We start from the raw sequence: 144,179 nt of genomic DNA on the forward strand, positions 1-144,179 counted from the left end.
GACTTCGCTAAATGGCTGAAACCATCCGAAGACTTGGCTACGGTTCTGATAGCGAGCGAAGAAGAATCAAAAAAAGACACCCGCCACATGACACCCAAAAGTTGTCCTAGGTCAAGGGGGTACTTGCTATGTGGGTATCAACACGAGACGCTCCGTTGCAAACAATTATACGGCAGGTCAGTGTACGAGAAGAAGAGCATCTTGAAGCGAAGTAACGTATATGCAAATTGTTGTCAGCACAAAACCACATCGCCCAAAATTGCCGTCTGCCTCCGCAATGTAAGGTTTACGGCTGCGGCAAAAAACACCACACAGCGCTTCACCGAAACGAAACCGCTGAGAGCCAGAATCGCGCCCGCCGCGAAAATATGAGCGCTGTTAACGTTCTCAAAAACAAACAGCAACTCTTTTACCAAATTATTCCCGTATGCCTACGGAATCAAAACAAAATTGTACGTACGCATGCATTTATTGACTCAGGTTCTTCCACGAGTCTAATTCTGAACGAAACACGGAAGAAACTGAACTTAACTGGGTCGAAGATGTAGGAGAAACAAACTTTGTGTGTAAACCCTGTGTGTCAGTTTGACACAACTGTCACTACTGAAATATACTATGAACTTTATTCTGTGTTCTACCGCCAACGAAACCACACGTGTCTTTCATTACGATATCACTTTAGGTTATGGGCCCAGTGTAACAAAATGGAGGACGAGAAAAATGATCGTTTTCTGCTCCCATTGTTTAATGGTTCTAATTACAATGCCTGGAAGTTCCGCATGCGTGTGTTATTAGAAGAGCGTGATCTTTTAACGTGTGTAGAAACAGAATCGGCGGATATCGAGGAGCTGCGTGATGCTCCTGGTGATACAGCGGAGAAAAGTAGAGAAAAGGCAATGGCGCGCGAAAAAAGGAGTAAAATGGACAAAAAGTGCAAAAGCTTGTTGGTGTCAAGAATCCACGATACCCAGCTGGAATATGTACAGGATAAACCTACACCAAAAGCTATTTGGGACGCTTTGTCTCGCATTTTCGAGCGGAAAAGTCGCCAGCCGAATGCATCTCAAGCGACGAATGCTCTCATTGCGTTTTGAGAGCGGAACACTGCAAGATCATTTCCTAGTATTTGATCGCTTAGTGCGGGAATATCGTGCAACAGGGGAAGTGATCGAGGACTTGGATGTAGTTTGCCACTTACTTTTGACTCTTGGATCCGCGTACTCAACGGTAGTGACCGCGTTGGAAACCATACCAGAAGAGAACCTGAGTCTAGAGTTCGTAAAATGTCGTCTGTTGGACGAAGAGATTAAACACAAGGCTCAGGTATGGAACCGGCTTTAGTTGAGAGCGGATCACCGGCTTTTGTGAGTACGAAGAAAGTGTTTAAAACGAAGAAAATGTATAAGTGCTACGGGTGCCAACAAGAAGGCCACAAACTTTCAAAATGTCCCAATAGAAAGCCAAAGGCGAATTTGGCAAGCAACGACAGTGTTTCGTTCGTCGGTTTGGTCAGTAGCAATGAGTTATTGGAAAAACAGGAGAAGGTGCAATGGGTTATTGATTCGGGGTGTTCAGACCACCTAGTGAAAGACAAAGGTCGTTTTGAATCATTGTCTCCGTTACCGGTTCCTATAAGAATAGCAGTTGCAAAAGATGGCGCGTCGATCGAAGCTTGACACATTGGAACAATACGGCTCGTTTCAATAGTAAATGGTGTGTGTATTCCGTGTACGGTAAACGACGTTCTTTTTGTTCCCGCACTACGCTTCAACCTGTTCTCGGTATTGAAAGTTGAACAGAAGTTGATTAGACATGATTTTGTGAAAGGCCGATGTGACGATTCGGATAAAATTACTACCGTGTGTGAAACGTGCGTAATGAGTAAACAGACTCGTCAATCTTTAACAACATACGAAGGAAAACGCTCAACACGTATACTGGAAATGATCCAATCGGATGTATGCGGACCAATTACACCAGTGGGTCCAAATGGTGAACGTTATTTCGTGACGTTTATTGACGACTCGAGTCATTTTGTCATGGTTACCCCATGAAACGTAAGGATGAGGTGTTTGAACTTTTTGTAAAATATGAGGCGTTAGTGACAGCAAAATTCTCTTCAAGAATATCGCGTTTAAGGTGCGACAATGGAGGAGAATTTAAAAACCGCCATTTTGAAGCTTTTTGTCGTCGACAAGGAATTCAAATAGAGTACACAATACCATACACCCCACAACAAAATGGCACTAGTGAAAGAATGAATCGCACACTTGTTGAGCGAGCCAGGGCAATGTTGGAAGGTGCAAAAATCGACAAATGTTTTTGGGTACAAACGGTCGAAACAGCAGGATATGTGGTTAATCGTTGTCCAACAAGAGCGAATGACGATGACAAAAGTCCAGCTGAGATATGGGAAAGTACCAAACCTGATTTGTCTAAGTTGCGTGTTTTTGGCTGTCCGGCGTTCGTCCATATACCGAAAGAGAATCGCAAAAAGTTAGATGCTAAGGCATGGACAGGCGTATTTGTCGGATACGCACCGGCTGGCTACAGAATATGGAATCCTGAAGAGAGGTCCATCGTTGTAGCGCGAGATGTTGATTTTCTGGAAATGGAAACTCTGAAGAACGTCGAAAGGAGTGAGTGTTCCAGCAGCTACGATAATACTGATGTAGTTGTTTTAGATCAAGAGGAAGCAGTGCAGACAAATGAAGGTAATGATCATAACATAGAGGTTATGAACGATCAGGAGAGCACAGGAAGCGAAGGAAATTACGACACTGGTGACGAGGAAATAATTGAAGAAAGTTCTAATACTAGGCCTGTTCGAGAACGAAATGCTCCTGTGTGGCATAAAGATTACCAAGTTAATGCCAGTTTTGCTCTTAACGCTTTGTCCTATGTTGATAACATACCTGGATCAATATCTAAACTAAAGGAACGAGACGATTTGATATTGTGGCAGCGGGCATTACAAGAAGAAATGAATTCTTTGGTTAAGAATAATACCTGGACTTTAGTAAATCCGCCGGAAGGACGCAATATCATCTCATGCTCATGGGTCTTTAAGATGAAATCTGATGATAATGGTCAGCAACCACGATATAAGGCAAGGTTGGTTGCTAGAGGATTTAGTCAAAAGCAAGGATTTGACTATTCCGAAACGTATTCACCGGTGGCCCGTCTTGACACTATTCGAACAGTGCTGGCTTTGGCAAATTGCAAGAACATGATCATTGGTCGGATGGACGTTAAAACGGCATTTTCGAATGGCAAATTAACGGAAGAGATTTATATGCAACAGCCAGAAGGATTCAAACGAGAGAAAGGAATGGTATGCCGTTTAAATCGTTCTCTATACGGACTGAAACAAGCGTCACGGAAATGGAACGAGCGTTTCAACGAGTTTGTCCATGGACTTGGTTTCATCAGAAGTGCGTACGATCTTTGTTTGTATACTCGTGGCTCTAACAAGGAATTAGCAATCATTCTCATCTACGTCGATGATTTTTTAATAGTTAGCCCTTCCGAACAGCAAGTGAAAAAGTCGAAATGACAGATCTTGGTGAAGTAGGATATTTTCTAGGAATGAAAATAGAGCGTAACTATAGCAAGAAGATTATGTGAATCTCTCAGCGGCGTTATCTGGAGAGCCTACTCTGTCGTTTTGGAATGGAAGATTGTCGCCCGATCGCTACACCAATTGAGTATCGACTTAAGTGGGAAAAAGGTAATGACAAGAACATTACTATACATCCGTATCGCGAACTAGTGGGTTGCATAATGTCTTCTTCTTCTTCTTGGCGTAACGACCTCTTGGTCATGCCTGCCCGTAAAGGGCTTACGAGACTTGTTTCCCTATTGTACGTGGATAGTCAGTGTACGTTAATAACAATACCAGATTTGGCAGTCGCTGCGAATTACTCTAGTCAGTTCCAGGCATGTCCCACAGACGAACATTGGGTTCATTTGCGTCGTATTCTACGTTATGTAAAGGGGACACTGGATTATGGATTGATATATCGCGAAGATACTGATAAACCGATGATTGAGGTATACACGGATGCTGATTGGGCCAACAACACAACGGATCGTCGATCGATATCTGGTGCGCTCTTTAAGGTGTTTGGAGCGACCGTGAGTTGGATTACAAAGAAGCAAATGACTGTGTCGCTGTCCTCTACGGAAGCTGAGTTAGTGGCACTCTGTGGTGCTGCCTGTCACAATCAGTGGATAATGCGTATTTTGACGGATTTAGGTTTTCATGTTAATCATCCACTTGTTTTTCATGAGGATAATCAATCAACTATTAAGATAATAACAAATCAAAAGGATTTAGTGCGCATGAAACACGTAGCTGTAAAGTATTTCGTTGTAAGAGACCTGGTAGAAAAGGGTACTGTTGTCAAAACAAATACGTGAGCGTGAGGACGAGTTAGGTAGGGCCAGTGAGCGTAATGAGAATGAGACAGGAGGAGTACGGTCGGGTCAACGTCCCAGCATGTAGGAAGGAGAGGATCGAGAACGAGAGGTATCAGCTGATCGATGAGTAATCGATAAGATCGTAGCTGATAAGCGATCGGGGAACGTTGACCCGATCGACCCAAGAATGAACGAGACGACAATGGATGCGTAAGGAAACCTTCCTCGGCGGTGCCACGGAGAAAGTCTTTCTTTTTGGATTGTGCCACCGCCGAGGAACACGACATAAATTTTAACACTACGCTAAGCTACGAGTGTTCAATATTTTCGTCAGTAAAATAAATTAGTTAAATCTTTAGCATTATAAATAAGACTTAGTTTTTTAATATTCTAAGCTTTATAAGTAAGACTAGGTTTTAACATGGGTAGTGTTTGGGGGAGATCAGAGTTTTAAACCAAAGACCAACTTGTTAACGGTCCAAGAAAAGTAGGAACTAAAAGAAAATGACATGGTTCAGCTTAGACTGGCCTCCTCGTGGCGTCACTGGACCGCCTGGAGACAGGGGTGACGAACAGAGATCCGGGTGGGAGGGATATCCGCCCTCCCGTGCACTATCAGAGTGATGCCTTGTTGGGCCAGGGTTATGGTAGTGTGCCGCAGACGGAACGGGCCTTGTAAGGTATCTTTAATCCTGGTTTTAGATATCTAGCCCTCTGGTCTGTTTAGCCTCTCCGGAGGTTAGGATTGACCCTATGTCAGCGGACAGGACCGCGAAGACGTAGGGAGTGTTTCGGAAGGGATTCACTCTCCTGGAAGAATCACGAGAAGTCGCAAAGGTCGAAGTCAAATTGTGCTCAGTTGCCTCCCGGGGCGCAGGACCTAGACCGATGCGCGAGCTATGAGTGGACGTCTGGCTACGAAGGAGTGGGTTACCGTCCTGGTTCCTCTCTCCTGGGGTTGCTGGTGGGCAGGTATGATGGGAAGGGTCACCATCGAAAGTCTTACCAGCAGCAGAACGGAAGGGTCGCTCATGGCAAAGCGGGCACGCTTAGTGCAGGCGCGCAAGCGCACAGTGGTTGAGGAGGGCAGGTCGGGCTATGGGGTGACTTGACTTTTGTCGGTAAGGGATCCACCGGTGATGCCGACACCGGTGATAACTATGCGATAGTGGTCATGTCAATCCAGAAACCTATACTGTCAAGGGCCTGGCAGAACAGCAGCCTGGCCAAGCGGACGAGGGCAAGTCCGACATTGAGGCGATAAAGGATTGGTCGGCGTAGGGCGCTGAGGATTGCAGCACCATGGTGTCTGAGTCGTCCATGACTGAGTCAAATCAAACGTCGGACGACCCCAGGATTGGGACCAGGGGGTTCCCTTTGGGGAGGGATGCACCGGGGGTGATGCCTGGTTCACCCGCCAATCGCGGTACCAAGCCATCGCTGATCAACCTCTTGGACACCGGTCGTGTTCAGGGCCTTGTACTTTACCAAACAGGCCACGTAGACCGAGCAGGTGCTCGGTTTTGCGGGCCAGCAATTAACATCTGAGGTGTCAGATACTGGAGACCGGCACGTAGACTAGGCAGTAGCTTAGTTTTGCGGGCCGTCGAATCCGAGTGGTGTCAGAACCAATGTGCAAGTCCACAAGAAGGATTTTAGGAGGTATTGGAGTCAGATAAGTCAGCTGTCGGATCGATCTTCTGAACCGCTTAAGTTGCATTGCACCGAGTCCGTTGCTTTAGGCGTGGGAAACATGACCCTGGTAGGCAGGGGGTACCAGTTAGCCCTTTAGCAACACGCGTTTTCACCCTTCAGGAGTTAGTTGCGTGCCACAGTGTCCGTAAAGTGAGATTTTAACCTAAGGACAGATGCCTCTTCCGTCATTGCTTCTACCGTGTAGGTGCATAGCATGACGGAAGGCGAAAGGCAAGAGGAGGGAGTAATGTTGGTTGTGGTCTCACGGGGCCACGCCAATGTGAACCCTCGTCCAAAATTTGGTTCAGCTTATGCGGGGGTATTTCTCGACAGAAGAGTTCGGAGTGAAATCTACTCCGAACAAATCTTCAAAACAAGAAGAAAGAGCTCTAAATATCATGAAAGGCACAATGAAAAAGGTAGAGAAGGGCTACGAGATTGGGCTGCTGTGAAAGGAAGAAAACCCAGTTCTTCCCGACAGCTATGCTCAAGCCCTGCGACGCCTGAAAAGCCAGGAAAGAAAAATTGATAAGGAACCAGCACTAAAAGATTGGTACCACAACCAAATTGCCGCCTATATCGAAAAGGGATATGTACGTAAAGCCACCCCCAACGAATTACTCGAATTGAGGGGTAACGTGAACTACATTCCTCACTTCGCGGTAATAAATCAAAACAAAGCAAACCCAAAACCTCGACTCGTGTTTGACGCCGCTGCGAAAAATGAAGGCGTATCGCTAAATTCGCAGCTGCTACCGGGACCTGACACAACCTCCTCTCTATTTGGTGTGTTGACTCGATTTCGGGAATACAAAATTGCATGCTCTGGAGACATCAAAGAGATGTTCCACCAGGTGAAAATTAGGAATGAAGATCAACACGCACAGCGGTTCTTATTTCGAGGCAGTCCCGAAGAAGTACCTCAAGCAATTTTATAAAAATGTGCGTTACCTCAAATCGAGACACTATTGAATTTTAGCTTTGAAGATGTAGTAGTGTGCTTAGTGTAATTTAGTTAGTAGGAATAAAATTCGATCTTTCCGATCTCAGACTTCATCGCGAACGGTTCGATTAATTTGTTGAGAAAAGAACACACTAAAGTGGTGACCCCGACGAAAGTGACCCGACGACTCTGTGAATTGTTCAAGAATCTAAAAAAAAGTGACATGGCAACCGAAGACAATAAAACTCCTGTCGCTGAAAGTGTCAGCGGGCACGCGGAACCGTTCGTCGAATCTATTAAAGTGCGAAGAATAAACCCGCCCAGCATGATGGATACGAATATCGAGACTTATTTCCTCTCGTTGGAATTTTGGTTTGCAGCATCGGGCATTAGCGCCTTGCATGACGCGCGTCGGTACAATATCGTAATGGCACAAGTGCCGCCCAACAAGCTAACCGAGTTGCGCTCCATTATCGACGGAACACCGGCAAGTGATAAATATTCGTATATAAAACGCAAATTGATCGAATATTTTGACGATAGCCAACAACGCCGCCTCCAACGGGTACTATCAGAATTACCGTTAGGAGATCAAAAGCCCAGCCAATTGTTCAACAAGATGAAGCGTGTGGCAGGCAATGCTTTAGGCGAAACGGTATTGCTGGATTTGTGGGCTGCTAGGCTGCCGCCGCATGCACAGGCTACGGTAATTGCTTCTCGAGGCGATGCGTCGGACAAGATAACAATAGCCGATGCCATCGTTGATTTAATGTGCCTTCGTAGAGTGGACGCCTTCGATCACGTGCAAACGCCGACACCAACGACACCTGTTCGAGAAAAAGCGGTCATTGACCCAATTGCGGAGCTTACTCGTGAGATCGCATCGTAATCCAAGCGATTGGATAAAGTATTGCACACCGGAAAAAATACACGCAGGAGATCGCGTTCACATTCTCGTGGCGGAGAATGGAACAAAAGTCGTCACGAAAGAGATCCTTCGAACGGACCTTGTTGGTATCATAGAAAGTTCGGGAATGACGCCCGAAGGTGCCGAAAACCATGCACCGCCGGTGCACGTGGTCCAACAAGCCAAGAATGAGGTTGCTCAGCTGAAGCAGTGGGGGACATCGGCGAACAATCCACCACTGCCACAATCTTTCGCTCACGGGTAACGGATTCAACCACCAGGAAACAGTTTCTGATCGACACGGGAGCAGACGTATCCGTGGTGCCGCGAGGAATAAATTCAGCGAAAGTGAAGCCCTCTTCTTTAAAATTGTTTGTCGCGAATTAGACACCCATAAAAGTTTACGGAGAAGTACTATTGAAAATAAATCTTGGTCTTCGTCGAGAGTTCTTGTGGAACTTTATGATTGCGGACGTGCAATCAGGAATAATAGGTGCAGATTTTTTAAGTCACTACGACCTATTAATCGACTTAAAACGCAATCGTCTCATCGATAACACCACATATTTCGAAGCAAGCGGATCACTCGACAAAACCATCACGCTTTCCGTAAAAACGTTTTGTGAGGTATCACCGTATGCAGATCTATTAGCCGAGATCCCGACAATTACCCGTCCCGCTACCCCGGGAGCAGTCAACGGATCGTCGACTTGTCACCGCATCGAGACTACTGGCCAACCTGTTTACGCTCGACCGCGACGCTTGTCACCGGAAAAGTTAGAAGCAGCTCGTGCGGAGTTGAACTCAATGAAGCTCGGGATTTGCAGACCGTCGAGTAGCAAATGGGCCAGCCCCCTCCATATGGTTAAAAAAGCAGATGGTTCTTGGCGACCATGCGGGGATTACCGTGCCTTAAACGCGCAGACTGTTCCGGATCGGCACCCCCTACCGTACCTTCAGGATTTTACGTCGAACTTGCAAGGTAAAACCATTTTTTCAAAAGTTGACTTGCAGAAGGCGTTCCATCAGGTTCCTATCCATCCTGACGACATCCCGAAAACGGCCATCACGACACCTTTTTCTACTATTTGAATTCTCCTTTATGACTTTTGGGGTAAGAAATGCAGCTCAAACCTTTCAACGCCTCATACACGAAGTTGTTCGCGGTTTTGATTTCATCTTTCCCTACATCGATGATCTGTTCATCGCGTCGTCATCACTAGAGGAGCACAGAAAACATTTACGCATGCTGTTTGAGAAGCTCAAGCAGCACAACTTAACGATAAACGTTGCTAAAAGCGAACTGGGACGAGAAAACCTAAACTTTCTGGGACATTCCGTCTCCACCGAAGGAATCCATCCACTTTCGGATCGCGTTGAGGTCGTTAAAAACTTCAAGCTGCCGTCTACAGTTAAGCAACTAAAAAAATTCTTAGCTTTGATTAACTTTTATCGACGATTCATACCGAACGCGATCCAAACGCAAATACCGTTATTAGCAATGACACCCGGCAATAAGCGCAACGATCGTACGCCGTTTAAGTGGACCGACGAAACAAAAGCTGCATTTGAAAAATGCAAAACACAACTCGCCGAAGCAACCCTACTGGCTCACCCCGTTAAAACAGGTGAATTGTCCCTCTGGGTTGACGCTTCAGATATCGCCGCAGGCGCGGTCCTTCACCAAATTGTCCACGATAAGGTTCAGTCGCTTGGATTTTTTTTCGAAGAAGTTTAACCCCGCTCAACTACGCTACAGTACATACGATCGTGAACTCACTGCGATATTCCTCGCAGTGCGGCACTTCAAGTTTATGTTAGAAGGACGGAGTTGCCACATATACACAGACCATAAACCGATCATCTACGCTTTCCAGCAGAAGCTTGATAAAGCATCCAACAGACAAGTTCGCCAATTGGACTTCATCGGGCAGTTAACGACAGACATTAGGCACATAGTGGGCAAGGACAACATCGTAGCAGATCTACTCTCTCGCATCGAAAGCATCCAAACTGTGCCAGTGCTTGATTTCGATGCGCTAGCTGAGGACCAAAAGATCGACGGCGAACTACAGGATATTCAGCAGGGTAAAATTAAATCTTCATTGATACTCAAATATTTTTCGGTTCCAGGCGGAAGGCATCAACTGCTGTGTGATTGTTCGAGTGACAGCATTCGTCATTTCGTTACAAAGCGGTTTCGCAACGCAGCACTCCAGGCAGCGCATCATCTATCCCACCCTGGCACTCGTGCAACAGCCAAATTAATGACGGAGAGATTTGTTTGGCCGAACATTCGAAAGCACTGCATCGCCTTCGCCAGAAACTGCCTCCAATATCAACGCTCGAAAGTGACCCGACATACGCAGTCGCCAATAGCGCGGTACCCAGCACCGGACAGCCGATTTTCGCACATTAATATCGACATCGTGGGACCCTTCCCTCCGAGTAAAGGAAACTGTTACTGTCTTACAGTCATCGATAGGTTCACTCGGTGGCCGGAAGCATTCCCCATGCCGGACATGACCGCGTCTACAATCGCCGAAGCTCTAGTCTCCGGATGGATATCCCGATTCGGTGTTCCCGCCTTCATATCGTCTGATCAAGGACGACAATTCGAATCATCGCTCTTCACCGAACTGACTCGTTTGATCGGATCCAAACACCTGCGCACGACCGCCTACCACCCCCAGTCTAATGGAATCATCGAACGATGGCATAGGACCCTTAAGTCGTCGATCCTTTGCCACGATCCCAACTACTGGAGTCAGCATCTGCCGGTAATTTTACTTGGGTTACGGACAACCTACAAAGAGGACATCAAAACTTCGCCTGCTGAAATGGTATACGGTACGACTCTCAAGATACCGTCTGATTTCTTTGTTGACAACCTGCAGAGACCTAACGAAACAGAACTCGTCGCTAAACTCCGAACGACTATGCGTGAAGACGTGAGACTTATTTAAATCAACAATGCGTGGATAATGGAGGCACCGTGCGACTGGCTCTTTTAATGGTGCGTCCTGCCCCATTGTTTACATTTGGAATGCTAGGGCGTCTTACCCCACCTCGGCCGGTGCATCTTGCCCCACTCTGAGGATCGTCCGTTTTATGTAATTTATTCAAAATGTTGAGCATTTCAAAACAGTTTCTCTTCAGTATTCGTTAAATACCATTATCAGGTAGTAAAAGAAGGCCTCGGTGTTTAAAAAATATAACATCAAAGCATGCCATACCTTACATAAAAGTGACAAAATATTAGATCATTTAGAGTCAATTTGGGTTTTTCTCGTTTTCTTTTTGAAATGGTTATTCCGTGCAGTGAAATTTACATAGACTGTAGTAGATACGTTGATGAACATATTCTATTACTTAAATTATTTTTAAATGGCTTAACTCAGCTTAAAACAGGCCGGGGCATCTTGCCCCACCTTCCCCTACCTTCGTAGATGCGTCAGAAAAGGCCTTCGGAGCCGTAAAGTACCTACGTGCGATACATAAATCCGGCATAGATGTCAACATCGTGACCGCGAAAACGAGAGTTGCACCCACTAAACCATTGTCTATCCCTAGACTGGAGCTACAAAGTGCCGTGCTCGGAACTAGACTGCATGAGACGATTAAGAAAGAACTTAGGATTGAGGTTCATCAGGAATTTTTCTGGACCGACTCGAAGACTGTATTGGGCTGGATAAACTCGGAACCCCGCAACTACCACCAGTTCGTGGCAGTGCGAATTGGAGAAATCCTAGAAACCAGCGCGACAGCCCAATGGACATGGGTTGCGTCAGCACAGAATCCGGCCGATGAAGCCACAAAGGTTCACGTAGGCCAATCTAAATGACTCACGGGGCCCGACTTCCTTAAGGATCACGAAATCTCTTCCAAGCAGCCCAAGTTGCTCGTTACATTTTAAGACGTAAAATCGACTAAAAAGGACGAAGTTGTCACGTCAAAAGAGACCAACCCAGTGCATACTACAAAGACACTAGAAAAAACTGACTGGAGTGTCATCAACACCGACTGGTGTTCTAATTGGAATCGACTGAAACGATCACTAGCTATAGGGCTAAAATACATTGAATGGCTGAAAGCAAAAGTCACGGGTACAGCATTTTCTAAAGTAATCTCCGTATCAGAACTAGACAGGGCCAAAATGCTTCTCCTAAAGAAGGCCCAGTGGGAAAAGTATACAGACGAAATGACTCAGCTTTCCTTAGGAAACGCGATCAATAGCTGCAGTTCGATTCACGGGCTCAATCCCATAATAGACAGGAAGGGGGGGTATTGAGATCCAAACGCAGACCAGAACGCATAGAGTTTCTGAAGTACGATGCAAAAATGCCGATCATACGTCCAAAAATGCACCATGTAACTAACCTTATTTTGGCGAGAAAACCGTGGAAACGGTGGGTAACCGAATATCTACCGAAACTCTCCGAGCGAGAGAAACGGGGCAGCCCATCAAAACCACTAACAGTAGGTAAAGATGTTACTAGTGTTGGGTAAAGCACCAAAATTTAGTGTGCTGTGCGCACACGCACTTTAACCAAGGTGTGTGTACTTCTCGCACAGTGCGCACTTCTCGCACAGTGCGCACTTCTCGCACAGTGCGCACTTCGCGCACAGTGCGCACTTCGCGCATAGTACGTACTTCAAGCAGAGTGCGCACGGTGCGCACTTTAGGCGCACTTTAAGCACTGAGCTATTACAGTTTTTTTTGGAATAAGTAAAACAGTAGAGATGGACCATCATGATGTTGTACAGGGTTGTTGTGAGTAAAGTTCTGCAGCGGCGAGCCTGGTGACGCAGAGAGTGATAGTGAGCAATAGAGAGAAAGAGAAATATAGCCAGTAAAATAATTACGCAGTATTTCATACATAACACTATGCAGCGAACAACCCTGCACAACATCATGTTGGTCCATCTTCTCTACTGTTTTACTTATTCTCAAAAAAACTGTAATAGCTCAGCCTGAGCCAAGTGCGCCTGAAGTGCGAGAAGTGCGCACTGTGCGAGAAGTGCGCGCACTTCAAGCACTGTGCTGTGCGGTGCGCACAGTAAGGTGTGTGGTGCGCACTGTGCGCACAATCGCACTTTACCCAACACTAGATGTTACCTTCCCGGACGAACAGAAAAAGGAGAAGTGGGTCAAGGGAATAGTCTGCGAGGTATTCCCTGGGAAAGACAGACAGATTAGATCCGCACGCATTAGAGTTGGAGACCTAGAGGTTACGAAGCCTACAGTAAAATTAGCCATCCTAGACGTTCAAAGGGGTGAAGAAGAAAACAAAACAACGCAAGAAAACAATAATACTAAAGATAGGGAAAACAAGACATTTCCACATTGGGGAAGAAAACTTCGTATAGACATACAAGCCATTAAAGATAGAGCTGCCGAACTTGAAGCTATCGCCCCCAAAAAGAAACCCAGAAAATCAATTCGGGCAGTAAAATGGAAAAATTATTGTTACTTGTCTCCTCCGGATAAATAGAGTAGAAATCAGCCCAACGTATAGCATCAAAGGCGAAGTCTTCAAAACGAATTTCAAATCTCAGGCATACCTGTCTCATACAAAAGCCTGTTGAGGAAGCAATCATAGTAGCCTTAGCTTGCGTTGAAGAGTTTGAGTCTTAAGCTAGCAGCGAGTGGAAGCAGTCGTTACCTTCAGCTAATAAAAGAGATTCTAAACCACACATTCACATATTCAACTGGTTATGGGCCCAGAACGTCCGGAAATGGAGGAATCTCGTGTTCGTGTATATCTTTTCGACGGGACAAATTTTTCAAATTGGAGTTTTCGGAATGAAGCCTACCTGGAGGAATTGGGATTGCTTCATTGCATTGAGAAAACTATGGAAGAAGAAGATTTCTACCCGGTAGTAGCCGAAGATTCAGCGGCTGTTAAAAAGGAAAAGGAGGAAAAACGGGCCAAGCGGAAGAAGGAAGACGCTAAGTGTAAGTCCGTCCTTATCCATAAAATAGCGGACTCGCAGCTTGAGTATATTCGCGGGAAAACATCACCCAAGGCAATTTGGACTACACTGCAGAACACTTTTGAAAGGAAAGGAATTTCAGGGATATTTTATCAACTAAAAAAGCTGGCAGGAATGAAGTACGACGGAGGACAATCGATGGAAGAATACATTTTGAAATTTGAAAAGACCATTCGGGAATCGGTAAACATAAAATTCGACAAACCAGTGGTAGTATTCTTTCTGCTCCAGTCAATGTCTACTGCGTGCGAAAATCTCATCACGGTACTTGAGACGTTACCAGCAGAACAGTGTACTTTGGAATTTGTAAAGTCGCGGTTGCTAAGTGAAGAAACTAAGCGAAAATACGGTGAAGCTAGACCGGAATCGAGTACAGCATTTGCTGGAAATACTGGAAAAACTGGAAAGTTTCAGTACAAGTGTCACGGTTGTGGAAAAATTGGACACAAGCGAGTTAATTGTCCAGAATTTTCGAAAAAGGAAAACAACAGTAAAAATTGGAACAAACCGAGGAAAAATAGTAAGATATACACAGCGGATACAGGCAATGAAATTGCATTTTTATCATGTAATGCTACACCAACTGAAGGAAGAATTCGTTGGATCCTAGACAGTGGAGCATCGGAGCACATGGTAAATGATAAAACATATCTTGAAAATTTACGGAAATTGGAAACACCAATCATGGTCCATGTAGCGAAGTCAGGAGTATCACTTTCAAGCAACCTGGTCGGCGTGAAAGTGAAAGTAGTATGCTCTGAAAATGATAAAAATCAAGTGTACAGAATATACAACGTCTTGTATGTTCCTGAACTTACCGCCAACTTACTATCGGTAAGACAATTAACAGAAAAAGGAAATGAAGTAGTTTTTGGAAAAGAAAATGCGCGAATAACACGTCAAACGGAAGTAATTGGTTTTGCAAAGAAGAAGGGTCGGTTATACGAAATAGAAATGATTGTTCCGTATCTGCATTGTCCGTAGACCAAGGAAGCAACATAACATTATGGCATCGACGGTATGGACACATTGGAAATGCTAAGCTGGAAAAGCTTGTACGAGGCGAAATGGTTGAAGGAATCGATATTAGTGGAATTTTGAAACCGGAAAAAGAAGTTTGTTCTTCCTGTATGATGGGAAAACAATCCAAGCTACCGTTTAAAAAATCAACTGAACATCGAACTTCTCGTCCGTTGCAGTTGGTTCACACTGATGTCTGCGGTCCTTTTACACCAGCTTCATGGGATGGAATGAAGTATTTCATCACTTTTATTGATGACTAGCTGATTAACCCGATTTCATCCGGGTAGAAATAAATTCCACACGGAAGAGTGTTTGCATTCAGTATCAGTTTTCAGTTTAACAATCTTAAATTTTGCTATGTGCTGAAAATTTTAGTATTACCTTTAGTCGACGAAACCATGTAAATATACATTTTGCACACATTACCTAACTATGCTTCCAGCTTAGTGCAAGCATTTAAAATTAATCTATTAAAGCAAGCATGAGAAAAACTGTGCCTAAACCACTGTTGGACCAGGACAACAGATAATCGACGATTATTTAAGAGCACTTCTACCATCAACCCGCGATATTAACAGTGTCAAATAGTGTCTTTGTTTTAAACCCGCCGCATCTGTCGTAAGGTGGATGTCATCATAAATTTTTAGATATTTTATATCGTTCAAGTGATAGAAAGTTGTAGGCAGGAAGGAAGCATAAGAATGTTGGACATTTCAAACTTGAAAAATTGGCTTTCTTATAATTATGTTTGATTGAATTGATTAGACAGATTTTGTGTAATTGAGAATATATGCTACGTAGGAGAGATGAGATTGAGCACACAAACTGTGACCATTCGATTTAGTGACCCCAAATTGTACGAAAATGATACCCATATTGCATTGTAACCATTGTTGAGCCAGGGAGTACGATGGTAGTCCCCCTTACCCCTTCCGCCAAATGGATAAAATATTATCACAATATGGCTACATGTTGAAATAGTATGTGTACCAAATGTTGTAAAAATCCATTCCATAATTGTTGAATTATTATTGTTTTTCATCTTTTTAAGGCATAGGTATTGTGAAGGGGGAAAGGGAAGGAGGGTATTAGAAAAAAAATTAGCTACACTCCAGCCAAGTTTGACACAGATACACTAAGTAGATTTTGCGCTGCATACGTGTGATAAGAATTAACGTTTTTAGTTTTGAGCATTGCTATTTTTTACTGAAGAGGAGAAGGGTAAAGGGAGACTGGGCTAAGATTGAACATTATGAGTGACGCCATTCGATTCAGAAACCATAAATACTGCAAAATTGATACCCACATTGCATTTTAACCCTTTTTTTAGGGTAGGGGGTAGTGTGGCGGACACAGACGAGTCCGACACCTGAAACGGATTCCATAAACTGACCAACATAATGTTAATCATAATGCGTTCATGCATTCACGCGGTCATCCGATCATTCATTCCACCTTAGTTTGTAAGTAGTCTAGAATAAAGACGCTCTTTTTACTACGAACCTTCAGGCGAGTAAGACGTACGAGATCAAATCCGAAACATCATCCGAACAAGCTTCCACAGTAGTATGAAGTATATCAACAAACGAAAATCAGATCATTCAATCCTGGAAAACTAGCTACCTTCCTGCCAAGTTTGGTGTAAATCGGGCCGGTAGATTTTGCGTGATGCGATCACATACATACATATATATATATATATATATATATATATATATATATATATATATATATATATATATATATGCAGACAACGGTAACTTTTATATATTAGATTATATACATCTGACAATGGCATTCATACTAAAGTCAAAAGAAGATGTCGTGGATGTTTTTAGAAAATATGTAGCGATGGTCACAGCACACTTTGGTAGTCGAATCAGCAAATTAACAAGTGATAACGGCGGAGAATACATAAATGCTCGATTTATGCAATTCTGTGAGGAAGCTGGAATTTTGATGGAGTCGACAGTGCCATATACGCCACAGCAGAATGGCGTTGCAGAACGAATTAATAGGACTATCATGGAACGTGCCCGGTCAATGTTAGATGATTCAGATTTCAAACGATCAATGTGGAATGAGGCAGTTTTGACTGCAGTATATTTGATCAATCGCAGTCCAACTTCAGCGCTACAAAACAACAAAACGCCGTAAGAAATGGGGATCGTAGAGAAACCAAATGTATCTCGTCTGAAAATTTTCGGAAGTAAGGCATTTTGTCACATACCAAAGCAAAAGCGAACGAAGCTTGATGCCAAAAGCCAAATTGGTTATATGGTCGGGTATGGAAGCAACGCATATCGAGTATGGGATCCTGTGAAAAAGAAGATCTTTATGGCTCGAGATGTGGTTTTTCAAGAATCGAAAAGCAAAGTTCAAGTGTTCACTGAGGATCACCTAGTGAATGATCATGTGGAATCACGAAAATTGGAAATAGTACCGGAACAATCTAGCGTGGAATCACTTGAAAAGGAGATCTCGGTAACACAGAAAGATTCGATTCAGGACAGAAGGGATTTCTTGGAAACGGAAGATCAAGAAGTGGAACTTCGAGAGACGGAAGTAGAATACAATACATTTTTTTAACAACACAAATAGCGTTCGTATGTCAAAACGTTCTGAGAAAGGATAACCTCAAAAACGTCAAACTTTACAACAAAATTGTTAATTAACAGATTGCATCACCAGTTTTTCCAAATCCCGAAACTTAAAAGGCAACCCTCGTAGTATAATGGTGGATATCACATTGGCGATCCTGCCATGATAACGGATTGGAGGATTGATAACCGGTAGTGGTGAAGAAAAGAGGACGGTTATGTGAGTTTTTGGGAAGAAAATTAAGTCGGGTTCGGCTCATGACCAACAAAGAAGCATTTAATAATATTTTCGCAGACACCACTGAGTCGGGTTCGGCCCATGGCCAGTGAGCGAGAGTGCGACAGTTGAGTCGGGTTCGGCCCATGACCAACAGAGAGGCAATATCGGAGACACCACTGAGTCGGGTTCGGCCCATGGCCAGTGAGAGAGAGTACGAAAGTTGAGTCGGGTTCGGCCCATGACCAACAGAGAGGCAATATCGGAGACACCACTGAGTCGGGTTCGGCCCATGGCCAGTGAGAGAGAGTACGAAAGTTGAGTCGGGTTCGGCCCATGACCAACAGAGAGGCAATACATCGGAGACACCACTGAGTCGGGTTCGGCCCATGGCCAGTGAGAGAGAGTACGAAAGTTGCCCTACCAGCCTTAGCTTCGGGTTGAGGCTGGAAATCAATGGGCAAGAGCGAGATGGTGATATTCTTGTCTCTTTTACACCAACGCAAAAATTCCCCCGTCCCACCACTGCCAGAAATCTCTCCTTACCGCGCCCATTTGTTGCCGCGGCAGCCGATCCGAACTGAAAAATCGAGGTTTGTGCATCAAAGTGCGCATCCCTACCAGCCTTAGCTTCGGGTTGAGGCTGGAAATCAATGGGCAAGAGCGAGATGGTGATATTCTTGTCTCTTTTACACCAACGCAAAAATTCCCCCGTCCCGCCACTGCCAGAAATCTCTCCTTACCGCGCCCATCTGTTGCCGCGGCAGCCGATCCGAACTGAAAAATCGAGGTTTGTGCATCAAAGTGCGCATGCGCAACCCTACCAGCCTTAGCTTCGGGTTGAGGCTGGAAATCAATGGGCAAGAGCGAGATGGTGATATTCTTGTCTCTTTTACACCAACGCAAAAATTCCCCCGTCCCGCCACTGCCAGAAATCTCTCCTTACCGCGCCCATTTGTTGCCGCGGCAGCCGATCCGAACTGAAAAATCGAGGTTTGTGCATCAAAGTGCGCATGCGCAATGCAATACGGTACGAAGTTTAAATGCCCTGCGCGATCGGGTCTTCGAAGACCCAGCGCGAGCGATCGAAAAACCAGCGCGAGCAATCGTAGACCAGTCGAATACCCAGCGCGGTCGAATACGGACGTACGGGTACCCGTACGGGTATACCCAGCGCGAGCGGTCATTCATTCATACGTACGCAGCGCAAGCGATCGCTAAATGAAGAGCAAAAATCGAAACGCGGTGGCCATATGAATTCGCTCCGCGAAAGGTTTAAATGGCTAGAGCGGGTTGAGCGTATACCGATGCATTCCCATACAGTCCATACAAACGGCTACGCAGTAGATATATATTGGGCCTTTAGCATACCGTTCTCAACAAAGAGCGACGGTCTTGCGGTAGGTGCGTAGAGACCGGAGTGGAAACAACGCGGTTCAAGTCCGCGTAAACAGCTCGAGACATGAGAATGTGTAGAAGGAAGAGAAGAGAAAAAGAGCAAAGGCCCCGAAAGGGGCCTCCATTTTTCGTTTTTGCTGCGGCAACTTCGGTTTTGCTTCGGCAATTTCCAACCAAATCTTTCTGACTATTCGTGTCCCGATTGAGTCACAATTTGGCTGGCTTTACTTCGTGCAGTGTTTCGGGGGTGAGTCGGGTTCGGCCCATAACCAACAGAGCGGTGCGGAGATCGGGAACGTCCCCAAGCGCCACAAGCTTCGGGTTGAGGCTGGAAATCAATGGGCAAGAGCGAGATGGTGATATCCTTGTCTCTTTTACACCAACGCAGAAATTTCCCCGTCCCGCCACCGCCAGAAATCTCTCCTTACCGCACCCATCTGTTGCCGCGGCAGCCGATCCGAACTGAAAAATCGATTTTTGTGATTGGCTAGTCGAACCCTCATGTGTGAAGTCATCAAGTGCGCATGCGCATTGCAATACGATACGAAGTTTAAATGCCCTGCGCGATCGGGTCTTCGAAGACCCAGCGCGAGCGATCGAAAACCCAGCGCGAGCAATCGTAGACCAGTCGAATACCCAGCGCGGTCGAATACGGACGTGTGGGTACCCGTACGGGTATACCCAGCGCGAGCGGTCATTCATGCATACGTACGCAGCGCAAGCGATCGCTAAATGAAGAGCAAAAACCGAAACGCGGTGGCCATATGAATTCGCTCCGCGAGAGGTTTAAATGGCTAGAGCGGGTTGAGCGTATACCGATGCATTCCCATACAGTCCATACAAACGGCTACGCAGTAGATATATATTGGGCCTTCAGCACACCGTTCTCAACAAAGAGCGACGGTCTTGCGGTAGGTGCGCAGAGACCGGAGTGGAAACAACGCGGTTCAATTCCGCGTAACAGCTCGAGACATGAGAATGTGTAGAAGGATGAGAAGAGAAAAAGAGCGAGGGCCCCGAAAGGGGCCCTCCATTTTTCGTTTTTGCCGCGGCAACTTCGGTTTTGCTTCGGTTTAGGTGTCGTGATAAATCTGAAAACGAAGTAAAAGTCACCATGCGTACGAAGCGCGTTTTACAAAGCGCGGTGGCGCTCGGGTCACTGAGTCGGGTTCGGCCCATGACCTGTGCAGAAAACCGTTGAGTTTTTGTTTTGTTTTGTTTGTTTGTTTTTTTTTTTTTTTGTTTTAGACTGCTGGTAGGACAAAAGGTAGTCCATAAACACGAATAAAGAAACAGGATGAAACATGAAAATGGGGCCGGGTGCACGGGACAGCGCCCAGCCCGAAAAATTGAGAGAATTTGTATGGGGATTCTCCGTCTCAGATCGGCTGCGATCGTCGGTTCCGGATAGCTCGCTTGTAAGCGGGAAGTCAGCAATTCAGCACCCGAAAGCAAAACGAAAGTTTCATTGTGTGCCCGCGATCGGCAATGGCAACCCGATCGGGTCGCGCAACACCGCGCGGTAAGTATGCAAAAAAAGGGGGAATTGTTTTTTTGCTCATTCGCTGACCGCTGACCGCTGAAGCGGTGTGGCCTTTACGCTCGCGTTCTGGATGTGTGTGAATTTCGTTATCGTGCCAGTCTACTCCTACGCATTACACACATTCTTTACTGTTCTGTCCCCTTGTCTAGACGTTGACGGTGCCGTTTTTTTTGCTACACTTTTTTGGTACACTTCAATTCTTTGCCTTCTGCGGCTATTGAAATTCCACTCCAATCAGTTGGTAGTTGTATGTCATCCATCTACCGTGTTTGGCTGCCGTACCCAAGCCCTGTGGCTGTTTACTTCACCTTCAAGAACAGCTGTTTGCCTGTTGATACAGAAAAGGTATAGAATAATTTTTACTCACATTCTTGGTAGTAGACTTGAACTCGATGCTTTCGGAGTCCCTTCAGTGTAGATACCATGAGACCATTGTCGTTGGTCAAAATTGTGGCGGTACAGATCGACAAAAACATTGATAGGTGTCGATCATTATTTCAGGTTCAAAATGTACACCACCACTTCCACTACATCAACCATCACCTTCACCACCCCCAGACCAACCATTTCGACCGTTAGCGCGACACATTGTCCCACATATGTACCGCTGACGGTTAGGTCCAGTTCGTTATTGGCTCCTCCGCTAACGTATTTTACGGCGCTTCCACCCATCAATACTACCAGTGTCCCGATCACGTTGCCCAATATCCCGATGCCATCTCCTGCAACTACATCTATTCCTTCATCTCCCCCTCCAATTGCACCGCCAACTTTTAGCCAACGTTCATCATCTGGCATTTATCCACCGCCGGTAGCTGTTACGGCAATGCAAGATGACGAACGTTGGTTAAAAGTTGATGTTATGCATAAGCTTATGCTTGATATGAGCACAAAAATGGACATCATGTTTGACATGATGTGCAAAATGTCCAATGAAGGCCGAAGCGAAGCCACTTTCCGCTTCGAAAAAATGACCACGTCCAGCGAATTGGACGAGATGGAAAGCAAGTTAGGTAACATAGATGGAGTGTATTTGCAGGAGGTGGCAAGTTCATTGGACATCTTACTAAAGTATGAACCTGATATTGAGAATAGATTGCATTCGGCATTAGATCTAATTTTTAGTAAAACTTTATTTGCTGAATGCAACTGGACAGGCAGTGGGGACAAAATAGGGCTTGAAAAATTTCCCAATATTTTAAAATTATTTAGAATTGTAGGAGCTACCCCAACTGAAAACCCTACCGAACAGGGTATAGAGTTGTTTTTTAAAAAAAAACTTGCACATGCAAAGGACCGAACAAACCTTCTTGGATTGAGAAAGACATCGTGCCATAAGAGGCGAGTAGATAGCTAAGTTTAGGTATTAAGTTGATTTTTAAAAATCAAGATTATTATTATTAGCTTTTAGTTATTATTTTATTTTTTATGAATTTTCTTGCGCACTTCTAAGCTAAGTTTAGGTTCTAAGTTGACAGCTTTTTACTATGATTGTAAATTTAAGTCATTGTTTTTATGAATTTTATTGTGAACTTCATTTTAGAATTTAATATTTTTGCATATTGGTTGTTTAAAATACATTTATTTTATGCATTTTCCTTCCATCCCAAAGTATGAACTAATGGGGCAAAATAGCAGTTTTCTTCTTGTTGGCGAATTGCTACTGACAATTTGCATTTTACTTCTTCTAATTTTATTACTATATTACCTGGCGAAATGTCCGTAAATTTGGCAACATATGTATTTACAATTGCGGAAGAACATGGGTAGCTAAATGCAGCTGATGGCGCTAAAGTTTGGCCCTCAATTAAAAACGTGTTGTTACAACTACGTGCCGTTTTATACCGCATCAATATATTGCTTTCCGTTAAGAACCATCCGTCTTTATCGTTAGCTCGCAGCGAAAAACTTTGGTCTATATTAAAAAGTAGTCCATTCCTGATCTTTTTTAAGTTTGGATACTGCTGTTTCTTTTTGCCATCATTTTTTGCCAGCCTCCGTCGCTCGGCCAACCTACATATAACTTGGTTGAGGGGTTTTGAACCTCCTCTTACTAATCTTTTAATTGTTTGTAATTTATTTTCAAATGGGTAAGTGGAAAAAGAATGCAGAGGCCCAAATCTTAAGACTTCTTCACTTACGTGCAACAGATTGTGCACATTGCTTGTTACGTGATTCCTGCTATAAACTGTGCTAAACTGCTCCACAAACATTTTTAACAATTGACCGGCATATGGCCAATAATCTTTATAATAAACTGTTGAAAGCATCGTGACGCCACAGTAAAAAAGTTTAAAATGTTGGAAAGCATTATTTTCCAATTTGTGTTGCAATATAGCAAGGCTACCGTAGTGAAGAAAGGTACTAAATTCACTACCTTTCCAATAAGAAAGGTGCTTAAGTGACCGTAGCGGACGATGAATTTCGGAAGGAAATTCAAATCCCAGCAGGTCGACACTAACAAGTGTTTGTTCGCTACTAGACCACTTAGGGTATGGGTCCAAACTGCCATTTACCCACCCTTTTAGTAGTTTGCGCATTATTCCTAAATCTATTAAATGGAGTCTGTCTCCTACTACTATATCCTGAACAATATCCAGGTTCTTAAGATCTAATAAAGGTGAACGATTCTTGCAGTGCTCTTTATATTCACCTCTTCTAAATGCTTCATCCGTTCTTTCTAACGCTGAGCAATCTTCAAAAACTACTTTCCTCGCGCTCTTCACGTGTTTTCCTACACCCTTACATTTTAAACAACTGTGGATGGCGTTGTGGTAAGCGACCCCTTTTATAAACGCCCTTGCTGGCGAATCAATCATGCAACTGCACCAAAATTGGCCACAGCTGCATTGCTCCGCTATTATGGAGCGGCAGGCCGTCCACTGATAAGTTAATTTCCAACTTATCAACAGTGGGTTCTTCGTTGCTGTAATAAAATTAAGATTGTTTCAAGAAATTTATACGATTGTATTATTATTACTAGTGATAAGATTTTCTGACTTACCAAAAATAGTATTCAAGTGTGGTTTGTAGTCCTTGATACCACAATTGACCTCCTGCAACATTCACGATTTCTTTTCCAACATTTGTTGGTGTTTGTAGAAATGTCCTTGAATCTTTTGGGACATAATATTTTGTTGTTTCGCGAATGAGTAATAGAAGGTCATTCAAATGGGCATGGGCGATTTTGTTTGAAATCGCCCAGTCGCGCAAACCTCGTGGGAAAGCCAAGTTATCTTCCATGCCGTGACTTTCATCATCAGATGAATCAACAGCGTCGAGGGAGGCATTATCATCATCTTCGTCATCGTCATCGTCCTCAAGACGGTACATCACATTCTGCTCTTCATCGTCCTCTATCTCCATCTCTTCGGGGCGGTTAGCAGTGTCTTCAGCAGTACCGCAAATTGTAGAAGGGCCACTAACGTCACATTGAGCTTTGCCGGAAATATGAATCATCATAATTTCACAGTTGTTGCTACACAATATTATGAATTGCATACATACCAGGTGGCAAACACTCTTCATTAGTGTTACACGCATTGCGGTCGCGCTTGCATTCTTCTTCGCAAGCACGCTTTTTTGCATCGCGCATTCGGGCAAATGCCCGACTTTCCATCAATCCTTTCAAGGAAAATGGCATCTTGTACACAAAAAAAACCTAAAATCACCAAATTCCCTAAATACGCTTTGAACTCTAAATAAGCTAAATTTAATACAACTAGCACTAAACTAAACTAACCCAACTACCTTAACTAACTAGTTTAACTAACACACTAAACCGAAAAACTAACAAACTACAGTAAATACGTAAACTAGTAAACTAAACTGAGTAAACTAACTAGCTGAATCTAAATAACTGAAAACTTGAACTGAATCGCAATGAGACACCAGACAGAACAGAATACGCGTGTGATGCTATCCAAACGAAGTTTGCACATGGAATATTTGGCCGTTGATAAACGTTCGAACGTGTGGTCTGATATCGAACCAAACGAAAGTACGGGTTAGTCGTAGGTGGCCAAGAAACGACAAAAACTCCGTCTACCGACGCTTTGATAATTGCAACAATGAAACGGCGTAGCAAAAGGAATTGGCAACAAAATTTAAATTTGTTTATTTAAATCCATCACCGCGGTGATCGCGATCAACCACGCGTACGCCTGGAGCGGCGGTGTTGGGACGAGGTGTGGAATCGGTAAACTTTAAAACGACGACAATTCTTCCACCTCGCTGGCCCGACTGCGTTGATAGACGCGGTAATGGAAGGAGGTGGAGAGGAGGATCCTCTATCGGGTCTGGCGAAGTAAAAATGGGTGACTCGGAAGAATTGATGGACGAGGGAAATGGAGCACGGCGAAGAGGGGTAAAAACCGAAGTTTCGTAGGCTGCTTTCTAGTGGACAGAAGCGAGATAGCGCCATACAAAGTGCTCGGGGTAACTCAATCTTGCGGGCTGGGCGGTTTTGGTAGTGGTGAGTAAGGTGAAAATCAAGCTGGTGGTGAGTACCGTGGGTAGTGAGGAAGCACATGCGGAGATGTAGCCATTTCGTGATCGTTCTTTGGCAAGCATAGACGAAAACAGTTCTTACGTGAAGATGAAAAAAAAACATATTAGTAAAGGGAAAATGAGCAAAGGCTGGAAAATCAGTGACGTGATGGAGGAAACAAAAATGCCGGAGATGGTGGTGGAGTGTCTGGTGGATAAAGACGATCGGAAAGTGTCGGATGAGTGGCTTTCGGGGTCTTGGCCGTTGAAACCGTTCGACGAAGCAGTACGCACGAACAAGCGTAAGGCGGAATGGATCAGGTTCCGGAACCAATTTGAGAGGATTGTGGAATGCAAAACGCCAGTGGATCCAAAAACCCGCGTAGCTGGGTTGAAGATATTTGCGGGCAGCTACCTATTGAGCATTATCGAAATGCAGCAGAATAGTTTGGCGATGACTACGGACATCTACAGCGATACGGTAAAGGCGTTGGATTGAATGTTGGTGGGGATTGCATGAATCAACTTAATTCAACTTTTGGTGATGAAGCTCCATCAACCCCACCAACATTTCGCTATGGAAAATGACCGCTGCTTATCTGTGATGTATTCGGCTACTTTTCCTATTAAAGCAGCTCCGTTCATTTCAGATGCAGCACCGGAGTTCATGAAGTAATTAAAGCGTATGAAATAATTAACGAAATAATTCAACAAATTTCAGCTTTGTTTTGAACCTTTGAAAAAAAAAATTTTCAAAAAACATTTCACAACTCTTGTTCCGTTTGTTTCTTTCTTTTCTGTTCTGTTCTGCCTTTCTCGTTCGGCTGCCTCGCTCCCCTCTGCGGTCCTCTTGTAACCTCCTGATGTGTTCTGCTCGCCTGGTTGCAGGTGTTCCGCCGTTGCTTCGGTTTTGGGAGTTGGTATGTTGCCTAAGGGTGAAAGATGTATATATTTGTCTTTGTTATTAAAGTTTTTACTTACCATTTGATTCTGCCAGTCCGAAGCGTGTGGGGTGTTAATCTCGAATTGTTCCAGTAGTCCACCGAGATTCTTGTATACCCTCGGGTTTAACTAGGGTTTTCTTTGATCGCTTTGGCGTTTGCGTGGCAGTACACGCACGCGTCGCTTGGTACACACATGTGTATAACGCACGCGCGTTGACCTTGTAAAAAGAACCGCTAACAAGAACCAGCTGATTCTTGTTTTGCCACACTGGTGTGGCGACAACCGATCGCACCGTATGATTATCTTTGTTATATTTTTGCGCAGCATTTAATATACATATGCGCATGGAATTTCTTTGTGTTTTCATTACAGTTGTTCGTCAGATTTTTAACATGTAATAAAAGGTACTAAAATATGACCGCAAAATGTTTGATTTAAATTTCAATACGCTTGGCGCAGTGTACTGCCGGCGTGATTAACAGTGACCAAGCGGTTAAGTTGCATGCTTTTGTGTAACATGTGCGTTTTACGTTAAGAACGTTAAGAACAGAACGAAAGTGGATGCGGAGCAAAGAACAATACGAATGATCAAAGATGTACTTTTTCCTCCACGAACTTTGATTCATACCTAGCTTGCAATATGTTACAGATAAGAAATTACCCAGCCAGCAATATCTGTCAAAAACATAGGCGTGGGCGAGTAGAAGGAAAATCCCCGCCGCAAGCGGACTGTCGATGTTTGAATGTGTGCATGGGACGGCGATGAATTCAGTGCAAGAGGAGCTTTCGATATGGGCATTACACGCCATATTTGCCCATCTTTGCGTTGTGAATTGTGATCGACTAAACATGTTTCTGAGTAATTTCAATGTTAAATATGTGATTTAGTGTTCTTTTCGTGATCAGTAGTGTTATATATGTGAAACAGATGGAATAATGATATAACAGCCGCGTTTGCTGTTTTTTTTTTTAAGGCAGCTGCCGGCTGCTGTTCTTTTTCGCTGTGCTGTCCCGGATGACTCTCAACCGCTGCAGCCGATAGAGAATGCATCGTCCATATCACATATCCCAGCATTCTGGCGCTGTGCTGAGCAAGAGGCCTTTCAACAGATGCAGCCAAGAAGTCATACCCCGAATCATCCCGGCATTCTGACGCTGAGCTGATCCGGACGCAGAGCGGTACAGTCGATGGAAAAGGTATCTCCCAGATTTTACACGGAGACAGGATGGACATCTTAAGTGTAAACGTATTGTTACCGTAACGAATAGTAATATTGTAATTGTAATTGTTGTTATTTGAAATTCAATGTATATTTATTGAAATAAACGAATATGTGCATTGAAATTATGAATTTATTATTGGTATAAATTGAATAATAATAAAATAAAAAAATGGCTGCCTCTACTGCTTATGTGTGCGTGAAGCAGGTGTTTACATGTGTGCGTGCACCCATCGGCTTGGATTGACGGTCTTTCGTGCTTCCGTTAAGCAAGCCGTAAGCAAGCCGTAAACGTTGCGAACTTGTACGCGCGAACAATTTGACAACCATGCATTTCCTTTGTTCTTTTCGAAGTGACAGTCTGTTTGGTTCAGAAACAAGTTGCTATCGTTTGCGATCCCTACTTTGCTTGTGCGTACAACTGACATATTGGAGTTGTCGTTGGTTAGTTCGTTGCGTTTATACTGTTTCTGTTCCTCCTTTATACTGTTATTCCTCTTTAGTTGTTTGTGTATAGATAATTTGTGAAAAAATGGAATTCAAGCAACTTGTTCCAGCTATATCCGCCGAAGTTGGTAAATTAATGCTCCTCCTGATTCAAGAGGAAGAGGATGAAGCGGGAGAGGATAATACTGCGGGGAATACTGCCCAAGACCACGGAAATGCCCGCCGCTGCTGGATTACGGATTTGTTCATGGATCGGGACAACATTTGGGCGCTTCTTTATGAAGCAATTGATGGAGAAGGCCCAAACGACCGGCTGAACAGTTTTTTAAGGCTCAATCGCCAAGAATTCTTGCATCTTCTTGCATTAATTGGGCCTAAAATTCGAAAGCAAGACACATCAATGAGGAAGGCGATTTCTTCTAAGCATAGGCTTTGTATAGCCCTGCGATTTTTAGCTACAGGAGATTCGTACGAATCCCTCGCGTATCTGTTTAGAGTAAGTTTTTCGCATGGCATGGTATATTATTCATACTTATTATTATGCTTTATTTTATATTAGGTTTCTAGCAGATCAGTGTCTAATATTGTACAAGACGTATGCAATCACATTATCAACGAATTGAAGGAATACGTAAAGGTAGTAGTTCCTCTTGGTCGATATAACTGCTTGTTTTTATGTTTTTGGGATCCGGACACAGTTCGTGGAGAGTGGTTTAAAGTTTTCATAACAACGAAGCTAGCCGTCTTATGGCCTGGGTCGTATGTGTTGCTAAAATCAAAAATTAAATTCATATTTAAATGTAATTCATAATCAGTATTTCGTAATATGTTTTTTATGAATTCAATACATACACAACTTAATATCTACTTATCTAATATCTAACTAAACTAAACTAGACTAACTTACTTAATAAACTACATACTACCTATGTTAATAATATTTACACATTTCATTTTTAATCTAAACTACTAACTAACTACTAATCCTTATTGTAGGCATGGTCGTGCCTTTGAGCCATCCGCTGCGACTCGTAATGTTTTGAAATCTCATCATTCATGGCCGTTGTCACGGCCCTAATGATTTTAGCACAGAGCTCCGGGTTAGTATTTTCATAGGTGCCCACTTGGGCCTCTACAAAATTTCCCAGAGCTCTGGCTTTGGTGTTGGCCTGCGGAGTGGTGGCAGCATTTGCAAGGGTTTTTATTGTACCCAAACACTCTGCAATCTGCTGAGAACGCTCCTCAGCCTTCCTTTTTCGAGGGTTACTGACAACCTTTACCCTTCCCTCAAGCATCGGTGAGTCAGTGGTGGCGGAAGAACGGGATGCCTCGGGAGTGACGGGAGTTTTTTCTAGAGTCTGAAATGGAATCAGATGCAATGTATAAATTTGGCGTTACACAACTCGATATATGATGACTTATATGTAATCTTGTTTATGTTACTGTCTTTTTAGTTGCCTGCAAATTAGAGTTGTGTAAATCGGATTCAGATTCATGAATCTGAATGAATCTCTGCCTTATAAGGGATTCATGAATCTTTCGCCGCGAGATTCATGAATCCCAAAGACACACCAAATGATGTAAAGTCACCAACCAAAAGTCGGTTGAGGGACCACCTTTTTTTTTTTTTTTTTTTTGGTCTCATTGTCCACGCCTATGACAGAATCAGGGAGATTCATGACAGAACCATGAAAGATTCATGAAGATTCATTAAGGTTTCGAAAAATTCATTAAGCTTTGAATATTCGAATCCGCAAAGATTCATGAATCCATCTGAATGAATCTTAGGTAAAAGATTCATATGAATGAATCTCGCCAAAAGATTCATTAAGCACAACACTACTGCAAATGCTTCAGAATGGCTTAAGATTTCACAAGGATTCGCTGAGCAGTGGAATTTTCCACATGTTATTGGTGCGATAGATGGAAAACATGTCTCCATAAAAGCACCTACGAATTCTGGTAGCCAGTTTTTTAACTATAAGAAAACGTTTAGCATTGTGCTGCTTGGAATAGTGGACGCTAATTACAATTTCATTTTTGCTGACGTTGGGTGCCAGGGGCGAATTAGTGACGGCGGGGTTTTTACAAACAGTCCTATTTACGCTAGACTAGAACGCCGGGAGCTAAATATTCCAGCCCCCGAAATTCTTCAACCTCCATACAAGATGGAGGTGCCATATTACTTACTGGGAGACCAAGCCTTTGCAATGAAAGAATATTGTCTTCGGCCATATGGAGGGATGCACGCCGCAGACTCCATAGAACGTAATTTCAATTATAGGCATTCGCGAGCGCGTCGTGTAGTCGAAAATGCATTTGGTATTGCCGTGAAGGTTTGGCGTGTTTTATCGAAGCCAATTGAACTTGAACCCCACGTGGCGGAAAAGGTGGTAATGGCAACGATTCATTTGCATAACTTCCGACGACGGCATCTATTGTATAATTATACATCAGCTATCCATCTGCCCTCGACTAGAAGTACAGAATCTAGTTCTGCTGCTCCAAACGAAAATAGCGATGAGGAACTACCTTCTTCGATGTTGTCGCTGCCGGCTATTCCTCTAAGGCCTACAAGAGCTTTGCAAAATATGCGATCGCACTTAGCGCAACATTTTAAGGCCAATGATCCGTTACCATTTTCCCTTCCGCATCCTCAAAGACAATAAGGTACTAATGAAATATTTTCAATCAATATACTAATGAAATATTTTCAAACATCAACAAAATAGAGTTTAAATTGTTGTTCCAAGTCATGTAACCGCTGAGTTATCTAGGCGTTAAGTTAAAATTGTTGATTATGCGGTTATGTTGGTTATGATACTATTATACAGGCGGTATGTTGATTATGATACTTATTTTCCGACTGTTTATCTCAAAACAAAATCCTACTTCGGTCACCCTTATGAAAGATATCCAGTATTTGGAAAACCTTTCCTCCAAAAGGGGTAAGCAATCATTCTACTATCCTAACCAACAACATCCCCTTAAAGAAGAACAAAATAAAAAGAAGAAGATTACTTACAGTACTTATCGAACGACGCGGCTCGATGGTTTCCGAAAGGAACAGCATATGGGTGTAGCCATACCAATGTTCCTGGTCATCGTTGTTAGCTCCTACGTAAAAAGTTTTGTTATTAGTCGCAATTAAACCTTTTAGTTAAACTTTATAACATTTACTCACCAGAACCAGTTACTTGATCCGCTGCGATTGCTTTTCTTGCTCTTCTGTATTGCCCCATGAGGCTTTTCCATTTACTAAAGCAATCGTCCTTCGACTCTCCCATTTCTTCCGCTATCTTCTCCCACGCTTGAAATCTAATTTCAGCGTTTTTATACTGCGAATCAGTATCTTTCCACAGGCATTTGTAAGCTTTTACCAGCTCGATCAGCTGTAAAACCTTTTCGGTGTCTTGAATCGGCTGCAATAATAAAATTGATATAATTTTCTTCTAACTTGCCGTCACCTCGTTAAGCCAAACTAGCCCGGACATGTGCGGCCCCGCCAATAAAGTGTTAATATTAACAACTTCCACTGATAGGTAACATATGAAACTTACATTTTTTTTAATAATTTTGGAGCTACTTGGGGTATCCATGATATTTTATTAATCGATGTGGTCGTAGCACTTCACAAACACTAAATGTCCGGCACTATAATGAACTCGGTTGCTTAAGCCATGCTGCGTTGATTCCAAGAAAACTGACGGAGTGCCGAAAGCTGCTTATTGTTTAACCACAGCCTTAAAAATTGCATAAATGACCAAACATGATAGGAAAAGTTTCCGAGGGTTACGCAAAAGTGATATAGCAAAAAAACACTACTTTGTTATTCTGTTTTATTTCTGCAAAGAATGATAGAAGGGTATGCATTTATTGTGCAAATATCAGAGATGCAATCAACGACATTTTAAGAATTAATTTCCAACACAAAACTGTACTCTTTAATATTCGATTTTTTTTTACTCGGTTTAAATCATTTTTCTTTCGGTAGCGGTTTTCTTTCGGCTCAATAGTTAAAAAAAAACAAATGTTATAGATTCAAATATGAATTTATTACTTGTCATACCAGTGAACTCTACAGCCCTGTAGTGTAAACTAACATGACTTCGATGTGTCAGCGATGTTCGTGCTTGTATCCCGCATGCATCGGGAAACACGGCGAACATGAAAAAGCAAGTTGTCAAATTGTTCGCGCGTACAAGTTCGCAACCCGAAAGTTAGACCCGATTGCGGACCGTCACCAAAAATTGACAGATGTTGCTGGCTGGGTACTTTGACAAAGATAGGCCATGCCAAAATCTGGTTAAAAATAATTGCACAGCTTACCCACATCCACTACATCCAACACACTGCAAGTTGCAAAGATTTTTTTTCAGATTTCGATGTCGTAACGCATGTTTCATTGCTTAACATTTGATTGTTTCACGAGATTACGTCTTTTGGAAACTAGTAAAGAACTACACACAGATTTATACACCGATTGTAGACAGCATTCGGAAGTAACGGATAAAAATCTAGCTCTTATCAAATGCTACTTTTGTGTGCAAAATACGTTCCAACATCTTCTTCTGCTGGAACCATAATCGTTTCCCAGCATAAGGTGAAATCATGTATTGACAGTTTAAAAGAGAGCAAGTTAATGACACTCCATAGTCAAAATGCATTCGTTTTTTTTTAAAGTTGGTAACCGTAACATAAATACATAAACTCGTGTAGCAACTGCTCAGGCGGATAGAAAATTAATCACTGCCGGACAAAGATTACCGTCACTTTGTAATTAACATTTGAACTGAGAAACACGGCCTTAAAATTGTCATTAAAAAATAGACAAATTTTCGTCGACGATTAGAAAAAAGTCAACCAATTATATTGAATCAAGTAAATTTTATTGTAAGATTACATATTTTTGGTACTTTCAAAATAACTACCGACGCCCAGTTGGCCTTGGCCGAAACTTTTGCCATAGCCAACCAAACCAACCCTTTGGGAATGTTTTCAGTTGTTGTAAATGTTTTTTTTTCGATTTGTTGTAGTTGACAGGCATGAGCAAGGTGAGCACTGTGGGATATTTCAATTATATTTGACCCGTTCAACTCCTCCGATCCTCTTTACGCATGATTTACTATGGCTAGGTATGTCCAAACCACTGAATCGTACTCTTTATCGAGTTTTCTGATAAAGTTGATTTATTCAGGAAGACACTGCACATTATACACTTCTCCATACGCCGGAAGTCTTGACAGGAATAACATCGACTTTGGGCAAATCCTTCTCGCTGGTTTTCAGTCCCGATATGCCGTTCTATGGGAGTTTAGGGACCACAAAACACTTTAAATATACTGTAACAAGCTTCAAAAGTAATATAAAGTACTAGGCTTTTTTACCACTTGTCGCCGTCTGGTTTTAAATAATCGTTGGTCACGTGGTCCGCTATTAAGCTGGATGTTTAACACACAATCAAACGTAGATTGTTGTTTTCAAACTTGTTCTAAATTTAAACGAAATGCTACTCTTTAATTTACTTTTAACAGAAAGTTGCTAACGTGTTCCGTTTTTTCATGAAAAGTCGTTAAAATTTGTCTCATATTTTAAATGCCAACGTTATTGTAATATTAACGAAATTCAAACGTTCGTCACTAATAAAGATTTGATCGGTATAAGGACAGTCTATGTCGATTATTTAAAAAATAAAACCCACCACTTTTGGACATCTTTCACGCCCGAAGGTAAAACTCGAAATTTCAAATATCAAATGGCGAACATGAATCCTTAACATCAAACACCTCGCAATAATTGGCAATAATGAATATAATGGACACACTTTGTGAATAGCCGAACATACGTTAGTTTGATTGATTGATTTGATGTTAGTTAAGGGGTCCGCGACAGCCAAGCGGTAGCGCCGGTTAGAAAATCGGCCCATGAGCGCCGGGGCTCACCACCTCGACGGCGTGGGTTCGAATCCCAACCGAGACCGGACCCTCCCCTGTACGAGAGGACTGACTATCCACGTACATCAGGGAAACAAGTCTCGTAAGCCCTTAACGGGTAGGCATGAGGTCGTTACGCCAAGAAGAAGAAGAAGAAGATGTTAGTTTGATATGCATTCGTTTATTCACAGGTGTAAAACGTACAGCGGTAGCAATGGTAGGAACCCTTCTTAGAACATATCTTGAGCCAGCAACTAGCAAACTTTTAATTTGTTTTTCTAGCGCTGAAATTGCTGATATGCATGTGCAAGTGCATGCGCAAACAGATCATTCCGAGCTAACAGATAAATATCATCAATAAATTGAATAATATTTGTCTATTTTCTCGTTGTCATTATAAGTATGTAAGACTTATACGATTTTGTAATAACGTAAATGAAAACTTTCCCACATTTCTTTATTCTATCAAGTGTTGCCTTGAAGAGACCGCACGAGAATGCTTCGAATGCTTTTGAAATCATACATCTTTGATCATATAAAACACAATCATTTCTGAGGCAATTGAGATGATATAAATATTATTGCATAGGTATTTAGTGCGACTATCTTTTGTCTGTATGATGCACTTGGCTAGGAATAACCATTGAGGAGCTATGTTTGTTTTATTTCTTCTCTTTATTGTGCATCGATAATAGATTTGAAAGCGTCAATATTGTTTACAATGGAAAATGTTCTACCGTTGGTGGCAGCACCGGTGCCATCCAAAGTTCAAAAATAAACTTTCCGTTCAAACTGTAACGGTTTATGCTTTCCATCCCTCGCTTTATTTCATTTTTCATGCAAAGTTTCACTCAAGAGCGGGTTGAAAAATTTCGGTGCTGCAGCACGAATGCGACGGAGCATAAGTCAGTCGCTGCGTCTCGCTCCGATCCACGGAGATAGGCCTGAGTTCATTCAAAATTGGTAGTAGGGTAGTAGGGGGATGCGATTCCACCTGTAGTCACGAAACCTCTCACTCCAACTCTATGCTTTGTCCTGCTCACCTTATGTATTCAAACTGAATCCAGCAGTTTACGGTTACAGATAGTATTTCCAGGCAAATAAAAACAATAAGATTCGTTTTACCACATTGTTTCACGACTTAGAAATCATGAGAATATTTTTATCAACGTATTGAATGCTGCATAACTTCTTTCAAAACGTAATAGTTGTTGGATTAAGAACTATGACCAACAGAGCGGGTAGAAAATTTTTAAGCAAATACATCGTATCAATTATTATAAAAGAAAAAAAAAACGATGAAAAGAGAACGAGTATTTTTGTTTGTTAACGCCTGGTTGTAACGACAGTTGCAGCGCATTATTTTCATCCATGGAGTAAAGTTGTCATGTTTCAACAATATTATGGTACGGAAAAATAATAATAACAGTTTTAAACTCCATCATGATTCTAAAATATTCTTACCTTCCGTTCTTACCAATATGAAAAGTCGAGCACTTCATCGAGCTCTTTCGAGCACACCATCGTCAGCCAACCCAGAAGTGCTGGGTTGCATTTGGTATTGTACTCTGGAGCTCGACCGTACCAAGTTTTTGGTATGGTACGCCTAATTTGGTCACGCGGTTACAGCCAAACGCGTTTGACAAATACATTTCTTCCTCAAAAAAGAATAGAAATCGGCACGGAAATAGAAATTCAACTTTGAAAAGCCTCAGCTACACAAAACTCACAAAAAAATCATTTAGTTTCAAAATGTCAACTTAGACGCTCCATCAACTATGACCGATAGCTTTTCTATATAGATTTTCGAACCAACATTTGGATTCTTACTTTATTTGTACAACTGCGATGAAAATAGTCTACCACTTAGTCGAACTCTTCCATTTGTTATGCTATACTATGCATATAATAGATCTGGAGAAAAGTAACCACGTTAGGATTTAACAATTTCATTCGGTTTGGTTTAGAACTAAAACTGGAACGTTTTGGAACCATAGATCGATTGCATGCATTTGTTTGGAACAAATAAGGCCACAAAAAATGAAATTAGTTAAATAAATATTGATCTATTCGATTTTTATTAGCTGTGACATTCGTTTGTCGCTCTTTTCTTTGTTTTGCAGTTTGACTTACTCCGAATAATTCATTTGCGAACGTATAATTGATTTAAAGAACGGTGAAGTAACTTATTGAAATATGTTGATAGTTATATAACGCACATAAGCATTTTCTTTGATCAACATCAACGTCAATGTACAATTGAGTACATCAGCAGTAAAAAAACAAAATGAAAACTACTCCGGCCGCTTCTCACTATGCTTCCGGGTGTGTTCTTCCGCATTCTTTATAAACTTTTTACGGTCCTTCAAGAACTCTTCGGCAAGATCTGCTCTTAATGGATGCTCGGGCTCCGGATCGTTTACGAGTTCTATTAACGCCTGAATAACTAAAAATGAGAAAACAAACAATTGAAAGTCATAAACACGCAATGCCCCGCTTATTACATACCCTGGTCCGTTTTGGTGGCAGGTTTCCAGTTTTCAGCGCTGATGATTGGTAAACAAACCTGACCCTTCTCATCGATATTTGGATGGTATATTTTCGTTTTGAATGAAATTTTTGGCGGCTTAAATGGATATTCAGCAGGAAAGTTGATTTCGATCCTGAACGCCCCTTTATTGTACGGAACGTTATCCTTAAAAAGAATATTACAAGTGATATCATAAAAAAAACCATAAAACCACAGCCGTTCTCTAAGTTCGAATTCGGCAACAGATGGATAAAACTTTACATCAGCAATATTGTAAATCCACTAGGTAGAGTCTCGCAGTGTGTCTTCTAATACCTTTGCTATACACGGAATTGGAAACGCACTGTTTCGACACATAACTACTTTATCAGGATCATACTCACCGGCACAATCAAGCCAGACCATAGCAGGAGGTTCGCTTCATCCACCACTATGTCGCGAAATGCTTTCAATGATGAGCCACGAATGTCTGCCAACTCCTGCAAGAGATATGCTTTTTATGGCATTGCTTAAATTCTTCGTAATACCGCGTCCGACTATTCATTATTTCATATAATGTATCATTCAAGGGACCTGAGCGCAACAGTCGACAAGATGAATAACACCTCCGAAATCTATTACATCAACAAAACCTACGCGGTGATATGTGTTCTGTTTTATACAAAATAGATAAATTTGATGCCGAGTCAGTAGCGGCGGGAGAGTTAAAAATATTAAAACCCTACCTTTTGCAATCGTCGTGTTGCTGCCATTTTGGATAGTACTTTAAATAAAGGTTTGACAGCCAGTCAGTAGTGTTGCGCGGACTATACTGCACCCAGCGGCTACATGCCAACGAGCCTTTGGCAGCTTATTCAGCTAGGTTCGGCTTTGTGTTTACGGATCGTATGCATCCGTCCCAACCTAGAATAGTAAAAAGAGAGGTCGGATTAAAACTATTTTCCGCACCACCATTGTTGTGATAGTTGGTTGGAAAAGTGTGTACAAACATAGATGCCTATCGCGAACGAAGTAGGTTTCACCAATCGATCGATGCATTTTTATCGGTCGATAAAGTTATCTACTAGAATTTTGCATCGCGTACGCTTTTTCTGTATCGGTCGATATAAATCTATCGGTCGATAAGGCAACCAGTTTTCTGGCTGCTAATTAGCTACTTTTCTATGGATGTAAAAATCGCATGAAAGACAATCGTCATCCAGCTGGATCCAAGTATCCTTTTTTTACTGCTCAAGTGATACATTTGGTAAACAGATGAAATCAGATGAAAAGAAATAATCAATAAAATCAGTGATTTTGCTAGAAATAAGGAATTGTGATGCTCACTGGTGTTAGTTATTGTGGATTCGTGTTGATTTTTTAGTGTATCATCATTAAAAATGATATTTTAACTCGCTATCGACTGGTCCATAGCAGTGGATAGTATATCGATCGATAGGGTTCATCTTTTAGCGTTCGCGATAGCAATATCTATCGATATAGCAACTACTCGACAAATTTGTTCGCGTTTGACAGCCGTTTTATCCACTGCTATATCGATAGATAACTTTCAACGTTCACGATTGCTTAGTGAACCAAGTATCCTGAAAATGAACACTTGTTGGTCGATATACCATATCGATCGATAGAGCAAAACGTATCCGATAGCTCCCATACTTCCGGTATGCTGGAGATCTTTTCTAAAATCTCTTAAACAAAATAGGTAAATGGAAATTCTGGATCACAGTTTCCATGGTCTCGCGGTCATGGATAGAAACTGCTTTTCTGAGCAGCCATGATTGGCGAAATTAAGTGTGATGGTCTTCCTCACTCGCAGCTTCCTCCAGAACATATACCGGAAGCCTCAATTGCTTGCTCTGTGGAAATACCAAATTTGCAGTTTTACTCCACTTTTATAGCTGCTCGTAAGAGGTAAACAAAATCTAATCAACTGTCAAAAATATTCCCACGGTTTTTGGGTCGTTACATGGTATGCTGCGACTCTTTTCCTTTGATGTTAGTTCCAACCAAGGTGGGTTCTAAGAGAGATAAGCTCAAAAGCCTGGTCGTTGCAGTCATATTGAAATTGATTTCTGACAATCGTTCCCTGTTTTGGTCTTATACAAGGTTACTCCCAAGGTTGGTTTATGTGGAACGATTTGACAAGTAAACATAGCGCCATCTGGGAATTAATGATACTCAAAACAAACATTCGTAATGAACGTTTGATTTCAATTCTGTAACAAAACACAGCTAAACCAGGATGTAAAACACATTTATACTGATCGACTGCTACCAACCATACGATTCTTGTATCAGAAAATCTATTTTGTTGGAACTTTAAGACAAACACCTATCTGTGTATCTAAAACACCTGGCAATTCTAACCTCAAAATTGGTTCATTTTAGTCATCAGTACCAACAAGGTAAAGAGACATGAAAAGCTGTGACACGCTTTCTAGACTGCACCGTCGCGCTGCAGTCTGGACGTCGTGTGACGACCTCTAGTTCTAGTAATCTTGGAGTAACGTTGAAGATAGTGTCAAATGGCCATTGACAGCAATATTGCTGTCAGAAAATCGGAACCGGGCACGACCAGTTTCGATTTTCTTTCGACTAGAATTTTTATGTCAAAGTGGCGATTTGTTTACTTTTTGCTCTGTTGTTTGCAACCGATTTTGTTCGTTACTCTAGGTTGAACAATACGCTAAATTCAAGCATGAAAATGATCAATTTGCTGCAAAACCCATTTTGTGGAACTTTGCGTTATTACACGAGCAGACAGCATTTTTATGTCAAAAGCCTATTTTGTCAGTAAAATTCTGAGCAAAGATGACAGAAAAAGCCCTCGTCTAATAAGGGTATACAGCCTCGGCCTCGGTACACGGGAGCTTTGTCATTCACGCTTTCCAGACTGCACCGTCGCGTAACGCGACATCTCCTGACAGGCGCTGAACTCCGTGCAAAAAAAATCTAGCGCGATTCACGCGACATCGCGCAAGGTTTTTTTTTTATATGGAGTTCAGCTCCTGTCAGGCGACGTCGCGCTGTAGTGTGGACCCCGAGTTAGCCGTAGAGGTCCGAACTGCTGCCGTCAATGCGGTAATAGCTGTATCTTTTTACCAAACGTAGCTTTAAAAATGTGACCATGCATGCAATGCGGTAATAGCTGTATCTTTTTACCAAACGTAGCTTTAAAAATGTGACCATGCATTTCCTATGTTAAGAAAAGGAAAGGAAAAAATCCTCTTATATCTTCCTTTCCTTTCCTTAACATAAGGAATGCCTGGTTGTCAAATTGTTCAAACTCACCCTGAGTGAGTTTGGCGCTTCCACATTTGAAATTCACTGAGAAAACAAACTTAAACAGACAGACAACAGAACGAATTTATTTTGCCCCACCGTAGAAGGTATATACATATTTCATCATGAACCCCTACCTCTGTCGCGCTTGGCTTGCGCGATTGTTCTGCCGAAACTGGGCTACTTTTGAAACGGGACGTCGCGCTGTAGTGTGGACCTTGAGTTACTGACAAATACTGGTATCGAATCTGCGTCGAATTCAAATATTCGTCAAAAGATGAAATCTTCAAATCATCCGAATCCTGAGGCTGTCATTAATACGCTTGTCATAAACCCGGTTTGGAACACGCTAGAGTCGTCACGAAAATGAATAAAGGACGATACGTTAATTTCGCGAGAAAAACCAAAAATAGAGGCAGAAGTGTAGCTCAAGCTAGTAAAACGGGGAAAAATAGTGAATATTTTGATAAAAATGCTAACAACCACGATGAAGCAGGTCAAACATCGCGTGGGCAAGTTATGCGATCTACATTGAAGTTCTCGGTAAAGGAAGAAGAAGCTGAAATCAAATCATTGCTCCAACTTTATCAAAACAATGTCAACCCCGAAGAAGTGACAACATTCAAAAGCTTTCCTTTATCGAAGAAAACGCTCACCGGGCTGTCTGAGGCAGGATACATCAAGCCTACAACAATTCAGCGTAACTGCATTCTACCCGGACTGCGTGGTGAGGATATTTTAGCGGCCGCCAAAACTGGAAGTGGGAAAACATTGGCATTCCTCATCCCGATCATAGAACGCTTGTATACTCTGAAATGGACTCGCTTGGATGGATTAGGTGCGCTCATCATAACTCCAACAAGAGAACTGGCTCTGCAAATATTTGAAACGATGGCCCAGATTGGAAGCCATCACGATATTACAACAGGTCTCATTATCGGTGGACAAAATTTGAAACACGAACGAAATCTACTTCATAATCTTAACGTGATGATCAGCACACCAGGACGATTGTTGCAACACATGGATCAGAATCCGCTTTTTGACGCTACAAATTTGAAAGTATTGGTCTTGGACGAAGCCGACAGGTGCTTAGATTTGGGCTTCAAGTCTGCAATGGATGCAATCCTGGAAAATCTGCCACAGATAAGACAAACCTTGCTATTTTCGGCGACTCAAACCAAATCCGTTTGCGATTTAGCACGTGTAAATCTCAAAGATCCTCGCTGTATAGCTCCTCACGAGCATGAAGCCATCGCAACACCTGTGAAGCTGCAGCAGAGCTACGTGACAGTTGAACTGCATGAGAAACTTACTGTGCTATGGTCTTTCTTACGAACTCATCCAAAACAAAAAATCATTGTGTTCTTTGCTACCTGCAAGCAGGTGAAATATTTTTATCAAGTCTTAAAGAAGTTACGTCCAGCAAGTTTGCTTTTACCTCTATACGGAGGGATGAACCAGGAAAAAAGGAATAAAATCTATTCTGAATTTTGTGGGAAGAACAGTAACGTATGTTTGTTGGCAACCGACGTAGCTTCACGTGGTCTGGATTTTCCTAGAGTGAACTGGGTGGTACAGATGGATTGTCCAGAAGATGTCACCCAGTATATACATCGTGCCGGGCGGACTGCTCGACTAAATGCGAGCGGAGAGAACCTACTCGTTCTAATACCTCATGAAGTACCAGTCATGTTAGAGTCGCTTGCAATTGAAAAAATACCGATCAAACAGATAAAAATCGATGATCGTCAGCTATTTTCTCCTTTGGTAAAAATTCAATCACTTTTAGCTCAATCGCCCGAACTGAAAGAATGTGCCAAACGTGCCTTTACAGCATACGTTAAATCGGTCGCATTGATGAAGAATAGGGAAATTTTCCAACTGGAGAAACTTAAGCTAGACGAATATGCCAGGTCACTTGGATTAAACGTTACCCCTCGAGTTCGTTTTCTCAACCGTGCTATGATGAAAAACAAGTTAGCACCTTCTGCAAAACAAAACTCTGTTAGCAAAACTACAAATATTCATATCGACTGCGGCGATAGCGTTGAAGAACAAAGTGATGAAGAAGAATTTCTTAAAATTAAACGCATGGACCACGACTCAAATCAGGCAGACGATAGTATTGATCAACAAAATTGTACCGTTTCAATGTCGGTAGAACCAGCGAGCACAGCTAAAAAGCGGATTTCCAAAGCAAAAATGGTCAAGAAATCATTCGTCGTTAGCAAACATACCTTGTTTAATGCCGATGGCATGCCAGTGTCTGAGGGTGAACCAGAATCTGCGACAGAACGGTATGACATAGAAAAAGCTCGATTACTACTTCAAAATCAAGATGCAGCTGATAAGGAACGCTATAAGTCGTTGAAAAAAGCTAAACGAAACGCACAGAAAGAAAAAGAGCGTAAACGTAAAGCCGACCAAGATCGCGAAGAGGACCTCAATGAAGATTTCAGCAGTGATGAAAACGTCAATCTTGATTGGTTACCGGATCCAGAAAAAATTTATGGAGAGATCGATACACAAAAAGATGAATCTGCCATTGGAGCTTGTTCAGAAAAAGAAAAATCAACTGACTCACATCCAACTAAAAAGAAACGTATATTATTGCAAAAGGCTAAGGATTTAACGTTGAATGAAGCCGAAGAATTGGTAATGAAACTGTTAGTCTAAATTTCCTTTATTAATTAAAATAAAAGCTGTTAAATTGATATTCCTTTTGTTATTATCTTTCCTTGGTCTGAATCCGACTTTTCTGTTTCCGCAAGCCTACAGCATTCCCGGAACCGAATGTTGACCTTCAACGTATACATTTCTTTTCATCAACTCTTCCTCTATGTAAGAAAATTGAAAACGGAATCAAAATCTATTGTTTTACTGAGATACGGACCAAAATGTGGGCGAAGACCCGAAAAGCGAACACGCAAGTAAAATCGGACAGTTAGGTTTCTTTGCCGTTTGGTGCACTTTAAGTGCCCGCATGTCGTACTAGCACCTTATTTATGAGTTGGCCACTATTCTTTTTTGTATTTATTTTAAAGGTACCAACATTATCATCAAAAAACCACACAAAAAATAACAATAAGTTGGTGTGTATGCAAATAAAAAATGTAAAGGGCTCTTTCCACGATGCGAGTATGGTAGTGAGTATGATGAGTGACGGGTGCTCCGACACTCATCATACTCACCAGGCACCCATTTTCATACTCACTACCATACTCACCATTCCCGGCATCGCCGGGAGTATGGCCGATACCCAGGACGACTGTCACCATATCCCATACCATACTCACCTGGCTTCGTCCACACGGAAGCATACTCACCCATATACGCTGCGCGTTTTTGACATCTGTCAAAAACTCACTACTAGAAATCCGACCCATACTCGCTGTGTGGAAACGGCCCTTAACTATTTCACTGGTGAGTATTTGCAATGTTTTTGTTAAAATTTAACTGACAGTGATTTTTTATTATAATTTACTGACACAATTTACTTTATGTAATGCACAGTGTATAAATATAGAAGGTGACTTTATGTCGCTTTGGAAGGGGTGCCATATTTGAGAAGAGTTATGTCAAAAGCCTAATCCTTTTCCGATACCCCCCCTCAAAACCCATATGAATACCGCAGAAGTGTTATGTCAAGTCATGAAATGTCATTTTACACTAGACGACTTCTCCTTCTAATTTATACACCTTGATTACACTTGCATCGCTCGATTCTGACAGTAAAATCGGTTTTTGACACTAGGAGCGTACAGGGCTCCTTCCACGATGCGAGTATGGGCCGGATTTCTAGTAGTGAGTTTTTGACAGATGTCAAAAACGCGCACCGTATATGGGTGAGTATGCTTCCGTGTGGACGAAGCCAGGTGAGTATGGGCGAGAATGGTATGGGTTATGTTGACAGATGGCGCACCAGCTGATGGATCCGACAAAGAATGCTACAGTGTGGGTGATTTGTTAAGCGCATGTTACTAATATCCATTGCTGAATGAATTTACCAATTTGTTCTTTAGCTTCTTAAATAAACTTTATTTCACCAATTACCATTTGTGTTTGATTTATAAGAAAGAAAACGATGAAAAAACTTTCGGTTGTGGACGTTAAATACACATGAAAAGCTCTAGTACAGCTTAGAACCTGAAATTTAGCATGTGCTAAAATACTGGTCAATAGTGTAGATATGGTTAGGAATCACAGAAAGCCTTGTCGGCCTTGAATGCGTCGGTCAGTTAAGTTTTGCAATCGTTAGTGTACCAGTGGCAATGGATTCAAACATCAGACAACAACTGGCACTAGCCATGACTAATTTAGCCCGCCTCCAAGTATTGCGGAGAATGCGTCGAGAACGCAATCGGCTTGAAAATCAGCGCCGCCGTCATCGCATGTGGATGAACGACATATTTTTATGCCGGCAGAATGATGACCTATTCCTTACAACTATTTTGGAAAACAGAGTAGAGGAAACGGTGCTTCAATTCGTGCGCATGTCGAAAGTGGACTTCGACTATATCCTGTCGCTAGTTGCCCCACGGATAGTTCGACAAACTACCAACATGCGCGAACCGATCGAGCCACGGGTGCGGCTTGCCATAACATTGAAATATTTGGCTACGAGGGACTCATACACTAGTTTACAATTTTTTTTCAAGGTGCGTAATGGTGTTTCTTAATTATTGTTAAAGCTGATTACAGCTGGAATTTGGAAGAATTGGATTATTTAATCAGTTGCAATCGCTTTTGCAATTTTTCGGTCGTACTAAATATATCTAGTACTTTGTTTTATAGTTTATTCTAGTTTGAGGATACATATTTTAATAACAATACTTGTAAAATTTATCTCGTAAACCACTACTTTCAGTCGCAACACATAAATTGTTTAATATAGAACGACTTAACATCATTTGTTTAGCAGATTTGAAAAAAAAAGGTTTTTAAACTTCGGTGGCTATTTCTCTGACACATTAGGACGTATGACCGAAAAGACAACATGCCACCCTATGTTGAAGTATTCAACCTCGTTTACACCATGCTTCTGTATGTCATTGCCTCTGCTGCCAGGTTTGTGTCATTTGACAGTCGTCAGCCATATCAGCCATACTCCCGGCGATGCCGGGAATGGTGAGTATGGTAGTGAGTATGAAAATGGGTGCCTGGTGAGTATGAAGAGTGTCGAAGCACCCGTCACTCATCATACTCACTACCATACTCACTACCATACTCGCATCGTGGAAGGAGCCCTTACCAGTTTTTTGGTACGGTACCAAAGTCAATCAACAGACAGGTCGCAGCATACCATGTAAAAAGCCGAAAACCGTGGGAAAATTTTTGACAATTGGTTAACCGTCACCCGTTCAACCGCCTACCCGGGTAGTTTTCAGAGTTTTGTTTTGTTCTAACTTTTGATTGCATTGACGTATCGGCATGAAATTTTTAGAATGCCTAGAAAAACTCATTTTCTAACGTCTTGCTAAAGAAAACAAAATTCCAAGGAATTTAAATAATTTTCATTTGCGTTTTTCGGTTGATACCCCTCAAACGTTCAACCGGACTACTCGGGTAGTCCATACATTTTGTATGGGAGATTCCGTTTTCCTGTATTTAAGACTTAATAACTTTTTATCTAGACGTCGGATCGATTTGAAATTTTCAGTGAAGATACTTGAGGGTGTTTCCAAAAATATTGTATAATTTTTATAATTTTAAAAATTCATTAAGTATGTTAATTTGAGGTTCCAAAAAATTTCACCATTCACATTTATAACCATTTATCTGTGTAGTTCATACCGGGCCGCTACACGAACCGAAAACTCCAACCGAGAACTCGAAAACCGTATAAGTTTACGTCAAAATCTTCTCGGTTCGTGTAGCCGCGTTTTGTGGTACCAATTCTGTGAGCCACGCTACACGAGCCGCAAACTCAAAACTTTGCGGCGCAACGAGGTTTTTGTTTTTGATTTTTCAGTTAACTCAAAAATCTTCCTTCAAAGCAAACAAGATCTTATTTCAATTCACACAAAAAGTAAAAGATGGATAATCTGTTGAAGTGTGGCTAACTACCCTATCGCGGGTCATCGAGTTGAGTACCCAAAACATGCAACAACGCAACAGGCGTATTGTGCGGAGGCAAGAAGATGGCAACCGTTTGCTGGACAATACTGTAGCAGAGCAAGCAAATGAAACTATAATTAACTTTCTTCGCATGAAGAAGGAAGATTTTGATGTTCTCAAGTTACATAAAAAGTGGTAGAATAAAATATTTTAATCTTTATCATTAAACTTTTTGAAACTTTTAGATTTTGGAATCAGTTGGTGGGCCGGACTTTGCGAACCCCTGATCTATAGTGAATTTATAATTGATATTCTAGCTATAAAATAACAAAATATTAACTAACCGTAACTACAAAAGAAACACGTAAATTTATCACCATATGTTCGTTTATTTTGTTTTTGAGATTTGTTACAGTGACCGGCAGGAAAAAGTGCCCACTTCGAATTTTGTTGATTTTCGCTCAATATTTTTTTCTCAATCCAACTAAATATACTGCAAGTATTTTTCGTATATTGATCTACATATTTCATATAAGATCCACTAATGAGTAAGCGAAAACAAACATATTTTGATTTTGAGAAAAAAATAATAAAAAAAAGTATCTAAAAAAACAGTGACAAGAAAAAGTGCCCACTTCAGTTATTCATTATTATACATAAAAATAAGAAATAATAAATGCATTTTGATATTTTATGTGTTCTCTTTTAGCTTTTACAACCTGCTGACGGCGCTTTGGCATGCTTTCTACTAGGATTTTTAGTTTTTGGGGACTTTATTCTTCTCAAGCGCGCATTAGAGCTTCAAAATTGTCGTTTTTATTCGATACATCAGTTTTGTCCACCCTGGCATCGAGAACTGCCCACAAATTCTTAATTTCCGGGCTCTGAGGAGACCATTTCAACAGTTTTGTCCGACAAGACGGGAAGAAAGACTTCGTCTTCTTGGCAGTATGTCGAACTTGGCCCCGCCGGGCTGCGTGGAACTTGCCCCAGCCGGGAGAACGAACTTCTCTTCAAGACCCGTCAGGATCAGTGAAATCTCCAGATTTTGTTGCAGGATGTTTATGTTGTAATCTGCAATCTTAACACCGTTAATGTTCCCAAGGCTCCCCACTCCACTGGACGAAAAACAACCCCAGACCATCATATTGCCTCCTTCATGGCATACTGTGCCCTGGATGTGGCGAACCTGCAGCATTGCCTCCTTCGATCTGCACTGTATACGTTCATGCCATCTTCGATTAAAAAGTTCAAATTTTGATTCGTATGACCACAGAACCGTTATCCAGTAGTCTAGAGGCACAGCAGCATGTTCCTCAGCGAGCTTAAGACGCTTGGCCTTATTGGCCTTGCTGATATAAGGGCGCCTCCTATCAAATCTGCTCTTTAACTCGTATGCAACAAGCCGGCGACGGATAATTCTTTCAAAAACTGATGGCTGAAGTATTTCCAAGATCTCCCTGACAGTTACTTTTGAATTTTTCTTGACCTCACGAATGATCTTAGCGTCCATGCGCGCATCTGTTTCGCGCTTGTCTCCTCTACGAGGGCGATCCTCCACCGATCGGTGCGTTTAAAATGTAACTATGAATTTTCCTACCGCTGCGTTGTGGTTTTCGTGCTTTGAATAAGTTACTTTAATGTAGATAAATGCCATAAAACATATTTTATGCTATTTAATTTCTTGTAACACTCAAATTAATGAGATACCTAAACCTAATATAAACAAATTGTATATTTACAACCAAACATGAGTTAAACACGTGATCATACGTGTATAAATGGCAGAAATAGTGCTAACAAACCTGAAAAATATGAAAACGCAATAAATTGGTTAGCCCTCAATGTAAAACTTTATGCAAAACTCGAAATTTCAAAGTGGGCACTTTTCCTTGTCACTGTTTTTTTAGATACTTTTTTTTATTATTTTTTTCTCAAAATCAAAATATGTTTGTTTTCGCTTACTCATAAGTGGATCTTATATGAAATATGTAAATCAATATACGAAAAATACTTGCAGTATATTTTGTTGGATTGAGAAAAAAATATTGAGCGAAAATCAATAAAATTCGAAGTGGGCACTTTTTCCTGCCGGTCACTGTATGTTTACATTTATTTCTTTTTCGTCTTCTTCTTCTGACGCATTTGAGTTTTCGGTTAGCTGCCAAAAACTTCTCGGGTGCAGTTTTCAGCTCACGGAGCTGAAAAGTTTTTGACGCAAACTTCTCGGTTGTTCCCCTCTTCTCGCCGAGAAGTTTTTGAGTTTTCGGGTCGTGTAGCGGGGCTCATATATTTGACATAGAAGTTGGCTTTTTCTGTATTTTAGTACTGATATATTTGCTCGTAAATACTTAACTACTTGAAATTTTTTGGAAAATTGCATAACATATTGTAAAAATTAATTAACTCTCTGTCGCTTCATGCTACCTTCATGCTCAAACTGGGAACAGAGTTTTGTCCGTTATTTAATTCTTTTATCGTCAGAAATGTTGTTGCTAGTAATTCTTCTATAAGTCTGTTCGGTTTTATCTATTCTAAGGATTGATATTTTCCATAACACGCACTTTTACTTAGCTTTTCTTGTACTTTGAATCACACACATAGTCGACTAGAAGCGGATTAATAAACGTGTTTGTGGCGCACATTTTCTGAACAAATTGATGTGTAGCATACTTGTATTTAATATTAGATTAAGATTTTAATACCTATACGTAAGGCATAAATGTTTGAATTATCGAATTCGTGTTTTCGAATGAAACATTCCTACTTGAACATTGAACATTTCTCAAACACTTTTGGGAAAAAAATTGAATAATTTTCTGAAAATTTCAAGCAATTCAGCTTTAATGATCAAAGATATGTATACTGAAATACAGAAAATGCAAGCTCCTATCTAAAATGTTGAAGCTACACAGGTTTGGGTCATAGATGTGAAGGGTGAATTTTTTTGGAACCTCAAATTAACATATTTAGTGAATTTTTAAAATTATTAAAGTTATACAATATTTTGAGAAACACCATCAAGTATCTTCACTGAAAATTTTAAATCGATCCGACGTCTAGATAAAAAGTTATTAAGTCTTAAGTACAGGAAAACGGAGTCTCCCATACAAAATGTATGGACTACCCGGGTAGTCCGGTTGAACGTCTACGTATGTAGGTTTGGTTGAACGGGTGACGGTTAAAATTTTGTTTACTTCTTACGAACAATGAAGTAAAACTGCATATTTGGTATGTTTCATCAACAGAACAAGAAATTGAGGTGTTCGAAATATGTGCTTAAGGAAGGCTGCGTATAAGGCAGACCAACACACTTAATTTCGGCAATCACAGCGAGCAAAAGGGTCCATATCCCATGATTTCACAAAGAAGAGCAGTTTCTATCCGTAAGACCATGGATACTGTGATCTAGAATTACCAACTACCTATTTCGCGAAGATTTTGGCGGAGCATACTACAAGTATGCTGGAAATTTTGGTAAACACTTTTTTAACCAACTGTCACAACAATGGTGGAGCAAAAAACAGCTTTGACCCGACCTGTCTGTTGATTGTCTTTGTACGGTACGCTTGATGTAGTCACGCTATTAGAATCCGTCAAATGGGATTCGAATCCTTAGAATCCGTCTAGGGATCGAATCTTCGAGTCTTCCGAGTCCCGATTCTGCCAACACTAGCTCCTTGTTTTATATTAAATGGAGTGTGATATTGCTGTGCTGTAGGTGTTTTTCTTAAGAATTTCTGCTTTTGATTCTTTGTAAGAGATATAAGAGAGGGAAACTTGCTAATAGTGTAGAAGGGAGTAGTTTAAATCGTTTGTCTTTCCATATTGTCCCATTTTCCCATGGTACACGTTTACCTGGAATGGTTGCTTTGAAAGGCCATACAAAGATGTGTATTGTGAATTTGTTGTCATATGAGAGTTTTACATTTTACGTGATTGAAAGCATTTTGTTATCTTGTGTGAAATTATATTGGTGTAGTGGATCATGCATTAGGAAATAGATAGCAAACTACTTCTGTGTGGTTTGCATTGATAGCTGACGATGTCATCAAGTGCATGAGTGTTTCTAGAAAAAAGAAGAAAAAACCTCAGCTGGATACATTCACAGGCGTAATGAAAACAACAACACAGCTCTGGTTTTAATGCGGATAAGCATAAAAGAGATCATTATAAGGTTGCAACGTATGTACTGTTTGCATTCATACTCAATATTTTTTTTGCAATTTGTTATTAAGTTCTGCCATAGTGAAGGAACACATAAATTCATAGCTAAAGTGTTTTGTCTCCCAAGATAAACATTTTGTTTTGCCTTTATGAATAACCTAACTATTCGCTTACATTTACATTCGCATTGAATGTATCAATTCTTGTTTTTGTAAGGCATGCGATGACAACTTGTATGTAATTAGTGTTTCGTGATTTTATCTTGCTACTTGTATTTGTGTGCAAAACATTGCGATAAAAAATAAGACAGCTCACCACCGCCCAAGAAGGTTTGATTCTCCAAAAATTTCAGTGAATAAATGATTTACTGGGACTATGTGTTCAATCCATCCACTTCAATCACTTAAATAGCAAAAATCCATGGATATGATTGCATTCTGTTACATACTAACGTGCGCCTTAAAATGCTTATCTGCAATTATTATTTTTCATCCCCATACCGTACTAGGCGTGTTGATACAGAAAAATGGTGAAGTTACAACCGTTGGAATTTATCGACTGTTTGATCGACAGTCCCGATTTTCGTGAAAATTTAAACAAACATGAGAAAGAATTGGAAAAAACCAGCCAACAAATTAAACGCATCATCAAAGAAATTAAGGACCTGCTTGCCGCTGCCAAAAGTAAGTAGACATTGAAATGGAAAAAAACTTATTATTGGCTTCTGATGCACTGAATTTTTGCACTGAAAAAAATTTCAAACGAATTATTTTCACGAAATAAAATAAAAATCGATATTTACTGCGCTTTCACATGGGACACCAATGGCAACATGGCGAAGTCACTGGACTGTCAAACTGGAGAATGACGTGCGAGTAAAATAAGGTCCATTGGTGAAATGAGCTTGCACATTCACCATGCTGTTATTGTGTAGAATATTTATTTCGTGTTTAACATGTTAAGCGCTACGTCGGCCCCGCGGGGCCGACAGTGTTCTTCCCCATAAGCCGGCGTCGGTCTGCTTGGACCGACAGAACCCGTTAGGTAGGCCGGCGTTTCTACGAATTGCTGGCAGAACGGAAAGTAGTGCAATTTGGGCATAGCGCTTAACGTGTTAACCGTCACCCGTTCAACCAAAGTTACCTACGTAGACGTTCAACCGGACTACCCGGGTAGTCCATACATTTTGTATGGGAGACTCCGTTTTCCTGTACTGCAATCTAAATAACTTTTTATCTAGACATCCGATCGATTTGAAAATTTCAGTGAAGATACTTAAGAGTGTTTCCCAAAATATTGTATAACTTTAATAATTTAAAAAATTCATTAAGTATGTTAATTACAGGTTTCAAAAAATTTCACCCTTCACATCTATGACCCAAACCTCTGTTGCTGCAACATTTTAGATAAGAGTTTGAATTTTCTGTATTTCAGTATACATATCATTGATCATTGAAACTGAATTGCTTGAAATTTTCAGAAATTTATTCAATCTTTTTTCCAAAAATGTTTTAGAAATAGGATTGTTTCATTCGGAAACACGAATTCTATAATTTAAACATTTAAGCCTTACGTGTAGGTCTTAAAATCTCAGCCTAATATTAAATACAAGTATGCTTCTTCTTCTTCTTCTTCTTCTTGGCGTAACGACCTCTTGGTCATGCATGCCCGTTAAGGGCTTACGAGACTTGTTTCCCTGTTGTAGTACGTGGATAGTCAGTCCTCTCGTACAGGGGAGGGTCCGGTCTCGGTTGGGATTCGAACCCACGCCGTCGAGGTGGTGAACCCCGGCGCTCATGGGCCGATTTTCTAACCGGCGCTACCGCTCGGCTGTCGTGGACCCCCGCGGACAAGTATGCTATAAGGCTGATTCGCACGTCGGCAAGTGGCAAGTGCAAGTGGCAAGTTGCCGCGTACCTACCCCGTGCGAATCAGGACCTAGCAAGTAGCAAGTGGCAAGTAGCTACTTGCCACTGGAATAGAACAGAGTCTATTTTTCAGGCAAGTAGGTGGATGTATTGGTTGACAACTCGTGTAATTACAAGTTGTCAAACAAAGACTGTTTCATTTTCGTCATTTTTAGAGGATAACTTACGACTTATATTACAGAAATATTATTTTATTGCATCAATGATCGATCTTTTTATTTATTGAAGATCAAATCCTGGTAAATTAAATTTCATAACTTTCTGTTTACTTGTGTTAGTGGTTTAGTTACCGGCAAGTACTTGCTACAGTGCGAACGGCTACTTGCCACTTACCTGCTTACTTGCCACTTGCACTTGCCGACGTGCGAATCAGCCTATACAGTAGATATCCGACATACGCGGTACTCAACATACGCGGATTCGGAAATACGCGGTTTTCAAAATTTGACAGTAGATTGGGTTTATAACATCGATGTAAATTCCTGAGGTGTACAACCACACTAACAAATATGTAAATTACACATTTGCATAACTTACGCTTTTTATTTCGTTTATTGCAATTTATTTTATTCGAATATGCCTGTATTGCATTCATATTAACGGACAAAGTATTTTTTTATATTCTATGATACATGTACACAAGAGCTCGATCTCTTAACTCCTAGTATAAACTATGTGTCAAGCATTATTCGAGATACGCGGATTTCTCTGGTCCCCATTATCCGCGTAAGTCGAATACTGACTGTACATCATTTTGTTCAGAAAATGTGCTCCATAAACACGTTTATTGATCCGCTTCTATTCGACTATGTGTGTGATTCGAGATACAACAAAAGCTAAGTAAAAGTGAGAGTTATGGAAAAACTCAATCCTTAGAATAGATAAAACCGAACAGACACATAAAATAATTACTAGGAACAGCATTTCCGACGGAAAAAGAATAAAATAACGGACAAAACTCTGTTCCCAGCTGAAGCATGATTGAAGCATGAAGATAGCATGAAGCGATTGAGAGTTTATTAATTTTTACAATATTTTATGCAACATTCCAAAAAATTTCAAGTAGGTGTATCTTTATTTCATTTTTTCATTTAGGTATATCTAAGAGTAAAGATATCGGTACTAAAATACAGAAAAAGCCAACTTCTATGTAAAATATATGAACTACACATATAAATGGTTGTAGATGTGACGGATGAAATTTTTTGGAACCTCAAACTAACATACTTAACGAATTTTTAAAATTATGAAAGTTAAACAATAATTTGGGAAATACCCTCAAGTATCTTCACTGAAAATTTCAAATCGATCCGTCATCTCAATAAAAAGATATTTAGTCTTAAGTTCAAGAAAACGGAATCTCCCATACAAAATGTATGGGCTACCCGGGTAGTCCGGTTGAACGTTTGAGGGATATCAACCGAGAAACGCGAATAAAAATTATTGAAATTTATTGGAATTAAGTATGTTAATTACAGGTTTCAAAAAATTTCACCCTTCACATCTATGACCCAAACCTCTGTTGCTGCAACATTTTAGATAAGAGTTTGAACTTTCTGTATTTCAGTATACATATCATTGATCATTGAAACTGAATTGCTTGAAATTTTCAGAAATTTATTCAATCTTTTTTCCAAAAATGTTTTAGAAATAGGATTGTTTCATTCGGAAACACGAATTCTATAATTTAAACATTTAAGCCTTACGTGTAGGTCTTAAAATCTCAGCCTAATATTAAATACAAGTATGCTTCTTCTTCTTCTTCTTCTTGGCGTAACGACCTCTTGGTCATGCATGCCCGTTAAGGGCTTACGAGACTTGTTTCCCTGTTGTAGTACGTGGATAGTCAGTCCTCTCGTACAGGGGAGGGTCCGGTCTCGGTTGGGAACCCACGCCGTCGAGGTGGTGAACCCCGGCGCTCATGGGCCGATTTTCTAACCGGCGCTACCGCTCGGCTGTCGTGGACCCCCGCGGACAAGTATGCTATAAGGCTGATTCGCACGTCGGCAAGTGGCAAGTGCAAGTGGCAAGTTGCCGCGTACCTACCCCGTGCGAATCAGGACCTAGCAAGTAGCAAGTGGCAAGTAGCTACTTGCCACTGGAATAGAACAGAGTCTATTTTTCAGGCAAGTAGGTGGATGTATTGGTTGACAACTCGTGTAAATACAAGTTGTCAAACAAAGACTGTTTCATTTTCGTCATTTTTAGAGGATAACTTACGACTTATATTACAGAAATATTATTTTATTGCATCAATGATCGATCTTTTTATTTATTGAAGATCAAATCCTGGTAAATTAAATTTCATAACTTTCTGTTTACTTGTGTTAGTGGTTTAGTTACCGGCAAGTACTTGCTACAGTGCGAACGGCTACTTGCCACTTACCTTCTTACTTGCCACTTGCACTTGCCGACGTGCGAATCAGCCTATACAGTAGATATCCGACATACGCGGTACTCAACATACGCGGATTCGGAAATACGCGGTTTTCAAAATTTGACAGTAGATTGGGTTTATAACATCGATGTAAATTCCTGAGGTGTACAACCACACTAAACCCCTGGTTACAGCTTTGCGCAACCGCATGCGGTTACGTTTTTTCCCATGGGAGAGATAGGAGCTGTCATGGGCTGTCACCGCAGACGCAAGACCTTGCGGTATCTGTACTAAAAAATCAAACGAGTTTGATTCTTGCCGCAGACTCTTGCGTTTTTATATGTCAACAGTAAATATTGTACCTAGTAGACTTTAATGAGATTGTATGCTCATATAAGTGGTGTATTCAAACATTAAAGTATTATTTTTGCCAAAAAATTGTGCTCGTTTGACAGATCAAAAACGCAACCGCATGCGGTTGCGGAAAGCTGTGACCACAGGTTAACAAATATGTAAATTACACATTTGCATAACTTACGCTTTTTATTTCGTTTATTGCAATTTATTTTATTCGAATATGCCTGTATTGCATTCATATTAACGGACAAAGTATTTTTTTATATTCTATGATACATGTACACAAGAGCTCGATCTCTTAACTCCTAGTATAAACTATGTGTCAAGCATTATTCGAGATACGCGGATTTCTCTGGTCCCCATTATCCGCGTAAGTCGAATACTGACTGTACATCATTTTGTTCAGATAATGTGCTCCATAAACACGTTTATTGATCCGCTTCTATTCGACTATGTGTGTGATTCGAGATACAACAAAAGCTAAGTAAAAGTGAGAGTTATGGAAAAACTCAATCCTTAGAATAGATAAAACCGAACAGACACATAAAATAATTACTAGGAACAGCATTTCCGACGGAAAAAGAATAAAATAACGGACAAAACTCTGTTCCCAGCTGAAGCATGATTGAAGCATGAAGATAGCATGAAGCGATTGAGAGTTTATTAATTTTTACAATATTTTATGCAACATTCCAAAAAATTTCAAGTAGGTGTATCTTTATTTCATTTTTTCATTTAGGTATATCTAAGAGTAAAGATATCGGTACTAAAATACAGAAAAAGCCAACTTCTATGTAAAATATATGAACTACACATATAAATGGTTGTAGATGTGACGGATGAAATTTTTTGGAACCTCAAACTAACATACTTAATGAATTTTTAAAATTATAAAAGTTAAACAATAATTTGGGAAATACCCTCAAGTATCTTCACTGAAAATTTCAAATCGATCCGTCATCTCAATAAAAAGATATTTAGTCTTAAGTTCAAGAAAACGGAATCTCCCATACAAAATGTATGGGCTACCCGGGTAGTCCGGTTGAACGTTTGAGGGATATCAACCGAGAAACGCGAATAAAAATTATTGAAATTTATTGGAAATTTTTTTTCTTCTGCAAAACGATAGAAAATGATTTTTTCTAGGCATTCTAAGAGCCACGCTACACGAGCCGCATACTCAAAAAGTTTTTGGCGCAAAGAGGGGAACAGCCGAAAAGTTTACGTCAAAAACTTTTCAGCTCCGTGAGCTGAAAACTGCACCCGCAAAGTTGTTGGCAGCTAACCGCAAACTCAAATGCGCCAGAAGAAGAAGATGAAGAAGAAATAAATGTAGCGGTGGATGGGGTAATACGCACCCCTTACGGAAAACTATAAAATTTTCTATCAACTTGGCTCTTGATTGTTGATTTTATCACTGAATAGGATTCATAAAGGTTCAAACTAGTTACCAGTTCAGGAATGTTTGTTTTTTTTACAAAGAAAAACGTAATTTTTTCAGTTTTGAAAAAGTTCAATTTTTGATCGATCTGTATCTGGTTGAAGCAAAACGCACCTTTGCTAGGGGTAATACGCACCACAACAAAGGGGCAATACGCACAACAACAAAGGGGCAATACGCACCATAACAAAGAGGCAATACGCACCACAACAAAGAGGCAACATCCAACGTCAAATAAAGATAGATTGTTTACAAACTGGTGCATTTTACCCCGACATACTGGGTGCGTATTGCCCCCATTCATAGATTTTTAGCTTTAGCCGACCGGGGTCGGTGCTATTTTATATTTCCAGATCACAGGATTATCGTACAGTTATCGGTGCGGCGCGGATTTCGCGGGATTACAAGATTATCGTACAGTTAGTCGGTGCGGCGCGGTTCAGCGTGTATTTCGACGTCCGATCACTGGGGATGCTGCAGAAGGAAGAAACTGTACGCTCCTTGCGACAATGGGGTCTGACCGGTGTCCTCGGGAGCGCTCGGGTGGACTCGCTCTTACGCGCTAGAGCGAGTCGGCTAGTTGGTTTGTTTTAGTACAGTTAGTAGCTCAGTTGCCCGAAGCTACTAACTTTACTAAGGTGCTCGCGCACCAAGGTCGCCACAGTACTCCCCTCCTAGAGCGGAGTTACCGGTATCGCGCAGGGATGATGACCTTCCGTTGCGATCTGGTAACAACGGTCGGTGTTTTCTGCTCTGTGGCTGGAGTCGCTGCCGCATTGGATGTGGTCTTCTGTTGTAGCATCGGTAAGGGCGAAGAGTTCTGTTGGAAGTTGGTAGGTTGCGGAGTACTACTCAAATCGTTGGCGATGTACGCTGGTTTCAGGCGATCCACGGAGACCCATGAAGGTCGATCGTTGAGTCGAACCTGAAAAGACTTCGATTTACGATTAATTACCGGGTACGGACCATGGTATGGTGTGGTTAGTGCAGGGCGGACGGTGTCGTTACGTATAAATACATGGCTACACTTGCTTAGGTCGGCATGGATGAAGGTAGGGTTGTCAGCGTGCCACGAGGTATTTGGCGGGCGAATGTGGCTCATCCCTTCCCGGAGCGTCCTGGCAAAGTCCGATTGATCAGCTGCAGCTGACCGGGACTCTTCAACTAGGAACTCGGCGGGAATCCTCAGCGTAGTTCCGTACACCAATTCGGCGGGTGATGCTTGGATGTCGCTCTTGAAGGTAGTCCGTAGGCCTAGCAGGATAAGTGGTAAGTGTTCGCTCCACCTGGTTGTGTCTTTGCAAACAATTGCTGCTTTGAGGGTGCGGTGCCAACGCTCAACCATCCCGTTTGCTTGTGGATGGTATGCCGTTGTCCGGATGTGCCGCGTTCCAAGGGTCCGTGTCAACTCACTGAACAGGCCTGACTCGAATTGTCTTCCTTGATCAGTGGTTATGTAGGAAGGGACGCCAAAACGCGAGATCCAGTGGTACAGGAGGGCTGAGACAACAGTTGCTGCTGTTATGTCTGGTATAGGAACTGCTTCTGGCCAACGCGTGAAACGATCGATTATGGTAAGGCAATACCGTTGACCGTTGCTCACCGGAAAAGGTCCAATGATATCGACGTTTATGTGTGAAAATCGGGCTGTCGTCGCTGGGTATGTTTGCAGAGGGCTCTTGGTGTGACGTATGACTTTGGCTTGTTGGCATGCCACGCAGGTTTTTACGAATTGTTGAGCATCCCGCTTGATGCCTCGCCAAACGAATCGCTCCGTTAACAGTTTTGCGGTGGCTCTGGCTCCTGGGTGACTCAAATCGTGGACGGCATGCATAACTTGCGGCTGAAATGGCTTAGGTACGTATGGTCGGATTATTCCAGTAGGGCAATCGGCGTAAAGAGACTTAGTGCTTCCGGGGATCTGTGTTTTCCGTAGGCAAAGGTCGGAAACTATCTTGCCACTGATTATGTCTGCCAGTTCAGTGTCGCGGTCTTGTTCCTCTGCCATCTTTTCAAAATCAATAGTAGGGCTTACTTGTATCACCTCGATGCGTGATAAAAGGTCGGCCGTGGTGTTCTGTTCTCCTGCTACGTGACGAATATCCGTGGTAAATTGCCCGAGGTAATCCAAATGCCGTGCTCTGCGTGGAGAGGTGTCCTGCTGCTTATGCTGGAAGGCATATGTTAGCGGTTTATGATCCGTACGAATGTGGAAAGCACGACCTTCTAACAGGTAATGAAAATGCCGAACGGCAAGATAAGCAGCGGTGAGTTCACGATCGTAAGTAGAATATTTCCTCTGAGCCTTATCGAATTTTTTGGTGAAAAACCCAAGCGGTTGTAATTGGCCGTCGACTACTTGGTGTAGGACGGCTCCGGCAGCGAAGTCGGAGGCATCGGTCCACAGGGAGAGCTCTGCATTCGGTACCGGGTGTGCCAGTAAGGTGGCTTGCTCCAGCTGTTGTATGCAGCGATCGAAAGCTGTGGTTGCTTCTGGCGTCCAGACTAAAGGCGTCTTATCTTTCTTTTTATTTCCGGGAGTCATTTCAAGCAGTAGTGCTTGTGCGTCTAGGGCCCGTGGTATGAAACGGCGATAAAAATTGACCATGGCTAGGAATCTCTTCAGTTCCCAGATCGTGGTCGGTTTTTTTATATCGCGAATCGCCTCTACCCTCTCTGGAAGTGGGAGTATCCCATGTGGGGTCACCAGGTGTCCCAGGAAGGCGATCTCCGTGCGTTCGAATGCACATTTTGCGGGGTTAATGGCCAACTGATGGTCTGCTAATCGTTGGAAAAGAACACGTAGATGTTCGCGATGTTCTTCCGGTGATGTTGATGCTACGATTATATCGTCGATGTAAGGAAATACAAAATCGAGTCCTTGCAGCACGTTGTGTATCAAGCGTTGGAAGGTCTGCGCTGCATTCCTGAGACCGAATGGCATACTGGTGAATTCATACAACCCGAAGGGGGTTGTAATCGCGGTCTTCGGAATGTCTTCCGGGTGAATAGGAATTTGATGATATGCCTTATGCAGGTCGACCTTAGAGAAAATGGTCTTCCCCTGCAAGGTCATTGTAAAGTCTTGCAAATATGGCAAAGGGTAGCGATCAGGAATCGTCCTAGCATTCAACGCGCGATAATCGCCACAGGGGCGCCATGTTCCGTCTGCTTTCCGAACCATATGGAGCGGGCTAGACCAGCTGCTGTTAGACGGTCTACATATTCCGAGTCTCATAAGGGACTCGAACTCTGCGCGGGCTGCGGCGTACTTATCCGGGGCTAGTCGTCTTGGTCGTGCGAAAGTTGGTTGCCCTTGTGTTTCGATCCGGTGCATCACTTGGGAGTTTAAAGCGGTTCCAGGTGTGATTGGAGCGGTTAGCTTTGGAAACTCTTGTAACAATGAAGCAATCGGAGAAGATGCATCGCATAATTTAATTGTAGGTTGGTTTCGGTTGCGGATCCGTGTTCCCGGTGTTTGTAGATTTGTGAGCGCATCTATCAGACACCTATTGCGAAGATCCACTAGCAGGTGGTAATGTTCAAGGAAATCTGCTCCAAGGATCGCAGTTCCTACGTCAGCTATGATAAAGTTCCATAAAAAAGAGCGACGTAGGCCCAGGTCCAGCGTGTGGAGCGCTTGCCCGTATACATTTATTGGTGTACCATTTGCTGCAAATAGCTGCATTGTGGTAGGTTTAATAGCTGCAGTATTATGGCTACGAGGGATTACGGAGACGTCGGCGCCGGTATCGATGAGGAACTGTTGGTTGGTCTTCCGGTCTCTGATGGTAAGACGATGGTTCATCGACGTGATGGCGGATACCGATCGTTGAGCGTCTCCGTGACTATTTCATAAAGTTTGAGGGGAACGTGTATTTTCCTCCTGAGGCATGCTATTGTACGCACAAGGGAATTGGCACTTATTTGCGTTTTGCCCAAAACGCTGATGGTAATAGCATAGACCACTTGCAGGCCGGGAAACTGAGGGATTGGCGGGGCGCGTGCGTGAGTTAGGTCGGTTTCGGGAGCGTCCGCGACTATTAGCATTTAGAATAAAGTCATCGAGACGCTGACTCAACTCGGCAACTTGACGGGAGAGGCGATTTATTTCGTCCGACTTGACTTCTGCTACCCTAGGGTATGCACTGTGGTGGTTGTAAAGCACGAAGGAGTCCATCACGGCATCAGCCACGCTCATCTTTTCCGCCGGCGTTGGAGGGGCAGCAATTACGGCGGACTGAACGTAAGGTGGGAGCCGACCAACCCATAGATCGATTAACATGGAGTCCGTCATTGCTCCATTTGCTGTTCGTCGCATATCGGCAAGTAATTGTGATGGTTTACGATCGCCGAGCGTCATTTCCGAGAGTAGACGATGAAGACGGCTTCGCTGCGATTCCTCGTAATGGTTGGTGATGGCTTTTTTAGCAGCTTCGTAACGTCCAGTGGCGGGTAAATTATCGAGAAGGTGCCGCAACTCGGAAAGCGTTCGGATAGGTATTTGTGTCTTTAAAATATTGACCCTTTTTGTGTCGCTATTCGGGGTTATATTCCATACATTGAACCAATTTTCCAATGCATAAAAAAATGTGTGTATATCCGCGGGGTCCAATTCCGGAGGTATCAAACGCATCGCGCTCAAGGTTTCCACCTGAAGACCGGTTTCTGGCTCACTCTGCTTTTCGAAGGGAGTATCTCCTATTTGGTTCCTTGCTTCCGGTAGCGGAGCGGTCGACGCGGATGGGGCCGAATGTACGTCTGGGCTGCGCAGCATCTTTCCGTTAGTTTAGAAAAGGAAGGTATTCGCTTACCTTACTAGAAGGGTCCCACTTCTATAAATAATTACGCAGCGAGGCACTATGCGTTGGCGTCACCACGTGGGTACAGCGATGGCGTCGGCGATGAGGTTGGCGATGGCGTCGGCGGTGAGATGAGCGATGGCGTCGGCGGTGCGATGGGCGATGGCGTCGGGGCTGGCGTTTGTGATGATGTCGGGATTGGCGTTGGCAACGGGGCTGGCGTTGGCGGTGGTGTCGGAGCTGGGTTGGCACTTTGAAAGTTCTGCGATAACGGCGTTGGCACTTCGAAAGTTCTGCGATAACGGCGTTGGCACTTCGAAAGTTCTGCGATAACGGCGTATCGGCCAGAAACGAGTTGAACTACACAATCCTGAGATCACGTCGGGGTCACCAGTTTTAGCTTTAGCCGACCGGGGTCGGTGCTATTTTATATTTCCAGATCACAGGATTATCGTACAGTTATCGGTGCGGCGCGGATTTCGCGGGATTACAAGATTATCGTACAGTTAGTCGGTGCGGCGCGGTTCAGCGTGTATTTCGACGTCCGATCACTGGGGATGCTGCAGAAGGAAGAAACTGTACGCTCCTTGCGACAATGGGGTCTGACCGGTGTCCTCGGGAGCGCTCGGGTGGACTCGCTCTTACGCGCTAGAGCGAGTCGGCTAGTTGGTTTGTTTTAGTACAGTTAGTAGCTCAGTTGCCCGAAGCTACTAACTTTACTAAGGTGCTCGCGCACCAAGGTCGCCACAGATTCAACACATTTTCAACTAAAATATGAGTAAATCTGCATACTTTCCGAAATTTTCATGAACAGTCTCAAGCACTGATTCTTAATTCACTAAATTTCGTATTCCTCGTGGGTAAATATCGGTTTTTGCACTTAATATTCCTTAGCGGAGTGGTACGTCACATTATAACAAAAACTGTCTGAACTGAGAATGATTTTGTTTTGCGTTTATTTCACGTTTCTGTTGATGTAGAGCTATCAAACTCACAGGGTGACCATATTTTAGTTTGATCTTACAGGGTGACTACTTTTTACGCGTAAAAACTCGTTTTTCAAGGGAAATGGGAAAGGGCGCGTATTGCCTCAGGGGTGCGTATTACCGCAGCCACCCCTAAACATAACAAATCTCAAAAACAAAATAAACGAACATATGATGATAAATCTACGTGCTTATTTTGCAGCTACAGTAATATTTTGTCATTTTATAGTTAGAATATCAATTATAAATTCACTATTGATCAGGGGTCGGCAAAGTCCGGCCCACCAACTGATTTTATCCGGCCTGTAAGTAATTTGTAGTGCTTCATACAATGAACAATTCTACATTTTTATCGAATTTGTTCACCATATTAAGTTTGTTTTTTTCCTAAAACTCAAAATTAATATTATTCAACTAAGTTCAGACCGCGTCCACACGGCATCGTAGCGTAGCGATTTTGACACTCCGTCGTAGTCTCAACTATTTTTTATGGCCTTGGCTATGGCTAAAGCTTCTCGACCAACATTTACACTACGACGGAGTGTCAAAATCGCTACGCTACTATGCCGTGTGGACGCGGGGTTATATGCTGAAAAAAACATCAAAATACAACTAAAATAATAATGAAAATGTTTCAAAAAGTTTAATGATAAAGTTTTCAATATTTTATCTTACCACTTTTTATGTAACTTGAAAACATCAAAATCTTCGATATTTCGAGCTGCCTAGCGGGCAAAGGCGTTTGACTGACACATTCCTTCCTCAAAATCGGAAAAGAGTATGCCCCCGCAAATGCCCTTATTAGTCGAGGATTTTATCTGTCATTTTTGCCCAGACTTTAACTATCAAAGTAGGCTCTGGCAGGGCGTTTAACATAAAAATGATGTCCGCTCGAGTAATAACGCAAAGTTCCAAAAAATGGGTTTTGCAGTTATTTGATCAATTTCATGTTTGAATTTAGCGTATTGTTCATCCTAGAGTAATGAACAAAGTCTGTTGCAAACAACAGAGCAAACAGTAAACAAATCGCCACTTTGACATATAAATTCCATTATCCATGATTTTATCCTTCAGCAAAGATGAATTTTTTAGCTTTCATGTAGGGAAAATAATGAAATTCATTTAATCTTCTTACAATTTGAAAAATTACAGAAACATTGGCGGACTTGATGTCCGACAAAATATCGTACGATAAAGAAATGACACCAGTCTAAAAACGTCCTACGCGCGAAAAACGTCCTACTTTTTTGAATGGGAGTGAAACAAATGTAGGACGTTTTCGAGCAGTCGTCCTGGAAGTCGTCCTGGTCGTGGAAAGTTAAAATGTATTCGAGATGATATCGTATTAATCGGATGCATTATTTTAATGGATGTTGAATTTCTAAATTATTTGAAATATAAAATGTTCCTTTGCAATCAACCTGTTTTGTCCTGACACCACATTTAGTGGGTAAATAAAATCGGGAATATTTGTCGTTACATTAATCAGTTATTGCTGCGTGACGGGTATTGTCCCTGATATTTTTCTTTGACTAGAATTCTCCTTATGATAGTTAGAAAATTATTATATCTAGGCAATATAAAGCATATTCCTCAGGTAAAGCCCTTAGTGGCCAACAGTTCCTCTTTTTGGCCTGAGAAATGTTTCAATTGCACTCAGTCATGAGTATGTGATAAATCAGCCAGTGAGCCAGCATCATATCAGAATAACCAGGATTTCGAATAGCCATCTTATTGTTTGATAAAGCGACTAAATCTTCTAACCGGGCTAAGGCTTTTAATATAAAATAAATTGTGGTGTTATTCTTAACTGAGTGTACTATATCCGTCAAAATCTGTTGCTCAATCAAATCTTACCGTTCGTGTTTAACTGTTCCTGAAAAATAATCTGTGCATTTGTGCAAAAGTTCGCCATCCGTGTTTGTGCTTGTTGCGCCCTCCCGCGTCCACAATGGCGTCCGTCTGTTTCGCTTGCTGCTACTGTGAGGAACTTTTCCACGAAACCTGCACTTCCTTGCCCGAAGACATCGTGGCTGTCATAAAGCAGAGAGCCGATTTCCACTGGAGCTATCCCGGCTGCACCAAGGCCCTATCAAATCCACGGGCTAAAGCGCTGAAAGAGGTGGGGGGCAGGCTTGATTCACCACTGCAGTAAGTTCGATCGTTGCATCACTTAAGGAGGCTATAATTGAACCGCTGGCCGCGGAAGTGCGCGCACTGATGGCTTCGTCATGCCGAGAGTGTCCTGCTCAATTGAGGTTAGACCGTGTTTAGTCCGACCCATCTCATCCTCCGGATGCAACACCGCGGCCTCACAGGCCCGTCGCTGAAGGCGTAGACAATGCAGCCATAGCGCTCACCCAGCAGGCTTGGCCCCCGGGCTCATTCGCAGCAGTCGCTGGAAGATTCCGCAATTTTGTTAGCGAAGTGATTGCCGGGTCAAACATTGCTTCCTCACCAAACCTGGTCGCCACTCAGGACAGAAGGTCTCCGCGTTTCTGGTTGCATATAATGAGCATTGCACCGATTGTCACAGTGTCTCAATTGATTGCATCAGTGCAAGGACGGCTCGAGAACGATGACGTGATCGCTTTATCGCTCCTGGGAAAGGGAATTGATCCGTCGTCTCGCCGGTCTATCTCCTTCAAGGTGCGGATCCCCACGTCCTGTCGGGAGAAAGCTTTCTCTCCCGAAACATGGCCAGTCGGGGCCCCGCTGACAGAAGTCCATATAAAAAAACGGCTTTAACTCGGCTTTTACTTGGCTTTTATACAGTCAAAGTATAAGCCAGAAGAGAATGCACGCTGTGACGTCATCGCTCTCTGTGCTTCCTCGCTCACGCTTCGCTTGCTCTCTGCTGTTTCTTCTCCCACCCCATTTCTTTCTTGTCAAATAAAAGCATGTGTTTTTGGTATCTTATAAAATCGCGAGGATGACAATTTATAAAAACAATCAAATACAATTCAATATTAATACAATATTTTACTGCTGATATTGTTTAAATACTTATCCGTTAGTTTTACCACGATCGCCATTCCATCCCTGATGGTGCAGAAAGGCCTTCATTCTGCTTCGAAGCCATCTTCGAGCATCTTCGCCGTGGTCCAATTCATACATTAGCTGCTGTCTGTACCAGCTGACAATCACTTCTTTCACACTTCACTACTTGAATACACTTTTAACAATACAAAACTCTACTTGTGAAGATGTGGAATAACGTAATTTGTTGAAGAACAACATCGGATAACATTTCCTGTGTTGTTTACAATCCTACGCTGGCTGCTGTGACAGATTCCCTCAAAGTTGACTTGCAACCGAGAGTGCACTTGGTGTACTAGTGCAGAACTGATCGCGTCCAAAAACTAACACCCAGAAAAGGGAGAAAGAAAATTTTTTTTCGAATGTTGGAAAGGGATGACGTGATGAAATCGAGAGAGCGTAAGAGACTCTGTCAACGGGGGGTGCGAGTTAGAGAGTTTGTACAACTCATGCGCCCTGAGAGCCGTAAGGATCGACCATCACTGCTCGACTCACCGCTGGCACTTTCACTTACATCTCACCGCGCGAACGATCACCTCCATCACTCCGCACCTCACTATACAAACCGGACACTTATTCACTTCGATACGCCTACAGCATCAACGCCAGGAGCTACAATGTGCCCCTCCGTTCCTGCGCACCCGCCGCAGAATCCACGTGCAACCGTGGCCCCTCCTCGTAAAACGAGGCGAGGACCGGCTGGTGGGGAATCCAGCCCAAATCAGACGAAAGTAGACGATTTATTTCGACCAAAATAAGGCTCCACGGTCAAATTCCCGAGATGACCATTGCGCTGCACCTAAACTTTCGAAATTATTTGTTACTTACCAAAACCTTCGGGGCCTTAGGGCCAAATTAGTAGATTTTCGTCTCGCTTTATCGGCAGCCGACTTTGACGTGGGAGTCTTCTCCGAAACTTGGTTAGATAATACTATTCCTAATAACATGTTTCTGGATGAAAGCTTCGAATGCTTTCGCTGCGACCGATCGATCAATACTAGCACTCACACTCGAGGCGGGGGTGTGATGATTATATGTTCGTCTAAATATGCGTCTAGTTTAATCTCTACCAGTGCGAATAGCTTAGAAGCTGTGTGGGTAAGGCCGCCTTTCCCGAGTTCTTTTTTGTATATTGGTGCTGTCTACATGCCGCCGGGTCCAGCACCGATATGCGAAATATAAACATTTTACGTGACAGTGTGAGCGAAGTAACAAGCAAACTACGATCGAATAACTCTTTACTTCTGCTTGGTGCCTTTAATCAGCCTAGTATTTCGTGGCACTCACATGTTTCACACTATCCAATATATGAACCGCTTACATCCTCAGCGGCGGGCTCTTGCTTTGTTGACTGCTTGAATAACAACAACCTTGTTCAATTATGCGGGGTTTTAAATTGCTCGAACGTTTTAGATTTAGTCCTGACTAATGCTGACCATGCACTATTGTGCTCATTAATTTCTAAGTGCGACTCTATTGTAACAAACGCCATATCACCCGCCACTTAGTTTTAGTTTTCTTGTTCCGCAATCTTGTAACTTAGCTAGACAGGGCCCTCCTCCCAGCAATTATTGTAACTTTAGTAGGACTGACTACAGCAGATTGTGTGAAATGCTGGAACGGTTGGACTGGACCTTCTTGGCCGATAGTTCCTCAGTGGACCTTATTGCTGAGCGTCTTGTCGGCCAGATCGTGTCAGCCGTCCATTCATGTACCCCCTCCTATGCCCCTCCTCCTAAACCGCTGTGGTCAGATAGACGACTCAAAGTACTTGAAAGGGATAAGAACCGCTATCTTCGCTCCCTTCGTCGTCGACCATCTGAGTATAGTAAAAGTTTATATAAAATAAGTTTATAAATATGCTGCCTGGGCATATGGCATCCCAGCCGCTATATTAATAAAATGTCGCCATATTCTGGCCCCTTTACTTTCTAGAATTTTTAATCTATCAATCTCGCAGGGCATTTTTCCTGCAATTTGGAAAACTTTTTTTCTGCAATTTGGAGCTGGTTGATGCCACGATTTAAAAAAGGGGCGCGTACACTTGTGTCCAACTACACAGGCATCTCGTTGCAAAGTGCTTGTGCTAAAACTTTTGAAGCCGTAATCTTCCCAGCACTTATGCATGACTGCAAAGTGTACATTAGCCATGAGCAACATGGATTCATGCCAGGCCGCTCTACTGTCACTAACCTACTATCGTTTGTTTCAGGTGTATTGGCGAAACTTGATCGAGGTGGTCAAGTGGATGCCGTATATATGGATTTTAAGGCTGCGTTTGATCGTGTTTGTCATTCGCTATTGCTGGCTAAGCTGGCTAAACTGGGATTTACGGCCAGTCTATGCACATGGTTTAGTTCTTACCTGTCCCAGCGTACGGGTGTTGTTAAGATCGACGGTGCATGTTACGCTGCTTTCGGATGCCCTTCAGGCGTCCCTCAGAGTAGTGTTCTGAGCCCTCTTCTCTTCTCTCTCTTCATCAATGACGTCTGTAAAATTCTTCCCTCTAATGGTCATCTTCTTTTTGCGGATGACTTAAAAATCTATCTACCTATTTCTAACCTTACTGACTGTCTTTCTCTGCAAACTTTCCTTGATAACTTCACGGCTTGGTGCACGTCTAATCTTCTTTCTCTATGCACTGATAAATGGTCTATTATCTCTTTCTCTCGCTCCAAACTACCGCACATGGGACAATATACTCTAAACGGACACGGTATCCAAAGGGTGTCCGAAATTCGGGATTTGGGCGTCATATTGGACTCTTGTATAAACAACACGAGCCGGTGATTAGTTCGGCATTAAGAACATTGGGGTTTGTCCGCCGTCTCGCTCAAAAACTGACGGATCCTCAATGATTGAAAAAGTTGTATTGTGGCCTAGTTCGCCCAATACTAGAATATGCAAGCGTAGTATGGAGGATGCCTGGATCGTTAGGATTGAAAGGGTGCAAAAACTTTTTACTCGCATTGCGGCTCGCCGCATTATACCGAACCCTGACACTCCTCTCCCGCCCTACGAGGTAAGGTGTCAAATTCTGGGTCTTCCTTCGTTGGAGACCAGGCGGGTACATAGCCAGGCTTTGCTGATTGCTGGTCTTCTATTGAGTACAACTGATGCGCCCTCCTTACTCCAACAAATTCCTCTCTATGTCCCTTCCCGATCCTTAAGAACTCGTCCCCCTACTTGCTACTCGCTATGGTAGTGACGATCCCCTGCTTGAATGTTTGCGACAGTTCAATGCTTGCTCTGACCATTTCGATTTCCACCACTTCATTTCGGCCTTCCGCTCTTTCCTTGCAGCACATGCACTTCCCTCCTAGAAGTTTTCCTTTCCTTTATCCCTTTACCTCATTCACGCTCTGGCTGACTAAATATATCGATCCTGATCATCTTCCATCTGCCTACGTCAATGTAGTTAATTTTTATTCTACCTGTGTTAATCTTAAGCGGCATTTGCATAGCCCTAGAGGCAAGAAATAAGATAAACAAATAAACAATAAACAGTAAAGGATATTATCCTTTGCATTAAGTTCTCTCCAAAGCATCGACCCGTCTAAACGGGTTAAGATTTTTAAGACCTCTCTGAAACACATTCTTCAACTACAACCCGTTTTTGCCAAAAGTTAAATAAATTATCAGAGAATAATTGAAACTTGTATTGATTCTCAATAACTCAGCCATGCCATCAAGCCATAAGTCATTCATGGGACGAATATCATATCAGAATAAACTGAATAAGAATTAGAAACTTGCAGTATGATACAGCTTAAGTTTTCAAACCGGGTGGGGCTTTGAGTAAAAGTACGAGGGCTTACAATAAAGTAAGGTCTCCAATTTTTTTTTTCATAGAAAATGACATTTATTTACAAAAAGCGATACACCGTTGGAAAGGCCAAGGTCTTGGCTACTTTTCTACATAATCGCCATTTTTTTCCAACACCTTGCGCATCCGCACGATGCCGGAGACGATGTCTATGCCGGCAGAATACTACTCTCCGTCCGCCTCGCGCAGCCAGGTGTTGACCTCTTTCTGACCCATCGGGCAGAAACTTTGTGATACTGCAAGTTGTTCACAAGGATATGACGGATTGTTTCGCTGCTACACACTCCTCCAAGCTTCTCTTCCAAGTCCCTAATTGTCGCACGGTGGTTTTTGAGCATTTCTGCCTCCACTGCTTGAACAATCGCATCCGAGACCGACGGTCGGCCACTTCTCTCCTCGTCGTGAACATTAGTGCGCCCGGAATTGAACACGCGGCTCCACTTACGCACGTTTTTTATGTCCATACACTTTTCCCCGTAAACTTCAACTAGTTGACGATGGATTTCAATAGGTGTCACCTTTTTCGCACTCAAAAAACGTATTACAGAACGCAATTCGCACTTTGACGCTGACGCGAGGGGTACCTCCATCGTTGACGGCTGCTCAGCCAAGACTGAGCGGTCGGGGAAGCCTCACCCAGCAGCAAAGTGGTAGTGGGGGAACCAAGGAACACGGCGGTGTTGCCAGATTTCACCTAGCGCGTGATCCGGCGAAGTTGCAGCGTTGGAGACCTTACTTTATTGTCAGCCCTCGTATTTGCTATAAGTCACTTGACTAACCTTAGATTTAGCGTCATATGCGATCAATTTGTGCATATCCTCAGACAAATCAAACACAAAAAAAAAGTCTACAGTGGCCTGGAACTTCACAAAAAAGGCAAAACAAGATGCAACACAAACAGAAATGAAGCGACTTTCTTGTATATTCCTGAATATCGGGATATACGATTCTTCAAGTATTTCGTATCACGTGCAAAACACAAATTCGTATTAGACCCAGTCATACACAAAACAAAACTATCGCTAAGATGCACAAATAACCAGAGCAACCAGAGCTCAACTTCGTTGAACAACATGCGAAAACCGCAGGAGATATTTGATAAAAAATTTTTTGGCAACAAATAGTTTCAAAGCTTCCTGAAATTGATATGAAGTCTGACAGTATCGATTTGAATGGATCGAAAAGTGACCCAACTGAACTTACAGTAAAATGTAGAATGAATGTTATATTTGACTAAAATTTAATATAGCTCCTTCCTGTCTATGGTGTAGTCGGCCGCCTTGAAGTCGATGAAGAGGTAGTGCGTCGAGATCTGATGCTCTCGGCACTTCTGGAGGATCTGCCGTAGAGTCTGGTCGGTAGTGCTAATTAATTAGCGGAATTCCGCTCCGTTCAGTTACCCGTTGAAGTAGCACTTCTACTTTTCGATCACCTCCAACTCGTCTCGACACATTGCGACGTTTGGCGTGAAGCCGCCTCGTGTCCTCTGCAACATCCTGTAGAACTGGAGAGTTTTCCTCGACTGAGATAGCTGCTCCATCAGTTGTTGGGGTTGCTGTGTCCTCAATCGTTTATAGTTTCATGATGGGTTTCACACAGTATTCGGCGCTCTGCGTTCTTCTGTGAATTTAAATCTCTGTAGCGACTAGCGACTGTTTTACTCACTCATTCACTCTTTTGGAATTCGAATCCCTGTTAAGGGTTCAAATCTCAAATCAAAACTTACAACTCATTTTTCACGTTTTGAATCACAAAGAGTGACTTAAAGATTCGAGCCATCGGGATGATTGTTAGGTCTGACTCAAAAGGGCACGGTAAAAGAAGCGTAATCGCTTGTCTATCGTGTATCGTCGATATTCGGGAAAAGCGTCATCTGTGCTTTGTTTATGTTTTCCAATTTGGTAAAAGTTACAACATTTGCTTGATAGCTATTTATTTTGTTGTGTATTGTTGAAAATACAAAAAATACGCTAAATAATCGGAGAATCTCGATAAATATTGATTCGTTTGTTTACGTTCTGACAAGATTACGCATGCGATTATAGGGTAGGTAAGCCAAAATTCTTTTTGACAGATTGAGCAGCGGAATGACACGATTACGCAAGCGATCAAGCTTCATTTCCGGTACCCTATATATCTAAAAATAGTTGTTATATTTATAACTAGCAAAAACATCTCTTTTACTCTTTCTCTCTAGTTTATTTCTTTTTTTATTACTTTTACAGGATTCCAGTCTTTTTTTTAATCCCTGTTTAAAATTCAAAGAGAAGTCCAGAATTTTTAATCCCTGTTTAAAATTCAAATTCCTGATTGAGATTTGAATTCTAGACAGGGACTCGATTCCTTGTACGCATTCAAATCTCTATAGCGACTAGTAACTGTTTTACCCACTCTCGGGATTCGAATCACTACTTCGGGTTCGAATCCTTCGTTGGGATTCAAATTGCTACTTGCACTTGAATAGAACCGAGACTACTTTTGTAGGCAAGTAGGTATTTTTGCAGGCCTACTAGGCGATTTCGAGCAAATCGTCCTAAAAAACGTCCTACGTGAAACAAACATTGAGCAAATTTGTACACGTATGGTAAGTAGAACGAAGTAGGACGACTGCACGAAAACGTCCAACATTTGTTTCACCCCCATATAAAAAAGAAGGTTGTTTGTTCGCGCGTAGGACGTTTTTAGGACGATATTTCTAGCTGCCTAACGGGGGCGCTGTAACAGGCGCTGAACTCCATGCAAAAAAAAATCCTGGGCGATTTCTGTCACCTTTTTTTGTATGGAGTTCAGCGCATGTCAGGCGACGTCGCAGTCTGCAGTCTAGAAACCGTGTAAACTGTTTCGATTTCGTGATTTATTAACCACGACTTATGTTACAAAAATATTATTTGGTTGCGTCAATGATAGATTTTTTGTTTATTTAAAATCAAATTATGGTAAACTAGCTTAACGCCCCGGCGTTGCTCGGCGACAAAGGGATTGTGAAAAGAATTATGGTTTTATCCAACACTTGAAAGATATGTTTGAATTTAATAGTTACAAGAACGACATATTTAAAATGTTTGATATTACATCAATTTCCCCGTAATGTATAAAGCTTAAAGGCTGATTCGCACGTCGGCAAGTGCAAGTGGCAAGTAAGCAGGCAGGTGTCAAATAGCCGTTCGCACTTGTTAGTGGTTAAGTTACCGGCAAGTACTTGCTACAGTACGAACGGCTATTTGCCACTTGCCTGCTTACTTTCCACTTGTATTTGCCGACGTGCGAATCAGCCTAATGGGACAGCGTCGAGAAAGCTGTCAGGTACCGTCGTTTTCGTCTCAGCAATCATGATGACCTCAATAATTTTCTATTACCCAGAAAGGTACATCTGATGGTTTCTTTAAGAGTTAATGAGAAATAACGCCCTGATATTGTTGTTATACTGCTTTTATTTTAATGTATCATATTCTCTGATTTTCTTGACAGGTCTGTCGCGAGCGCAACGTACACTATCAAAAAGTTTGAAAGAATTCAATTTTGAATGTATAGGGTCTACTCAAACTGATGATGAACAGGTGATAGCAGATAGTTTAAAACAATTCAGTAAACTTATTTCCGCCATTGAAGAAGAGCGAGACAATATGGTAAGTAGTAGCTATAATAAATAACTAATACATTATTTTGCCATGCACATAAGAGTGTAATGGGGTATGATTTGTTCTAACTAATGAGCTCTTTAAACTGCCATAGTATTTTTCATGCGATAAACTTGGGCAATCTCGACCTGAAACTGGTGTATTGAGCAAGCTCATTGCACCAACGGACGGCCCCCTAGTTTGACAGTACAGTGGCTTTTCCAATGCCACCAATGGTGACCAGTGTGATACAGGGTTTGACAGGCCAACAAACATGAACCCATAACTAGACACGGAGAGTAACCGATCAGTGTCAAAAAGGATCTGGTCAATGAAATGAGCGTTCTTGACACGGCAGAAAATCCCGAGCTTCGGACGTTTCAAATAATACGTTAAAACATTTCAAAACCCTGACCCTGATTGTTGTAATTGGTTTTCGAGCGAAATATTACTCTTTTGAATTTACCAGTACGAAGTCCTAACCTCAATTGCATAAAGAACCTTTACATATTGGGTGTACAACTTAATAACCGGAATTTGACGCTCCGTAGTAACAAATATGGTGAAAGCTCGAACTTTATATATATATTTATAGTCATTTTGTAGGTACATTTGACAGCTATCAAAATCAGTCAACAAAACAATTTTTTCTTGTGTGCATCATTATTGTTTTTCACGATGAATAACTTCGAAATTTGGAGAAAAATACAGCATTTGCGGGAGGTTCTGTTGGGTCATTTTTTTGCAAACAAAACTGCTACGGAAAGTTGAAGAAGTTTATGAGGGCGATGCTTTAGCGAAAACACAGTGTTTTGAATGGTTTCATGGTGTTTCGCTTCAAAAGTGGCGATTTTGACATCAAAGACAAAGAACGCCCAGGACAACCAAAAACGTATTTAAAGACGAAGAATTAAAGACGCTTCTCGATGAGGATTCGTGTCAAACACAAGACGAATTTGGTAAATCGCTGGGAGTGATTCAGCAAGCCATTTCGAAACGTTTGAAAGCCACCGGATACATTCAGAAGCAAGGTAATTGGGTCCCCTATGAGTTAAAGCCGAGAGACGTTGAACGGCGCTTCTGTATGTCTGAAATGCTGCTTGAGCGCCATAAGAAGAAATCATTTTTGCATCGGATCGTGACTGGAGATGAGAAATGGATCCATTATGACAATCCCAAGCGCAAAAAGTCATACGTGAAGCCCGTCCAACCAGCCAAATCAACGGCGAAGCCAAATATCCATGGCGCCAAGGTTATGCTATGTATTTGGTGGGATCAGAAGGGACCGTTACATTATGAGTTGTTGAAATCGGGTCAGACGATCACAGGTGACCTGTACCGAACCCAATTAATACGTTTGAAGCTTGCCATCATCGAAAAACGCCCGGAATATGCGACCAGACACGAGACTATAATTTTTCATCAGGACAACGCTCGGCCGCATGTTGCAAGACCCGTGAAAAACTATTTGGAAAATAGTGGATGGGAAGTTTTGACCCACCCGCCTTATAGTCCGGACCTTGCTCCGTCTGACTTTCATTTATTTCGCTCGATGCAAAACGCCCTCACCGGAACACGCTTCACTTCAGAGCAAGGCATACGAAATTGAATAGATTCATTTTTTTGGGATGGAATTCATAAATTGCCTGAAAGATGGGAAAATGTTATAGCTTCTGAGGGGCAATACTTTGAATAAAATATATTGTAAGATTTTTCCACAATAAAGCATAAAATTTCGCTAAAAAATTCCGGTTTTTAAGTTGTACACACAATATTTCACATAATTTCATATTTTATACGTATTCCAGGTTTTGAAATGTTGATAACGTACTATTTGAACGCGGGATATTCTGCCGTGTCAAGAACGCTCATGTCATTGACAACCCAGCGAACGGCAGTACCACGGTTAATGAATACGGTTATCGAATAGGGGATTTCATGTCCACCATATTGATTATACTCAAGTGTCAAATATTGTTTATAAACAAAGGGAAAACGACGAGCACTGACGACAATTTTCCCTTTTCTGGAGGACCCAGCCTTACTCATTCGGTACCTTGATGAGAACGCCTTTCTCGGACAACTGCGTATCGGCAGCAACTTTCTGCACTTTTCGACGGCAATCAGATAGCACAATCCTGCTTCAGATAGACATGTGCTTCATTCACCTGCTTCACTAGCTTGATCAAAAAGCAAGACAGCGTTTTGTCGTCCACATTGCCTACTGTTCCGTCGACCGTTTCGCACTTTGGAAGACCCTGCAACGTGTTCGCAAACACCTGACCAATAGCAATATGCAACGCGGGATCTTTGGTCATCTTCAGTAGCCTAAGAAACCAAGACAGCATCTTCCGGACGTAGTACTCCCGATCGCCGACGGCCAGATAACCGTGGTAGTGAGCAGCATCCTTGCAAATCTGCCTTCGTGTGCGCTCAAATTACGCAAAATTTTACTTAAAACCGACACAATTACCACAACCGCAACAGCACTCCACACAACACACGGCCGTTCAAAAAGTAAACAAATGTAACTGGACTGCCAAAAATTTCTTTTATTTTTCTATTGTCAAAATGCTCTAGACAATCAGACCAGAGTATTACATTAGACCATGGGCAGTACACTGAAAATCGAGCAGTTTTTTGCCTTTTTCTTTCGGACCCCCCGATTTCCGCTTAACGGGGGGTCGGATTACACGCACACCACTTTGAGTCAGAGGTGGCACGCACACCAAGGGCGCCAGGCAAAAAGAAAGCAAAAACATAGTTGCTCTCGTATTCCGCTCTCTACTATGCCCAGTCCCACTCTTTCTCCCACCTTGTCTTTGATTCTCACCAATGCGTCTTTTTCTACTATTTTGTCGTCATGTTGTCTCGATAGGATAAGTCAGTGCAATAATCACTCTGGGCTATTTGTCAGTCGTCGATGCCCGAGGTTTAACATCCAATATTAACCTAGGAGGAATGGACATCGTTTTCCATGACGTTCCATTCTCTCTCCCATCACGGCGCACGACTTTGCTCCACTCAGGTGTAAGCACCGATGGTTTCGCTCACAGCTGTTCGTAGTCAAAGATATGAATGGTGTATGTGTTCGATGCATGCAAGGGGATTGTTTTGATCGCGGAATGAAATTGCGTCTAGCTAATGGAATGAAATTGCATGCATGAAACTAAGTAATTTCCTTATTTGTCGTTTTACTTCTTCTTCTACTTTGTTTTTCGTACGTTTTACTATGGAATTGAATGAATGAAAGAACATTATTAAAATAACGATTGAAAATTAGTGAATCGCAATGGATTGAAATATGATAGCAATGCGTCATCACATTAACGAAACCACCGCAATAATGCCGTTAATCGCTCTATGCACGTGTCAGCATGAGTAAAGGTCCATCGGATTTCGGTTCATGGAAATGTGCCAGAGCCTTTGCGTTAATTTTCGCCATTCACATTATTGAAACAAACAGAACCGTACACCAATTGCTACTGATTACAAACTTGATATTTGAAATCGAATTTAAATCTGGAGACCTCTACATTGCTCAGCAATCAGCTCTGCCAATAACATAGAACAAAATCATAGCACATACAAACAAACACAGGTCCAATAAGAGTGAAAAAGATAGCACATTTGAGGCATGCTCTTTTTGCACACAGCAGAAAGCATTGAAAGAGAATCCGCAACACGCATACAATGCATATGCCTTCCACTTCACGCACACCATCAACCGGTTTTTATTCCGCGTTAACAGCAAATACATGACCCAATGAGCAAGAAAGAGTCAGGGCATAGCATCAATAGCAGCTATCTCGATCTTGTCCACAGTAGAGGGTCGTGGAGATGGGATTCTCCCTACCCCTCGCCTGTAAAATGAACTGATTCGAGCAAATGGGTTATGGGTTCATGTTTACACATAACGCCGTTGACTTTTTTTTTTATGTGGCACGACATCCCCAAGTGGGACAAGGCCTCTCTCCGAAGAGAGTTTGTGTGACCGAAAGACGGTATATTATAGATCGGTGGTCAGCCGTTCGTAATACCGGAGGATGCCAGACTCGAGATTCGATCCCACACCTGTGGTGTGGTGTTTCTTCGCGCTACCGCTGCGCCATGGGCACCCCCAGCTGACGTTACAACTTCAATTTTGCTGCTGACGTGAAAGAAAGTGTTATTTACAAGGAATGTTGCTGGATCATGTAGTTGATATGTCAAACCCTGTAAGGCTATAATATGTCAGTCGAGCACTTTCCAGCCCACAATACCTTAAGTTGTTAATAGACGGATGCAATATTTCAAAGCAACCCGCTAGGCGATTTCGAGTAAATCGTCCTTAAAACGTCCTACGTGATAAACATCAAGCAGTTTTGTATGGTGAGTAGGCCAAAGTAGAATGACTGCTCGAAAAACGTCCTACATTTATTTCATCCCCATACTAAAAAGTAGGATGTTTGTTCGCGCGTAGGACGTTTTTAAGACAATATTTCGAGCTGCCTGGTGGGAATGAAATGAAATATGGCATTTCAGCCGAAAGTGACAGTCATTACGATATTTCTGTGCGTATTTCATTGCATCATTGCAATGATCCAACGGGGTGGTTGAGCATCCAAATATTTGAGGGTATTTTACACCCGTTTCCACTTAGGGTGGAAGCGCGCCCGCCTTCTGTGTAATGGCGCGCTATAACGGTGGAAACGCGAGTATCATCGGTCGTACGCCGCGCCATACTACTGAATCTCGTTTGCCTACTGTTGAAACGCGGACGCGGTCTGTTGGAGGGACGCAAATTTTGACGGCCGCACAAGATCTGTGAAGTGAGAGGTCTGCTCATACCATGATATAGCAAAACCTGTCAAACTACCGCATAATCAACAAACTGACCTGCTTTAAATGATGATACTGTACGGATGCAAAGCAGTATTTGTTACAACATTTAAAAATATCTTATTTTCCACCCGCTAGCTTTATTGAGAGCAATTCCTGACGCAATATTCAAAACATACGCGACCTCTCAGTTTTACAGATCTTGTGCAGAAATATACCGGCCGTCAGAATTGTACAAGGTCTATAAAAGTGAGAGGTCGCGTATGTTTTGAATACTGCGTCGGGAATTGCTCTCAATAAAGCTAGCGGGTGGAAAATTTGATGTTTTTGAATAGTGTAACAAATACTGCTTTGCATCCGTACAGTATCATCATTTAAAGAAGGTCAGTTTGTTGATTATGCGGTAGTTTGACAGGTTTTGCTATACCATGGTATGAGCAGACCTCTCACTTCACAGATCTTGTGCGGCCGTCAAAATTTGCGTCCCTCCAACAGACCGCGTCCGCGTTTCAACAGTAGGCAAGCGAGATTCAGTCATCATGCTCCGCGTACCACCGTTGATACTCGCGTTTCCACCGTTATAGCGCGCCATTGCACAGAAGGCGGGCGCGCTTCCACCCTAAGTGGAAACGGGTGTAATTGGGAGAACGAAAACGACAGAAACTGTCAGAAGCTGCTAGAAGACGAATGCAATATTTCAATGGAATGAAATAAAATTTGACACACACAGCCATTTTTCGCTTTTTTCAAAGTGTTGTTTACCTTTTGTATGGGACCACATCGAGAAATCTGATAGTTTCTGTCGTTTCCGTCCTCCCAAATAAAATACCCTCAATTGCAATGATTGTCATTTTTGGTAGAAGTGTCAAATTTTATTTCATTCCATTGAAATATTGCATCCGTCTTCTAGCAGCTTATTAAATAAAATATTACACTTGGATCACTGCAGATCAAGTTTGGCTTGACACTCGACTGCAGTGTGTTCTGGCTGAAATTTTTCGTTTTTGCCACCCGGAATATGTATTCACTAAGCTAAGTTTATGCAAACATTAATTCTGTCAGCAAAAAAGCCAAATTGGCTACTCGAGGACGAAATTAAAATCACATCGCCGAACAAGGCAATTTCGTGTGCCATTCACTTGTTGACACGGGCAAAGACGAAGCTAATGAAGGTGAAATGACTGTGTAAACGGTGTAAAAATCCACCCTTTTAGGGCATTGTGGATGTTGTGCCTCTTATAAAAAAAATCGTTCCAAAACAGTTATTCATTTCTAGAAATTTAATGCAACTTCATTCATCGAAACAGAACCTCATTTAATCACAAACAATATTTTTTCTTTACATTATTTTAATGCTATGCCACTAAATTTGCATAGTAAACAAACTGCATTTTACTTTCTTAATGCTCAATTCAAATTTAAAAATATTTCGGTATATTTTACCACACAGATGATTGTTTTCAATTGTTCTCCTGCCAATAAATCTCAATAGAGAATCTGCGTAAGGGTATGGTTAAATATTCCAGATCGTTTACCGTAGCGAGAACCCTTGAATATAATCATAGTCGAATTATGAATTAAATTAAGTTTAAAAGTACAAGTTATCTCATCTTTTGATTGTAAGTGAAAATGTATCTTTCCATTGTGCCCTAATCCAAACCGAATCCTAATTAATATAAAGCTTGTCCTAATAGTTCGGAAGTTTTTAAGTACTTTTTTTTGAATATCTCAAGAGTTTTTCTCTAGTTTGAATAAATTACCCGTGTTATAAAATATCAATATTTTCATTAAATAATTTTATGCTGATTATAGATTATGGTCTATGTATTTCATCTCATTGAGTTGAGAAACTGTGTCTCATTCCTACTTTTAAATTAAACCATTTTCGTTACAGCTTGACCGTGCCCATGATCAAATAGTGTTGCCGTTAGAAGAGTTTAGAAAAGTACATATTGGTGGTGTTAAGGAAAACAAAAAAAAATATGATAAGAAAACGGCGAAGTTTTGTCAAGCCCAGGAACGTTTTCTTAATATGTCTTCGAAAAAAGCGTCACCAGCGGTCGTTGAGGTAAGCATCTTGTTCTAGTAGATTCTGTTGATTCTAAATATGTTTGTGGTTCGTTGAAAGAAATTGAAATTTTCATCGTGGTCATATTCTATTGTTTACGTTTCGGTACCGTAAAACGTTAGTAAAAATATCAATTCAAACAGAGTTTTTTAACTGAACTACATTTGTGAAAAGTCAATATAAGTAATAAACAAAAAATCTGAAGTTTGGTAGTGAATAATGCTCGTTTTGTTAGCATTTGTGTTTCGCTTTCTTAACGTTTTGTCCAGCCGTTGGTTTGTTAACGTTTCGAATATGTCATTTGACAAGAGCTAAAGCAACGCCGCGTTTGGCGACAGTTTCACTGTATCTAGTCACGTTATGCGACGGGTCGCTGTGGGAGGGGAGGGGAGGGGAGGGGAGGGGGTGGGGGGGGGGGTCCTCGACAGCTGAGCGATAGCGCTGGTTAGAGAAACGGTCCGTGAGCTCTGGAGCTCACCACCTCGACGGCGTGGGTTCGAAACCCTACCGACACCGAACCATCCCCTGAACGAGAGCACTGACTATCTACGTACAAAAGGGAAAAACTCTAGTAAGACACTACCGCACGTCTACACGGACGTGCTACATTCCTGGACCTGGTTTTCCGCGAAAATTTTTACTCGCCGGAAATGGCACAGTAATGAAAAAGTACCCCAAGTCGGCCATCTTTTATATACAAAATATCACGGAAGCACGAGACACCACCGGTTTTGGACGGTTTGACCAACAGATTTTCCAACGCCGCGAGCCGGTGATGCCTTACGCTTTCGGGACATTTTTGACGTACAAGATGGCCGACTTGGACGATTTTTTCATTACTGTGACGTTTCCAGTGAGCAAACAATGTCGAAGCAATATCGCACGGTCGTGGAGACGTGCTGTTATGCAAATTACTTTTCCATGTTTTTGCTGATAATTGTTGTTTGGGTTGTGTAATAGTATATTTAATTGGTTTTTTTCAAATATTTTTTTCACTACTATCGTTTAAAAAACATTGTGCCACCTACTTTCAAACCTCCTTGATAGCAACCCGAGAAAATGACAATACAAAAGCAACATTTGCCATTTCGCGATGCGCCTGCGCAGCTTATATTTAGCAAAAAATGTGTGCATTTTTGAAACATCTTTCACCCCATGTATTATTGCACGAAAGTGTCAACGTTGTTGACAAAATAATATTCAATAATCAAGTAACATTGCTGAATGAGGTTTTATTCTACGGTAAAATTGATTTTGCTCAACTAAGTGGTACAATTGTTTGCACGTTCAAAAAAAGAAAACAGTAAACATGGTAAAACAATACCATTGGTCCGGTTCAGCAGTGTTCTGTTTATAAGTTGCATTTTATTTCATTTTTTCCAGCCTAACAAAAGAGTGAAAATCAGTTCTTGGATTAGAGTGAATATTTAGGCTAACGTTTAAATTCATATTCTGTACGTCATTTTAGGCTGATGCATCCTTGGGAATGCTCGAAAGAGAGTATCTTAGAGAATCGTTGAGTTACGTTTTGGGCATACAAGAAGTACAGGAACGGATAAAGTTTGAGTTTGTGGAAATCATTTTAAGTAAGTCATCAACATCAAGAATTAACACTGCAAGAACATAGTAGGTCAGTTTTGTATCTTTTTTATATTTCCGTCTTTACAGGATTTTTATCCGATTGGCTAGTATTTTATCATCTTGGCCATGAAGTAGCGGAAGACGCTAAAGAATATTTATCGGACCTTCAGCTGAAAGTTCAAAAAGTAATAATATTTAGATATTTCAAGGGCCAAATTCTATTTTATCCATTCACTTTTTGCAGACTCGAGAAAATTTCGATGAAACTCGACAAAAGGCACAGGAGCTGAAAAATAAATACATGGACAGCAAAATGAAACCGGACAGTGAATATACCAAGCAAGGCTATCTATATTTGATGGAAAAAAGTATGTTTTACGCTAGTTGATATAAAAAGGTAGCACCATTTTTAATAATAAATCACGCATCTTCGCAGAGTTCGCTGTTGTAACATGGTCAAAGTATTACTGCACATATAAAAAACAAAGCAGAGAGTTTTCTATGGTGCAATATAACCAAATGTCCGGACGTTCGGTAAGTAAAAGCTATGATCGTGGTGTACCGCTACAAACCTGTCGTGGAAGTAATGTAAAGTAGTTAAAATGATTTTAGGCACACAACAGTGGCTCTCGCTTCATTGGTCGATGTTGTATAGTTTTTATTTTAAATCGCGTAATTTTTCCTTTTTTTGTAGCAACAAACCACGCCTGAAGTTTTTACACTTGTTTCATGCACGAGAAGACTATCTGAGTTTGAAAAACGGTACTGCTTTGATCTCATGTTTAACGAAAGGACCACAATGATATACACATTCCAAGCCCTCAGTGAGGAAGACATCAAAGCTTGGCTTGATGCAATGGATGGGAAAGAACCGGTATGTTTAAGTTATTTATTACTTCATTTATTCTGCTTATATTCATTCAAGGATGGTGTTGATTTATTGTTATAATCCACCAGGCACATTTAACGCTGTCAACTAAGTACAACGAAGATAGCACATTGGACGAAGTTGGATTTTCGTTTGTAAGAAAATGTATAGAAGTTTTGGAAAAACGTGGTCTGGAAGAAGAGGTACGTATCCTACATTACATCCTACTAACGCAATTTCAGTTGATATAATAATTGATGTAGAAACTAATACCAGTGAAAACCCATTTCCTTTCCAGGGTTTATACCGCATTGGAGGTGTTAGCACGAAAATCGCAAAATTGTTACAGATGGGATTGGATCGTAAAAAGACTGAAAAGGAACGTCTTAGTTTCTTCAATGACGATCAAACGGGTCCCAATACGGAAATTCTCGAAAGTAAAACGATTGCCAGCGCGCTTAAGCAATATCTGCGTCATTTGAACGAACCATTAATGACATTCCGTTTGCATCATGCATTTATAGCGGCTGCTAGTAAGTACAAAAACAAATGATAGCTTGTTCATTAATTTACCCTACTTTTATTGAATATTTGATGTCCATATAATTTAGAACAAGAAACACGAGCAAATAGAATCAACGAAGTTCATCAATTGGTATATAAGCTACCGAGAAACCGTTTTGAGATGCTGGACATTGTCATTTGCCATTTAAAATCGTAAGAAGTTTTTATTGTTATCACCATTGTTGATTGCACACATTCTTAAACGAAACTCTTAATATTTTACAGGGTTTCACTGAAATCTGATCGTAATAAGATGTCTGTCTTCAACCTTGGAGTCGTTTTTGGCCCGACAATTTTACGAGCTGCTGAAGAAACGGTTGCTGCTATATTGGACATAAAGTTTAATAATGTCGTAATCGAAATATTGATTGAAAATTATGATAAAATTTTCAAAAGCATTCCGCCAACAGTACAGCTCGGTGGTACCGTTGATTATGTGTAAGTATGACAACCAAACCGTGTTGCTACCAACGAAATTGGACATACTCTACGGTAATACTTGATGCTTATTCATTCAAATCGTCAGCAAACCTATATTTGAATGGTTATAATTTAAAAAATTCTAAAGTATATTGTTTAGCAGAACAACATATATTCACCGATGTAGAGTAATTATAATGTGTGTTCTGAGTAAACATGTGTCAGTGATTAGAATCTTACTATTGAAATGATTGTTTTAATCCTCATGGATAAATGTATCTCGATGGTTTTTGTAACTTTTTGATTTTATCCTTAACAAGGATTCCTTGAGACTGAATTAGTCATTAAAACCGTTACTCAGCTAGGTCAGGCTTTGTGTTTACGTTCAGCTTGCCATTTGTGCAGTGTTGCGTCTTTTGTTCATATAAGTTTTACTGTTTTAAGTTAGCTCAGTAGTTTTCTTGCGTAGGAAGTCGAGGATAGTCGTCAGTGGCAGCACGGGAGGTATTCTTGTACGAAGTATTGCAACCCGTGTCAAAGCTATCGGGTTGTATAATCCTATTATAATCACATTGACCAGTATAACATAGCTTTTCTACACATTTTCCCAACTGTTGCAACCACCATACGATATACTGATTGTAATATGAGTATAATGAAGCAGCAGTTATTATACAACTCCAATGTAATCTTATTGTTATTGTTTATTTTACAGAACACATTCCATTACCAATGCTTCATTCCAAGGACCGCGTAGCGATGGGAGTGGTGTTCCTGGTTCATTAACCGTAGGACACACCTCCACAATGGCCAGTGGCGGTTATTCCAAAGAAAGTACATCATCTTCGGCACATCCTATTTACGCACAAGCACAACCAGTTGTTCGTGTAGTCGCAAAGTCAAATTATACGGAATCAGTCATGTCATCAAGTTTGCAAAACATATCCAATGGATTAACTCAGCTGTATAGCAAGGGCACGAACCACTATCCCACATATGAAGCCAAACCAACTATAATTTCTTCATCAAATATCAACCCGGGATCATCTGCAGCTATGGTTCGAGATCAAGCAGTACTAAGTCAATTAAAGTCTAATACTAGCTCGCCGCCTAAACATCATCATGGACTACATCATCAACAACCTTTAATGATCAATTCTTCGGCGTATCATAACACAACAAAGGGGAGTAGCCCTAGTAACGTTCTTAACTACAAACATCACCAACAGCCGGCTTCTTCCATATCAGTTGGTTCGTCTGTATCCGGCAGTAACCAAATGTCTCCAAACTACGATCGTGCAATGCATCATCATTACAAGGTGCGTAGTAATGGTGGAAGTGGTACGGCTGGTATTGATGGTATAGGCAGTAGCGTGTACGGAAGAGCATCGGTATTAGCCAGCAGTGATTCTAATTTGACTGGTTCACGTAAGGAACTTTCAATTTATGAACGCATCAACTCGACGAGCAGTTCCAACGAGTCTGTATGTTCTTCGTCTGGAGGAGGTGCTACAGGAATTTCGACAGGAGTCTTTCAACCCAATCATGGAAGCTGGGCAGGAAACGATTTCAATAGTATTATTATAAGCAACAATAATCCATCAACATTCACTCCTATGAATGCTCCTGGGAACAGCGGCAGCTCTGTGGGATTGATTACTTCACTAGGTGGTGCCGTATCCGATGATTCTGCCAGTCCAAGCTGCTATAAGCCGAAGAAGTCTCAACGGATTAAAGAAACTGGTCGTGGTTATCAAACACAGCACGCACAACATCATTTGATGCCTTCGCAACCGTTTGTGCAACAGAAGGTAGATAAGCAAACATTTCCAGCAAGAGAAAACTTGTAAGTATGCATGTATTTCTTTTAGTTTTTTTGCAGAGCATATTGTTATTGTGTTTTTTTATGTTGTATTTCATTTATCTATATTAGAAGGGTGCGAACACTTTACGCATGTTTGGCTGAAAATGATGGTGAATTGTCATTCGAGCCCAATCAAATCATAACAAATGGTAATTTCTTAGAAAATGTTTCCTACTGCTTTGAATAATTTGAAATTGTTTTTTTTTTCAGTACGACGTTCAAATGAACCAGGATGGCTAGAAGGAACGCTGAATGGTAAATCTGGTTTGATACCCGAAAACTATGTTGAAATACTAAAGTAAAAAATAACGTATCCCACATAACGTATCCTGCAGTCACTAGCATGTAATAGAATGTGATGGATGATTGTTACACGCTGTTTGTGTATGTTAACGTATTGATGTGAGCCAAATACTTGAAAATAATAGTGAAAATACATTTAATGTAACATACAATGTGCATACATTCCACAACAATTTGCTGCTGTCATTAAGCTAGCATGCAAACTAGCATTTTCTTATGTGAATTAGATAAGTCTTTATGAAAGTTTTCCATTTTTTATAACTTTTATTTTCGTTATGAGAGTAAACTCGGTTAAACTATATACAACAAAAACTTTATGTTACAATACCTTTATGCCATTAAATATTTATTACAAACATCTTTTGTAATAATTGTTCTACTAATTGTATTATTTTATCGAAAGGTTGTAGGGCTTCGTTTTGTATAAAGTATTTGATCAACAATTTTTAATATAAGGTAGGAATAACAATGTGAGATGCGTTGTAGAACACCAAAATAACTGTAAAATTGGAAAAATATTTTATAAACAATGTATATTAAATACCCACCTTATCAACATGCTTATAACTTGCGTATTTTTTTAAATATTTCAAGTGCAATAAAGTATATTTGAATATGCTTGTAACAATGGCAAATCAAAGAAATCTGAACTGAACCGTCTCGTCCCCCCGAGCAAAATTTATTTGTTTGCAAGCAGCTTCTTCCTGTTCGTCGCATCGCTCTTCGTCGGTCATTCTTATCCCATTATATTACTAGGCTCTTCCCTCTACATTCGTGGATAATCTATACTATTGTACAAGCCTGCCACTTCTAAACAGTGAAACTGCTCGGGTGTTGTAAAGCGGTGTATTTGCAGTTAATTGTTATGAGAAATCAATCGGCAGTAGTTAAATGAAAACGTACGTTCACCTTCCCTACGTACCATACCCCACCCGACATCATGGGCTTGAAAGCATGACTACACACTATTGAAAAGCGTTCCAGATTTGGTGAAAAAAACCATAGAACCCTGCCTGCAGCGCATCACTCAAAAAGCAACCCAGCACCTTTCGGTTGGCTTCCAGCGTGCAAATTCGTCATGCTATCTCGTTTTGCTGTTAACAATTGTGAATTAAACAAAATGAGTAAACATGATGATTTAAAAAAAAATAAAAAAATAACTTTACTCCACAGAAGGAAAGAATACACCCCAACTTTCTGTACCTGGTTGGTACAGGTGTACACGCAATATTCAAAAATATTTGGTAGAGTCGCATACGGATTCGTTTAACACGTTGACTGCCATGTCACCCAAAAGTGGGTGACACCAAAAATCAGTTCTAAAAAGTTTTTGACCCGTAAATAAATGAAAATGCAACATTAAAATTATAGTAATATTTTATATCAATTCTTTGGGAAGCTAAGTTTTTGCCTAGCCTGCAAAAATCGTTGGTTTAATATATGTTATAAACAAATTTTAATTAAAAAAGATTGTACTAAAATGTGTGCTAAAAACGCTTGGCAGTCAACGTGTTAACACGTAGCGTACCAAGCGTTTTAGTACAATTTTTCAAATTACAATTTGCTTATAATATTTGTTAAACCGATTGTTTTCGAATGCCAAGCAAAATGTTGGCTTCCCAATAATTTATATAAAATATTACAATAATTTTTATGTTGCATTTTCATTTATTTATGGGTCAAAAACTTTTTAGAACTAGAACTGCTGTCACCCATATTTGGGTGACGCGGTACGGAACGTGTTAATTTTAACGACGGTTTAAAATAAACGATCGCCCACTTTCTTAGACTTACCCCAGTAACGTACGGTAATTATATATGATTGACTGACATCTGACTGACTCAACGCAAGGCACGAACAAAACAACGTGTCAGCAGTCGGACCATGCGTCAGCTAAACTCCGAAGGGTTCGGCTAGCCAATCACAAGCCTCGAGTTTTCAGTTCAGATCGGCTGTCGCGGCAGCAGATGGGCTCGGTGGGGAGAGATTTCTGGCGGTGGCGGGACTGGGGAATTTCTGCGTTGGTGTAAAAGAGTCAAGGCTATCACCATTTCGCTCTCACCCAAAAATCCAGCCTCAGCATGAAGCTTGTGGCGCTTGGGTAATCTGACTATACCGATGAGAATCAAGTTATTACCAAGCCGCGTTTTACAAGGTGCGGTGGCGCTTGGGTGGTTTCTGTTGCGGACGTGTGCTGCATCCCGTGGAATGCCACTCTAACCCTAGTGGCAAAATCAGCATGCTTTCTCATTCTGTCCAATTGACAATTGATACAACCAGAACGAGAAAGCATGATGATTTTGCCACCAGGGAAGGTGCTCGCACTGAGCGACACTCGCAGATGCCCGAGCGCCACCGCGCTTTGTAAAACGCGTTCCGTACGCATGGTGACTTTTATTCCGTTTTCAGATTTGTCGGGCACCTAAACCGAAGCAAAACCGAAGTTGCCACGACAAAATCGAAAAATGGAGGCCCCTTTTGGGGGCCCTCCCACTTTATCTCTTCTCTTTCTTCTACACATTCTCATGTCTCGAGCTGTTACGTGGACTTGAACCGCGTTGTTTCCACTCCGGTCTCTGCGCACCTACCGCAAGACCGTCGCTCTTTGTTGAGAACGGTGTGCTAAAGGCCCAATATATATCTACTGCGTAGCCGTTTGTATGGACTGTATGGGAATGCATCGTTAGCGCTCGCTAACACCTCAACCAAGAGCGTGTTACGTAACACAAAAAGTTGGGGTGTATTGCTTCGAGCAAGCAACTCTGCGTTCCACGCGCTAGCGCGTCCGTTGACGTTTCAATATAAATGTTCCGTTATTGTTAATTCGTTGAGTGGATGTTGTATGAAAACACTCATTACACCTGCCACGCTAAGAAAGAATGAGTTTTTCTTCCTAAATACCTAAAATAAAGATTCTTTAACCTGTTCAACCAAACATACCTACGTAGACGTTCAACCGGACTACCCGTAGTCCATACATTTTGTATGGGAGATTCCGTTTTCCTGTACTTCAGACCAAATATCTTTTTATTGAGATGTCGGATCGATTTGAAATTTTCAGTGAACGGTTAACTACCCCGAGTCGGTCGATCCAAGCGCTGCTATCGAACACTGGCCACCGATACTATGTTAAACCCGGTAACAACCGATGATCGCCGCGAAGTCCAACCGCCACGGACCAACTATTTACACTGCGTTGCAGTTTCTGTACCTGTCGATAAGGGTCATCGTCCCTTCCTGTTTTCTTTCCTGCCCTTTTGCTTCCATGTTTCATGTATTGTTTAAACATTGTTTAATAAACTTCACTCCGACATCCAAACCCGCGAAAGCGTTATTCGTAAATCGCTGCTAGTTGGCCAGACTTGCACAGTCAACAGTAAACAGTAAACAAACAAAGGTTTGACAGCCAGTACCTCTTTCCACTGCGGTGCCACTCAAAAAAAAAAAATTATTGGTAGGTTATGAGGGGTACATGCCTACCAAAAATACACTTGTGAAGGTTCTTTTTGGTAGGCATGTATACCTTTGGTAGGAAAGTGCAGCAAGGTTCTCCTTGGGTTATTCTCATGTTTTCTAAGTCGTGAAACAATGTGATAAAACGAATCTTATTGTTTTTATTTGCCTGTAATTACTATCTGTAACCGTAAACTGCTGGATGCAGTTTGAATACATAAGGTGAGCAGGACAAAGCATAGGGTTGGAGTGAGAGGTTTTTTTGACTACACTTTCATCGCTCGATTCTGACAGAAAAATCGGTAAACGTAAACTCTTCGGCTGTTCCCCTCTTTGCGCCGCAAAGGTTTTGAGTTTGCGGCTCGTGTAGCGTGGCTCTAATAAGGGTATAACACGTTGCGTACCAAGCGTTTTAGCACAATTTTTAGTACATTTTTTTAAATTACAATTTGTTTATAATATTTGTTAAACTGATTGTTTTCGAAGGCCAAGCAAAAACTTAGCTTCCCAAAAAATGTATATAAAATATAACAATAATTTTTATGTTGCATTTTCATGTATTTATGGGTCAAAACCTGTTTAGAACTAGAACTGCTGTCACCCATATTTGGGTGACGCGGTACGGAACGCCCTGCCCCGGGCATGCCCCGGTGACAAAATCATCATGCCCCCGGTGGCAAAATCAGCATGCTTTCTCGTCCATGCCCCGGTGACAAAATCAGCATGCTTTCTCGTTCTGTCGGTATCAATTGTCAATTGGACGAGAAGCATGATCATTTTGCCACCGGGGTGGACATAAAAATCCCCGGTGACAAAATCAGCATGCTTTCTCATTCTGTCCAATTGACAATTGACACAACCAGAACGAGAAAGCATGATGATTTTTGGGGTGTTAAAGGGCAGGCATGGCCAAGAAGGCCAAGAAGAAGAAGAAAAAGAAGAAGATACGCTTGAAGACACGGTGCGTGGGAACGCAACCCCCGGTGTACAAAAACTTGCATGCAATCACTGAACGCCATACATTAGAATTACTGAACGCCATATACCCCGGTGGCAAAATCAGCATGCTTTCTCATTCTGTCCAATTGACAATTGATACCACCAGAACGAGAAAGCATGATGATTTTGCCACTAGGGCCCAAAGGATTGATCCTTTTCCGATACCCCCCCCTCAAAACCCATATGAATACCCCAGAAGTGTTATGTCAAGTCATGAAATGTCATTTTACACTGGACGACTTCACCTTCTAATTTATACACCTTGGTTTGGCAGCAGGAATGCCGTCGGCTACTATGGAAAAATACGATGGTCAAAAATAAATCCAATTGATGAGCAAAAAACGTGTGTGAGAAGAAATAAATAAAAATAAAAGATAAAAAAATATTTTTAATTGGATACTATTTATTTTTAAGTGCGTTCGATTGTATATATTAATCAATCGCACTAAAAATCGGCAGTAACATTGTCAATAAACATCCGGAATAAAACTTTGACCAGATGTAAATCAAACCTTACTACTGTGGCAAATGTAGTTAGGTTTCGAAGGGAGTGAGAGATATTTGAACCATGGATGCCATAGGGGGTGAAGCAGGAAGGCGGTGGGTGACTAGTAGCTAGCAGTTGTGTGCAAGCAGCAGTTTGTAGGGTAGGGTGGGTAAAACAGTCAGTGAAACGGGTGGAAATTGCGTGCAAGCACACATTTTGTACCGCGGGGACATGTGTGTGGCGCGCGGTGCAAATTCTACGCGTTGGAAACGCACACGCTCTCAGCTCACCGTCTACCGCATACACTCTCACCGAGTGTTGTCAACCCTCGTACGAGTGGAAGCAAGAGCAAATGTGAGATTAAAGCGAGAGATTCGAACACTGGCCGACAATTTTAACTGGAAAAAAACAAAACACTTTTCTATATGTTTTTTCAAACGATTAGCTTCGAACAATTTGCCAAACGACGTAAACCGAGGTCGACAAAAAAAATGCGTGATGTTTCCATCTTTGGTACAAACCTAATAAAAATGGACTACAGTCAGTATCCGACTTACGCGGATAATGGGGACCAGAGAAATCCGCGTATCCCGGGGTCCACACTACAGCGCGACGTCGCCTGACAGGTGCTGAACTCCATATAAAAAAACCTATCGCGATGTCGCACAAATCGCGCTAGGTTTTTTTTTGTATGGAGTTCAGCGCCTGTCAGGCGACTTCGCGCTGTAGTGTGGATCCCGAGTATCTCGAATAATGCTTGACACATAGTTTATACTAGGAGTTAAGAGATCGAGCTCTTGTGTACATGTATCATAGAATATAAAAAAATACTTTGTCCGTTAATATGAATGCAATACAGACGTATTCGAATAAAATAAATTGTAATAAACGAAATAAAAAGCGTAAGTTATGCAAATGTGTAATTTACATATTTGTTAGTGTGGTTGAACATCTCAGGAATTTACATCGATGTTATAAACCCAATCTACTGTCAAATTTTGAAAACCGCGTATCTCCGAACAAGGTGTATAAATATAGAAGGTGACTTTATGTCGCTTTAGAAGGGGTGCCATATTTGAGAAGAGTTATGTCAAAAGCCCAATCCTTTTCCGATACCCCCCTCAAAATCCATATGAATACCCGAGAAGTGTTATGTCAAGTCATTAAATGTCATTTTACACTGGACGACTTCACCTTCTAATTTATACACCTTGTCTCCGAATCCGCGTATGTCGCATATCACTCTACCTTGAGTGTTATGCAGACCAAGGTGGGTCCTAAGGGAGGTGAGCTCAAAGGCCTGGTCGTGGCAGCCATTTTGAAATTAATTTTTGACAATCGTTCCTGGTTTTGTTTACCAACAAAAGGATTGCGACGCGTTAGCAAGCTGCTGGTTCCAGTTGATACGGTTACCGGAAGACTCTGCCCTCATTAGCCACAACTTTACTGAGGCAGGCGTCCAAAGGCACATATGTTAACACTTTGTTGCTACAATGCTACACGAAACGTGTTTGTTAACACGACAATATCTTCGTTATATCGCATTTTTTCCCATTCCATGAAATATTTTTGCAAAAAACAGCTGAACAGGATAAATACGGCAATCTTACGCTAACTTCTTCTTTAGCTATGCGAGTCGGGGTATATCTTCCTACGCTAAGTCGAACGTTTGTTCCCTTATTCGTAATCAGAGGCGTACCGGCTCTGTCCGAACTATTATAAAGGGGCTCGTCCTTTAGGGCCGGCTATAAAAGCCATATGTCCACCCGCCGTCCACGGGAGTGATAATTCCTTCCGTTGTTAGGACACAAAAACTCGTGGTCCGCTTGATTGACTCAAACAGCACGAGATGTGCGGCAGCTAGGATTTGTCTGACCTGAGCTCCAGCTCGGCGTGACCACGCGGTCGTGCCGCAAGCTAACCTTACTTTTCCGCTAACCCTTTCAGGAAACTTGTGCACTGCTAACATCCGCTCTGATTCACTACCGAACTGGAACTAATCTTACGCTATCGGAAAGAAGAAAAAAAACAACTAGCAAATTGTAAACATAAACAAAACCCGGAACGATTGTCAAGTTTTTCCTTTATTATTCTAAAAAAAGTCAAGGTGATTTGTTCGGCATGAACCCACCTGTATAGTAATCACTTTGATGCAGACCTTGTTTCAATACATGACAGCAAATAATCGAAAATGATTTAACCCTGTGAATAATTGCACTTTTGGCAATATCCAAGATTTTTGACGTACTGAACGACTCGGAAGATATTTGGAAGAAAAATACGATTCGTTTCCCATTTCAGCGTACTAAAACAGAAAATATTTCATCGTTATTCCTTAAGCATAAAACATAGTGTTTACTAACAAATGATTTGATTGCAAGTCGAAGCGTACGAAGCATCATAAAATTTCAGCTCTAAAACATAAACAATTCGTATCGTGTGCATGTGTGTTTTACACTCTGTGTTCAGTGTAGCATTCTTGTCCTGTTTTCAGAATGGAACCTCTGTTCACAGAAAAGTGCAGATCTGAGACTGAATTATCTGAGTCCAATGAGGAGAATAACCAGTTAGCCGTCTCGGAGGTTAGCCATTCTTGTCGCAAACGGAAGCTGTCAACTTCCCTCGATACAATCGAACGCAGCGAAAAGCTCCAGGCGATCGAAACAAAAAGCAAGGATGTTGAAGATCAAATTTCGTCCGTGTCTCGCAACATTTGTGTCAATCTATTGGACCTGAGTGATGAAATACTATTACTTATATTGATCCAACTTGATGCCAACAGTTTGTTGGCGCTCTCAAAAACATGCACAAGAATGCAAATTCTTGTTGCAGACAAAACGCTATGGAAAGAGGCAGATTACACTACAGTACAGATGGGAACTGAAGAAGTAAAGCAGAATCTTAACCATCTGAAATCTGAATCCAAAACGTTAAAGCTTCGTGGAATGACTAGTGTTTACCCAGGAAATCGATGGAAAGAACCAACTCTGACACCAGCGATTCTGGAATCGATCAGTACGAAATGCCCACAAATGAGACGGTTGGAGCTGACCGAGGCATATTTAAATACCCCCGAAATAGGCATCGTCTCGTTTCCCAATACTTTACGTTCGCTTGTACTGAGAAAATGCTCGCTGTCATCACATAATGCTCATGAAAACAGTCACTATTTATTGCCACAAGTACAGATGACATCATTTCTTTCCAAAATCTACAAGCATCTGGTACACCTAGAGGAGCTGTCGATTGAGTATTGCACCTGGTTTGATACGCACGATTTTATGGTGCTTTCCAAATTACCTAACTTACGGTACCTTAGCCTGAAGGGATGCGCTAACTTAAAAGACAGTGTTCCGTACGCAAGTCTTGCAACACGATATGGGTTCAGAAAGTTAGAAGTGTTAGATTTACGTGACACTCCCATTTCCGATTCTGATGTGAGTTGCTTCAATATAGTTCAAACTCTGAAAGAGTTGCTCCTCGAATGTCCGGAGCATTTGCGCACAGATAGAGGTCTAGAAGAATACAATCAAGCCGAACGACAAAGGGTAGAGGAGTTGCATCGTCTAGCAGTGCCAGCCAGGAATAGACCACTACGGGGTGCAGAAAATGCAGCAATTCCCCAGGTTCGCCCACCGAGGCAGGGGATGTTTGAAGTACGGTTAGTCAATGGAGTACAGCCTGTCCAAGGAGAAAATCCTGAAAATGTCCTTCAAATGTTACGCGACGATGATTTCCTAGTAGACAACTTACCACAAAGAGGGGGCAACAATAACCGTCATCCAAATGAACCCCCTTCACCACCATTGAGAGCCGCACAGGCAGTTGGAGGACCTCGACCACCTCCACGGGGAAATGAGCAACAAAATAACAATAACGGCGATCGGCAGCATATTGTAAGAATTATCAATAGAGACATGCTGTTACAACGTCGGGAACAAATGGATATAGAAAACCCGCGACGTTTGCTAGGACGCCCTCAGCGTGGTCGACTTCCCGCTGCTCACCAACATGTTTTTGAAGCCGAGGTAAATATAGGTAATCGACCACAAGCACCACAACCAGTTGAACAGGACAGAGCACCAATGCCTGCGATTGAACGTCCAATAGAACATGGTGGTATAAATGGTAAGCATAGTATCGTATCTGTTATTCAATATTATCATTTGCTTCTTCAAATCGACAGGGTGTCCGTTACAATTAAACTGTAAATTTACAAATCCGGGATTAGTCCCTTCGCAGTTTTGCCCGAGCCGGACTCGGCCAAGTGGATGGAATTTGTATTGCTTTGTAGTTTTTTTGCCGCACGTTCTGTACCTACTTCGAAAACAAGTTCTTATATGATTGTAAATTTTTATTAATTTATTTCAAACTAATCGATGCAGCTGAACCAAATTATTGCTTTTTATTGAAAAAATATTGCTGATCACAATAAAAAAAAACATATGGCAGAACAAAAATACTTGCATAGTTGCTTGCCAGGAGACCATCTTTTAATAAAATAATTCCTTGAACTTTAAGGAAAATATTGTTTTGCTTCGAACTTAGACCAAAAACTATGCAAAAATGTAAAAAAAACAGTGTGACATTGTGTTGAACCATTTTCTCGCCTTGGCAGGACTGTGAAGGGGTTTATGTTACCATTTTACTTTTTGTTTAGTTTACTAGTACTGAAAACGTATGAAAAAAATACTTGTTTGACTTGGTTTAACACGTTGATGCTATCAAAAATGATAGCCATGGCAGTCAACGTGTTAATGTTATGTTCTGCTTACTATGTCTGAAGTATATAACTTCTATTTTATTGTATAAGAAACAATTCTAAGCAAGAATTTAAGAACAAAAAATCTAATTATGTATATTCCACAGTTCAACTACGGTTCCGTGGACTTCCCAATCGATCTGCAAATAATAATCCACGTCAGAACAATGACCAACAACAGCAAAGGCCGATACAACAGCAACGCCAAGAACCACCACAGCAGAATAATCCTGTCCCTAATCGCGTTCTTCCACATGTGATCATAATGCCAGGGATAGAAAACTTCCAAGAGTTTCTCCAGCGTCATGCTAACGGGAACCATCAACAACTATTCGTCAACTTGGGGATAGGGCACCAACATGCACCAAATAACGTGTCTTTAGTGAGCGATCGCGGTATTTGTGCATACGGCGTATCCAGATACGAAATACGCGTGATGGATGGGGAGCTGCAGAATTTTACAAAACTGGAACGTTTGTCAGTTCGCAACTACAAGTTGGTCACCGATACGTCACTTGATCATTTGGAATCGGCCGCTCCACACTTGAAGATGTTAGATGTGACTGGAACTTCTGTGACGGCTGATGGTGTGCGCAGCTTTAGATTATCCCGATCCAACTGTGTTATCATTTCCGATTTTGACAAAGACGCAGACACCGATGATCTCTCGGGATCCGAAAATCAATAAATTCTCACATCAGTATCGTGCTCACGAATAGCACATGAATCATTTCGTAAACGAAGACCGGCTTAGGAATATATAAGATTATTTAGATCAAACACATTTGGAATTGATGCTATGTTCCTTTCACATTTTATATCGATCATCAGATGTACTTAAAGCGGCCGACTTTCCATGGTCATAATCGAACATCTGTTAAGTGAAAATAAAGAATACCGTACGGTTTTAATTTCCGTAAACTAAGTGTTTATTTACGTTGTTCAGATGACTATTATACTAATTTCGGCTTTAAAAAATCGTGCCTACTTTGAAATAAAATATGGTGCAATTTCTATGCAAATTGGTGGAAATTATATTTTATGCCCTTTTTCGAGGTAACGCATTCATTTTATGGCGCACGCGGCCTTTTTTTCGCTCTATTGTATTTAAGATGGCGCTAAGACAATCGTGCAAAAACGTTCAATTGAAAACCTATTTGAATGAAATACTGACTAAACTCTCCTTTAATGAGCGAATAAGCACAACTGGCATGTGGAAATAAAGAACAAATAAAGGAATTAATATAGTATTCAGCGTTTAGCCCCCGTGAAAAAAACACTCAAAACTTAGTACAATTTTATTGTTTTGCCATCCGAAATGGTATCCTTTATTTTAGGAGTCTTCAGAAGCTTCCAGCACAGCTCCAGAATAAGCTAAATCCCAATAATGTTCAACATGATGCTTCTGAAAGAAATCTCTGGCGCTTTTCTCCAGTGGAAATGATTTATACTTAAATTCACCAAAGTTCCGACGTTGATTTGTTCCTTCCCAAACTAATACACACGCATTGGGTATCTCGTTTCCATCTGCATTTTTCACTAAATCCTCCTCCCATTTGATGCGATGCAACATAAGGCGGCGATATTTCTTTTGCTGTTTTGGTCCACCTTCTACGACAACGACACAGCAGTCGCGAAACAAAACGCAAACACCAGTTAGAAACAGTTGCTTCGCGTTCGTTTCAACCTTAAACTTTTTACTCTGCTGATCTTGCAGCTCGCGAATCCGATAAACTGCTACATGCACACCTAGGGTGGTGTCTTCCTTTAATTTGCGCATTTTCTTGTCACGACGCTGGTCATCAGTAAGTTTCCGGGCGGCATTAGCTTCTTCGTGAAGTTTCTGTCGTTTGGCCATCTGTTCTCGTACATGAGCTTCGATTTTTGTTGGATCTTGCACTGCCTCCGTTCCTAGCACTCGCATAAGATTTGATATGCGAAGCTTTGGCTCAGGCGGAGGTTCCAAACCGAGGCGAATTTTTTCTTGTTCCTCTTTCCAAGCTTCCCGTCTATTTTGCCGACGAAGTTTTTTCCGTTCCTTCTTGGTAAGAAACACTGGCAGATAAACGGAACGTGATGATTCGTCTGTAAACGAATTTGAGAATGTTGCGTTAGTGTTTTTCATTGTTTGTTCTCCATTGATTGCGATATTGAAATGAATGATTTTATTTTATGCAGTAGTGAATCGACTATACCAATCCGCTTTGTTGAGTGTTGGATAAAAAAAAAACAGTACTTTACAACGAATAATTGAGAGTCAGACTATAATCCGACACACACTTTCGATTAGTTGAAATAAGGTGCCGTGCACATTTATGAATCGTCGTGTTTCCAAAAGGCAGGTTTTAAAAAGGCCTGCAATCAGGACTACTTTATAGTCAGATTTGGTCTCTTTGTCTAGTTTTCACTCAATATGCGTCAATGTAGCAAGAAATGGATAAACCAGGGAAAATAACGATCATGATGAAAAAGCAGTTGAATCTTATTGTGATAGATCAAACATGTTTGTATCTACATGTAACAATCGTAAATCGTGTTCAGTGGTAGGACCAGAACCTAAACAAGTAAAATACAATCATATAGTGATTTATTTACAAAAAGTTCATACTTTTGACATGCTACTGAAATGTAAATTGATTAGAATAAAAATATAAAATCATGAAATAAAATTTAAAAATTTATGTACATTTACTTATGCGAATGATACCGTTCCACCAAGCCTAGTAAGCATTTGAGGAGAGTAGTAGTTGGTTTAAATCAGGGTTCTCCAAACTTTTTTTAACGCGGGCCGCATTGGGTGGACTAACCGTAGCGTTAGGCCACATTTTCCCAAGGAGGAGAGGGTCTCGTAGGGCCGTAGTTTGGAGACCCCTGTTTTAAACTAATGTAAAAAGAACGGCCTTGAGTCTAGGTCCTAGACATAGCCACCAGTAAAGCCAGACATTGGACCCCCCGTGGCAAAATCATCATGCTTTCTCGTTCTGTTGGTATCAATTGTCGATTGGAGATAGAGCGGGATTGGATTATAGAGCGGCAGTAAACGGTTTAGGAAATATTGAATTTCTACAACTTTAAGAATGCTTCAATTCTGTTGCATACTTACTTGGTGGACGCATTTGGGTGGGATGCTCGATGAGATTAGTGATCGATGAATCTCTAATAGAAATATTTCCCTGGTCATCAAAAGTATTTAAATCATCGGCCAGTATTACCGAATCCCACCACTCCATAAGCGGCACATCATTCGAATGCGATTCCGCCTTTGGGGCGATCAGCGCCAATTTAGTTGCCGAACTTATTCCTGTTTTGCGTGCGATCTGAGAAATTTCATTCTGCAACTTTTCTAACTGCGCCTTCATTCGCATACGTTCGGCTAGTTGCTGAAACTTTCCTGGCTCGTGGAAGCGTAAAGAACGTTTACTCCTGATAGCAGGTTTAAGTGCAATGCGATCGTCGTGAAAGTGTGTGTCGTTGGCTTCATCGTTCTGTACGCGTTCAGCAGCTTGTTGGGTTTTGGTTGATTCTCGCTTTTTGGCACGAATGTTGGCCTTCAGCGTAGGTGTCAACTGCGGTACAACTACAGTTCGACCACTTCCATCAACAGTGCGCCCTTCGGCGTCTAGAATCAATGGTTTTGGTTTGTCTTGAACCATTTGTGGTGGTGGTAACACATTCGCCAATGTCCCGGACAACTTCAATCGAATCTGCTCTTGCAGTTGCGCTATTTTCTTTGACCTCTCAGCGTCCGAAATTGCTGGTGCGTTGACATCTGGCAGGAGGTTGCTGCTGTCGATGGTTTTAGACCGGGCTGGATTGGTGGTAGAGGCTGGTCCCGCTTCCGTTGCACCGACAGCTGCGGCTGCTGCCGCTGCAGCAGCAGAGATTTTAGCAGTCACTGCATCCGCTGCAGCTATTGCAGAAGCCGGTATGTTGGCTATTTTATTATTTTTTATGCTTTGTAGATTTTTTTTGCGTTCTTCTATTTGACGTTGGGCATTTTCCATCATCATTTGTATATGGGCCATGGAAAATTTGGTAGCAGCTTCCGTGTTTTGACCATTGTTCTTTCCTTCTCCTCCATTTTTAGGTAACATTTCTTCTTTGTTGTCCTCGTTCCGTTTTGCTCTTTTCCAATCGACTGGTTGGTTTGGGATTGCCACAGTTGGCTCAGCGGAACGCTTATTAGATGATGCTGATTCGATGGTTGTTTTTCCTGCAGCTGCTGTGCGGATGGGTTGCCCATGGCTTCTAAAATTATCAACAAAATCTTCCACCTTATCACCTATTCTCAGTGCTTTACTGTCTCCGATGACGCACGAAAGATCCTTTACAAGTTTACACCGATCAAAGCCATTGTACAAATTCGATTCTATTGCCGACAACACGTTTGTGTCTGCCGAACCAAGTACCTTGGAAACTTGTTTTTCTAAGCTGGATCGAACAGCATCCAACTCACGATGCGATAGGCATGCCATTTCAAACACACTTAGCTGAATATGTCACGGAATAAATCCACCAATTCAAGATATTTACTTTGAGATGAGCATAGATAGCGCTCCGTTTTCACCAGAATTAGCTAGGCTTCGTTTCTTTTCTATTTGACAGAATAACTTCTGTCATAAAAGCCGTCATTTTAACCGTTTAAACCGGTTAAAGTGACTCGTCGGAGACCCGATGCGTTGTACACACTGTGTACTACACACTATCAGATCAAGTAACAATGTGTGTAACGAAACGGATCATTATGCTTTGTCGCTCTGTCTAATTGGCAATTGTTACTACCAGAACGAGAAAGCATGATGTTTTTTCCCGCTGGGAATCAAGTACAATATGAAACCTCCCAAGCAGCCCATGGACCATATAAACCGGTGCAGGGTACTCGCTGTACACTCGCTCGGATATTCATAAAATATGTAGCGCACCTCGAAGTTAAACCGATTATGATTTTCTCTCTCTCTCTCTCTCTCTCTCTCTCTCTCTCTCTCTCTCTCTCTCTCTATCTCTCTCTCTGTCTCTCTCTCTCTCTTTTTCTCTCTCTTTCTCTCTCTCTCTCTCTCTCTCTCTACTGAACCACTACTAACTTAGTAGTACTAGCCCTGGTTTGTGGTTGCTAGCCACTAACCTGATTGAAACCCATAAATTGCCAAACAAAAGGCGGAAGTGTATCTCGGGGTCCACACTACAGCGCGACGTCCCGTCACAAAACGCGACGTCGCCTGACAGGCGGCCGAACTCCATACAAAAAAATGTCGCACAAATCAAGGTGTATAAATTAGAAGGTGAAGTCGTCCAGTGTAAAATGACATTTCATGACTTGACATAACACTTCTGGGGTATTCATATGGATTTTGAGGGGGGGTATCGGAAAAGGATTGGGCTTTTGACATAACTCTTCTCAAATATGGCACCCCTTCCCAAGGTGTATAAATATAGAAGGTGACTTTATGTCGCTTTGGAAGGGGTGCCATATTTGAGAAGTGTTATTTCAATCAACTAATTATTCGCCACGACATCAATATGTCTTACTTTAAGATGTCCATCCAGTCTTCCTGTACAATCCGGGAAATGCATTTCAAAGATCCGAGAGATGCCTGCTCCATCGATTCCAGCGGTTAAGGCGTCCGGTTCAGATCAGTGCTAAAATGCCGAGATAGATGATTCGGTGGATGCCTTCTCCATCGGTTGCAGCGGGTGAGCACAGTGAGCACAGTCCCAGATTGCCGGGATTGGTGATTCGGACGAAGCATTCTTCATCGGTTGCGGCGGTTCCAGGAGATGTCTTCTCGATCACCAACAGCAAACAAGGGTGTTATTCTATATAACATCAAGAACACCATTGTTTCACATAAATCATTGCTCCACACTAAAAAGTTTCCCATTACCGGCCTGCTACACGAGCCGCAAACTCCAACCGCAAACTCAAAAACCGTATAAGTTTACGTCAAAATCTTTGCGGTTCGTGTAGCCGCGTTTTGCGGTACCAATTCTGTGAGCCACGCTACACGAGCCGCAAACTCAAAAACTTTGCGGCGCAAAGAGGTACAGTCGACTCTCGATAATTCAAACGTTCGATAATTCGAAACTCTCGATAATTCGAAGTATATCAGTAGTCCCTTGGAAAACTCTCACTATTTCGAATAAAAACAATACGATTTGGTACACTCGATAATTCGAAGCAAAATTCAAAGCTAGTTTGCTCTCTTCACGCGGTAATTCGAAGCTGTACCCACTCAACTCGCAACAATTCGAAGTTCTGAGCAAGTTGAAACGTGGTAGAACGCGTCACATTGTGGGTGCCCTGTAACACTCTGTTGAATGTATACGAAAATGTTCGTCCGAATTAGACTACATGGTGTAGACGGGTGGACGGACATATTTGGGGCACAACTGCTTTGTAGGAAGGTGCACAAAGAAAAGTGAAGAAAAAACAGTTAGCGAAAACCGTAGCTGCTTATTTCCTACCACTCTTGATAATTCGAACTCTCGATAAATCGAACTTTTTTCTGGGTCCCTCCATCTTCGAATTATCGAGAGTCGACTGTATTTGTTTTTGATTTTTCAGTTAACTCAAAAATCTTCCTTCAAAGCAAACAAGATCTTATTTCAATGCACACAAAAAGTAAAAGATGGATGCCTATCGCGAACGAAGTAGGTTTCATCAATCGATCGATGCATTTTTATCGGTCGATAAAGTTATCTACTCGAATTTTGCATCGCGTACGCTTTTTCTGAATCTCTCGATATAAATTTATCGGTCGATAAGGCAACCAGTTTTCTGGCTGCTAATTAGCTACTTTTCTATGGATGTAAAAAACGCATGGAAGACAATCGTCATCCAGCTGGATCCAAGTATCCTTTTTTTACTGGTCAAGTGATACATTTGGTAAACAGATGAAATCAGATGAAAAGAAATAATCAATAAAATCAGTGATTTTGGTAGAAATAACGAATTGTGATGCTCAGTGGTGTTAGTTATTGTGGATTCGTGTTGATTTTTTAGTGTACCATCATTAAAAATGAGCTTTTAACTCGCTATCGACTGGTCCATGGCAGTGGAAAATATATCGATCGATAGGGTTCATCTTCTAGCGTTCGCGATAGCAATATCTATCGATATAGCAACTGCTCGACAAATTTGTTCGCGTTTGGCAGCCGTTTTATCCACTGATATATCGATACATAACTTTCAACGTTCGCGATTGCTAAGTGAACCAAGTATCCCGAAAATGAACACTTGTTGGTCGATATACCATATCGATCGATAGAGCAAAACGTATCCGATAGCTCCCATGGATAATCTGTTGATGAATGAAGTGTGGGTAACTACCCTATCGCGGGTCATCGAGTTGAGTACCCAAAACTTGCAACAACGCAACAGGCGTATTGTGCGTAGGCAAGAAGATGGCAACCGTTTGCTGGACAATACTGTAGCAGAGCAAGCAAATGAAACTATAATTAACTTTCTTCGCATGAAGAAGGAAGATTTTGATGTTCTCAAGTTACATAAAAAGTGGTAGTATAAAATATTTTAATCTTTATCATTAAACTTTTTGAAACTTTTGGATAAAGTCAGTTGGTGGGCCGGACTTTGCCGACCCCTGATCTATAGTGAATTTATAATTGATATTCTAGCTATAAAATGACAAAATATTACCGTAACTACAAAAGAAACACGTAAATTTATCACCATATGTTCGTTTATTTTGTTTTTGAGATTTGTTATATTTACATTTATTTCTTTTTCGTCTTCTTCTTCTGACGCATTTGAGTTTGCGGTTAGCTGCCAAAAACATTGCGGGTGCAGTTTTCAGCTAAAAGGAGCTGAAAAGTTTCTGACGCAAACTTTTCGGTTGTTCCCCTCTTCGCGCCGAAAACTTTTTGAGTTTGCGGCTCGTGTAGCGGGGCTCATAGTTAGACCGTGGCTCAGGCCGCATCGAAAAATTTTGCCAACAATCCACTCTAGCAGGAGGACATTTCGGGAAATGGACTGAAAGATTTGCATCATGAAAATGTAACAATTGTGTTTTTGTATTACTGGATTGAAAATAAATAAAATATCTGGCTGTTAGAAGGCTGTTGGAAGGTATTGGAATTTGCCTCATTTCGTCATTATCATTTTTATGCGAAGAATCATGTCAGAAGATCAAGTATTATTAAACACCGTTCTTACGGTTTACAACGATACATTTATTGTTTTGTAGTCGTACGAGCGTTTGGAATATGTATTTAAAAATACATACTCAGTATAAAAAACTTGTTATAAAATGTTCTACATATTGAATTGCATGCACTTGCTCCATTTATATATGATAACTGACTGAACAGAATTGTCCAATCGAATGGTCTAGTGGTTAGGGGAGCTGAACACGAAATATGCAGTCGATGGTTTGATACACATGCAGGTATGTAATAAAAATTTACTAATACATATACGAAAATCTACATGCTTTCAGAAAAGGAAACTCTACAACAACACGTAGCAGTCAGAGCAATGACGACAGTCAGAAACGTGGGTGTCCGAAAAAATGGGGGACATTTTTTTATTTCGAATTTTCGAAATACCCACTTTTTGACAAATGCGGTCTTTTAACGGTGTTATTTAGACGTCTTTTAATGGTCTTTTAAACGATTAAAAGACCACTAAAAGACGTCTTTTAAAGTGACGTTTGCAGCTTGGGACACGAGTTCAGATAGATTTGGATCAAGTGATACACGCTTTCCAGACTGCACCGTCGCGTAACGCGACGTCGCCTGACAGGCGCTGAACTCCATGCAAAAAAAATCTAGCGCGATTCGCGCGACATCGCGCAAGGTTTTTTTTATATCATACCGAGATACACAAATCAAAAACCCTAACGAATCAAATCTGATTCGCATCAATCAAATGGGATCCAATCCGATCGAACCTGTCAAGGGATCGAGTCTTCGGATCTTCCGAATTGTGCCAACACTATTTGAGACACCAGACCACATGCTGTAAAGTTATCGAGCGGTGCAGAAGCAAGGCAAATTTCTAATGTGTTGGCGAAAATCGTATAAAGTTCGCAGAAAAGGATTTTGAAAAGTTGGAGCTGGTTCAACTAGTGGAGTTCATCTGTAATTTATAATATGTAAGATTATGTTATGTAAGATTTCCGTGAACGTGATACTGATCATTTTGCTACGTGGTTTTCTACAATGGGAGGAGCATCGCTGTTGTGGAAAGAAAAAAAATGGACGAATTGGCAAGATAGAACATCGAACGTGGCGGCCATTCAGAGTGAACTTCGGATGCACTTTGTCATCTTGCAATTGCTGTTCGAAAGTGAAAAACGTACATTGCAATGTTTTGTGAAGTTCCCTGAACCGTGGTTTATTGTTAATGAATGCTTGCATTCAATTCAATCTTTACATTTTTAAACAGAATTGTGCATCGGTGAAAATTTACTTGGGTTGATTTTTATTTATTACACAAAAAATAAGAAAGTTGTTCGATGAAGAAGTAAGGTTATATGGGTCTACTGAAGTCTTCAGTATGTGAAATCTGCGTTAAGTCCCTACTCTGACGTGGACACAGTATGATTGCGAAGCCTGATAGCATATTGTGCTCACTTGAATGCTTGTTCGAGGATAAAATGTGAAAAGGATAATTTTTGACAGTCTTATGAACAAGTCAGAGCACGATTTATCAGCAATCGCAATTCGCTAGCAATTGATTTGGAGTGGCTTTGAATCGCGTAATTCGCGAAGAATTCGGTTATTCGATCAGAAACTTATATAAAAGTATCAGTGCTGATTACTTGGCTTACTTGTTTGTAACATACGGTACTAATGGTTTTTTTGCTTTTTATTATATACAGAAAAAATATCGTCACTGGAAGGAGGTCAATCTATAACATCATCTAAGAGTCACATCGAAAGACGGATTATCAATCATTTTGTTCGATTGGGACACGCGAGAGAACCGTCGCTGCTACTTTTAAAACTCTGTGCAAGTGAACCAATTCGAAATGTCGTTTGACGAAACTTCCGCTGATCGTAATGTGGAGATATGGAAGATTAAAAAGCTTATAAAGAGCTTGGAAATGGCTAGAGGGTGAGTAGTATTTTTGTTGCCATAATGATTAGACTTTACGATAGAGATTCGAATTTAGTTTAGCGACTGACGACGTGAATTAGTGTGCAATCTAGGGTTACCGTTATATAAACTTTTTAAGAAAACATTAAAAATTGAAATATGGCTTTGAAATTAAAATTTTAATCACATCGAACAAATCTCAGGTTTTATCTGTTTTGTTCGTTAACAAACAATCTTTAACAAATATCTATATACCTGCAAGACAGTCTAGTCTAGTTGTAGTCTGGTAATCAAGATTCCAAACAAAATCATGACCTAACCGTCACCCGTTCAACCAAAGTTACCTATGTGAACGTTCAACCGGACTACCCGCTTAGTCCATACATTTATTTTGTATGGGAGATTAAATTTTCCTGTACTTCGGACTAAATATCTTTTTATTGAGATGTCTTATCGATTTGAAATTCTCAGTGAAGACACTTGAGAGTGTTTTCCAAAATATTGTATAACTTTTATAGTTTCTAAAATGTATTAAGTATATTAATTTGCCTGCCCTGAGGGGGGTGCCCATGGCGCAGCGGTAGCGCGAGGAAACACCACACCACAGGTGTGGGATCGAATCTCGAGTCTAGCGCCCTCCGGTATTACGAACGGCTGACCACCGATCTATAATATACCGTCTTTCGGTCACACAAACTCTCTTCGGAGAGAGGCCTTGTCCCACTAGGGGATGTCGTGCCACATTAAAAAAAATATTAATTTGCGGTTCCCAAAATAATTCACCCTTCTCACCTATAGCCCAAACCTGTGTAGTACCGTAGATGTACCATATTTGGCGCGGTTAAGGAAATTCTGCATAAAAAGTTGAATAACAAAAAAATGTTCGGTCAAATCATACCATTTTTTGCACAGTGCTAGCCTAACTACCATAGAATATAAGAAAAATAAGTGAGAAACTCTTAAATTGTTATTTCTTCAAGTTTCAGAAACTCTTTGTGTGGCACTTTATGTTCCTAACTTGGCGCATGGTTTTTGCAATGTTCCTTACTTGGCGCGATGTGTTCCTAATTTGGCGCACTTAAAACAAAATGGATGTAGTTCATTGAATTAAAAAGTCAACTTAAAACAATAGAAACACTTTTCAACAGCAATTTAACCTTCAGGTCTACGACCAAAAATACCTACGTTAACATACGACCGCCTACCCGGGTAGGCCATACGTTTTGTATGGGGGTTTGCATTTTGCTTTGCTTCAAAGCTAATATCTTTTGTTCTAGATGCCGTAGAGAGTTGAAATTTTCAGTAATGATACTTATTAATGTTTTCTAACAAATCTCATTCAAATAATAATATTAAAAATTCGATAAGTAAGTAATTTTATCATTCAAATATATTTTATCCCATAGATCTACAATCGCCAACTCTGTAAACCATACATTTTCAATAAGTTATTGTGTTTGTTTATACTTCCTAAGTTTCTGGTGAAGTAACTTCTTGGTGCCTTCAACATTTTTGCTTATAAATTGAAGCTTCAAAGATGTAGCAATATTTTTCTATTAAATTTTACGTTTTGGAAATGTTCATGTTCCTCAGTAAATTCAGTGGCATATCTGGAGGAAATTCTTTATTATACATTGTTACATCTGATATTTAAGCCTAAACATTTTAAAACTTAGCTCATATACATAAATTCGATCGTTTTGTTTCAAACGATAACAGTTTCTTTTGTATTTAATTCATCCCGTTGCATCATAATTTTCTTGCAATTAAAAATTATTATTTTGTGTAGCAAATGATGAAAGTTCACCTAGAATGCTTTCGATGCCGCTGTGTGGTTCAAAATGTAGCATAATTTGCATATTTATAGAACGTCTTTGAGTTTATCTCATTACTAATTGTTCGAGGAGTTCGAGGAGTAAAACAGTCTTTCATAGTGTGTCTTAGATAAATTTGGATTGTTTTCAATATAAATATAAAAAGAAAAACCCGAGGGGCACCTCCTTTCACCTACTGGTGGTTTGTCTTGGTACAGAAAAATATAAACTCTCGTACAAAACGTATGACTTACCCGGGTAGGCGGTTGTAGATTTAAGGGGTATAAATTGAAAAATGGTGTAAAAAAATACTTAGAATAAAAATAAACAGTCGGTTTTCGGCAGAATGATAGAGAACATGTTGCTTGAGGCATTCCAGGAATTTCGAGTCGATATAACTGTTCAATTCGAAGTAATTGCAAAATAAAAGGGGAAAACTTACCCAGGTAGGCGGTTGTAGATCTGAAGGTTAAAAAACAATTGAGCTTTTTTTGCAGCTCAATTTTTTTAATCTCATTTAAAGTATACAATATCTATACACAGGCTTTGCCTGTCACCTTTGCCTCGAAAGCGGGTGATTTTGCCTCTAACGCACGTTATTTTGAAATAGCTCATCAACTGTTGTCTCTAAAGCAACTGGTGTTGAAATAGCTCATTGACAGTTGTCTCTAACACGCTTTCCAGACTGCACCGTCGCGTAATGCGACGTCGCCTGACAGTAGCTGAAATCCATGCAAAAAAAATCTAGCGCGATTCCCGCGAATCGCGCAAGGTTTTTTTAATATGGAGTTCAGCTCCTGTCTGGCGACGTCGCGCTGTAGTGTGGACCCCGAGTTACTCGGTGTCCACACTACAGCGCGACGTCCCGTCACAAAACGCGACGTCGCCTGACAGGCGGCCGAATTCCATACAAAAAAAATGTCTCACAAATCGCGCTAGTGTAGAAACAGCGAAAAACGCGACGTCGCGCTAGCCCTCGTCAAATGTCAATTCGAAACGAAAACAAGCCGACAGCTGGACAAATCGTAAACAAACCGAAACACAAACGCGAACAAAACGAGCAATATTCTCCACTAAACATAGTATTTTTCGTTGTACTACTTATTTCTAGCCTTCACAAATGTAATTCAGTTATGAAACTCAGTTTTAATTGATATTTTTACCAAAGTGTTTTCGGGTGCCGAAACGTAAACAAACTGCTCTTCAACAAGTAGGAGATGATGTGGAAATATATACCTCCTACGGTGGGGCAACATATCGTCGATGGTTGTTTTAGGTGGTTTTCTCAGTGAATTTCAAATGTAGAAGCGCCAAACTCACTCAGGGTGCATAAAATACATAGCTAAACAAATATCGTGCATTACTACCTCAAAATTCAACAAAAAATTTAAGCCGAGTTTGCGCCCCAATTTGATACATATTTCCACATACTCCCCTACCTCTGTCGCGCTTGGCTTGCGCGATTGTTCTGCCGAAACTGGGCTACTTTTGAAACGGAACGTTTCGCTGCAGTGTGGACTCCGAGTAACACATCTGACTATGTCTCTAACTGTTCATCTCCACATAGCGAACTCATAGGAAACTCTGGTGGAACTCCTGTCAAACTTGTATGGAGTTTCGAGTTTCCCGAGTTCGCTAGTAAGTGGACACGCATTTGTTTCGGTTTTCTTCGCTTCTTCTTAATCCGTCAGCTATTAAACGTCAGAACGAGGGGCTTTGCTAGTGCTGTCAAGAGTTTCCTACCAGTTTCCTACGAGTTTCCCAGTTGTTGCGGGAACTGAGTTCGACAGTTCGACGGAGGAAAGTTCGCTATGTGGAGATGAACAGTAACTTGCCTCAAGCCGAAAACTAAGGAAAAACCAAAGTAATTGTGGTTTTCGTGTTATTCGCGTTCGAACATTATTATTTTGGTATACTTTAAAGCTGTTTTGATGTATTTTTGAACAATTTTACGTATAATTTTTATACGTGCCTGCATACGTATGTCAACTAAGAAGCCTGCATTGTGGTGTTCAACTCGGCGGTATAAACGTACTTGCTTGGATTAATATATGTCACTTGACAGTAAAGATAGTGTGTTTATGCCACCGGGTTAAACACCACAATGCAGGCTTCTTAGTTGACATACGTATGCAGGCACGTATAAAAATTATACGCAAAATTGTTCAAAAATACATAAAAACAGCTTTAAAGTATACCAAAATAATAATGTTCGAACGCGAATAACACGAAAACCACAATTACTTTGGTTTTTCCTTATTTTTCGGCTTGAGGCAAGTTAGAGACATAGTCAGATGTGTTACAGACAAAATAAGATGAGTATCAAAACATGTGCGTTTTTAACACGTTTATTAATCCGCTTCTATTCGACAATGTGTGTGATTCGAGGTACAACAAAAGCTAAGTAAAAGTGAGAGTTATGGCAAAGTTCAATCCTTAGAATAGATTAAACCAAACAGACCGACAGAAGTATTACTAGGAACAGTATTTCCGACGAAAAGAATAAAATAACCGAGGAGTCACACGTGAAGCTTTTTACACCGAACGAACGTTTTTTCGAGCGGCTGGAGCTTCCCGTGTGTCAGCACTGTCTCTCGCTCAAATGATATTTTTCTCTTTCCTTCCTTCGGTTCCCGTTCGGTGCTCAGAATTCGAGCGAACGTTCGGTAGCGCACAGAAAAAGTCGAGCGAATTTTTTGGGCATTCTTCCCCTTCCATGTACGGGTAAAAAAACAGACCAACTGTTATAAATATGGTATACACCGACTGCCGCAAATAGCTCGGGCCAAAAAATTCGGTATACGCGGTTCGTTCGCTTACGTGTGGCTCCTCGGTAACGGACAAAACTATGTTCCCAGTTGAAGCATGAAGATAGCATGAATCGACTGAAAGCTTATTACAGCCGCTACCGGCCAGCTCTGTCGTACGCTACGCGAACTTTCGGCCCTATTCCGGGGAACGGTCGTTCCCGGGAAGGGTCGTTCCCGACGATTTTGACAGTATAACAGAAGGCGTTATAGTAGGCGGTATTTTTACAGCCGAAATCAATCGTGTCGTTTGTTTACTATAGTTTGTTTACGTTTGTAATGTGATTTGTGTAGTTACAATTGCTCAAAACAAGAATTTTATTCATTTTCCCATCATAAATGATGCTGAAACACGAGAAAATGAAATATGTACCACAAAAAGCTTTGGTTAACCTTCACGTGTTACCTACGTAAACGTTCAACCGGTCTTCCCAGAGATTCCGTGTTCCTGTACCTCAGACAAAAGACCTTTTTATTGAGATGTCGGAGCGATTTGAAACTTTAAGTGAAGATACTTGGACATTTTTTTTTTCAAAATATAGTGCATGAGCCATGAATTTAAAAATTTATTACGTATATTTATTTGCGGTTCCAAAAACTTTCACCCTTCACATTTAAAACCAAGTTAGGTGCCCAAGAATACGCTCATCACACCCCGTTCCGTCGTGACACGTTAAGCGCTTCGTCGGTCCCGTGGGGCCAACAGGGTCCTTTCCCGTAAGCCGGCGTCGGTATGCTCGGTTCTACGAATGGCTGGCAGAACGGAAATGCAATTTGCGCATAGCGCTTAACGTGTTAATTATGATGCGTCTGTTTACCAGTCTTACAACCGCATCCGCTACGGGTTGCAAGCTCGTTTAACGACTAACCCCCGGACGATCTAGAGCCACGTATACTTCCGCTGAGATAACCCTCTAATCCCCCCTTCTTTATCCTCTGGGTCAGTAACTGCCTCTTCCCCTTCTAGCATGCACAGCTATGAGCTTTATTATATGGCTAGACTGTATGGCTAGGCTGTATGGATAGGCTGTAGCCTGCTACCACCTCTACCTGCTATCGTGGTTTCAATCCTTCCGCTCAGGTCGCTCCTTTAGGGTGAGAGTGCCGAATCATTTCTCTTTACGTCCTTCAGGGGAGCGTCCTGAGTCCTCTCCTATTTTCCATCTTCTTCAACGACTGCGAGGGTGTCCTTCCAGGCCTTGGCTGCCATGCTCTCCAAAGATCCCTCAATGACTTTTCAGCTTGGTGCACCGTAAACGGCCTAGTGCTCTGTCCACAAAAATGTATCGTTCGGACGCATTCATGACCCGATCTGTTTCGATTACTTTGTGGGAATCCTTTATGGGAATCCACTTACGAGGGTATCTGCGGTGAAGGCTCTTAGGGTGTGGCTGGATGAGCGACATCAGGACACTTGGCCTTATAACGCGCATCTAAGCAAAATTACGGGATCCTTTTTATTTGAGGGCGCTGTACTGCTGTTGAGTCCGCCGAATATTCGAATACTCTTGTGTTTTGTGGTTCCCTGCGGGGGTTACAGCAATGAACAGGCCGGAAACTGTGCAGCGCAAGTTTACTCGCCTTGCTACCAACCCGTCGCGTCGCATTTGCTCGGACTTCAAACTATTCAGCAAAAACATGCGGCCACTCAATCCTTGTTAATCGCGAACCTCCTCCTCCATGACCTTGATGCTCCTCTCCTTCTATCTTCCTTACCCTTTTACATCCCTTCGCGTCATCTTCGTGACAGACCACCTTTCCTTCTTCCCACTAGCCGGACAAGTTCTGACCAGAACGATCCCTTGCATCGGTTGCTATCGACCTTCAATGCAGTGAGCGGTCTATTTGACTTCAATATCACCATCACTCGTCCGTCCCTGTATTCTCTCCTAGAGTCCTTTCCCCTATTTAAGCTAGTTCTAAATTTGTATTGTATAGCCCCTAAGGCAAACAATTGTACCAAATAAATGTAAATGTAAATGGTGAGAGTAATGAAAAAACTCAATACAAAGAATGGATTACACCAAACAGGCACGAAGACCAATGACTAGCACCAACATTGCGGACGAAAAAAGAGTAAAGTATCGGACAAAGCGCTGTTCCCAGAGAGATTGCAACAAAAAACGATGATAACATGAAATGACTGAAAGTTTATTCGTTTTAAAATGTTTTATGTAGCTTTCCCGAAAATTTTAAATAATTCTGTATCTAGGACCGAACTAAACTGCATAAAAAGCAACCTTCCATTTATAATATATGGGCTAAACTGGTAGTATGTTGTAGATATGAAGGGTGAATTTTTGGGAACCACAAATAGATATACGAGATAAATTTTTAAATTAATGACTCATATACAATATTTTTGAAAATACCCTCAAGTATCATTACTGAAAATTTCAAATCGATCCGACATCGCAATAAAAAGATATGAGGTCTAAAGTACAGGCAAACGGAATCTCCCATACAAATGTATAGACAACACGGGTTGACCTGTTGTACGAGTAAGGGGTGTCAACCGAATAATGCAAAAAAAATGTTTAAATTCCTTTAAAAAAATTGTTGGTTCAGCAAAACGATAGAAAATTATTTGTTCTAGTCATTCTGAAAGTTTCATGCCGATACGACAATCCAATCAAAAGTTATTTGAAAATAAAACTCCAAAACTACCCGGGTAGACGATTGAACGGATGCTCAAAGAGCAGCAAAAATTTTCCCCATACAATGCGGGAACGACCGTTCCCGCGTATAACAGTTTAACTCTGGCGTAGAACAGAAAACGAACATTTTTAAAAAATGTTGACAGTTAAACGTAAACAAACTACGGGAACGACCCTTCCCGGGAACGACCGTTCCCCGGAATAGGGCCGTTTGTCTTGTACGCCCGATCGTTGGCTGGCGAGCCAATACGTTCGGCTTCTGCTCCGCTTGCCATGTCTTGTTCGTTGCTGAACAAGGTGACTAAACCAAGCTAAACAACTGGCGAAGGTTTATAGAGAATCGAAGTCAAGGTGTATAGCTTTGGTGTCAAACAAATAAAAAACAAATGGCCGTCGTAATGTAAAATAAATCTTAACAAAATGCACAATCGAATCAAAAGTTATTTGAAAATAAAACTACAAAAATACCCGGGTAGCCGGTTGAACGGGTGAAGGTTAATAAAATTATATTCCTTTGTGGTTAAGCACAGAAAGTAGAAATTTTTCCATGCCATCCGTTTGCTTTAGAGGCCTTCTCAATTGGTTCTATAACTGCCGACCGATCTTACCCTGAAGATGTTTGATTCAAAATTGTTCACAATCGCTTCCCGAATAGATCAAATTCGTTTTCCGCTGCTGTTTCTTCGACCATGGGGCTAGTTCGACACCATTCACGTTGATGATTGATTTTGTCATTCGTGAGACTGCTTCCGATTGGATCGATCTCTTAGTTTCTTTTTTGTATTTTGCTAATCAGTCTGCCTGAAAATTGAAGGATGTAGGAGGTTGTACACCTTAAAACCCCCCAAAAAACGGGGCAAAATTATTTTTGGTGTACAAAATAGAATTGGTTTTTCTATCATAGTGCAATCGTTTGAATGTATGTAAAACATTTTTATGTGAAAATAATAAGCTAAAAACAGTCTGTGTTTGGTATCCCAAAATTGAGCGTACAGATTCGTCTTTGTAAAGCGTAATGTGACTTCGGGAACTTTCCTATGTGTTCAACAATGTTTTTGTTGGTAGTCGGACCATCTGGACAACGTACGAAATAAGCCTTTTGATCAGTTTTATTTGCCAAAATGAGAGTCAATCGACCAATTAGCAGCGTCTGCAAGTAACTGTGTTTATGATCATTTAATTTTTAATTAATGCGTTTTAATTCACCACTCAACAATAAATATGCATACGAGTTTCTGAATAAAATTCAAACAATATACATCTTCTATCGTTTCAATTCACAGTAACGGGACAAGCATGATTTCGCTGATCATACCACCAAAAGATCAAATTAGTCGGGTGAGCAAGATGTTAGCTGATGAATTTGGCACTGCATCGAATATAAAATCTCGTGTAAACCGCTTGTCTGTACTCGGTGCCATTACGTCTGTCCAACACAGACTGAAGCTCTACACCAAAGTGCCTCCGAACGGTTTAGTGATCTACTGCGGTACAATAGTAACAGAAGAAGGAAAAGAAAAAAAAGTGAACATCGACTTCGAACCGTTCAAACCAATTAATACCTCTCTCTATCTGTGCGATAACAAATTTCACACGGAAGCCCTAACTGCACTACTTGCCGATGACAATAAGTTTGGTTTCATTGTGATGGATGGTAACGGTGCCCTTTTTGGAACACTTCAGGTTAGTAGTCCCCAGTTCAAAATTTAGAATCAGCAGTTCGTATCAATCAGAATAAACTTTATTTCATTTTAGGGAAATACTAGAGAAGTATTACACAAATTCACTGTAGACCTTCCAAAAAAGCACGGACGTGGTGGTCAATCTGCGTTGCGTTTCGCTCGATTGCGCATGGAAAAACGGCACAACTATGTACGCAAGGTTGCTGAGGTGGCCACGCAACTATTCATCACAAACGATAAACCTAACATTGCAGGATTGATTCTGGCAGGTAGTGCTGATTTCAAAACTGAACTTAGTCAGTCGGACATGTTTGACCCGGTAGGTGCAAGTTTCCGAATTCCGTTATTATTTGATTGGCCATATATGCAAAACGATGTATAAAATCGATGTATAATAATGCTATATTAATAACCAACTTTTAATGAAATTGACACAAATTTGTTTCTTTTTCAGAGATTGCAATCAAAAGTAATTAAGCTTGTGGACGTTTCTTATGGAGGAGAAAATGGGTTCAATCAAGCTATAGAACTGGCGGCGGAATCTTTGCAAAACGTGAAATTTATTCAAGAGAAAAAATTAATCGGACGTTATTTTGATGAAATTTCGCAGGTGTGTTTGCGTTCTTATATGTGTATTTTTTATTGTTAAAATATTATTTATGATTGTTTTTGCAAGGACACCGGAAAGTACTGTTTCGGAGTTGAGGATACTCTTAAGGCTCTTGAGTTGGGTTCGGTGGAGACCCTTATATGTTGGGAAAATTTGGACATTCAACGTTATGTACTGAAAAACCATGCAAGCGCCACTTCGACCACAGTATTACATCTTACGCCTGAGCAAGAAAAAGATAAATCACACTTCACGGATAAAGAGGTATGGATAGCTTATCGTATTTTTTTGCATAGGACATAACGCGATGTTGTGTTTTAAAAAAATGTTTTTAGAGTGGCGTAGAGATGGAGTTGGTTGAATCACAACCGCTTCTCGAATGGTTGGCAAACAATTACAAATGTTTTGGCGCAACGTTGGAAATTATTACCGACAAGTCCCAAGAAGGAAGCCAATTTGTTCGCGGATTCGGAGGAATTGGAGGTATGAATTTGCATTATTGTAGCAGCCGATTAATTATTGCTAATTTATTGCTAAATATCTTTTCTTCCTTCAATGCTTTCATGTGGTTGAATGGGCTAAACATCGTATGAATCGGTCACTTAATACTCACTCCAATTTTATCGTCCACAATCAGGAATTCTGCGTTATAAAGTAGATTTTCAATCCTTGCAAGCGGATGAACCATTGGACGATGTTGATTTAGATGATTACTAAACGACGGCATTCGTGATCATTCGCGTTCAATATTCTTGCAATTTAACGAAAATATATATTCGGTTTTATCATGTTCAATGATCGTTGTTGCGATCGAATGTGTAAATGAGCCCTGCTTAGCATTCAATCGTGGAATTGCAATGGTGAAAATCGAAAAATTTAAATTTAATTTTTAGTTGTTTGTTCAACGATTGTTTAACATGATATAGACGAGTATAGCTTTGCGCATGATATCCATAGTAAATATAACTAACTTTAAAATTACTAATGATTTGAATAAGTCGTGTCTGACCATCCATCTTCAATTGTTCATTCGCTTTCATTAATTTCGTCATTCTACATGAAACCATAACGTCGATGAGCGGAAAATATGTCTCAAATTTTCAATTTCTCAACTAGCAGCCGATAAGACTCTGGAAAAGGCTTAGGTATTGAGAACACCCTTTCCAGAATATAAAACAAAAAAAGCAACATATTACATTATCTAATAAATCATACTTTCAGTAATATTTCGATTGCGTACTGGCAATATCTGCTGTTAAAGGTAAACTAGAATTAACGTCAATTATACCGTATTTGGATTATTTTTTTTTTCATTTAGGGTTTGTTTAAATTTGTTCTATGATGAATCAAATTGGCTCTCTATACTTCAGAGTTTCTAAAGCTTTTGTTTTTCATTAAAAACATAAATAATCCTAATGATACATCTTTTATACTTTCTGGTAAATTCGGTTACCAGATGCATAGCCTATTTATTTGTTTACTTAAGCATAATGCTTTCTATCACATTACATCATTTTTTTTCATCTTGAACTTTATCTGCTCTTCTGTTGAATATCCATATATATGCAAACACAGATAATCATGTTAAATATCAAATATACAAGTAAAAATATGAAACTTTTATGATGTATTCAAAACAGAGTTCTGGAAGTGGGAAGCAATTGTGGATGTAAACAGAGAGTCAAAATGGATTTTTTAAGCGCTAGTTTCAAAGAAAATTGATAAGTTTAAGTCGACTAAATGTCGATTGGAGTATTTTTGTAAAGAAACTCAAAGTCAACGTACATAATCACAGTTATTGGGGAAAAGCATACCGATCAAGTGTGTTGTGTACTGTTCGGAAGTCATTTTCAGTTACGTTACAACATGGCTGGAGGGAACTAATGAAAATGTCTACTGAAAAATTCCTTCTATATGAGTATAAATTAAATACTCTTTCATTATTTGAATAATTTTGTGCCACAAGTACGGCAATCTCTTGAATTACCCTGGATAAAGGTAAAGATTTGTTATGTTACTTCGTTAACTGGGTAGAGAAAATGTGAAATAAACTACCAGCTTAGTTCGGAAAAGAAATCTTCGCAAACCATCATCTATACTATTTTTTAACTTAAATGTGATCATTTGAAGGAAATGCATTTCATATTTAGGTGCATGCTTCTTCTATCATAAAACAATCTCGGGTACAACCATGAAAAAATCAGAAAAATTAACATCGTTTGATTACGCTCAATGGTTGGTTGTCATCGTTAGTTTTCATCTTTTGACGATGTTATCAGTTTAAATTAAATTTTGAAGCGGAGGGCTTTAAATAGATAACAGATAAAACGAAAGACATTCAGCATTTTTAATGACATATTATGATTTTGCAGATTGATGATTCAAAATTTAATGATCGTTTGAATAATATGGGAATGTATCTGGGTGTGAGTTTAGTTGCGTGTTTTGCTCCCAACTTTTTTCTACTAGCATCAATAATAGCAGTGATTTGAATACCAATGGAAAGATAGACACCTTAGTAAACTTTTTCTCTGAAACAATTATATGAGTTTTACTAACGTAAAATTATGTTTATGTATGTGTTATGTAAAATTATGTTTTGACCCAAACAATTGTGTCCGGTTGGATCACCTTCAAAAACCTTCATAGATTGAAAAATTTGCTTTATTTTAATGAAAAATCTACACTTTCAAGAACAGTGTCCAAATCTGGAAAAGAGGACTATTATTGGTAGAACGAAATTCTATCGTTTTATTGCGAAAAATACACTTTAATGAATAATAAAAGTGCCCCCAACCAGGAACATTGAGTTGCCCGCTACTGGAATTATTTGGGTCCGCCGTATGTGTTTCTTTAGGTTCAAAAGTTTTTAAAGCTCACAACAACATTAACCCACAACTGGCGACACTTTCTTACATTTTTTTTATCTACGCCGGGTTTCTGTTTTCCTTCTTATTATAGTGTGTAACTGTATGTTCAAATTATTGTTTGAGTAATTTAGAAAGCCTTATTATAACTCTAGCTAATATTTGCATTCATGTTGCAATAATTCGTTGTGGAATTATGTGTCAGCGTTGGTAGATGGATTTCTGTAGTTTTATAATTCCTGATCAGCGGATCAAGAATGGTTGTACAAATGAATACATAATTATTATATAATTTAAAATGATTTTATTTGTTCATTGAATTTGTTTGTACCTTTTTTGCAGGAATCCTTCGCTACAAGGTAGACTTCCAAAGTATGCAGCTGGATGAATTAGATAACGAAGGTTTCGATTTGGAAGATTATTAACATCATTGCTTTGTCAATTTAATTCAGTTAAATTCACTATTTTATCGAATGAGTTATGTTCTTGCTGAAACAGATTTGATTGAATAAAGATATGCAGATGCATAAGCAAGAGCAAAGGGATTAAATCAAGAGCATGGGAAAACGGAATATCGATTTTTAACGTGAAACGTATATAAAGAAAATATACACTTTTGAAAAGTTGAATAAGGAATAAAAATTAGTAAAGTTTTTGTCGTTTTTACCATATAATAATATGACAAAAAAGATAAACAGAGTGAAAAGGTAAGGCAAAATAATCTAAAAAATTATTCAAATTTAAAATAACTTTCGTTATCATTTGTATAAACAAAAACACCAAAACAACATTGAATTGAATTATTAGTTGCACGAAAATTGTTTTTAATGTCAACTCAAATTGGCAAATTACACTCAGAACTCGACAAGAATGTATGAAAAAATGGATGTATAAAAGCAAATTGAAGTATTTATTGCAATATCATTAATGTTAATTCCAACAATGGCTTATAATTTTACAAAAGGAAAGTTTAAATTTTCTAAAGCGTAAAGCTTTTATTAATTTTGGCCAAAATACCCGCATTTTGCAAGCGTTAACCGTCCAGCCTATTTTGTGACACTTTCCGTTCACGCCACTCAGTCTGCAATTCACGATAAGCACCGGTGAAAAGAAACGAAGAAAGTGCATGAACATGGAGCACACTGCCGGATCGACTTTGGCGGACTGACACTGGTGGTCCGACATCGGTGGACTGACACTGGTGGACCGACGCTAACGGACTGACACCGATTGACCGACGAGAGTCATGGAATTGACGTGACGTGAAGGGAAACTTTACCGTCAGTCCCCAGGGACTGACATGGTGTGTTAAATTTCTTTTTATTCAGAATTGTTCGAGCTGTTTTACTTTTTCGGTGCGTAACGGGAGGCAGCAGCGTTCGAAGCAGCTACAAATGTTCGTTTCAGTTTATCAGCTCTCGAGTCTCGATAGTTTGCAGCAAGGTCTTTAGATAATTCTGCAACCAGCTGCATTGTTTCCGTTGGGTATTTACATCCGAGAAGTTCAATGTTAGTAAAAACTTGGGCGAGGCAGACTAGCTCATCTTCAGCAAAGCGTTCCATATGAGTTTCCATAAACATTTTCTTTAGCTCCCAATGCTCCTCACACTCGTAGAATGTTTTATATTTCTCTACATCAAATGTCATGATCGACAACTGAAATAAAGAATAAATTAGGGTTAGCAGAATTCAGTGCAGCTTTTAAGTTAAATGAAGAGAAGACTCAATGTGTACAGTGATAAAGACGCTTACATAAATCTTATAATCTTATGTTAAAGTCACACAAAGGTTCACTTTAATATTTGAGAAGCAGTCAACGAAGCTACAGCTTTCTTCTATGGCTATGTTGCTATTGAGATGAATTCAGCTTTTAGGGCCTGCACTGTACTATTTCAAAGGAGTGGGGTCATTTTAACAGTTAAATCTGCAACTATAGGCAACATGTCTCATTTATTAGGATATTCTATAAAACTAGACTCCTTTTTTTGTGAAGCTGGTTGTTTATGCAGAACTTTTTTTTAGGCCCAAGTGCAAATTGGCTAGCTGTCAAAACGAACAGGCCACCAAAATAGTGTTGGCAGAATCGGGATTCGGAAGATTCGAAGATTCGATCCCTAGACGGATTCTAAAGATTCGAATCCCATTTGACAGATTCTAAAGATTCGAATCGTATCTGACGGATTCTATGTATTTGATTCGATTAGGATTCGAATCAGATTTGATTGGTTTGGGACTCGATTTGATTCGATTCTGACTTGATCCTAAACTGTTTGAATCGACTCACAATGATTTGAGTCGAATTAGTCACATAACTAGGCGATCTAGAGACAATGTAATTGATTTAAGTTTACTCAAATCGAACGCTGGGTAGAATGTCCAATGGACATCAATGGATCCATCACTCAATGGATTGAGTTTTTTGCGCAATTTGCAAGTTAGGCTCTAGAAAAATTCCTGGAACATATGTTTTACAAACAAATACAGTAGAATGTCCATTATCCGAGTTGTTCTACCCAACCAAACCCATTTCATCAGGACCAGACCATTTTTACCGGATTCTGAATCGGATTCTGTGGATTTAGATTAGGATACACAATTTCCAGACCGACCGAGTCTGGTGGTGAAACCCACCAGTACTACCACCTAGTAAGGGACCTGATCTCGTTCCTTCCATACAACGGCCCCGAGCAATCACCTCGAAAGGTAAATCGCCGAGTCCCCCAAGGTTAACGAGGCACCACTTTCCAGAGTGTGAGAGGATATTTGTTGTTTGCTCTGTTTGTAGTTCCCCCCGCCAATTACCATTGGTTGATAATGTGGTGCCACTATCAAGAACAGAAAGGGACCTAACTACAGCGAGATGTGTAGATACTATTAGTTCTTTCCGTACAGCCATGACCACCAATTGTCCTCGTTTACGCGCGCGTGTCTCAAAATTATGTAGACTCATTACCCAAGGAGAACCTTGCTGCACGTTCCTACCAAAGGTATACATGCCTACCTAAAAGAACCTTGCCAAGTGTATTTTTGGTAGGCATGGACTCCTCATAACCTACCAATATTTTTTTTTGGAGGTACCGCAGTGGAAAGAGGTACTGGCTGTCAAACCTTTGTTTACTGTTTACTGTTTACTGTGCAAGTCTGGCCAACTAGCAAGCGTTCCTCGGGGTCCACACTACAGCGCGACGTCGCCTGACAGGCGCTGAACTCCATGCAAAAAAAAACCTAGCGCGATTCGCGCGACATCGCACAAGGTTTTTTTATATGGAGTTCAGCTCCTGTCAGGCGACGTCGCGCTGTAGTGTGGACCCCGAGTTCGACCGTTATAGCCGTATTATTGTGTGTGAAATGGACCGTCTTGTAAGAATGAAAAGCAGTGGCACGTTTTACCGTCAATTAAATAGTATTCGTAGAGCATGGAAAGTAGAGTCCGCTAATGAAGGTGGGTTAGTTATGAATTTGTAAACAATACCATTATTTTGCCAAACTACAACGTGAATTACCTTCCTTGAAACAGATTTGATCAGCCAGCCATCGGAAAATGTTCCAGATGGATCTGCAATTACCCGCTCGCCAAGTCCATTCCGTCCACCAAGCCCAATCGTACATCGAAGGAGCCTGCTACGATCCGTGGTCGCTGTTTGCCGGCACGAACCAGAGGAGGCGTCGGACGATTTCTGAACATTTCCCCTGATTGATATGTATATAATATTATCGATGTATCAAAATAATAAAACAATCAAAAATATTTTCCTGCATGAAAATAATTATTTTGGGAAAGAAAAGGGGGTAAGAACAAAGTATGATGTCCCCCCCCCTCTCACGAGTGCGGCGCTGAGTGACTTCGAGCAGAATTCGAGCTGGAAGCGAACGACATTACTAAATAGCCGCATTGTATGCAAAACTGTGTCTTTGATGAATCGGTTATTGCTAAATTAGCCGCGCATTCACTGCGCACGCCACTAGATGGCAGTGACAGAATTTCAAATTGACCGTGCTGGTTATGACGTATTCTAACTTAGCTTGGGTAATATATTTTATCTGTTTTAAGTTGGGTAAATGTGGCATAAGGTTAAGTAAAATGAATTTGGATGTTCTTTTTTTAACTCTCAGTCCATTCCATTAATACCTTAGAATGGTTACATATGTGTATTATTAATGTGTAAATTAAAAATGAATACGACCAATCCATGAATGTTTCAATTTTCGTCATAAATTATTGACGAGATTGTATTCCATAAATGTTTTTGTTTTATTAATATTACTTAAAGCCAACATGAACATATTTAAATTCTTTATATTATACAATGAAACTCATTACATAAACTCAAAAGTATTTATAATCTGATTTACAAGGACTCGTTGGTATAGCTGCTATCAGCTCAGCATTTCCTTTCAGCCAGCAAATATCAATCTGACTACGAAAATTTCACACAGTTTAATACATTAACTGCCATATTAAGGACTGACAGTAAATTTTCCGTTCAAGTCGCGCCATTCCCTAGGAATTGAGATCGACGAATGTATGAGTCGTGCTTGTGCGCCGCGCGGGCGTATGACTTTCATCTATCAAGTATTACTTGAACGGAAAATGTCGCAAAACAACTTATTGTCATTAAAGATCTAAAATATTTTACGTTGATATTATACTGTTCACATTATTTTCAATAAGTTAGTTATGGCTTAGGTCTTGACTGATATGAATACTTTTAGAAACTGGTAAACAAGAAGCTTCCATACAATATGCATTTAAAAGAATATTATATTCATTGTGTTTAAGTAAACACGTTGTTGATGGTAAAGTTAAAATCGTAGCTTAATTATCGGTATTTTACTTTAAGAAATAGTTTGTTGAACAGTCCCGTTCTATAAGGGATTCAAATTTCTGCCTAAATTGTTTTGTGGCTGGCCGTGTCGATATTTTCTCGAGGATCAAAACGACACCACTAAGACTCTGCGCGAAAACAAAACGACGAGGCTAGCCATTTTTTCCCTATTTTCAAAGTGTTGTTTTCCTGGAATAATCATGCTGATCTCAACTATCTGGAAAATGTCTGGAGGATCAAAATCTGCATATTGTGAACATTGTTAAAACTTGTGCAGGACCAATGTATTAAATCGAAAAAACAAACAAAAACGTAAAAATATTTCAATTGTTATCCCAGTTATTGCTCAGGTTCCTTGTACATGAACTATTTGCAGACATGAATTGGTCATTGGCCATTTTACACAAGTAGAGCATTGTGTTTTCGTCAAATGTTTTCGGCAATGGTATCAATAATTCATCATTCGGATCATTCCAAACGTTTTGACGAACATAGATCAGAAAAGTGTGGCATGGTGTTTGCATAACTCCTAATTTCGGCGCTCACTAAGCCAGCCTTACGGTCCTTGGTTGAAATTTTAGCGATTTAGGAGATTTTTCAGCTGTTGTGTGGCATTCACGATCAAATGCTTCTCCGTTTGGACTTTAGAATGTTGGAATAGGTCCTACCTTAGGGTGCTGTTCATGGGTTTTCGATTGGTTTTAGTTGAGATGCATGCGGAGGGTTAGAAATGTGGGGTATTTAAATTATGTTTGACCCGTTTAATTCCTCCGATGCTATTTGAGCATGATTTACTGTGGCCGGGTATGTCCAAACCACTGAATCATACTCTTTATGATTGTTTTCTGATAAAGTTGCTTAATTACGAAATGAACTGCACGCTATACACTTCTCCAGACGCCGCAAGTCTTGCCAGGAAAAACAACGACTTTGTGCTCGCTGGTTTTCAGCCACGATATGGCGTTCTATGGAACCTCACGGGCCCCAAAACATTTAAAATTTACTGGAAAAAGCTTCAAAAGGAACATAAAGTACCAGGGGTTTTTTCCCACTTGTCGTCGACTGGCTTTAAATAATATTTGGTCAAACATATAATCAAATGTAGTTGGTTTACTGTTTTGTCCACGGCGGATTCAACTTAAATCATGCAACTGTCATACTTGTTTTGAATTTAAAAGAAATGCTACTCTTTATTTAGCTTTCAACAGAAAGTTGCTAGCGTATTCCGGTTTTGCATGAAAAGTCGTTAAAATTTGTCTATTTTGTTTAATTCTAACGTTATTCCTCGGAACAAGCTATTAATTGAACGAAAACGTCATTAGAAAATTTTAAGCTGTATTCCAATGAAAATATGATTTTTTTTTATAAAAAATATGTTTACCGCATGTTGATGAAACCGTGTCATAAGTACAAAATTAAGCAACGTATTTTTGAAACATAGAATGACATATGATTGAATATGTTCAGTAGCAAGAATTGAAATGAGTTGAATCGAATTATTGAGGGTATTATGATCCAGTTCCGCGTTATTGCTCGAAAGTTTCCGCATATTTGCTCGAATAGCAACCTGGGTATTTATACAAGCACAAGCTGACCCGACGAACTTCGCCTCGTCAAATAATTATGCAGTTTCTAATATTCTAAAATTTGCCTGTGATGTTAAATTTGGTTTTGAAAAACTGTATAGAGAAGAAATTTGAATTCATTATATTGGAAATCATTTTATTGTGATTTTATTATTGCTTTTATTGTAACGCAGCTTGTTAGACTGCATTTTTAGTCTTTTGTTCGGGTGCGTAAATGTACAATGATGCCGGTTTTCCTATGCGTGAACATGCAACATATAGCTGGCCATGAGAAAACCAAAGCATTTCTAGATTTAAGCCAAACACTTCCAGCGACTGCCCTTGTGACTTGTTGATTGTCATCGCAAATGCAAGATTCACTGGAAATTGAATTCGGTTGAACTGAAATAGTATATCGATCGATTTCAAGGAAATTCTAGGAATATACATACATCCTAAGATCGAGCGATTTTGATGAATTTGAGGGTAAATCATGAATTTTTCCATTCATTTGGCTGGCTGGGTATCGTTCGATTTCAAGGAAATTCTAGGAATTAAACATTCGGTCCGCTAATAAGCCCCTTTTAATATTCTTGCCTCTATGCTATTGTTCATAAGCTGTATTGATTTGTATGATCGCAAATCTCCCGGAACTTGGTTTAGAATTGTCCAGTTGAGGTCATTAACATCTATATTTTTCGCAGCTAATATTGCACGTGAACTCAATCAATCGTTAGCTTAATTTTGGGTGATATTTGGATACACATTAGTTATGAGATCCTCTTTAGTTGAAGTGAATTGGCAAATGGTAGTCGGAATTGATATTAATCCACTGGATATATTAACCGGAATCTATCCGTTTCCAATTCTTAGAAGCTCTTTGGAGAAAACTCTTGCGCTTTTATCCTGTTGCAAGTGCACTCGCATATTTATAGTCAATCGTATGGTTTTTACGTATTGCCAAAAATACGATGATTTGAGACATGCATTTACTTCATCTGCCGGTGTTGATTTTGGAATAACGGGAAGTGTTTGTCTAAAATCGCCTGCTAACAATACAGTTGCTCCACCAAAACGACCGTTATTGTTCCGCAGACCGTTTGTGAGCCATTGTGCACATCCCACACAATTAGTTTACAATTTTTCAATACTTGGGCCATAGCTGATTGCTATGAAATGTTGCAAACAGGAGTTTCACTGACTTGCATGTTTAACGGTAATTTTAGTGCGGAGTGTGCCGTTCTTCCACCATCATCGATAACCTTCATCAATCGATCATACGCACTCTTTTGCTAAGTGTTCAAAAGTGGGACATTTCTTTGAACTTGTTGTTCCAACGCCTTTATGTCGTCATCTTGGATTTGGCGATTTGGCGCTGGCATATGAATTTCTGTCAATAATTTGCCACTCATACGCAAACACAAATCTTCATTCAACGCCAATGCTTCATTGTAGATCTTATCGTTCATTTGTAACTCGAAATCACCTGTTGTTACTCGAATGCGATGTAAAATGTCTTCGGCGATGTCATTTTTGTACGTTTCCCATAGTTGGTGAGGATTTGAAGGCTGACATGTCGAAATGATCATCTCGAAAAGTGCAAGAACTTCAGTGGCATGTGAAGCAGCTATGGCATCGTCCATTGTTTGATTCCACTGATTATCATGTTCCAATAGATCTAACTGCTGGCATGCTTCTCGAAAAGTTGAACACACGATACGATTCACGGTACGTAATGACTCAAACGATGTTGGACCGCGTACATTAACCAACAACCACCGAAGATAGAAGCAATCATCGTTTTTTGGGTGGATTGTGTATATTCGTCCTAACGCATTAGTTGAAAACACAACTGGATGTCCGTCTACTGGTTGGCCTCGCTTTCTATGTAACCATTTCTTTCACGATGCATTCCATGTGTAATATCGAGGCATTTCCGAAAAACCAATGTTTTTGCGAAAGGATCGCTGGCGCAGGTTAAAAAAAACTCGTCAAAGTTGTTGCTGGTTGTTTTTCGGCTCGTTGTACTGCGTTTTCTAGGTTGAAATACACTCTTTGATTTCCAAATGAACTGCGAGATGCACAACAGTAGGAAATCGCTCATGAATTGCAAAAGAAAATATTCTCCATAGCGCTTCATTGCAGTTAACGTATCGTCCCATTTGATACTTGATGATCTCATCTCGCTCAAGATGTAGGTAATTTATGTAAGATAAGATTCATATTTCAAAATTATTAATTCGAATACTACTTTTATGAAAAAAAAGCCTTTTTTCGAGTTTTCTAATTTTTTTCCTTGATCTTTTAAATTTTCAAACTTGTCATTTTTCTAAAACCTTAAAATGACCAAGAGGAAGAAATCGGCAAAAGATTTCCTTAGAAAAAGTTCAGCCGTTTTGTATTTTCGTTAAAGACTGAAGTTTTTTTTTTTTTTTATATGGAAAAAGCCGTTTTTGCCGAATTTTCCCATTTTCCAGCTTTTCCTTAGGAATTTTCAAATTCTCTTTTTTCCTAAACCTTCCTTGGGTAAAAAGGCACAAATTATACGAAGACGTCATCAAGATTGGTCCAGCCGATTTTGAGTTTTAGCATCACGAACATACAAACATCCATTTTTATAGATATAGAGATTTCAAGGTATATAAATATATAGTTTTTAACAAGTTTTGAGCACTTTGATTTTTAATCAATTTTCAAAACGATCGAGTTATTGGTGTGTTTTATACTATGGCTAAATGGCTAAATAAATCAAAGTGACTTGTCCAAACACAACGTTGATATGAAAAGTGCATCCTGAATTATCATGTTCTTGGTAAATACCAAGATCCATAGAACCCACATATGCTTCGGACACATACGGTCTATAGAGATCCATCGACCAGGAGGTGCTTGAAACTGCTCGACGATAACGACGCGCGTCGTTTCGTATCCGCGCATCGTCTCGACACGCAGGTGGCGTCGTTTTGGATCGTCGAGACGCCCAGCCATTTTTTCGCTTTTTTCAAAGTGTTGTTTACCTTTTGTATGGGCCAGCGTCGAGAAGTTTATCGTTTCCGCGCTCCCAATCATAATACCCTCATATATTAGTTTCTCTTCAGCATAATATCATTTTGCTTTTAAAATCAAATTTAATACGACATTTAGAAATCTCATGATGGAATGCAATTCTAAAATCAAAAGAAAATGTTTCAAATGCTTACTTAAGCGTTGATCATAATATCATGATCCCTGTCGGTGGTAGCAAAACGTAAACATATGGCATGTGTGACGTCATTTTGCAGCCGCCTTAGCAAAACGCAGCCGCTGCTCGAGAAAGGTAAGCGGCCAAATTAACACCGCGATGTATGCAACAATCCTAAGTTAACTCCGCAAAGTATGCAATCAGACGAACCTTCTAGCCTAGCCTGTGCGCCAGAGCAGGACAAAAAATTGTGTACAACACAAGCAGTTTTTATGAAAGTTAAAGCATGGCGGCCAGTTTTCACCTTCCGCAAGAAAACTGCTTCAACCGGTCAGAACGGTTCAGTTTAAAAAAACTAATTGGTTTGAACATAACGGTCTTACTAAACCATGCGCCTCCTACTTTGTGTTGATAAAACGTTGATGATGTTTTGAATGGGAAACTAATGAAACATATGCAAAAGCAGAATAGATTAAATAAGAAAATAATTCCGTACAAGTCTTTGTATTTACAAATAGTTCGGCATGTAAAAGTGCGGCACGTTTTGCGAATTTTCTGCTAGCAAGTGCTTTCTTACTGCTATGCCAAATAAGGTTCGGACTATGAGTCCATCATTGTTATTGAAAAATTAGCTATGGATTCAGGTATATTTTAATGTTGTTAGAAACACTTTTCGTTCCTAACTCCTCCTGCCAATTCGGTTCAGAAAATACCGATCGACATGATCAATAATGTAATCACCAAAAAAGGGATCTTCAGTGATTACCTGGCTGGTTACTGGGATCGTAAAGATCAATTGTTTCTTAGGTCGTCCATCGACACCGGACTGAATTTATAAATAGTGCGCTTAAGGTTCAAATCACGCAGTTTGGAAATAAATCAATAAAAGACTAAAATTTTGGTTCGCGTTTGGCAGACGCTTCTAGCTATTTTCTCTTGAGCACATTTTGCGCGCTTTTACGACGAGTTGTAAAAATTGTTATGATCTAGTCGTCGACCAAACTCTAAAATGGGGTAAACTACTTTAGTCATTTTTTATCAATTGTTTTACAAAACTCAAAATGAAGAAGAATGCAATTTTAGGTGAGTATGCATGAAATATGGTTCCTGTGGACCTGGTATGATTCCTTTATATTCCGTTATTCATATGTGGATGCGGGGCTTCTCTCGTTGCTAACCTGGCGCATCTCTTATCTCGCAGTCTTTGCGAAGAAGATGTGGAAATCGGCCAGGGTTGTTACAATCGAAACGAAGGGATACTTTTCATTCTCCATTGATTATAGAGACAGCTCCCTGCGTTGTGCCATCTCCAAATCCATTCTCCACTCCTCCACCCTTCTGTACGTTTGCTCGTACATTTCTACGAACCAACATGGCTTTATATAAAGCCGGGGATGACTCACCCAAAGGCGGATCATAGGGTACGCAAACTAAGCAGCTGTTTCCGAATGAGTTTGTGAGTTTACTTTTGGATAAAATTAAATGAAAAATATGAAAATGCGTGAATGATTCAAATTATCTTAATTGTGCTTTGATGTATAAAAGGAACAGTGGTTTTTGGATGAAAATATATGATTGACGCCTTAACGTAAATTAAAAGATCATTGTAAAGATATGTTTGTTTGTTGTTTGTTAAACAAGAGGAAAACTTTCAGAACAGTTTGAGGATGTTGGAAATGAATTAGCAAAAGAAATGTCCAGCACTTTTTAAAAAATAATAAGTTTTCTTGACATTACTTTCACTTTTTTATTTTTCAAACATTTCACGATTGTCAATTCCAATGGACTAAAAAATATTTATTAAAAAAGTAAAATATTAAATTACTTGTCAATTTGGTTAATAGAATGTTATTTTCGTGGAAAATGATTCGGTTGGAAAGTTATTGGTTTGTCATGGTTTGTCATGGAATAAAGCTGAACACTGAAAATGAAAACTTTTCAATGCAATGGAACATTAAGAAAAATTACAGTTCAATTAAAATTTGATTCCTAATTGAAAATGTTTGGTTTATTCTAAATTGAAATTTTATAAATTTCATGGTAAATGTGTTGCATGTTTTTGTGACCTTTGTTCAAGTAACATTTTTTGGTGTGCTGTACTGTGGTACCACACAGTTTATTGTGATGTGCATTTGTGGTAGTGAGTAAAGTAAAGTGTCATACAACATCTTTATTTATTCAGCAACACCTTTTCAATTAAATAGTGTGTGCCAAGGGTTCGATTCAACAAGGGTGTGATTTTCATCACATCCATGTTACTCTGCGCGCAAAAAAAATGTACGCGCATCACAAAAATCTGCAAAAGTATCCAAGAATTGAGCTGCAGACACTTACCATGATAAGAGTGTACAATTTGGGTTACCAGAAGAAACAAAAGAATAACACAGTGTAAACACAGTTTTAGTTTAAATTGCGTATGTGACTTTTGAACCGTTCCTTTCGAACTTCAATCAGTGCATTTTATTCCTTGCTTTTCGTATGGTGGCATTTTTTTATACTAATGATAAAGAGAAATTATCGTTTTGAAGTTAGAAATTCATTGAAAAAGGTGACGCCTCATTGGGCTTTTAATTTGAGCAAAGAAATCAAACATGTATGTGAGTTAGGGCGAAAGCAATCGAGTAGACATTGAAAGAGGAAACAGTAGGATATAAAAGGAGCAAGGAGCAGTAGTAGAGTAGAGTTTTAGTCAGAGTGTGAAAGGAAACGGATAGTAAAGAATATAGAAGCTACCTTTTAAACCTTACATGTGCGGGTAGGTTAATGGTTAATGTTATGGTATAGGAAAAGTATAGGTCTTCCGGGGCGGAAGATATGTCAGGAAAGGCCGTGTGAGTTAGGGCGAAAGCAATCGAGTAGACATTGAAAGAGGAAACAGTAGGATATAAAAGGAGCAGTAGTAGAGTAGAGTTTTAGTCAGAGTGTGAAAGGAAACGGATAGTAAAGAATATAGAAGCTACCTTTTAAACCTTATATGTATTTCTTTTTTTCAATTGTTAGATCAAATAATTTAATCACCAGTTTTAGATCAAGTATGAACAAAGACAGTTAGCTTAAAATCGAGATTAAAATAGAGATACATGTAGCAATATCGAAGAATGTTAATCATAAATGTATACCTAGTAAACGGTAGCTAGTGGGCAAGGTTGGGCGAGGCAGATTGATTTAATAATTTATAGAGGTTTTGAGCCGGGAGGCTTCTTTCACCTCTAGGTTGGGCGAGGCAGCATATCCGCTCACCAGACATGACGGTACTTACATATATTAGTGATGTGTAAATTCGACAAAAAACCGGAATCGCTTCCGTATGACTCCACTAATTTTGGAAGCGGCTCCGTAAGGTAGGTGCAACACTCCGCATTCGGAACCGTCCGGAGCCGTCCGGAGCCGTCCGGAGCCGTCCGGAGCCGTCCGGAGCCGTCCGGAGCCGCTAGTCGGCAGCCGGAACCGTCCGGAGTCGTCGGAACCGTCGGAACCGTCGGAACCGTCCGGAGCCGTCCGGAGTCGTTCGGAGCCGTCTGGAGCCGTCCGGAGCCGCTAGTCGGCAGCCGGAACCGTCCGGAGTCGTCGGAATCGTCGGAACCGTCGGAGCCGTCCGGAGCCGTCCGGAGCCGTCCGGAGCCGTCCGGAGCCGTCCGGAGCGGTCGAAGCCGGCTGACCGTCGGAATCGTTGGTGCAAAAATGAAAATGAAATCCCCTAAAGGTTCAAATCGTCCATGAGTTGATTAACTAAAAAAGTGCTTGTTCATTTGCTTCATAGAAAGTTTTCAATAAAAGGAGAAAATAATTTGTGAATTTGAAAACTAGAAAAAAACACTTCTTTGCGAAAACGTTGTCCATGTCTAGGTACAGTTCTTAAAATAAATACTTTATTAAATGCTGGTTACTATACTTAATCAAGTATGCTTCAATCAACATGTATTGCATATTTTTTATACTAACTTACATTTTAATACCTTTGAAGTGTTACTTTATATCAAGTGTAAAAAATAAAGAAAAAAAGTGAAAATGTAATGTTAGAAATAAATAAAAATTCCTCACATTTTTTCCTTATTATAAAATCAATTTTTATTTCAAATATTAATAATACATTCAATTTAAAAATTAAAAACTTCGGTCATATTGTAACATGTGTTAGTTAAGTGTGATTGTGTTGCACGAATAAAATTTCTTTCCATTTCTTAAACGTAATGTTGAAAATGCATAAAAATCATTTCATTTTTTCTTTATTATAAATTCAATTTTTATTTCAAACACCTATACTACATACAATTAAAAAAAACTTCGGTCATATTGTAACATGTGTTACAGTGTTAAGTGTGATTGTATTGCACGAATAAAATTTCTTTCAATTTTTTAGACGCAATGTTGAAAATGTATAAAAAATCATTACATTTTTTTCTTATTATAAATTCAATTTTTATTTCAAACACTTATACTACATACAATTAAAAAAAAACTTCTGTCATATTGTAACATGTGTTACTGTGTTAAGTGTGATTGTGTTGCACGAATAAAATTTCGTTCAATTTTTTAGACGTAAGCCTGTTTCGTTTTTCAGTCATTATGTTACCGGATTTTGAAAAAATGCGTTCGCATGGAACCGATGTTGCTGGAATACTTATATACTGTTTGGCGAAAGTGTACAAAATGGGATACGTTGATTTTCGTTCATTCCACCAATGAAGGGCATCGTCTTTTAATTTTAAATTATTTTCTGCTATGTATCGATCTAATTCATTAGCTGCAAGAATCCTAGGACTACAGCTTGGGGTTCCTGTTTTTCCTTTTCGTATTAAAGGTTCCCAAATATCATCATCGCTATCTGATAAATCGATTTCTTCTACAATTGTGTTTTCTGACTGAGGCTGAAGTGGAATCATCTTCTCTATTAATCTGTCATAGGTACTTTTGATTTCCTCAATGTTTCCCAAAAAACCATCCTTTTTGAACCTGGGATCTAATAAAATTGCGTATGATATTACTTCTGAGTAATTAGTGACTTCAAATCTTTGTTCGAGTCCAAGAATGAGCCAATCTACTAATTTAGTAACCTTGTCCACTAAGTTTTGTTTGTTCTTTTTTTCTTTTAGTTTTTCCAAAAGAGACCTGGTTAAGTACCCCATTTTTGAGAGGGTCACAGTTTTCTCTCCCATTATTTCTATTGTAACTGTATTCAACAATTTTAAAATTTTTGTAGATTGCTCTATGATAATCCAATCCTGTTCTTCTAATTTTTCATGTATCTTCATGGATGCTAAGCATGAAACTAGTGGAACTCTATTTTTATTTAAACGGTCTAGCATGTCAAACGTAGAATTCCAGCGCGTGGGACAATCTTGTTTTAATTTCAAAATAGGACAATTTAAATTAGTTTGTATTTCAAGCAGCATCTGAGCTGCTTTAGAACTTTTTTTGAAAAGCATTACCACATTTTTAGCATTATCTACAGTACTTTTAATAGATTTTTCGAGTGCCTGTTGTACGACTAAATTCAATGTATGTGCCCCACAAGATAGATGCACAATTTTCAACTCTGACGCTGCTGCCTTCATATTAGAAGCATTATCAGTAACCAATGCAAATATTTTATCAGTAATATTAAACTTATTAGTGATTATGTTTACACAATCTGCAATATTCTTTCCTGTGTGGCTAACGGAAAACTCCGAACATTCTAGTAAGTGTGAGCATAATTCGTTGTTATAATTCATAAAGTGAGCAGTAACTGCACAAAAACTAAGTTGGTTAATATTTGTCCAGCAATCTGCAGTTAGAGAAACTGTTGATGAATTCTTTAAATTAGATTTCACAAATTCGAATGTTTCAATATACAGTGCTGGCAATGATGCGTTTGATAAAGTTTTCCTAGTGGGTAGTACGTATTTAGGGTTTAATGACTTTACAAAGCGCGCAAAGTATTCATCTTCTACTATTGAGAACGGACGATATTCCTTACATATCATTAAAAGTAATAACGAATCGATTTGTTTTTTTGCTTCTGATGATAAGGGCTTATTTGAAGAAAAATAGTGTCCTATTTTACCTTGACTGTTGGCTGCTTGGTCACTATCTGCAACAATTGGCGTATCTGGATTTGGTTGAGTACCGATTGTAGATGGCATATTTCTATACAGCGGTACTGTAGGGTGCTTCCGTTCCAGATGTCTCTTCATGTTTGAAGTGGATCCTCTGTTGTGCGACAGGATTTGGTGGCAGTAACGGCACTTTACTCCACCTTCGGTTTTTGTAAAATGTTGCCATATGTCGCTTGTTGTTTGTGACATTGTGAGGTTGGGTACGCTGATCTACAGAAAAAGCATAAGCAAAAGTAATATTTATGCACCGTTTCACGTTTATTTATTTTTTCAAAGCAAATTAACATTCACTAAATCGATAAATATTGACAAATTTCTCTTACCTTTTATTTTAATTTTTGTTGCGGGTTCACAACTTAAGTCTCTCCGAAAAGTGTTGTCTTGGTATTGAAGCTGCTACTAATCTTCCACTGCACTTGAAAGTTTTTTGCTTCTTTTATATAAACAATCCTCTATAAACACAATTTTTTAATCCTATTTCCTCATTTTCTTCTATTTTCATAAGATCTTTTAGCTTTCACGCACTAATTATCCACTGCACTTGAAAGTTTCTTAAGTTCACGTTTCATTTCTATTCAGAGGAATAGAACATCCACTCTCGGACTTTGGTAGTATACTCAACACCCGCTCGCTCAGGGGCCGCCTTTATATACCAAATGTCTTTCACTAATCATCCACTGCACTTGAAAGTTTTTTGCTTCTTTTATATAAACAATCCTCTATAAACACAATTTCTAATCTTATTTCCTCATTTTCTTCTATTTCCACAAGATCTTTTAGTTTTCACGCACTAATTATCCACTGCACTTGAACGTTTCATAAGTTCACAATTAATCGTAGTATTGCGCGAGTTTTGGTCTCCCAAGGGTATTAGGAAGCTGATAGAGAAAATGAACATCCACGCTCGGACTTTGGTAGTATACTTTTTTTTTTTTTTTAATTTTAGAGATTTATACTAAACACCAGCTCGCTCAGAAGCCCCCTTTATATACCAAGTTTCTTCAATTGTTCGTTTGTCCCCCAAAAATTTTGATTTTCCGGAAAAATTTGCCACAGACTACAAGTTATTTGTCAAACATTTTCTCCGTAACTGTTTGTCTGGTGGGCAACACCGTCCGACTTCGAGCACCTGGTCTGTACTTATTGCTGTGAACCTGTCTCGCACCTGGTGGTGCTAAGCATGAATTTCTCAAAAAGCTGGCCCACTAGCCACTGTAGGCACCGACCATTTCCTCAAAACTATCAGCCTGGCTCTATCGGTTTGCGCAGCTTTGAGGTGAGGTGTTCTCATACAGCTGTACTATTTTCATGCGAAAAATATTTTTCACACTCGGGGCTCCCAACAGCAGGGCTTACCTGTGCTTTGAAACCAAAAGTGAAGTTTTAAGCGGGGGTCCATTTATCGACTTACGGTGCTGTTTTCACGCGAAAATTCGAATCGAAATTGTCACAATCGGGGCCCCTAGAAAATTTTGTGTCTATATATACTACCTCTATGTAGTATAGGTGTTTGAAATAAAAATTGAATTTATAATAAAGAAAAAATGAAATGATTTTTCGTGATTACGTTTAAGAAATTGAAAGAAATTTTATTCGTGCAACACAATCACACTTAACTAACACATGTTACAATATGACCGAAGTTTTTAATTTTTAAATTGAATGTATTATTAATATTTGAAATAAAAATTGATTTTATAATAAGGAAAAAATGTGATGAATTTTTATTTCTAACATTATATTTTCACTATTTTTCTTTATTTTTTACACTTGATATAAAGTAACACTTCAAAGGTATTAAAATGTAAGTTAGTATAAAAAATATGCAATACATGTTGATTAAAGTATACTTGATAAAGTACACTGCGTCCCAAAATGATAGCCTCACCCAGTTTTTTCGCTCATATGCTATTTGAAATGATCGCAAGGTAAAATAAACGACAGAAACATATTCCTTAATCTAGAAGAAATGTGCTTCACTTCTAATTTATCAGAAAAAAAATTTAATTATAACATTTTGGTCAAAAATTTAAAAAATGGAGTGTCCCATAACGATAGCCTCACTTCAAAAATCATTCAAATTAACAAAGCAACCCAGTTCCTAGCCACGTTATCCGTTGCCAAAAGTAATTTTTAAGTTCTCTTACTTTAATTTGTAATTTAATTTGAACATTGGAAGCAGAAAACAACTCTAGGAACGGGAAAAAAAGTCAAATTGATGCTTATCGCTTTAATGGCAAGTCAAATCATGAGATTGGTGTGCTAATAAATAGATTCACAAACGTCATTAACGATTATGTAAAAGATTCCAGTTAATATGGGCTTCAGAAGTCTCCTGGTCGTCTTCAAAATCTTTCCTCGCGTGATAATCGGAGGATTTTTTAAGTTGCTTTCAATGCAACCAAAGGTTGCCGTAGGACAAAAAACGATTTCTGGGTGAATGTGCACAAAAATGCTGTGTTGCGAGCTTTGAATTCATGTTCTGATATTGTAAGAGAGTCCATGAAGAAAGTTTCTGCCCTCAAACTTCACCAAAAAGTCGCTAGATTGGAGTTTGCTACAGAACATATGACATGGAAGAATGAGTGGAGAAACGTAAGTTGTCACTTTGTAGTTTTGTTCAAATTTTAAATTATTAATTCATGTTAGGTGGATTATATTGATGAAAAAAAGTTAAATATTGATGGATCGGATGGTTACATCCATTACCGGCGAGATTTAAGACGATAGCACGATTTTTCTACCGTCGCAATTTTGAAGGTGAATCAGTCATAATTTGGGCTGCGTTCAGCGGTCTTAGTAGAAGTAAATTGGCCATTATACCAACACGTATGAACAGCGATATGTTTATCGACATCCTGGACAATCATTTAAAGCCTTATCTGGAAAATCACAACACTCAACAGCTCATTTTTTAGCAAGAAAATGCTGCCGTGCACGCAAGCAAGACAACAAGAACTCACCATGCACGATCTAGTATCGAAACAATGTCTTAGCCAGCCGTTTCCCCAGACCTTAATCCAATAGAGAAGGTTTGTGGAAGGCTAGTTCAAGAGATTTATGAAGATGGGAGACATTACGAGACCCTAAAGGACCTTAAACTTGCTATCCGAAATGCTTGGCGTTCCTTATCAGTAAATATGTTAGAAAAATTTTCGGAGAGCATACCATCAAGCATTTTCCAAGCATAAATCGTAATGGAGAACCAACTGATAACTAAATCATGACTTTTTAATCCGTTTATGCTATTTTTGTTGATAATTCGATCAAAATCCTAAGTGAGGCTATCATTTTGGGACACCACTGATTTTAGTTTTTTGGACCGAAAGGGATTGTTCATTCGTTTTTTTCAACAATATTTATGCAAAGTAGTCGTTTTATACTTACAAATATTTGTGAATTTTTTGGAAAAATTTATATGCTCGGTATTCGCCCTGCACAGAAAAAACTAGGTGAGGCTATCATTTTGGGACGCAGTGTATAGTAACCAGCATTTAATAAAGTATTTATTTTAAGAACTGTACCTAGACATGGACAACGTTTTCGCAAAGAAGTGTTTTTTTCTAGTTTTCAAATTCACAAATTATTTTCTCCTTTTATTGAAAACTTTCTATGAAGCAAATGAACCGTTAGGGGATTTCAATTCATTTTTGCCCCAACAATTTCGACGGTCAGCCGGTTTCGACGGTTCCGGACGGTTCCGACGGCTCCGGACGGCTCCGGACGGTGCAATACTCCGAGCTCGGAACCGTCCGGAGCCGTCCGGAACCGTCCGGAGCCGTCCGGAACCGTCCGTAACCGTTCGGAGCCGTCCGGAGCCGTCCGGAACCGTCAGGAGCCGCTAGTCGGCAGCCGGAACCGTCCGGAGCCGTCGGAACCGTCGGAACCGTCGGAGTCGTCCGGAGCCGTCCGGAGTCATTCGGAGCCGTCCGGAGCCGTCCGGAGCCGCTAGTCGGCAGCCGGATCCGTCCGGAGCCGTCGGAATCGTCGGAACCGTCGGAGCCGTCCGGAGCCGTCCGGACGGAACCGTGACTCCGGACGGAACCGTGTGTTTTACTAAGCCGGAATCGGAGCCGGTTTATAGATGCTCGGAAGCGGTTCCGAGTGGTGGGTGCGGTTCCGAGAACCCATCACTAGTGTATATCTACCGTTGCTATCGTGAGGATACCAAGAGATGATCGATCGGTAGATTTTCGGTCTGCATAGGTTGACCCGACTGACTTTATTACTACTTTAAAATATAGAGAAAGAGAAAATGATACAAGTGAATTCTTCCTCAATTCTGCGCGGAGAAAGTTTTTCAGCCTCAGCATGGACTTCAACCGAATTAATCCGAGCTATCAATTTTAATTCATCTCACGTCAATGGAATCGAATTGTAACACGTGATTCGTTGAAACGGCGGCCTACCAAACCGGCTCTGTCGGTCCGAGCGAACCGACACTGACATGCGGGAAAGAACGCTGTCGGTCCCACGGGATTTTTCGCATGCAATGTTTTCCAATATATGCAATAAAAGACATATTGCAGTAGAATAGCGACAAACTTAGGCAGTGCAGTGAAATTAAAATTAAATTATTGACGAATTGAAGTTCATACTGCCTGCTTATTCAAATCAGCTTAACATAGCAGATGAAAACATTTATTTCAATGTCGATTGTACTTGTATCTACTTTATTATCTCCGGTTATTTGGAGTAAAAAACTAAAATTCTCTTCATTGGCAATCAGTCATAATTGGTCGTGAGAACAAAATGGCAGTGGTATGAAGCGATAAGCCAATTACAGCGCTAGAAACATGACAAAAAGGAAGTGCGATAAGCCTAATTTTAAAATTAAACTTTCAACGTTAAAAGCACGGTTAATGAATACGGTTATCGAATAGGGGATTTCATGTCCACCATATTGAATATACTCAACTGTCAAATATTGTTTGTAAACAAAGTGAAAACGACGAGCATTGACGATAATTATTCTGGTAGATCAAGCCTTACTCAATCGGAACCTTGCTAAGAACGCCTTTCTCGGCCAACTTCCTATCGGCACCGACTTTCTGCACTTGTCGGCGGCAACCAGATTGCACAGGCCTGGTCCATATGGAACTCTCCGTGTAGGGATGTAACAGTTCGTGTTTTGCAAGCCCACCCACATCAGGCCTAAAGCAAACTCCGATCACTTATTCATGAAACTACCTGCGTTCGGACGGTGTTTTTCCAGTTCCTGATGCTTGCGCTGCCTGTTGGACGTGCCCTGTCCAACGTGCATCCCCGCGCGGCTTCAATCAACGAACACACGGGACAATCGAGCCCGACAGGGAGGACGGCATTAATTTCTTTACAGTTAATGGATCGCAAAATGCGAGCAAGCGCACGGGATTGCATTGAGGTTGTTGAGGACCTGGGTGATGGTGGTGACAATTTGCCTCCCTTTCATGTCCGCTTCGCCGGTGGAAGCTTGCGGACTTTAGAGGCGTGGAACCTTGCTGAGAACGCCTTTCTAGGCCAATCGGCAGCAACTTTCTGCACTTGTCGGCGGCAACCAGATTGCACAAGCCTGGTCCATATGGACCATTGCATTACTTTCGTTCACCTGCTTCACTAGCTCGACCATGGCCAGGTTTCCAGCGGTAACAGTAGATCACGGTTCTTCTACACCAGTTCAAGCGGGATTGCATTCATCAGGTCGTATAATCATATCAGCTCGATGATAGTTACACTTACGATTGGGAAGTTTCGACCACTTGCACACATCTCATGCATGACGATCTATATACCATATGTAGATATAAATTGTAATATTCATAGGAATGGTTTTCTTTCTTGATGACGAAATATTTTTTTTTTTTTTTTTGATAATATTTAACTAAAACAAATATGAATTAAAATAAAATATGAGTTCCCTCTGTTCTTTTGGATGGTCAGGGCCTCCCGAAATTATTCTTTATTTCAAAATTTATTAATAATGATGGACTAAAGTATTGCTACATTAATGCTTCATGTAGCATTGGTCTTTTAGAAGAATGAATAAATGTCTTCTATATCTACTTGTACAGATAAGGAACGTTCCAACAAAAACCCGATATAAAAATTCAGACAAAAGTACACATGCTCATTCTTCTCGATCACAACGTTTGCGTCGTTGCGAACGGACGAGGTGTGGAATTTCGACTAATAATTTTATTATTTAGAATAGTGAAAAGTAAGAGCAGCCAAGCTAAAGCCAACACGTCTTCCAATATGCCTTGCCTCAAATTAAGCCGTTGCGCATATCGTTGCAATGTACATATGGCTGGCAGCGGGTATTTCAAATCGGTCGCTAAATACTTATACGATCTAATGCCAAAATACCTTAGCGTAAAAGCCGCCTTCAATTCGGTCTTAGTCCACCGAACTCGACTTTTTTTCTTTAAAATCAGGTCTATCTGATTCCCCGAAAGCGTTCCTTTAAGGGACTGTTTAATTTTATCCGTGAGTTCATCTGCAGAAAAGCTAGATCTTTTAATTTTTTCTGTGTCACGTTTCAATGCCAGTATTTCTTTTTCTAGCTGCATTGATTTTTTCGTTATGTCTTGCAACTTGTTGATCAATGCTTGATTGACATTAATGATCTGTTGCTTTTGACTACATATTTCATTATACTTAAACTCTAACATTGCACACTTCTTAACTAATAACTCACACTTTGTACATACTAAGTTTATACTTACCTGTTCAGATGCGATCTCTAATAAAGTGAAAATGGAAATTGAATCACATAAGACAATGAGCTTACCACTCATCTAATCATATCTTACCGCTTATCGGACTATTATTGTTCACGTCAATAGGGGCTGGTTCGTCGATTTCAACCGCAGGAATAGCTTAATCGGAAAAGAAGGCTTCATTGAAATATTTGGAATAATAATGAAGGACAATTAGGAATGTCTTACAACATGATAAGGTGTTGTTCCCTGCGTCAATGTTATCATGTCCGGGTGTTCGAATCGTAGGAATCGCTAAAAATAATGTTTGATTAAAGTATTTCCAATAATGAAACTATGTAATGTATGACTTACCATTAGCTTGAAGCTTTTTTAATGAATTCAAAACTTTTCGATTCGCATCATTGATCAAATGCTTCATTTGATAGCAATCTGGGGCAAAATGTTGCGAACAAATGCGACTATTATCAGTTGGTGACCAATTACTTCGGTCACAAAATTTAGCCCATTTAGTTCGATATGCAGGATCCGGAGGAAAGCTATGGAATACGATGCCGTGGTTTTGAACTTTCGCCTTCTTTCGCGAAATCCGGCACCCCGAAGCAGCACACATATTTCTTTCCATGATTCTAAATCAGTTTCAAGAGCACAGGGTTCTAACGTTATGTTACATACAATGCTGTCTAGCACTGATACGAAGCAAGGAATTATATTCACTCACCTCTTTTGCTGTAAAATTACTCAAAACTTAACATACAATCGATGCAATTACCACCCGCAATAGCACTCCACACAACACACGGCCGTTCAAAAAGTAAACAAAAGTAACTGGACTGTCAAAAATTTCTTTTATTTTTCTTTCGACGATTTGTCAAAATGCTCTAGACGATCAGACCAGAGTATTACATTAGACCATGGTTAAAAGTCCAACCGGTTGGTATCAGCGTCATCTATTGGTAGCCTTTTGTGTGTCGGCTAGATGATAAGTTGGCCGCTTGATGTGTCGAAGCGCTCACGCACGCGCCCCTTTAAATTTTCCCGCCAATACGCGATTGGTACCCATCCACGTGTGTGAGGGAGAAATGAAGAGCATCTCTGTTGGCATAGCCGCCGCACTCGCGGCTAAAAATCTTTGTTTACTTTTGTACGGCGGCTAGATGCGCTACATGTTTATGCACAATTTCCATTTCGTTTTTAATTATTTACGCATGACTTGCCGAATAAAGACAATTAAAATTCATCAACGTTTAGCGTACGACAGGCAGGTCAGCATTTGTTACCTCCTTTCTTTTCAAAAATCGGGAGTTCTGAGCAAATATGTTCTGGAATGTTCTGCTAAAGAAAACTAGAAGCTGCACTGCAAAATGAAATGAAATATAGAAGATTGTACGGTTGCGATTAATCAATCTCGATCCGATGTCGTCGCTTCACACTGAATTTACGTACGGCAAAAAATATGCTGCTTTGGTATTTGTAACAACAACTATTGTGAGAAATCGTTCCTTGATGAATGAAAATTGTAGATTTAGTATTCAGCACTGCTTTCATGTATTATGACAAATGAAGATCATATAAAAAAACATGTTTTATGTGGGCTCTGGATCTTAGGTACTCCAATATGGGGTTGGAACCGAATTTGTTGCACAAAACTGTTCGTTTTGCATTTTTTTTTGTCTCAGTATTACTATTTAGATTGAAGCAAACTTTACCGCAAACTATGATCCTTGCTAGTAAGTGGGTGAAAAGAATCCAATGCGCAATGCTCATCCGAACACAGTATGGCATGGCATAAATGTTGTTTCAAGTTTGGATCGCCTACATTTGAAACCCGACTGGAAGAACTTATCATAATTTTGAAGCTATCAAACATTCTGCTTCTAATCGCATTCTCCTAAGCTACCGACAATGTAGATACATAAACATAAATTATTATACATTTATGTATGTTCGATTTTTAAACAAAATAAGTTTACTTGCAAAAGATCTTCACACTGTTCACACTTCCTTTAAGAACTTTTTAGCAAACCTAAACTAAGCATATTTAGTCTGCTTCCATGTTTTATAATTGATCCAAATCAAATCAGAATTTGAACACTACATCAACGTGATGTTTTGTCGAATAAATGTCACAATAAGTCTGCACATCTTTTAATATTCAATTCGTATTCGTTAATAGATTCACTTATTATTGGAAAAGCGATTGGAAACGCTCAGTATGGAAATATGTTTGCTCAGCTATCGACAATTTTTATTAGATCTAACCAAATCTCGAGTCTGGCACCCTCCGGTATAACGAACGGATGACCAGCAATCTATAATATACCTTCTTTTGATCACAGTAACTCTCTTCACCCCCCTAAAGTAGGAGTCTGCATAGTACGGTCAAATCCGGACAACCAACTGATCTGGCAAGTAAGAAAATTTTCGGAGAAAAAAAAACATGTAAAAAAACATGTAAAAGCACAATTCGATCGAGTTGGCGTTGAAACTGTTGTATGAGGTGTTCAATACCAGGCGACATATTCATAGATTGTTATTAGACTTTGTCGATCACATTTTACTCTTGGTCGTTTTAAAAATTCACAGCTACGTGAAACTCGTAAACAATCCGGCGGCAAAAGAATATGTTTACTTTGCATCCACAATAAGGACCTTCAAATTATACAATTCATATTTTCCTAAGATCCGTTTTTTGTACGACTTTGTGTTTACTCGGTTGTCTTTATTTGTAGCTGATGATTATTGTATATGATAGTTTACTTTTAAGGATATCAGTCAGCTTAACAATACGGCAACGTCCGTAATATCATGATAAATATAAAATAAATCAGTCAGCCTCAAGTGCCGGTGCCGCGATTAGAAAGGTATAAGTGTCGAAACAGTTAGAAACTCAATTTGGAAGTATAGGTTAATCGTTGAATCTGAACGTAGACCACACCCTGTGAACCCTAAACGTGACTAAAATATTGTGATAGTTATCGCACGTAAAAAAGAGGTTAAAGTACAAACCGTGGACAGGTGACAAAAAGGGCGTTTCCGTACCATATGGAACAACAAAGCTGGTAACCTCCAGGAGTACAATCGATCACGCAAAGGCATAATGGCACAAAATAGTCAAATTTGATAATAAGACCCTTCCGGGTGATCTGTACTACACGATTTGTTCTTGACAAATTGTTTAAGTTACCAATACATAATTTTTTTTTATTCTGAGTCAGTCTGACAACTGTCTATTGAATCGGAAGCCTAATTCAGCAGCTATAATTGATCGCGTAATTTTGACCGAAAACACAGTAGAAAAAGAAATTGTTTGATAAGCAATTTGCGACTGTGGTATACTTTGATATCCGTTTGTGAAAACCGTTACAATCTTTAGATAAGGGAATGCTTGCAACGACATCTTCTTCCTATAATTAGAAAGCAAGATCATCGAGTACTGTTCTTCGAATTTGGCATCATAACATTAAGCGAATCAAACAATAGCGTGTTACCAAGCTGAAGGACTGAAATTCAAACCCAAAGAGCTGAATCCGCTAAACAATTCCAGCACATGTCAAAGCAGCACATTCCATGAATAAATATCAAAGGTTGGAGAAAAGTATCCAAAAACCTCGGAATTAAATGGAAATAAAATCACCTCAAAATGTAGAAGAAGATATAGGAGGATCGAACAATTAAAAGGAAACTAGGTTTGCTCTCAAAACAGGGAGACGCCTTGTTTAACTACATATTAATAATACTTGGTTTAATTTTTTTGAAATTACTTACTTACTAAATACTGCTTATTGCATTTAGTTAAACAAAACCGTTAAACAAATGAACCAAGCTCGAACAAATTTAGCCGATCGTGCTGACTATTTCAAACAACCAATTATTTTCTATTTGAAAACTATTATACTATCATAAAGAAAATTCGTGACGAAATTTGTACACTTCACTATGATTTGATACACTACAAGTGCTCATTTTGCAATTCACAAAAGTAATGAATAAATTAATTTCAATTAGCTGTAACTGCGAAACTATTTCAGCTACATACAATAATTGATATTGACCGATTAACATTCATAGAACGATAATATTATTCAATACCAAATGCGCTGGCTAAACTTATGTATCATATTTATGATGTGTTAATGTCAAACAAATTGGATATTTACTGTCTGCTGGCTGATTATGATGATCAAATAAATTCGGCAAACTGTTCGGGCCTCCAAATCCTTTAATTCATTACAGCTTGAAAAAGAATTGAAACAAAATAACTAGCTTGAGAACCAAACATTCACACATTTTGATTGTAAAAAATATATCAGTAAAAAGTTAGTACATATTCATTCAACAAGGTAATCATTCCACAAGGCAATATATCAAGCAATCGTTTCAAATTTTATAAGCGAATTGTAGGATTTATCAGTGTCACTTAACATGCTGTACATCAATAATCTTGTAATCCCAAACAATTATGACACACAATCATCACTCCAAATTTCTTGTGCATCAGAGATTTGGAGTTAATTGTGCTGTATTTAAACAATAACAAAAGAAAATGAAAGTAAAACAGTAGCTACAAACAATAAATAAACATTGCCCCGCCCAACGAATAAGGCTTTTCCGTAAGCTTCTTCGTCACGCGCTTGCGCAAAGTGCCATCTGTTGGGCCAACCGATTGATACTGGCGGCTTAAAATATATAACCGATTCGTGTTGCGCGCAATATGACGGCTATTTTAGCCCCGAGAGCCTTTGCGTACAACATCGAGCAGAATCGAGCAGAATTGATCACCCCGGTGTACAAAAACTTGCGTGCAATCACTGAACGCCATACATTAGAATTACTGAACGCCATATACTTGAATCACTGAACGCCAAGCAATAGGAGTCTTTTTGATATATGGCGTTCAGTAATTCTAAAAATGAGGGGAAGGCACTCTCTCCCC

The 144,179-nt window shown here is 40.5% G+C and overlaps 7 protein-coding genes across 10 annotated transcripts; 5 read left to right on the forward strand and 2 right to left on the reverse strand.

The window, feature by feature from the left end:
• The first annotated feature begins 25,372 nt into the window (after window positions 1-25,372).
• Window positions 25,373-30,514, forward strand: LOC131271212 (uncharacterized). Its single transcript, XM_058272606.1, has 3 exons — window positions 25,373-25,714; window positions 28,301-28,341; window positions 29,812-30,514. The coding sequence occupies exons 1-3, from the start codon at window positions 25,373-25,375 to the stop codon at window positions 30,512-30,514; spliced, it is 1,086 nt and encodes a 361-aa protein (XP_058128589.1).
• Window positions 30,515-35,837: 5,323 nt separating this feature from the next.
• LOC131271225 (ubiquitin-conjugating enzyme E2-18 kDa) lies at window positions 35,838-37,115 on the reverse strand. The gene is made up of 4 exons (XM_058272622.1): window positions 37,034-37,115; window positions 36,692-36,787; window positions 36,287-36,473; window positions 35,838-36,224 (listed from the first exon to the last, which is right to left on the reverse strand). Exons 1-4 carry the CDS (start codon window positions 37,058-37,060, stop codon window positions 36,073-36,075), a joined length of 462 nt encoding a protein of 153 aa, XP_058128605.1. The 5' UTR covers window positions 37,061-37,115; the 3' UTR covers window positions 35,838-36,072.
• A 2,818-nt stretch (window positions 37,116-39,933) lies between these two features.
• Window positions 39,934-42,309, forward strand: LOC131271216 (probable ATP-dependent RNA helicase DDX10). Its single transcript, XM_058272610.1, has one exon. The coding sequence runs from the start codon at window positions 39,957-39,959 to the stop codon at window positions 42,267-42,269; it is 2,313 nt and encodes a 770-aa protein (XP_058128593.1). The 5' UTR covers window positions 39,934-39,956; the 3' UTR covers window positions 42,270-42,309.
• Window positions 42,310-49,308: 6,999 nt separating this feature from the next.
• On the forward strand, window positions 49,309-85,308 carry LOC131271215 (rho GTPase-activating protein 26). Its single transcript, XM_058272609.1, has 16 exons — window positions 49,309-49,367; window positions 50,326-50,500; window positions 72,042-72,199; window positions 78,906-79,079; window positions 80,548-80,665; window positions 80,748-80,845; window positions 80,905-81,028; window positions 81,097-81,194; window positions 81,355-81,534; window positions 81,618-81,731; window positions 81,827-82,061; window positions 82,140-82,245; window positions 82,318-82,530; window positions 83,228-84,358; window positions 84,446-84,525; window positions 84,587-85,308. Exons 2-16 carry the CDS (start codon window positions 50,344-50,346, stop codon window positions 84,676-84,678), a joined length of 3,078 nt encoding a protein of 1,025 aa, XP_058128592.1. The 5' UTR covers window positions 49,309-49,367; window positions 50,326-50,343; the 3' UTR covers window positions 84,679-85,308.
• A 6,562-nt stretch (window positions 85,309-91,870) lies between these two features.
• On the forward strand, window positions 91,871-95,302 carry LOC131271217 (uncharacterized). Its single transcript, XM_058272611.1, has 2 exons — window positions 91,871-93,747; window positions 94,489-95,302. Exons 1-2 carry the CDS (start codon window positions 92,115-92,117, stop codon window positions 95,067-95,069), a joined length of 2,214 nt encoding a protein of 737 aa, XP_058128594.1. The 5' UTR covers window positions 91,871-92,114; the 3' UTR covers window positions 95,070-95,302.
• Window positions 95,303-95,310: 8 nt separating this feature from the next.
• Window positions 95,311-98,985, reverse strand: LOC131271218 (U4/U6 small nuclear ribonucleoprotein Prp3). Of its 3 annotated transcripts, none has more exons than XM_058272613.1 (3): window positions 98,266-98,985; window positions 97,485-98,142; window positions 95,311-96,466 (listed from the first exon to the last, which is right to left on the reverse strand). In XM_058272613.1, exons 1-3 carry the CDS (start codon window positions 98,854-98,856, stop codon window positions 95,715-95,717), a joined length of 2,001 nt encoding a protein of 666 aa, XP_058128596.1. In that variant the 5' UTR covers window positions 98,857-98,985; the 3' UTR covers window positions 95,311-95,714. The 3 variants fall into 3 exon arrangements, with proteins under 3 accessions (XP_058128596.1, XP_058128595.1, XP_058128597.1); XM_058272614.1 differs by having other exon boundaries at window positions 95,315-96,466; window positions 97,485-98,629; window positions 98,791-98,911; XM_058272612.1 differs by having other exon boundaries at window positions 95,312-96,466; window positions 97,485-98,985.
• A 4,364-nt stretch (window positions 98,986-103,349) lies between these two features.
• On the forward strand, window positions 103,350-117,409 carry LOC131271221 (eukaryotic peptide chain release factor subunit 1). 2 transcript variants are annotated; one of them, XM_058272616.1, is made up of 8 exons: window positions 103,350-103,491; window positions 104,221-104,456; window positions 113,000-113,399; window positions 113,472-113,717; window positions 113,853-114,008; window positions 114,075-114,272; window positions 114,344-114,491; window positions 117,218-117,409. In XM_058272616.1, exons 2-8 carry the CDS (start codon window positions 104,371-104,373, stop codon window positions 117,298-117,300), a joined length of 1,317 nt encoding a protein of 438 aa, XP_058128599.1. In that variant the 5' UTR covers window positions 103,350-103,491; window positions 104,221-104,370; the 3' UTR covers window positions 117,301-117,409. The 2 variants fall into 2 exon arrangements, with proteins under 2 accessions (XP_058128599.1, XP_058128601.1); XM_058272618.1 differs by lacking the exon at window positions 117,218-117,409 and adding an exon at window positions 114,646-115,100.
• Window positions 117,410-144,179: the final 26,770 nt, after the last annotated feature.

This window comes from Anopheles coustani, unplaced genomic scaffold (genome assembly GCF_943734705.1).
Source record: "Anopheles coustani unplaced genomic scaffold, idAnoCousDA_361_x.2 scaffold_12_ctg1, whole genome shotgun sequence".
Taxonomy (NCBI): domain Eukaryota; kingdom Metazoa; phylum Arthropoda; class Insecta; order Diptera; family Culicidae; genus Anopheles; species Anopheles coustani.

What these genes read in the sequence shown, in the direction of transcription:
- LOC131271212 (XM_058272606.1), top strand. Translation starts at nt 25,373, where the DNA reads ATGAGCAAAGGCTGGAAAATCAGTGACGTGATGGAGGAAACAAAAATG. An exon ending in CGGACATCTACAGCGATACG is followed by an intron (nt 25,715 to 28,300) that starts GTAAAGGCGTTG and finishes TGCGATTTTTAG; the next exon opens with CTACAGGAGATTCGTACGAA. An exon ending in CCCTCGCGTATCTGTTTAGA is followed by an intron (nt 28,342 to 29,811) that starts GTAAGTTTTTCG and finishes GAATTCTGGTAG; the next exon opens with CCAGTTTTTTAACTATAAGA.
- LOC131271215 (XM_058272609.1), top strand. Translation starts at nt 50,344, where the DNA reads ATGGTGAAGTTACAACCGTTGGAATTTATCGACTGTTTGATCGACAGT. An exon ending in CGTCACCAGCGGTCGTTGAG is followed by an intron (nt 79,080 to 80,547) that starts GTAAGCATCTTG and finishes ACGTCATTTTAG; the next exon opens with GCTGATGCATCCTTGGGAAT. An exon ending in TTTCCAGCAAGAGAAAACTT is followed by an intron (nt 84,359 to 84,445) that starts GTAAGTATGCAT and finishes TATCTATATTAG; the next exon opens with AAGGGTGCGAACACTTTACG.
- LOC131271216 (XM_058272610.1), top strand. Translation starts at nt 39,957, where the DNA reads ATGAATAAAGGACGATACGTTAATTTCGCGAGAAAAACCAAAAATAGA.
- LOC131271217 (XM_058272611.1), top strand. Translation starts at nt 92,115, where the DNA reads ATGGAACCTCTGTTCACAGAAAAGTGCAGATCTGAGACTGAATTATCT. An exon ending in AGAACATGGTGGTATAAATG is followed by an intron (nt 93,748 to 94,488) that starts GTAAGCATAGTA and finishes TATATTCCACAG; the next exon opens with TTCAACTACGGTTCCGTGGA.
- LOC131271218 (XM_058272612.1), bottom strand. Translation starts at nt 98,856, where the DNA reads ATGGCATGCCTATCGCATCGTGAGTTGGATGCTGTTCGATCCAGCTTA. An exon ending in CACCCAAATGCGTCCACCAA is followed by an intron (nt 96,467 to 97,484) that starts GTAAGTATGCAA and finishes ATTCGTTTACAG; the next exon opens with ACGAATCATCACGTTCCGTT.
- LOC131271221 (XM_058272616.1), top strand. Translation starts at nt 104,371, where the DNA reads ATGTCGTTTGACGAAACTTCCGCTGATCGTAATGTGGAGATATGGAAG. An exon ending in AGTCGGACATGTTTGACCCG is followed by an intron (nt 113,718 to 113,852) that starts GTAGGTGCAAGT and finishes TTTCTTTTTCAG; the next exon opens with AGATTGCAATCAAAAGTAAT. An exon ending in CACACTTCACGGATAAAGAG is followed by an intron (nt 114,273 to 114,343) that starts GTATGGATAGCT and finishes AAATGTTTTTAG; the next exon opens with AGTGGCGTAGAGATGGAGTT.
- LOC131271225 (XM_058272622.1), bottom strand. Translation starts at nt 37,060, where the DNA reads ATGGCAGCAACACGACGATTGCAAAAG. An exon ending in CAACACGACGATTGCAAAAG is followed by an intron (nt 36,788 to 37,033) that starts GTAGGGTTTTAA and finishes TATCTCTTGCAG; the next exon opens with GAGTTGGCAGACATTCGTGG. An exon ending in GGTCTGGCTTGATTGTGCCG is followed by an intron (nt 36,474 to 36,691) that starts GTGAGTATGATC and finishes ATTCTTTTTAAG; the next exon opens with GATAACGTTCCGTACAATAA.